This window comes from Corythoichthys intestinalis, chromosome 14 (assembly GCF_030265065.1).
Source record: "Corythoichthys intestinalis isolate RoL2023-P3 chromosome 14, ASM3026506v1, whole genome shotgun sequence".
Taxonomy (NCBI): Eukaryota; Metazoa; Chordata; class Actinopteri; order Syngnathiformes; family Syngnathidae; genus Corythoichthys; species Corythoichthys intestinalis.
Genome location: NC_080408.1, coordinates 5,692,164 through 5,836,342, shown reverse-complemented (window position 1 = coordinate 5,836,342; position 144,179 = coordinate 5,692,164). Strand labels below are relative to the sequence as shown.

Below are 144,179 nucleotides of genomic sequence, written 5' to 3'. Positions count from 1 at the left end.
TAAACATTTTAATGAGCAGCCTTCATAATCCTAATGCCAATTAAACAAAACTACCACGTGTTTGACCCAAGTTATGGACTTCTAAGCTGCAATTATTTCGCTCAGATGGCCTCACCTCACCTAAAAATCTCCGAAAGAGTATCCAATAACTATAGGCCTCTATAAAGTTATACAGTATATATACAGTGGGGCAAATAAGTATTTAGTCAACTACTAATTGTGCAAGTTCTCCCAATTGAAAATATTAGAGAGGCCTGTAATTGTTAACATCGTTAAACCTCAATCATGAGAGACAGAATGTGGAAAAAAAAACAGAAAATCACATTGTTTGATTTTTAAAGAATTTATTTGCAAATCATGGTGGAAAATAAGTATTTGGTCAATACCAAAAGTTCATCTCAATACTTTGTTATGTACCCTTTGTTGGCAATAACGGAGGCCAAACGTTTTCTGTAACTCTTCACAAGCTTTTCACACACTGTTGCTGGTATTTTGGCCCATTCCTCCATGCATGTCTCCTCTAGAGCAGAGATGTTTTGGGGCTGTTGTTGGGCAACACGGACTTTCAACTCCCTCCACAGATTTTCTATGAGGTTGAGACCTGGAGACTGACTAGGCCACTCCAGGACCTTGAAATGCTTCTTACGAAGCCACTTTTTGTTGCCCTGGCTGTGTGTTTGGGCTCATTGTCATGCTGAAAGACCCAGCCACGTCTCATCTTCAATGCCCTTGCTGATGGAAGGACATTTTCACTCAAAATCTCTCGATACATGGCCCCATTCATTCTTTCCTTTACACAGATCAGTCGTCCTGGTCCCTTTGCAAAAAAACAGCCCCAAAGCATGATGTTTCCACACCAATGCTTCACAGTGGGTATGGTGTTCCTCGGATGCAATTCAGTATTCTTTCTCCTCCAAACACGAGAGCCTGTGTTTCTACCAAAAAGTTCTATTTTGGTTTCATCTGACCATAACACATTCTCCCAATCCTCTTCCGGATCATCCAAATGCTCTCTAGTGAACCGCAGATGGGCCTGGACGTGTACTTTCTTCAGCTGGGGGACACGTCCGGCAGTGCAGGATTTGAGTCCCTAGCGGCGCATTGTGTTACTGATAGTAGCCTTTGTTACTGTGGTCCCAGCTCTCTGTAGGTCATTCACTAGTTCCCCCGGTGTGGTTCTGGGATTTTTGCTCCTCGTTCTTGTTATCATTTTGACGCCACGGGGTGAGGAGGGAGTTGAAAGTCCGTGTTGCCCAACGACAGCCCCAAAACATCTCTGCTCTAGAGGAGATCTGCATGGAGGAATGGGCCAAAATACCAGCAACAGTATGTGAAAAGCTTGTGAAGAGTTACAGAAAATGTTTGGCCTCCATTATTGCCAAGAAAGGGTACATAACAAAGTATTGAGATGAACTTTTGGTATAGACCAAATACTTATTTTCCACCATGATTTGCAGATAAATTCTTTAAAAATCAAACAATGCGATTTTCTGTTTTTTTTTTCTCCACATTCTCTCATGGTTGAGGTTTACCCATGTTGACAATTACAGGCCTCTCTAATATTTTCAAGTGGGAGAACTTGCACAATTAGTGGTTGACTAAATACTTTTTTGCCCCACTGTATATATATCATCATTTCGAGATTTTTTCACACTCCTCAGATAAATTGCCATTGAAAACTGGGGGTCGCTTAGTAATCATCGTCTTTAATGTTGTTGTCATTGAGGGAATTGTTCTTTCGAAAATATAAGGGAATTTTTGAGTGAGCCCAAAATTGTATTGGCAAACAATAGCATAATGCTATTGCATTGTGATAAAGGGCAGGTGATATGACATAAGCCTATCTGAGAAGTAATAAGATATTATGACATAAGACCTTCGTATTTCATCACAAGTACAAACATTGCCACTGCTAAAGTTAAACAGCAATATCTGCTGCCTCAACAAGAAATACTGCTTGCGCTTTGTCAACACCACGTGAACACACACACACCGGCTTCTGTCATAAACTGAAGGAAAAGAGTCTTTGAAATAATTGATCCTTCACACCGATGATCAAAATGTTTTTTTAAATTGGTCTCAAACAAGAAGCTAAATTGAGAGTCGGCAAAATAATGTACAGTATTCTTGGTGGGGTGGGAACTTCTGGCTAACTCACGATACGATTTGTGATACAAGGTTCACAATAATGAGCTAACGATATGGCGATACAACAATTATCAATACATGGGTCTTGAAACTATTCTACGATACTCCACAATTAGGGTTGTTCCGATCATGTTTTTTTGCTCCCGATCGTTTTAGTTTGAGTATATGCCGATCCCGATATTTCCCGATCCGATTGCTGTTTTTTTTTTTTTTTGGCTCCCGATTCAATTCCAATCATTCCCAATATTTTTTCCCGATCATATACATTTTGGCAATGCATTAAGAAAAAAATGAATCAAACTCGGACGAATATATACATTCAACATACAGTACATAAGTACTGTATTTGTTTATTATGACAATAAATCCTCAAGATGGCATTTACATTATTAACATTCTTTCTGTGAGAGGGATCCACGGATAGAAAGACTTGTAATTCTTAAAGGATAAATGTGACTTTATATATTGTGACTAAATATTGCCATCTAGTGTATTTGTTGAGCTTTCAGTCAATGATACTGTAGCCATGCCCAAATGCATGATGGGAAGTGCAACCATGACTGTGCGTAGTGCTACCAATTGATATATCTTCTCTGCGTTGGGAAATAATAGGGTATTAAGAAAAAGATCAATTACTACCTTACTTCCCCACATTGCTTCCCACGATATTTCTAATTGTAGGGAGAGGGATTGTAAGGCTTTAGTCTATTACAAAAAGGCTCCAAAGACTGCCAAAATTCACTCTCCTCATTTTACTCTGCCATTTAGCTCTCTATATAGGTAAAACGGCGCCATTACAGATTAAACGCGACAATGTGCGAGTGGGTGGTGCAGCGCATGCATTAATTGCGTTAAATATTTTAGCGTGATACATTTTTTTAAAAATTAATTACCGCCGTTATTGGGATAAATTTGATAAACCTACCTTAAGCCTAAACTAAAGACTCTGGATGAGTGTAACATATTACGTCTGTAACGTTCAATACAATTAGAAAACGATTTAATTAAAAAATATATATATATTAAAAAAAGGCATGTCCGATATTTTTTTGCCGATTCCGATACTTTGAAATTGACGTGATCGGACCCGACGTCCAATCCATTTAAACCAGGAGGATCATCCCTCCCACTTCAAATGGATTGGACATCAGTGTCAGCCAAGGCCAGGGCAATGAGTAAATGAACAGGAATTTACCTGTAAATGCCATGGAAATCATAAAGACTTTGTGAATCCTCTAAATTTCGAACAATTGAACGATCTCACTTCAAATAGATGGACGTCTTTGGCCGTCAGTGGCAGCCAATGCCAGGCAATGAGTTCATTTTGGGGCATTTCACGTCATTTCTTGCTGATTTTTAGCCAATTCCTTTTCCTTTTGGGGGATTTACAGGTCACTTCCTGTTGATTTGGGGGCATTTATGGGTCACTTCCTGTTGATTTTGGGTTACTGAACAGGAAGCGACTCGAGAATGTCCACAAATGAATAGGAAGTAGCTCAAAATCAACAGGAAGTAACCTGTAAATGCCCCCAAAAAAACTAAAAGTGACCCGTAAAAACCCTGACAAAAAACAGACGGGCTGTGAATGCTCTGGTTTCAGTGCCATTGACGGCGGTGGATGTCCAATCCAGTCAAACTGAATTCTCAATGGCAGCCAGTGTGCTAATGTAGACTCGATTCAATTGGGAAAATTTGGTGGCAACCTGTTCCTTCCCCTTTTTTTTTTTTTTTTTTTTTTTTTTTTTTTTTTTTTTTTTTTTTAAACAACAAATTTATTTGCAAATCATGGTGGAAAATAAGTATTTGGTTAATACCAAAAGTTCATCTCAGTAGTTTGTCATGTACCCTTTGTTGGCAATAACGGAGGCCAAACGTTTTCTGTAACTCTGCACAGGCTTTTCACACAGTGTTGCTAGTATTTTGGCCCATTCCTCCATGCAGATCTACTCCAGAGCAGTGATGTTTTGGGGCTGTCCTTGGGCAACACAGACTTTCAACTCCCTCAACAGATTTTCTGTTGGGTTAAGATCTGGAGACCGGCTAGGCCACTCCAGGACCTTGAAATGCTTCTTAGGAAGCCACTCCTTTGTTGCCCTGGCTGTGTGTTTGGGATCATTGTCATGCTAAACGACCCAGCCACGTCTCATCTTCAATGCCCTTGCTGATGGAAGGAGATTTTTACTCAAAATCTCTCGATACATGGCCCCATTCATTCTTTCCTTTACACAGATCAGTCGTCCTGGTCCCTTTGCAGAAAAACAGCCCCAAAGCATGATGTTTCCACCCCAATGCGTCACAGTCGGTATGGTGTTCTTCGGCTGCAATTCAGTATTCTTTCTCCTCCAAACACAAGAACCTGTGTTTCTACCAAAAAGTTCTATTTTGGTTTAATCTGACCATAACACATTCGCCCAGTCCTCTTCTGGATCATCCAAATGCTCTCTCGCGAACCGCAGACGGGCCTGGATGTGTACTGGCTTCAGCAGGACACGTCTGGCAGTGCAGGATTTGAGTCCCTGGCGGCGCATTGTGTTACTGATAGTAGCCTCTGTTACTGTGGTCCCAGCTCTCTGTAGGTCATTTACTAGGTCCCCCATGTGGTTCTGGGATTTTTGCTCACCGTTCTTATCATTTTGACGCCATGGGATGAGATCTTGCACGGAGCCCCAGATCGAGGGAGATTATCAGTGGTCTTGTATGTCTTCCATTTTCTAATAATTGCTCCCACAGTTGATTTCTTTACACCAAGCGTTTTACCTATTGCAGATACAGTCTTCCCAGCCTGGTGCAGGTCTACAATTTTGTCTCTGGTGTCCTTCGACAGCTCTTTGGTCTTGGCCATAGTGGAGTTTCGAGTGTGACTGATTGAGGTTGTGGACAGGTGTCTTTTATACCGATAATGAGTTAAAACAGGTGCCATTAATACAGGTAACAAGTGGAGCCTCGTTAGACCTCGTTAGAAGAAGTTAGACCTCTTTGACAGCCAGAAATCTTGCTTGATTGTAGGTGACCAAATACTTATTTTGCACTCTAATTTGGAAATAAATTCTGTAAAAATCAAACAATGTGATTTCCTGGTTTTTTTTCCACATTTTGTCTCTCATGGTTGAGGTTTACCCATGTTGATAATTACACGCCTCTTTAATTTTTTTCAAGTAGGAGAACTTGCACAATTGGTGGTTGACTAAATACTTATTTGCCCCACTGTACTTTAAGTACAGGCGAATTATTGCATTGAAACTTTGATGCACTTTTTGTGTTGGATTGTCATCTTAATCCTGCTGTTCTAATTTTGTCAAAAGTCCATCATAAGCCAAAAATTGTTTGAATTATCACTTGGGCATCTGCTAACCATTTGGGCATGTTGAGGTGGCCAGCTCCTTGCATGCAGCAACAGCAGTTTAAACAATCATTGAGGCATTGTCTGCGAACAAATGGGGGTCAGCCTTGATGAATGGTCAGATAAATAAAGAAGAGTGGAGAAGGTTACGTGTCACGACAGACTTTGCTGACATTGCCAAATTCGGCCCGTTAGATCCACTGAGTATTTTGGTCTAATTTAAATTACCAGGCGTTACCTGAATGACTGAGTCGGGACATACCCACAAGTTTTATAGCATTGTTGCGCTCCACTTTCTAGAAAGCGACGCTACACTGATCACGAACAAGACTGATTGAGGGTGTTCGTGTGCTCGGCCACCGTTCTGTGGAAAGGTTTTGTCTGAAGGGAACATTTTAAGCTGCTGCGCATGAGTGCGGGCGTTACAGGACAACTCCATTTGAGGACGGTTGGACCTCGAAGGTCGAACACAATGTTGTGAAATTTTGTCATTTTGATCAGATTCGTGGTTATACCCTCGTAGACTTGATCAGGGTTTATGCGGGTCATTAAAAAGCATTAAACAGAATTAGGCACTTAAAGACTTAAAGATTATTCTCCTTTACTAAAATGTGTTATTAGAAACACGTATCGTATTGCCAATGATTTAAAAATCTATAATTTTTAGTAGATGTTTTGACCAACGGAGGGCGCCATGTTTTACGCGCACAATGCACATTAGGGGTGATAACGCGGTTGGGCTGGACTGGAAGAATAGCTGTGATCTATACCAGTGGTTTTCAACCGGTGTTTTTCTCACGGCAGACTAGTGAGAGATTGTCAGGTGTGCCGCGAGAAATGATCTAATGTCGCATTTATATATAAAAAAACAACAACAACAACAACAACAAAATTAGGGCTGTCAAAATTATCGCGTTAATGGGCGGTAAATAATTTTTTCCCAATTAATCACGTTAAAATATTTGACGCAGTTAACGCACATGCCCCGCTCAAACTGAATAAAATGACAGCACAGTGTCATGTCCACTTGTTACTTGTGTTTTTCGGAGTTTTGTCGCCCTATGTTGGCGCTTGGGTGCGACTGATTTTACAGGCTTCAGCACTCATGAGCATTGTGTAAGTAATTATTGACATCAACAATGGCGGGCTACTAGTTTATTTTTTGATTGAAAATTTTATAAATTTTATTAAAACGTAAACATGAAGAGGGGTTTTGATATAAAATTTCTATAACTTGTACTAACGTTTATCTTTTAAGAACTACAAGTCTTTCTATCCATTGATCGCTTTAACAGAATGTTAATAATGTTAATGCCATCTTGTTGATTTATTGTTATAATAAACAAATACAGTCCTTATGTACCATATGTTGAATGTATATATCCATCTTGTGTCTTATCTTTCCATTCCAACCATAATTTACAGAAAAATATGGCATATTTTAAGGATGGTTTGAATTGCGATTAATTACGATTAATTAATTTTTAAGCTGTAATTAACTCGATTAAAAATTGTAATCGTTTGACACCCCTAATATATATATTAGGGCTGTCAAAATTATCTCGTTAACGGGCGGTAAATTTTTTTTAAAAATTAATCACGTTAAAATATTTGACGCAATTAACGCACATGCCCCGCTCAAACATTAAAATGACAGCACACTGAAATGTGTACTTGTTGTGTTTTTTTGGTGTTTTGTCGCCCTCTGCTGGCGCTTGGGTCCAACTGATTTTATGGGTTTCAGCACCATAAGCATTGTGCAATTATTGACATCAACAATGGCAAGCTACTAGTTTATTTTTTGATTGAAAATTTTACAAATTTTATTAAAACGAAAACATTAAGAGGGGTTTTAATATAACATTTCTATAACTTGTAATAACATTTATCTTTTAAGAACTACAAGTATTTCTAGCCATGGATCGCTTTAACAGAATGTTAATAATGTTAATGCCATGATGTTGATTTATTGTTATAATAAACAAATACAGTCCTTATGTACCATATGTTGAATGTATATATCCATCTTGTGTCTTATCTTTCCATTCCAACAATAATTTACAGAAAAATATGGCATATTTTATAGATGGTTTGAATTGCGATTATTTGCAATTAATTACGATTAATTAATTTTTAAGCTGTAATTAACTCGATTAAAAATTTTAATCGTTCGACACCCCTAATGTATATTAGGGCTGTCAAAATTATCGCGTTAACGGGCGGTAAATTTTTTTGAAAATTAATCACGTTAAAATATTTGACGCAATTAACGCACATGCCCCGCTCAAACAGATTAAAATGACAGCATAGTGTCATGTCCACTTGTTACTTGTGTTTTTTGGTGTTTTGTCGCCCTCTGCTGGCGCTTGGGTCCAACTGATTTTATGGGTTTCAGCACCATGAGCATTGTGCAATTATTGACATCAACAATGGCAAGCTACTAGTTTATTTTTTGATTGAAAATTTTACAAATTTTATTAAAACGAAAACATTAAAAGGGGTTTTAATATAACATTTCTATAACTTGTACTAACATTTATCTTTTAAGGACTACAAGTCTTTCTATCCATGGATCGCTTTAACAGAATGTTAATAACGTTAATGCCATCTTGTTGATTTATTGGTATAATAAACAAATGCAGTCCTTATGTACCGTATGTTGAATGTATATGTCCATCTTGTGTCTACTCTTTCCATTCCAACAATAATTTACAGAAAAATATGACATATTTTATAGATGGTTTAAATTACGATTAATTAATTTTTAAGCTGCAATTAACTCGATTAAACATTTTAATAATTTGACAGCTCTAATGTATTTTTTTACGTCGTCGGGCGTAGTTGAAGTAGGAAGGAAGGAAGGAGTAGGTAGAAAGTTCTCGGTCGTGTGCAGATGAGCGAAGTTTGCTCGTGTCGCCTTCAAAAACTGCTCGGATTTCTAGCCATCAACGACCTTGCTGTCCGCGACAATGTGGACCCCAACACGTCTACTGCACATTATTTGGTTAGACTCGTCATGTGTCGATATACTCGAAAGTGTCCTTTCTATTTTATCCATATGTGACGACCGTCAATCCTCCCCCTGTGTCATATTACAACACATTGTTGGGAAGAGCAAGGTGGCTAATGGCTAAAAATCCCAGCAGTTTTTGAACGCGACACGAGCAGCACAGCGCCATGGTGCCAAGCAAGTTTAAACGTCATCTCCAAACGAAACACCTGTCGCTTCAAAACAAGTCGATGGGCTATTTTGTTCGCCTTTGTGAAAATACAGAGGAAAAACAGGCAACTTTTTTTGTAATATAAAAACTACGAAGGAAAATGAGAAAGCTCTCAAAGCCAGCTGCCTTGTTGCTAAATTCAAAAAGTCGGACACCATGACAGAGACATTAATAGTACCTGCCTACAAAGCCATTGTCTGCGAGATGCTCGCCCCTGATGTGGTTAAAGATATTGCTCAAGTCCCCCTGTCTGATAATTCTGAGCTTTTTCAAGCCTAACTGCTATTAAAAAAAAATTAAAAAAAATAAAAACAAAGACTGAGAGCTGTTGAAGAATAAGGATATCGACTTTGTGTTCATCTAAACAGGCTCAAGTTTCATACATACTGAGAAATTATTTTATAATTGAATATACTGTACTGTAAATAATTTTGGAACATTTTTGGTTGGTGGTGTGCCGCGAGATTTTTTCCAATGTAAAAACGTGCCGTGAGTCAAAAAACGTTGAAAAACACTGATCTATACAAGCGAAGCTAGTATGACAACTGAAACCCATAATTGACCCATATTTGAAAATAATGTAGCCTACTGTTTTCTTGCTGAGTGTGTATTATCATGTGATAAATTTGTAGATGCTACAATATGTGCTCGTCTATCAATGTTCATTGGAAACCTTTTCTGATTTTTGGAGTGAAATTTTTGAATTTTACAGACGAAAATATTGAGATAACGACTAAAACTAGACGGAATTAGTCTGAGTTTTCGTCAACCAAAACTAGACGAAGACAAACACAATTTGAAATGACTTAAATATGACTGAGACTAATAAGTATTATCGTCCAAAAGACGAAAACTCAAGACGAAAATTAAAATGGCTGCCAAAAACAACGCTGGTGTAGTTGCGCCACTGCTGCCTATTCGTATGGCAAGATTCCCAGGTGACCTTGTTTTGTAACCCAAAATCAACAGGAAATGACCTGAAATGCCCCCAAATTAAACTCATTGCTTGACATTGACTGACAAACTCATAGCAGAAGGATTAAAATAGCTTGTTTTTCCTGTTTATTAGTTGTTTTGGCGATGATTTCCTGACCAAGGTATAGATAATCGTTGTATCGCCATATCGTGAGCTTTGTATGGTGAGGTACCAAGAGGTTCCCACTAAAGATCCGATCACGTCATTTTCAAAGTATCGGAATCGGCAAAAAATACCAGACATGCCTTTTTTTAATATATATTAGGGGTGTCAAACGATTAAAATTTTTAATCGAGTTAATTACAGCTTTAAAATTTATTAATCGTAATTAATCGCAATTAATCCTAATTCAAACCATCTATAAAATATGCCATATTCTTCTGTAAATTATTGTTAGAATGGAAAGATAAGACACAAGATGGATACATCCATTCAACATACGGTAAATAAGTACTGTATTTCTTTATTATTACAATAAATCAACAAGATGGCATTACCATTATTAATATTCTGTTAAAGCAATCCATGGGTAGAAAGACTTGTAGTTCTTAAAAGATAACTGTTAGTACAAGTCATAGAAATTTTATATTAAAACCCCTCTTCATGTTTTCGTTTTAATGAAATTTGTAAAAATTTCAATCAAAAAATAAACTAATAGCCCGCCATTGTTGATGTCAATAATTACTTACACAATGCTCATGGTTGCTGAAGCCTATAAAATCAGTCGCACCCAAGCGCCAGCAGAGGGAGCCAAAACTCCAAAAAACACAAGTACACGTTTCACTGTGCTGTCATTGTAATATGTTTGAGCGGGGCATTTGTGCGTTAATTGCGTCAAATATTTTAACGTGATTAATTTTTTTTAAATAAATTAACGCCCGTTAACGCGATAATTTTGACAGCCCTAATATATGTATATATATATATATATATTTTTTTTTAATTAAATCGTTTTCTAATTGTATTTACCGTTACAGACAAAATGTCTTACACTCATCCAGAGTCTTTAGTTTTGGCTTAAAGTAGGGATATGAAATTTATCGCGTTAATGGCGGTAATTAATTTTTAAAAAATTAATCACGTTAAAATATTTAATGCAATTGACGCATGCGCTGCACGACCCACTCACGCATGGTCGCGTTCAATCTATAATGGCGCCGTTTTACCTATATATAGAGCTAAAACGCAGCGTAAAATGAGTAGAGTGAATTGTGGCAGTCTTTGGAGCCTTAAAATCCCTCTCGCAACAATTAGAAATATCGTGGGAAGCAATGTGGGGAAGAAAGGTAGTAGTTGATCTTTATCTTAACACCCTATGTTATTTCCTAACACAGGGAAGATATATCAATTGGTGCCAGTACGCACAGGCATGGTTGCACTTCCCATCATGCATTTGGGCAGAACAGTTAAATGGCTACAGTATCATTTACTGAAAGCTCAACAAATACACTAGATGGCAATATTTAGTCACAATATACAAAGTCACATTTATCCTTTAAGAATTACAAGTCTTTCTATCCGTGGATCCCTCTCACAGAAAGAATGTTAATAATGTAAATGCCATCTTGGATTTATTGTCATAATAAACAAATACAGTACTTATGTACTGTATGTTGAATGTATATATTCGTCCGAGTTTTGTTCATTTTTTTCTTAATGCATTGCCAAAATGTATATGATCGGGAAAAATTATCGGGAATGATTGGAATTGAATTGGGAGCAAAAAAAAAGCAATCGGATCGGGAAATATCGGGATCGGCAGATACTCAAACTAAAACGATCGGGATCGGATCGGGAGCAAAAAAAACATCATCGGAACAACCCTAGTTCGAACAACCCTAGTTCCCACCCCTAGTTTCTGTACTGTTCTTTTTATATGGAAGTTGAACTGCTAAAATATGACAATATTTTGACAGACTTTGTCAGTGGTAAATATAAACATACTGTAAAAGTCTTTACCTCACAGGAAGGTTGCTTGACGGTGAGAATCTGCCAACTAGCTAGTGAATGACAGCCTAAGAAATCACGACAGATCAACCTAGCATTGTGCTCTGACTTAATAGTTAGCATCTAATCACAGTCAGCCAACCTCCTGATTCACTTGGGATGGATCTTTATCTTGAGAGCAGTTTTCGGAGGATTTATGAGATACCATGATGTTTGTGAGTGTCCCCACGTGCTGTTTTTTTCCATTTTTGAACCCTCCAGAAATATCACAGCATTTGAGCCAAAATAACTCAATTATCATAGATTAATCCTCACGTTGTCACAAGCGCAACTGGAGGTAATGTAGCTTGAGGACATTCGAGAGTTTGAAGTCAAATGGAACTCTAATACCTATGTATCGCAGTTAGTCTCTGTAATTACATTTTGTGGTTACTTGTAGGATCTTTTGATAGATGCCCAATCCATTTAAAGTGGGAGGGATGCCGGATTTGCCCAGCCTGGGCCACGACTCCTTGTACTGTACTGGGTACCGGGGAGGTGTGCCATGTGCCCTTCCTGGCCTGGGGGTACCCGGTACGTGGGCGGAGGTGCGCCTCCATCCCTTGGCCTGTCTCCGGCTCCAGCCGCCTTTACGGGCCTGCGGTGGCTGCCGCTACCCTTCTATCGTTGGGGCATCCTGTGGCTCGTGGGGCTAGTTGTCCCCTGCCGGGGGGTGCAAGTACCCCCTGGTCTCTAGCGCTCGGTCTAGCGCCTGTGGGTGCCTGAGCGGCAGGGGGTGGGGGGACGGGAGTAGTCTGGGGCGGGGGTTGGTAGGGGCCCTGGCTTCTCGGCCTGCGGCCAGTGGTTCTGGTAGATAGGGACCTGCCTGCGGGAGCCTGCCTCTTAACTCACGCACTTTTCACTTTGCACTGTAAATATCTTTCACCTTGGCACCTACATACTCATTCATGCCAAGAGTCGGAACAGGGCCGTATAGTCCTGAGCCGGCTCCCCTTTGATTTTAATGCATCACACACCGAGGTTGTGGGACGGCTGGGACCTGTTTTGGGCACACATCACAGTTGCCTCCTCATGGCAGGCCCTGCCATTCCCGCACCTACGTCATACTCCACAGAGGAGCTTCGGCGAGGGGCGGTGGGCCGGGCGACTGGGAAGAACGTCCATGCGGCTGTCCCACTGCCCTAAGCCGGGCTATCCTATTTTAATCCATACCCTGCACTATGCTTCCCACACAATCTCATCATGGTGCTGGGTAATGGCTGCCAGTCGGGGACTTGGCATCCACAGTCATCGATCGGTTGGTAGGTCCCACACTTTTTCTCTATGGCATGGCTTCTGGGGCGTGGCCTCCAGGGGCAGGGGTGGTCGGGGCTCCAATCCCGCAGTGACTTCTCTGTGCTCTCCTGCTTTTGCCTTCCAATGTCTTTTCTGCCTGGGTATCCTCCCTGCACTTTGGCGCGGGTCGCTGGATGGGTGTCGGTGGGTCGCCCGGGTATCGCCTGCTCCGGTTTGGGGATCCTGTCCTGCCCTGGGCTTAGTTGGGCGTGGGGGACCCGTCGTGTGCTGTGTCGGTTGGGGGCTGCAGTGGTGGGCCGGGCGGCCGGTGGTGGGGTTGGGTGTGGGTGGGTGATGGCGCGTCCCCTCATCCCATCGCTGAAGGCCGGTTGATTGATGGGGGCGCGGATGGTTCGGGGTAGATACCTAGATACCGGGTGGATGATGGCGGGCCCCTTGCTACGGGAGGAGGGAAGGGCTGTGCTGTATTAGTCTTTTTCCTGTTTCACAATGGTAAGCAGCAGCCAGACAAACCCACGATTGCAATGATTTCACATCCAAGTATGTAGCTCTTCATATATACAGTGGGGAGAACAAGTATTTGATACATTGCCAATTTTGCTGGTTTTCCCACTTGCAAGCCATGTAGAGGTCTGTAATTTGTATCATAAGTTCTCTTCAACTGTGAGGGACGGAATCTAAAACAAAAATCCAGAAAATCACATTGTATAATTTTTAAATAATAAATTTGTATTTAACAGCATGAAATAAGTATTTGATACATGACCAACTAGTAAATATTTCGGCTCTTAGTTCTTTTTTAAGAACCCCTCCTGTTCTCCACTCATTACCGAAAGTAACTGCACCTGTTTGAACTTGTTACCTGTATAAAAGACACCTGTTCACATGCTCAAACAAACTCCAACCTCTCCACAATGGCCAAGACCAAAGAGCTGTGTAAGGACATCAGGGATAAAATAATAGACCTGCACAAGGCTGGGATGGGCTACAGGAAAATAAGCAAGCAGCTTGGTGAGAAGGTAACAACTGTTGGAGCGATTATTAGAAAATGGAAGAAGTTCAAGTTGACAGTCAATCTGCCTCGTTCTGGGGCTCCATGCAAGATCTCACCTCGTGGGGCATCACTGATCATGAGGAAGGTGAGGGATCAGCCCAGAACTACATGGCAGGACCTGGTCAATGACCTGAAGAGAGCTGGAACCACAGTCTCGAAGAAAACCATCGGAAACACATTACGCCGTCATGGATTAAAATCCTACAGCGCACGCAAGGTCCCGCTGCTGAAGCCAGTGCATGTCCAGACACGTCTGAAGTTTGCCACTGGCCATCTGGATGATCCAGAGGAGCAATGGGAGAAGGTCATGTGGTCGGATGAGACCAAAATTGAACTTTTTGGTCTAAACTCGGCTCGTCGTGTTTGGAGGAAAAAGAAGGATGAGTACAACCCCAAGAACACCATCCCAACCGTGAAACATGGAGGAGGAAACATCATTTTTTGGGTCTGCTTCTCTGCAAAGGGTACAGGCCTCCTGCACCGTATTGAGGGGAGGATGGATGGGGCTATGTATCGCCAGATCTTGGCTGAGAACCTCCTTCCTTCAGTGAGAGCCCTGAAGATGGGTCGTGGCTGGGTCTTCCAGCATGACAACGACCCAGAGCACACAGCCAAGGCAACTAAAGAGTGGCTCCGTAAGAAGCATCTTAAGGTCCTGGAGTGGCCTAGCCAGTCACCAGATCTGAACACGATAGAAAATCTATGGCGGGAGCTGAAAGTCCGTGTTGCCCGGCAGCAGCCCCGAAACCTGAAGGCTCTGGAGAAGATCTGCATGGAGGAGTGGGTCAAAATCCCTGCTGCAGTGTGTGCAAACCTTGTCAAGGGCTACAGGAAACGTTTGGTATCTGTAATAGCAAACAAAGGTTTCTGTACCAAATATTAAGTTCGATTTTTGTGATGTATCAAATACTTATGTCATGCAATTAAATGCAAATTTATTATTTAAAAATCATGCACCGTGATTTTCTGTTTTTTAGTATTAGATTCCGTCCCTCACAGTTGAAGAGAACTTATGATACAAATTACAGACCTCTACATGCTTTGCAAGTGGGAAAACCAGCAAAATCGGCAGTGTTTCAAACACTTGTTCTCCCCACTGTATATATATATTTCAAATGAAGTGGTATCGGTATGGTATCAGTATTTGTATCGGGGCCAAAAAATGGTATCGGTGCAACACTAGTTATTTTTATACATTTCTTGCATTAAGTGCATTGGTTTATTATATTTTTCTATATTTTATTTCACTCATATTGACTATGAGAGAAGAGTTAATTTTATGTTTATTCCACATAGTCTCTGTGTGGTAATTGTTTTTCCTTTGTCAGTTAGATAATACCAATTTTCTGAATGCTCACATTTGGCTCAGATTGAAACTGTTGCAGCCAGGGGTGTCCAAACTTTTTGCAAAGGGGGCCAGATTTGGAGTGGTAAAAATGTGGGGGGGCCGACCTTTGCTGACGTCCTTTATGTACAACAATATATTTAAGCAAATTTTAGCAAGCCATTCTGTGTGTCACATTTGCTCTATTTTTTTTTTTTATTACCGTATTTTTCGGACTATAAGTCACAGGGTTTTTTTCATAGTTTGGCTGGGGGTACGACTTATACTCTGGAGCGACTTATGTGTGAATAATTTCACACATTATTATATCATTTCACATGTCATTTTGGTGTTTTGGAGTAACACCTATGGTTTGGTAAACTTGTTAGCATGTTTTTTATGCTATGGTTATCTGAATAGCTCTTAATATATGTTACGTTAACATACCGGCAACGTTTGCATTTCGTTGTTCATGTATGATGTAACATTATCATAGTGTACACTTATTCAGTATGTTGTCCTCAATTGCATTTTTATGTTAAATTGCCTTTCAAGATTACATATCTGTTCTATGTGTTGGATTTGATCAAGTAAATTTCCTCCAAAAATGCGACTTATACTCCGGTACGACTTATATATGTTTTTTTCCTCTTCGTTGGGCATTTTATGGCTAGTGCGACTTATACTCAGGTGCGACTTATAGTCTGAAAAATATGGTAATAATTTCAAGAATCTCGCAATTGGCCTTTGTGGCGTTCTCTTTCGACTCTCGGCCTCTTGCGAAATGCTAATGCTGTAAAATTAAACCAGCTTAAAATTGCTTCAATTTCTCGCTTTGTATCTTCCCTGTAATCTTGTCGTACATGCCAGTGTGTCTTTTTGGGTAATATCGCCTCACATTGAACTCTTTAAAAACAGCGACTGCCTCTTTGCAAATGAGGCAGACACAGTTGTTTCGTATTTTAGTGAAGAAATAGTCCAATTTCCACCTATCCTTGAAGCGTCGGCCGTTGCAGTCAACTTTCTTTTTTTTGTTGATTGTCGCCATTTTAGATCAATTGGGAGTGAAGGGTCACACAGGGTAATTTTGCTCAGAGTGCTGCTGCCCATATTAGTGGGTAAATGAGGAGCAGCATTTAGTGTGTAAGCTGGTAGCAGTGCTGCTGACCAATTTATTAAGTCTGTGTGCGGGCCAGACGTTATTGATTCAATGACAGAGGCTGGGGTTCGGATGAAATTTGACCACGGGCCGCATTTGGCCCCCGGGCCTGGTTTTGGACATATCTGGTTTAAGCACTCCCCCATAGGCTTGGGAAGGGCCGTGGTCCTAGGGCAGCTCGTGCGCGGCATTCCCATTCATCTGCAGGACTATCACATATCTGATGGGATTCATGCATGACTAGGTGCAATTAGATACACTCGAGTAGAGAAACTCAGGATTAGCGATCAGGCTGCATAGAATAGGATGCCACCATATCCACACTCATAAGGGATTCATACAAATACTGGCTTCTACACATCATAGCTGATTTGTGTACACTTCACCCCTCCCAATCATTTATCTTATGACCCCCCCCCCCCTTCTTTCTCCTTTGTCATCAGGCCCCCCACATGGTGTCAACCAGAAATACAACTATCTGTCGATAGCACCAACATATTCATAGTTAGTAGGGTTGTTCCGATCATGTTTTTTTGCTCCCGATCCATCGTTTTAGTTTGAGTATCAGCCGATCCCGATATTTCCCGATCCGATTGCTTTTTTTTTTTTTTTTTTTTTGCTCCCGATTCAATTCCAATCATTCCCGATAATTTTTCCCGTTCATATACATTTTGGCAATGCATTATGAAAAAAATGAATAAAACGCGGACGAATATATACATTCAACATACAATACATAAGTACTGTATTTGTTTATTATGACAATAAATCCTCAAGATGGCATTTACATCATTAACATTCTTTCTGTGAGAGGGATCCACGGATAGAAAGACTTGTAATTCTCTAAAGGACAAATGTGACTTTGTATATTGTGACTAAATATTGCCATCTAGTGGATTTTTATGAGCTTTCAGTAAATGATAATTCAGCCATTTAACTTCTGCCCAAATGCATGATGGGAAGTGCAACCATGAATGTGCGTAATGGTACCAGTTGATATATCTTCTCAGCATTGGGAAATGTTGAGGCTGCCAAAATTCTCTACTCATTTTACGTTTGCCTTTTAGTTCTATGTATACGTAATACAGTGCCATTATAGATTGAACGCGACAATGCGTGAGTGGGTAGCGCAGCACATGCGTTAATTGCGCTAAATATTTTAATGTTGTTACTACCGTTGACGCGATAAATTTGACAGCCCCACTTTAAGCCAAAACTAAAGACTCTGGATGAGTGTAAGGCATTTTGTCTGTAACGTTAAATACAATTAGAAAACGTTATAATTAAAAAAAAAATATATATATATATATATATATATTAGGGCTGTCAAACGATTAAAATTTTTAATCGAGTTGATTACAGCTTAAAAATTAATTAATCGTAATTAATCGCAATTCAAACCATCTATAAAATATGCCATATTTTTCTGTAAATTATTGTTGGAATGGAAAGATAAGACACAAGATGGATATATACATTCAACATACGGTACATAAGGACTGTATTTGTTTATTATAACAATAAATCAACAAGATGGCATTAACATTCTGTTAAAGCGATCCATAGATAGAAAGACTTGTAGTTCTTAAAAGATAAATGTTAGTACAAGTTATAGAAATTTTATTTTCTTTAATTCCTCTTGATGTTTTCGTTTTAATAAAATTTGTAAAATTTTCAATCACAAAATAAACTAGTTGCCCGCCATTGTTGATGTCAATAATTACTTACACAATGCTCATGGGTGCTGAAGCCTGTAAAATCAGTCGCACTCAAGCGCCAGCAGAGGGTGGCAAAACGCCATAAAACACAATTAACAAGTGGGCATTTCACTCTACTGTCATTTAAATCTGTCTGAGCGGGGCTTGTGCGTTAATTGCGTCAAATATTTTAACGTGATTAATTTAAAAAATTAATTACCGCCCGTTAACGCGATAATTTTGACAGCCCTAATATATATTAAAAAAGGCATGTCCGATATTTTTTTGCCGATTCCGATACTTTGAAAATGACGTGATCGGACCCCATCCCGATCGATCGGGACATCTCTAATAGTTAGTGTAGGCGTTTAATGTACCCAGACGTTCCCACCCCTAATTTGCACCACCCTGTGCTGGATGATCACTTTGGAAGAAATCCAAAAGCAATAGTACATTTGCGGGGGGAAAAAATAGCTACACAGTACACACTTTGTGTAACAAACTGTTTAGCTGTTTGACCTTCGCCCTACACGGCGTGCGAGCTGATGGGAAATATGAATCAAAACCGTGGCGCAATATGAGCAGCGTAAGTACACGTCATCGCCATCATCTTATTTACGTTTTACTTGTCTGTACAGCAGCTCTCACACTAGTATTGTCATGTTCTCGGTGGGTCAGTGCGGCTGCGATCCATGTGTTAAAGTATGTGTGTGTAAGGCCTCAAAGGAGAAAAAAAAAATGCCACGAAGATGAAATGTGAAACCGTCAGCCATTCAGACCAGCCGTAAGAAAGAACAGGTCGTCCTGAGGTCGTGGGGTACGTGGCGACGTTCCCTCTGCTACGCATACACGCAGACACTGTATAATGGCCGCCACTGTGGAAGCGGAGCGTCTGCTCCAGCACGTGGAGGGTTAAAACTAGCTCTCTTTCACACACACGCCAGCCAACTGGTTTAAACCAGTTCTCGGGAAAAGTGCTTTGTGTGTCCCAGTGAATCCTGGGAAGGGTCATGTCATGTGTGTTTTAGTGATGTAAGAGTCGATATGAAAAATGCATAAACTTAGTCAGCTGTTGCCATATGCTATAACACTTTCTGTATGCATCATGGTTTCTCACTGTGTTTTATTATGGGAGAAAATGTAAATTTTCTCCCATAATAGAAGAAATCTTGTTTACCTGGCGGCAAGTGACAGTAAGAGTGATGTCGTCGGTAGAATAGGCAGGGAATATTCTTATAAACGCTACAATAGAAGTTTATAGAGTGATAGTTTCAAGTGCGCATCTCTATCTTTTCTGTGAAATACGGGCAAAGGTCATCTCCCACTGACGCCGTGTTGGTCCGACTCGAAACATGTCAACCTTTGGCACATTTTGGATTTACTCATTTTGTCTGATGTTAATAAGGATTTACAGTAGGGCTGCAGCTGTCGATTATTTTAGTCGTCGGCTAATCGACGAACTAGTTAGTTCGAATAATCGAGTCATCGGATAAGGAACATAAAAACTTAAAATACCTGAGCTGAGCCTCGAACGGCATGAAATAATAAGATAAATGAGGATTTAAGTACAACAAAAGAACAATTGGTTAGCTTGCATAGCAAATGTCCACTAGCTTAAATGCTATGAAATTCTAAGTTTTTTTTTGTTTGTTTTTTTTTAAATGCGCTTAACAAATGGTTCTAGGTGTGCAGTTATGGATTACTTTAGTAGTCAATTAATCGATGAACTAGTTAGTTCGAATAATCAAGCAATCGGATAAGGGACAGAAAAAATTAAAATACCTGAGCTAAGCCTCGAATGGTATAAAAAGAAAAAATAAATGAGGATCTATGTACAACAAAAGAACAGTTGGCTAACCAGGATAGCAAAAGTCTGCTAGCTTAAATGCTATAAAATGCTAACGTTATATCTTTACAATGCTGTTAACAAATGGTTCAATCACAGATCCCCACAAAAAATGTTTAAATATACCTATAAACTTAATTACAAATCCATAAACAATCATATTAGCTCAAACAAAAACTTACTTGATGTTGGTCTTAACAGGGAGCAGCTGGATTCAGCCTTGTGAAATGAGTTGTCATATTCACTGTTTCCACCAGAGGGCAGTGTATCCACCCAAATCAATAAAACTAAATGCAAACACTTTCGAAACAAACCATTACAACGCCACTCGAATTAAACAAATTCCTGAAGATGTAATTTGGTTCGAAGCTTTTTTTCTAATCGAATTACTCGAGTTAATCGATTAATCGTTGCAGCACTAGTATGTTTGGTGTAGGCATGTACCGGTTTGAGATTCTGACGGTACGATAACCTTAAGCAAAAGTATCACAGTATCACGGCATTGCAATTACAGCTCTAAAATGTGTTATTTTGAGTTGTCAGAGTTTAATTAAAATAAAATTATTTTTAAAACAACATATTAGCAAATTGGAACATACTGTAAGTATAATGGGAAGCTAAAAAAAAAATTTTTTTTAATAACTGAAATACGGTATTCTAAATATGCAGTCCTTGAGGTGAGCCTAAATCCACAGCCACAAATAAACATTATTATAATCAGAACAAAAATAATCGAATTATTTTATAAAAGTTGTGTGTATGACTCGTATCATATATACAGTTGTGGTCAAAAGTTTACATACACTTGTGAAGAACATAATGTCATGGCTCTCTTGAGTTTCCAGTTATTTCTAAAACTCAGATTTTTCTCCGATAGAGTGATTGGAACAGATACTTCTTTGTCACAAAAAACATTCATGAAGTTTGGTTCTTTTATGACTTTATTATGGGTTAACGGAAAAAGTGATCAAATCTGCTGGGTCAAAAATATACATACATGGATCTGAAAAAGCGAATCATTGACTTGAACAAGTCAGGAAAGTCATTTGGAGCCATTTCAAAGCAGCTGCAGGTCCCAAGAGCAACAGTGCAAACAATTGTTTGTAAGTATAAAGTGCATGGCACTGTTTTGTCACTGCCACGATCAGGAAGAAAACACAAGCTATCACCTGCTGCTGAGAGAAAATTAGTCAGGAGGGTGAAGATTCAACCGAGAATCACCAAAAAGCAGATCTGCCAAGAATTAGAAGCTGCTAGAACACAGGTGTCAGTGTCCACAGTCAAGGGTGTTTTGCATCTCCATGGACTGAGAGGCTGCCGTGCAAGAAGGAAGCCCTTGCTCCAAAAGCGGCACCTTAAGGCTCGACTGAAGTTTGCTGCTGATCACATGGACAAAGATAAGACCTTCTGGAGGAAAGTTCTGTGGTCAGACGAAACAAAAATCGAGCTGTTTGGCCACAATGCCCAGCAATATGTTTGGAGGAGAAAAGGTGAGGCCTTTAACCCCAAGTACACCATGCCTACCGTCAAGCACGGTGGTGGTAGTATTATGCTGTGGGGCTGTTTTGCTGCCAATGGAACTGGTGCTTTACAGAGAGTAAATGGGGTAATGAAGAAAGAGGATTACCTTCAAATTCTTCAAGATAACCTAACGTCATCAGCCCGAAGATTGGGTCTTGGGCGCAGTTGGGTGTTCCAACAGGACTATGACCCCAAACACACATCAAAAGTGGTAATGGAATGGCTAAATCAGGCTAGAATTAAGGCTTTCGAATGGCCTTCCCAAAGTCCTGACTTAAACCCCACTGAGAACTTGTGGACAATGCTGAAGAAACAAGTCCATGTCAGAAAGCCATCAAATTTAACTGAACTGCACCAATTCTGTCAAGAGGAGTGGTCAAAGATTCAACCAGAAGCTTGCTAGAAGATTGTGGATGGCTACCAAAAGCGCCTAATTGAAGTGAAAATGGCCAAGGGACATGTTACCAAATATTAGCGCTGCTGTATGTATATTTTTGACCCGGCAGATTTGATCACTTTTTTCTGTTCACCCATAATAAAGCCATAAAAGAACCAAACTTCATGAATGTTTTTTTGTGACAAAGAAGTATCTGTTCCAATCACTCTATCAGAGAAAAATCAGAGTTGTAGAAATAACTGGAAACTCAAGAGAGCCATGACATTTATGTTCTTCACAAGTGTATGTAAACTTTCGACCACAACTGTATATTATACACACACACACACACACACACTCTCAACACAGTCGCCAAAGAGAACAAAACATCACAGGCTGTATTATGAAAATGTTATATTGAACAGTTGTTTACAATGGCAGAAGACTTAAACAAAAGTAGGCTAATGTTAGAGAGGAAACTAGTTGGCTGTCTTCGCATGTGAATTAGCCACATTATCTGCCTCGTTAACAAGCTTACGTTATAGTATGTTTTACCACCGCTAGATACACTAAACACACTGGAGTTAACTCTCGTATCTGGTGGGAAAAGTTGATGACGTTCTCATTTTTGGGGCATTTATGGGTCATTTCTGTGTATTTTGGGTTACTGAACAGGAAGTGACTCAAATTTACTTTTGTCACAATACTAGCATTTTCAACTTGATATCGATACTAAAAAAAAATACTCAATACCATTTTCGATACTTCATAAATAAGAATACCCAAATTAATGTATTAATGAACTCTTTGGCGTCCAAATATCCATCTGCTGTGAGTTGAAATGAGTTTCTCTAGTAGATGTCCAATCCATTTGCAGTGAAAGGGTTGGTCGCGAATGAATGCTCTGCTGTCAATCCCAGCCTATTAACTGATCGAAACTAAATTCAAATATCCTGCAGGTCACTTCCTGTTGATTTTGGGTCACAGCCTGGCTGTGAATGCTCATCTTTCAGTGCTATTAACTGCGATGGACAATTTGACTGGTCAAACTGGATTGGACGTCTATCGCCGTCAATGACAGCCAATGAGAATGTTAAAATATTCTCCTTTACTATCAAGAGTAGTAAAAAAATAATCTAATTTCCTTGCATGACAACAAATTTCTGCAGTCGCGCAAAAACTAATATTGAGTATCGATACTTTTGCAATCAAAAATATCGTATGCGGATACAACATTTCTGTTTCGATACTTTTGACAACTCTACTCAAAATCAACAGGAAGTAACCTGTAAATGCCCTAAAACGAACAAGAATTTACCTCTAAATGCCCACAAAAGACTGGCAGTGAATGCTCTGGTTTCAGTGCCATTGACGTCGCTAGGCGTCCAATCCAGTCAAAATGACAGCAGGGCCGAAAACCAAAAGTGGTTTTTGCCATGTGGCAAAAATGGATTTTGCCATGTGGCAGAAAGTTTTTGCCATGTGGCATTTTTTTGCCATGTGGCATTTTTTTTTTTTTTTTTTGCCATGTTGCAAAAAATTTTTGCCATGTGGCATTTTTTTTTGGGGATGTGGCAAAATGCATTTTGGTTTGTGGGGGGGTATATTGCATTTTTGGGGGCATATGGCTGTTTTGCAGGCGTACGAGTCCATGCCATTGACGGCTATGCACGTCCAAATTTTACATTCATTTTAAATGGCAGAAAAACATGTGTGGCTGTGATTCATGACCCTACACTTTAAATGGCGTACCACAAGCCACACGTCACTTCCGCTCATTAATATCCATGACATTAGCTACTGTTGCTAAGTAAGGACAAGCCACCATTTGTCCCTAATAGGAAATGAATGGAAATCGTGTACGAAGGAGATGTTTACAGAGCTAAACCTAACAATTCTCTCCGAAAATGATGTGCCCACTGCCAAATTCACTGGCAAAGATGTGGAAGAACATATAAACGTTCAGTTAAAGAGATGGCTTGAGTGTCGAAGGCTGAAAAACATGAAAAAAACGAGCCGACCTAAGCATAGCTTTAGCTTTTTTATCGACGCGACTGACAATGAAATTCTCCTGTTTCAACAAGCTATCTTTTACCATCAGCCCTGTCTTTCTTATATATATCCTCTGGTTGTCCTACATCTTACCGTTCTTGGGGGTAATTTAGTTAGCTTTGTGTAGCGATCGCAAATGCTACTCAGTGACAGCCAACGAACACTTTTAATTTTTTCATTGATAACACATCTTAATTCTATAATTTATTTACACTTCCCCCTTACTAAAGTTGTTTTTTATATATGTATATATATATATAACAGAAACGGTAACAGTGGCAGTCAGATACCATTGTAATTCTTTTCAGGTCATTCATTGTCAGACAGAAGCAGTACGGCACAACGTTACGCTAAAAGAATAAGTTAAAAATATAAAAATGACTTACCTCTTTGTCCTCTAGAAGACCATGCCAACCCAACATAATGTTTACTGCATATGAAACGTGAATGGATTCACCGAGCTGGTGTTAAAGTTGATTCGGTCTTCACATTTTTTCCTCTCGAGTTTTTGGTTTCCGGAAACGTAAGATGAAACATTCTTCATGTGTCGTAATGTCTAGAGTCGTTTCTACAAGTTCCAAAAAAGCAATGCGTGATCGGCGTGTTCGTTTTTGAAAGATTACCGGCGAAAAGTAGCACAAATTACGTTAAACCTATGCGAGGGCAGGTCTATAATGTCCCACTTCGGCTTTACTTCCGCTTTACGATGCGACGTCACGGTCTAAAAATAGCCTAAGTGCGGTACGCCATTGGAGCGCATTGACATTCAACTGGCACCCAAGTAAGGTTCTGTCATTGACAACTATGCACGTCCAAATTTTACATTCATTTTAAATGGCAGAAAAACACGTGTGGCTGTGATTTTTTTTTTTGACCGAAAGGGGGGGAGGGTCTGTAATTGTCAAAAGGTTAAGTTGAATGTCAATGTGCTGTAGTTTAAAGTGTATGGTCAAAAATCACAGCCACACATTTTTCTGCCATTTAAAATGAAAGTAAAATTTGGACGTGCACAGCCGTCAATGGCATGGAATTGTATGGCCTGCAAAACATCCATATACCCAAAAAATGCCATACACCCCCCCCCCCCCACACACACACACACACAAACCAAAATGCATTTTGCCACATACCAAAAAAAAAAAAATTTGCCACATGGCAAAATCAATTTTGCCACGTGGCAAATACCACTTTTGGTTCTCGCTGTCTCTCCAAAATGAATTAGATGTCTAGCGTTGTCAATGGCAACTAGTGGGCTAACGTAGACACTATTCTAATGGACGACTATTCTATTGTAACTGAGGGGGGCAAATGAACGTTTATTCGTCCCCTCCCAGTCAAAATGAATTGGACGTCTAGAGCCGTCAATGGCAGCCAGCGAGCTAACATAGCCACTATTCTAGTGGAAGATGTTAGTAGCGACTTGTTGGTTCCTTCTGACACCTTTTTAAAACGATATCTTGGCAGGAGCATACCGATAACCTTTTGGGATACAAAGTATCGCGATATATCACCATTTCGATATACAGTTGTGGTCAAAAGTTTACATACACTTGTGAAGAACATAATGTCATGGCTCTCTTGAGTTTCCAGTTATTTCTACAACTCTGATTTTTCTCCCATAGAGTGATTGGAACAGATACTTCTTTGTCACAAAAAACATTCATGAAGTTTGGTTCTTTTGTGACTTTATTATGGGTTAACAGAAAAAGTGATCAAATCTGTTGGGTCAAAAATATACACACAGCAACACAAATTAGCAATTTCTTGTGAGTGATTATTGACTTGAACAATCATTGACTTGAACAAGTCAGGAAAGTCACTTGGAGCCATTTCAAATCAGCTGCAGGTCCCAAGAGCAACAGTGCAAACAATTGTTTGTAAGTATAAAGTGCATGGCACTGTTTTGTCGCTGCCACGATCAGGAAGAAAACACAAGCTATCACCTGCTGCTGAGAGAAAATTGGTCAGGAGGGTGAAGATTCAACCGAGAATCACCAAAAAGCAGATCTGCCAAGAATTAGAAGCTGCTGGAACACAGGTGTCAGTGTCCACAGTCAAGCGTGTTTTGCATCTCCATGGACTGAGAGGCTGCTGTGAAAGAAGGAAGCCCTTGCTCCAAAAGCGGCACCTTAAGGCTCGACTGAAGTTTGCTGCTGATCACATGGACAAAGATAAGACCTTCTGGAGGAAAGTTCTGTGGTCAGACGAAACAAAAATCGAGCTGTTTGGCCACAATGCCCAGCAATATGTTTGGAGGAGAAAAGGTGAGGCCTTTAACCCCAAGTACACCATGCCTACTGTCAAGCACGGTGGTGGTAGTATTATGCTGTGGGGCTGTTTTGCTTCCAATGGAACTGGTGCTTTACAGAGAGTAAATGGGATAATGAAGAAGGAGGATTTCCTTCAAATTCTTCAAGATAACCTAAAGTCATCAGCCCGAAGATTGGGTCTTGGGCGCAGTTGGGTGTTCCAACAGGACAATGACCCCAAAGACACATCAAAAGTGGTAATGGAATGGCTAAATCAGGCTAGAATTAAGGTTTTCCCAAAGTCCCATTGAGAACTTGTGGACAATGCTGAAGAAACAAGTCCATGTCAGAAAGCCATCAAATTTAACTGAACTGCACCAATTCTGTCAAGAGGAGTGGTCAAAGATTCCACCAGAAGCTTGCCAGAAGCTTGTGGATGGCTACCTAAAGCGCCTAATTGAAGTGAAAATGGCCAAGGGACCTGTTACCAAATATTAGCGCTGCTGTATGTATATTTTTGACCCGGCAGATTTGATCCCTTTTTTTCTGTTCACCCATAATAAAGCCATAAAAGAACCAAACTTCATGAATATTTTTTGTGACAAAGAGGTATCTGTTCCAATCACTCTATCAGAGAAAAATCAGAGTTGAAGAAATAACTGGAAACTCAAGAGAGCCATGACATCATGTTCTTCACAAGTGTATGTAAACTTTTGACCACAACTGTATTGTCACACCCCTAGTGGCCGACATTTCTTGGTGTTTGACCCACAGATTTGTTTAAACGCCCAGCATAATCCACATATCTAACCAAATCCTTTCCGTGATGTATTCACAGGGGATGTCTGAGGAGGCCGTCCGCCAGACACGCAGCCAGAAAAGGGCACTGGAGAGGGACGCGGCACCTCGGACTACTACGGAACCTTCCGGTCCTGACAATGAAAGCAAAAAACCTAAGCTGGAGGAGTCAGAACCCACAACCCGGGATTCAATTCCACCTCAACCTGAGCCAAAACTGGAACAAGGTGGTCAAAGTCTGACCAGGACTGGATCCAATGAGGAACCAGGGCCGTTAGCGCCATCTTTTGAATACAAACCCGTGAAAGACGAGGCCGCTCGTGAAGCGAGCTCGGACAATCAAATCGGATGCGGCGACAAGGAGCCGAAGGCGGAAAACGACGTGGATGCCGTGAAGCGCTTCCAGCCTTCAAAACCCAAAGTGTCCGGTGGCTTGATGGCTGCTGGGGAGGTGAAGGCAACCATCAAAGTGGAGGTCCAGACTGGAGAGCAGCCAGTGGACATGAGCACTTCCAAAGGGTAAGAACCTGTCAAATTGGAGGGGCTTTTCATGCATCACATAGGCCCCTTTTCACACAGACCTGACCACCGTTAAAATTCAAATGGGTAGCCTTTATGTGTGAACAAGGGCTTAGGTTTGGTCTCAATATTGGTAGGGACGATATAACACCATAATGTGCATGGATACCGTACTTTTTGCCGCAGCCAGGACATTAATATGACCAAACAGATTGGGTAAATGGTAGAGATGCCGATCGATCGGGTCCGATCACGTCATTTTCAAAGTATCGGAATCGGCAAAAAAATATCGGACATGCCTTTTTTAATACATATATATATATTTTTTTAATTAAACCGTTTTCTAATGGTATTTAACGTTACAGACAAAATGTCTTACACTCATCCAGAATCTTTAGTTTTGGCTTAAAGTGGGGCTGTCAAATTTATCGCGTCAACGGCGGTAACAACATTAAAAAATTTAACGGATTTAACGCATGTGCTGTGCTACCCACTCACGCATTGTCGCGTTCAATCTATAATGGCACTGTATTACGTATACCAAGAACTAAAAGGCAATGTAATATGAGTAGAGAGAATTTTGGCAGCCTTTTAAGATTTTCTAATTTGGCTAAAGCCTTACAATCCCTCTCTCAACGATCAGAAATATTGTGGGAAGCATTGTGGGAAAGAAAGGTAGAAGTTGATCTTTTTCTCAACACCCTATTTTATTTCCCAACGCTGAGAAGATATATCAATTGGTACCATTACGCACAGTCATGGTTGCACTTCCCATCATGCATTTGGGCAGAGGTTAAATGGCTGAATTATCATTTACTGAAAGCTCATAAAAATCCACTAGATGGCAATATTTAGTCACAATATACAAAGTCACATTTGTCCTTTAAGAATTACAAGTCTTTCCATCAGTGGATCCCTTTCACAGAAAGAATGTTAATAATGTAAATGCCATCTTGAGGATTTATCGGAATCGGCAAAAAAATATTGGCCATGCCTTTTTTTTAATATATATATATTTTAAAATAAATCGTTTTCTAATTGTATTTATCGTTACAGACATAATATGTTACGCTCACCCAGAGTCTTTAGTTTAGGCTTAAGGTAGGGTTATCAAATTTATCCCAATAACGGCAGTAATTAATTTTTCTGAAAATGTATCACGTTAAAATATTTAACGCAATTAATGCATGCGCTGCACGACCCACTCACGCATTGTTGCGCTCAATCTGTAATGGCGCTGTTTTACCTATATAGAGAACTAAAAGGCAGCGTAAAATGAGGAGAGTGAATTTTAGCAGCCTTTGGAGCCTTTTTTTAATTGGCTAAAGCCTTACAATCCCTCTCCCTACGATTAGAATTATCGTGTGAAGCAAGGCAGTAACTGATCTTTTTCTAAGCACCCTATGTTATTTCCCAACGCAGAGAAGATATATCAATTGGTAGCACTACGCACAGTCATGGTTCCACTTCCCATCATGCATTTGGGCATGTCTACAGTATCATTTACTGAAAGCTCAACAAATACACTAGATGGCAATATTTAGTCACATTTGTCCTTTAAGAATTACAAGTCTTTCTATCCGTGGATCCCTTTCACAGAAAGAATGTTAATAATGTAAATACCATCTTGAGGATTTATTGTCATGATAAAAAAATACAGTACTTATGGACTGTATGTTGAATGTATATATTCATGCGAGTTTTATTCATTTTTTTTCTTAATGCGTTGCCAAAATGTATATGATCGGGAAAAATTATCGAGAATGATTGGAATTCAATCGGGAGCAAAAAAAAAAGCAATCGGATCGGGAATTATCGTGATCGGCAGATACTCAAATTAAAACGATCGGGATTGGATCGGGAGCAAAAAAACATGATCGGAACAACCCTAGTAGCGACTTAACTGTTCTGCCCAAATGCATGATGGGAAGTTGGGCAACCATGACTGTCAGTGGTGGCTGCAAATGGTATAGTAAGTGTCTCTACGTTGTATTCAATACAGGGTAGTTATAGTTATAATTGTTGTGGAAGAGATGCCAAAGCATATGGCAATAAATAGCGCGGTCCCAATGAATGCGTGTGTCCACTCCACTCGCTTGTCTCGCATGCGTTAAATGCGTTAAATATTTTAACGTGAATAATTTAAAAAATTAATTACCACCCGTTAACGCGATACATTTGACAGCACTATTAAATATACTAACTTTTTGGTTAAAATAAGTCTTTTAAGATTATTTTCAGCTTGCCATTTTTCTTATTTCAAGAAATCTGAGTAAAATTTACTGAAGCGCTGGCAGATCATTTCACTTATTTCAAGTAGATTTACACTTAAAACAAGGGAATTTAACCAGTTTTAAGGAAGTGGGTTTTTGCAGTGCATATGTATTAGTTCAGGTGATACACCGTTCCATTCAAACCTTTGTTTTCAAAAACTACTAAAGGAACAATTTGAAAACTTCCAGAATAAATGTCTAGATTTTATTAGCAAATTTAAATTGCAATATTTGAACAGAATTTATATTAAGATACACAATAAATACAAACGTGTTAATAATCTATCTATCAGGGAAGCAAGAAATAAACATTTGTCTTAAGACCAGTCAACATTGTCTGTTGGAAATATAACTGAAAAAACATCTGTCAGGGAATAACAAAAACAAATAAAAATGGAGCCATCCTTCAGGTAAAACACCGCTTTCGTCCACGAGCACAGCCAAACACAACAAAAAATGAAAGCTTCTTTGTGATGCTTTAAGAACTAAATAAATAAAACAAAAATGAAAATTTGGGAAATTCGCACAGATTAATGTTATGCTAACTCTGATGCAGGACAGACTCTCAGTAGCAAAATTAGTGATGTGTTCCCCACCTCCACAACAGTGACATCTTTTTACATTACTTACAGTGGCTGCTGCTGGCAGAAAAAACTTCTAATATTCCTCGTCTTCGAAGGGAGGGGAGGCGGCATGTTGTATTTCTGTCGGGGGGTGGGAGCATGACATCAGCCAATGAAATGTGCGATTGAGGGGAAAAAATGGTCTGGCACAATCAGCAAGTGAAAAGTGGTCACATAAGTCGGAACATAATGAAAGTAATTCACCTAATAATGATAGGGTCGATTTTATCAATCTAAATTAATTAATGACTTCAGTTACAGTGGGGCAAATAAGTATTTAGTCAACCACCAATTGTGCAAGTTCTCCCACTTGAAAATATTACAGAGGCCTGTAATTGTCAACATGGGTAAACCTCAACCATGAGAGACAGAATGTGGAAAAAAAACAGAAAATCACATTGTTTCATTTTTAAAGAATTTATTTGCAAATTAGAGTGGGAAAATAAGTATTTGGTCAATACCAAAAGTTCATCTCAATACTTTGTTATGTACCCTTTGTTGGCAATAACGGAGGCCAAACATTTTCTGTAACTCTTCACAAGCTTTTCACAGACTGTTGCTGGTAATTTGGCCCATTCCTCCATGCAGATCTCCTCTAGAGCAGTGATGTTTTGGGGCTGTCGCTGGGCAACACGAACTTTCAACTCCCTCAGCAGATTTTCCATGGGGTTGAGATCTGGAGACTGGCTAGGCCACTCCAGGACCTTGAAATGCTTCTTACGAAGCCACTCCTTTGTTGCCCTGGCTGTGTGTTTGGGATCATTGTCATGTTGAAAGACCCAGCCACGTCTCATGTTCAATGCCCTTGCTGATGGAAGGAGATTTTCACTCAAAATCTCTCGATACATGGCCCCATTCATTCTTTCCTTTAAACAGATCAGTCGTCCTGGTCCCTTTGCAGAAAAACAGCCCCAAAGCATGATGTTTCCACCCCCCTGCTTCACAGTGGGTATGGTGTTCTTCAGATGCAATTGAGTATTCGTTCTCCTCCAAACACGAGAACCTCTGTTTCTACCAAAAAGTTCTATTTTAGTTTCATCTGATCATAACATATTCTCCCAGTCCTTTTCTGGATCATCCAAATGCTCTCTAGCGAACCGCAGACGGGCCTGGATGTGTACTCGCTTCAGCTGGGGGACATGTCTGGCAATGCAGGATTTGAGTCCGTGGCGGTGCATTGTGTTACTGATAGTAGCCTTTGTTACTGTGGTCCCAGCTCTCTGTAGGTCATTCACTAAGTCCCCCCATGTGGTTCTGGGATTTTTGCTCACCGTTCTTGTTATCATTTTGACACCACGGGGTGAGATCTTGCATGGAGCCCCAGATCAAGGGAGATTATCAGTGGTCTTGTATGTCTTCAATTTTTAATAATTGCTCCCACAGTTTATTTCTTTACACCAAGCATTTAACTATTTCAGATTCAGTCTTCCCAGCCTGGTGCAGGTCTACAATTTTGTCTCTAGTGTCCTTCGACAGCTCTTTGGTCTTGACCATAGTGGAGTTTGGAGTGTGACTGACTGAAGTTGTGGACAGGTGTCTTTTACACGGATAATGAGTTAAAACAGGTGCCATTAATACATGTAACGAGTGGAGCCTCGTTAGACCTCGTTAGAAGTTAGACCTCTTTGACAGCCAGAAATCTTGCTTGTTTGTAGGTGACCAAATACTTATTTTCCACTCTAATTTGGAAATAAATTCTATAAAAATCAAACAATTTTATTTTCTGGATTTTTTTCCCACATTCTGTTTCTCATGGTTGAGGTTTACCCATGTTGACAATTACAGGCCTCTCTAATCTTTTCAAGTAGGAGAACTTGCACAATTGGTGGTTGACTAAATACTTATTTGCCCCACTGTGACTGAAGTCATTATATACCGTAATGCAAATAACGTTGCTTAAAAGTTGGTGGGGACAATTTCAGCATCCTGAAAAGTTGGTGGTGTTACGTCCCTGCCGTCCCTATGCAAAGCCCTTGTGTGTGAAAGCAATTTCCCCGGTCGACAATTACGCGGACCTTTACCGGGTCCCGTCATCGTATAATGTCGAAGACTTACCCATGCAGAATGTATGGAAACAGCCTTTTATTGGCTGCCACTGACGGCCGTAGACGTCCAACAAATTCGAAGTGGCAGGGTGGTTCATTCGCTGCCACCCTTCCACTTCAAACGGATTGGACGTCTACTCGTGATACTTCTTTCAATTCACACCAGAAGGACAAGTGACATGGACATGAAGAGACTTTGTGAAGTTTCATAGTTGTTGACATTGTAGAGCAAAAGGTGACCTTTGGTCTGCCTCCATTTTGCCACGACTCCCCACCTGAACCCTAAAAAGTCCACACACACAAAATGAAGTCGCGTGTCATAAACCGGTTCCAGCCGGCCGTTGCCGTGGCGACCGCCGTGGAAGAAGCAGAGAGGGGAGGGGGTGTCGTATTGGAGGAAAAGCCAGTCACGTGATCGTGACTTTGGGGTCATGTGACTACTTTGGAAGTAGTGATTAATCCACAGGAAGTGATGATGGCGGCGCTAAGCCCCGAGGAAACACACACACACGACCACGAAGAGGGCGGCTCAGGCTAGACAGGCCTCATGTTTTCATGCACTGACTTATGCTTCATAAAAATGCATTATGTGCGCGTAGAGTCACAAGCCTGACCTTGTTTTTAAGAGTCCAACGTGCGTTGCATGTCCGGAACCAAAAAGCATTTTTAATAACGTACATTCATGCTTTATGATGTATTGAACTCAATTTTCACATGGTTCAAATAGTGCGTAGTTAAAAAGAATTCAATCTGAACTCATGAGCTGCCATTGACTGCTATAGGCGTCGAATCTATTTTGATAGCAATGGCATAGGTTTGCGTAGGGACGGTAGGGACATAACACTAGCAACTTTTCAGGATGCTCAAATTGTCCCCACCAACTTTAAGCAACCTTATTTGCATTATACAGTATAATGATTTCAGTTATGTATATACAGTGGGGCAAATAAGTATATAGTCAACCACCAATTGTGCAAGAAAATATTAGCGAGGCCTGTAATTGTCAACATGGGTAAACCTCAACCATGAGAGACAGAATGTGGGAAAAAAACAGAAAATGACATTGTTTGATTTTTAAAGAATTTCTTTCCAAATTAGAGTGGAAAATAAGTCTTTGGTCACCTACAAACAAGCAAGATTTCTGGCTGTCAAAGAGGTCTAACTTCTTCTAACGAGGTCTAATGAGGCTCCACTCGTTACCTGTATTAATGGCACCTGTTTTAACTCATCGGTATGAAAGACACCTGTCCACAACCTCAGTCAGTCACACTCCAAACTCCACTATGGCCAGGACCAAAGAGCTGTCGAAGGACACCAGAGACAAAATTGTAGACCTGCACCAGGCTGGGAAAACTGCAATAGGTAAAACGCTTGGTGTAAAGAAATCAACTGTGGGAGCAATTATTAGAAAATGGAAGACATACAAGACCACTGATAATCTCCCTTGATCTGGGGCTCCGTGCAAGATCTCACCCCGTGGCGTCAAAATGATAACAAGAACGGTGAGCAAAAATCTCAGAACCACACGGGGGGGACCTAGTGAATGACCTACAGAGCGCTGGGACGACAGTAACAAAGGCTACTATCAGTAACACAATGCGCCGCTAGGGACTCAAATCCTGCCCTGCCAGACGTGTCCCCCTGCTGAAGCCAGTACACGTCCAGGCCCGTCTGCGGTTCGCTAGAGAGCATTTGGATGATCCAGAAGAGGACTGGGAGAATGTGTTATGGTCAGATGAAACCAAAATAGAACTTTTTGGTAGAAACATAGGTTCTCGTGTTTGGAGGAGAAAGAATACTGAATTGCATCTGAACACCATACCCACTGTGAAGCATGGGGGTGGAAACATCATGCTTTGGAGCTGTTTTTCTGCAAAGGAACCAGGACGACTGATAAAGGAAAGAATGAATGGGGCCATGTATCGAGAGATTTTGAGTAAAAATCTCCTTCCATCAGCAAGGGCATTGAAGATGAGACGTGGCTGGGTCTTTTAGCATGACAATGATCCCAAACACACAGCCAGGGCAACAAAGGAGTGGCTTCCTAAGAAGCATTTCAAGGTCCTGGAGTGGCCTAGCCAGTCTCCAGATCTCAACCCCATAAAAAATCTGTGGAGGGACTTGAAAGTCCGTGTTGCCCAACGACAGCCCCAAAACATCACTGCTCTAGAGGAGATCTGCATGGAGGAATGGGCCAAAATACCAGCAAGAGTGTGTGAAAAGCTTGTGAAGAGTTACAGAAAACGTTTGGCCTCCGTTATTGCCAACAAAGGGTACATAACAAAGTATTAAGATGAACTTTTGGTATTGACCAAATACTTATTTTCCACCAGGATTTGCAAATAAATTCTTTAAAAATCAAACAATGTGATTTTTCTGGGTTTTTTTCCACATTCTTTCTCTCATGGTTGAGGTTTACCCATGTTGACAATTACAGGCTTCTCTAATATTTTCAAGTGGGAGAACTTGCACAATTAGTGGTTGACAAAATACTTATTTGCCCCATTGTATATCACCTTTTCGATATATTGTCAATCCTCACTTGACATATTTTTCCCAACAGCATCAAAAGAGAGAAGCGGCCTCCATCCCCTGAAGACGACGACGATGATGACGTCATCATCTTGTCGGATAACGACTCGCCAAGTCCACCTATGAATGGTGTGAACCACTTGAAGGACCTGGACACAGAACTCCTCATGGTGAAATGCGTTTTTAGGACAATCACCGTTCTGAACATAGCACAACTATTACTCGTAGAGTAGGGCTGGGCAATATGGCCTTAAGTACGTATCACGGTAAATTGAGCAGATTTACCTTTTTTTTGAAATGTAAATAAACCAATCTATTTTGATAAAAGAACAAAATTGCAGTAACTGCATTAACCATCAAAGTGAAGTCTAACTGTAACTGTAGTCTTGAAACAAATCTGAATAAGGAAAAACATTGCAATAAAATAATGCAAACTGGTTAAACTTGAGAGTAGCTGAGATCTCTCATGATGGAACATCGCTTCCATGATATCTGGCGCCATCTAGCGTCGTGAATGGGTATAATGTCTAGACCTCGAATATAAGACCTCATTTTCAGTCTTATTTCAATGCAAAAAACACCGTCTTATATTCGGGCCAATACGGTATATAAAAAATTCTTGTAAACAATAAGAATTCAAGTACTGTATGAGCATTTATAACAGCTTGTATGACCTGAACAATGTATATTATTAAAATCAATACGACGACTGTGCAAACATGTAATTGTAACACAAATGCCTTACAGTTTGAACAGTACATTTAAAACAACTTACTGTTCATGGCTGCTGTGACATAATTACTCAACATAAGGGTTTACTTCATGGTTTCAGTTTTTGTTTTTTTGTTTTTTACCAAAGCATTTTTTAAAATACATCACGCACACACATGCACTCCCCACACAGACACACACACATTAAAGCTATATTGCTCTTATGCCAATGAAACAGTAAAGATTTTATGTTGGCAGTAATGACACAGAGTAAAGCAAGCACATACAGAAAAATAGCTGTGGCCAATAAACGGTCACTGTTGGATTATAATTTATGCTGAATGCTTTACCATCATAAAAGATGTCAAAGAAATCACACACACAAAGAGATACAAAATAACGCGACATACTAATTGCTAGATGCAGTCCGTGCACAATCCAGTCATTAAGTTCAGCCGTTTCGACAAGATCTGACTCCTTCACGTTCATGTGTAGCCGCTGTTAGCCGCTAGCGGTCCTGAAATCCTAAGAACCAGAGTGGAAAGTGGGTGAAAGCCCGTCTGGTGGCCGCCAAAAGTCTACTTAATGTCGGGTGAAAGTTTGGCGAAGCTCCCAAAAGCCCGACCCCATCACGTTTGCTTGTAGCGTTAGCCGCTAGCATTAGCCTACCGGGCTTCTGTTTGTTTGAGGTCCTGATAACCACGTGACTTCATACGTAAGCACACTGACTGCGTTCTTAAAAGGGAATGAACATAGCCGAATAACAGAGTCAATGCGGGATGAAAAGACTATATTTTTACTTGTTTTGTCAAATTACCGAATTTACCGACATGGTCAAAATTACGTCGGTCATCCTGATGAATTTCGGTAAAGGTTAATTTTCGATGTACCGCCCGGCTCTATCGTAGAGTTGCAAACACGGACAGAAGTTCCGATCAGGCTCTCATACAGCATGGCTTTGACAAATGTTTAAATTCAATCGGATTTCAAATGAATGAAAGATGGAGAATGCATGACCGGATGCGGTTATTTGTCTCGTAAGTGATTGATTTGGTGTGTCGAGTGCAGAAGAGCAGCCCGGCTGAGCGGGAGCGCATCATTAAGAGGCTGAAAGAGGAGCTGAGGCTGGAGGAGGCCAAGCTGGTGCTGCTGAAGAAACTCAGACAGAGCCAGTTACAGAGGGATTGTCTTCAAAAGGTAAAAAATAAAATCATTTAGGAGCTGCGTGAACCCTGAACTGCAATATAACTGCTATTCCTCAGGCTTCAGGGCTGTCCATTACCTGCGCGCCACCTCCTTTAATACGAGGGACCATCGGAAGCAGCAAAGGCTCACAGCAGGTTAACAAAACAAGTCACCTTTACATTGTCCGACAGCGTTTCTGATTGGCCGTTCTCCGTCCGTCTGACTAGATCGTAACCGGTCGAAGTTCAGGCACAGTCATACCGCCGCCTTTGGTGCGCGGAGGGCAGCAGTTGTCTTCTAAACATGGCTCCCAGATCATCATGCCGCCTCTGGTCAGAGGAGCGCAGGTAAGTACTTTCGCTAACTTATTGGTATGGCGGAAAACACAGACAAGACTGAAAAAGCAGTTTCTGCTCTTGCACTCCTCTTAAAAAGAAAGTGCTGTATTTGAAGCCAAAACAACTGTTGTGTTTGATAAAACAACATGTCTACAGTATATGCTGCCATAGCAGATTCACGGCGCATTAAACCCCCGAACTATTTTCAATTTGTCCGTTTTACCCTGGAAACCCCAGTTTACAAACAATGCGCAACCGCTTTTGTTTCAACCCAGCCATAAAATGAAAGTAATTATATTTATTAGAGATGTCCGGGTCCGATCACGTCATTTTCAAAGTATCGGAATCAGGCAAAAAAAAATATCGGACATGCCTTTTTAAATTTTTTTTTTTTTTTAATTAATTCGTTTTCTAATTGTATTTAACGTTACAGACAAAATCTCTTACACTCATCCAGAGTCTTTAGTTTTGGCTTAGACTAGGGCTATCAAATTTATCGCGTAACGGCGGTAGTAACTTTTAAATATTTAACGCAGTTAATGCATGCGTTGCACTACCCACTCACACATTGTCGCGTTCAATCTATAATGGCACCGTTTTACGTATACATGGAGTTAAAAGGCAATGTTAAATGAGTAGAGAATTTTGGCAGCCTTTAAAGCTTTTTTTTATAATTGGCTAAAGCCTTATAATCCCTCTCTCAACAATTAGAGGTGTCGTGGGAAGCAATGTGGGGAAGAAAGGTAGTAGTTGATCTTTTTCTTAACACCCTATTTTATTTCCCAACGCAGAGAAGATATATCAATTGGTACCACTACGCACAGTCATGGTTGCTCCTCCCATCATGCATTTGGGCTGAAGTTACAGTGCCTTGCAAAAGTATTCGGCCCCCTTGAACCTTGCAACCTTTCGCCACATTTCAGGCTTCAAACATTAAGATATAAAATTTTAATTTTTTGTCAAGAATCAACAACAAGTGGGACACAATCGTGAAGTGGAACAAAATTTATTGGATAATTTAAACTTTTTTAACAAATAAAAAACTGAAAAGTGGGGCGTGCAATATTATTCGGCCCCCTTGCGTTTATACTTTGTAGCGCCACCTTTTGCTCCAATTACAGCTGCAAGTCGCTTGGGGTATGTTTCTATCAGTTTTGCACATCGAGAGACTGACATTCTTGCCCATTCTTCCTTGCAAAACAGCTCGAGCTCAGTGAGGTTGGATGGAGAGTGTTTGTGAACAGCAGTCTTCAGCTCTTTCCACAGATTCTCCATTGGATTCAGGTCTGGACTTTGACTTGGCCATTCTAACACCTGGATACGTTTATTTTTGAACCATTCCATTGTAGATTTGGCTTTATGTTTTGGATCATTGTCCTGTTGGAAGATAAATCTCCGTCCCAGTCTCAGGTCTTGTGCAGATACCAACAGGTTTTCTTCCAGAATGTTCCTGTATTTGGCTGCATCCGTCTTCCCGTCAATTTTAACCATCTTCCCTGTCCCTGCTGAAGAAAAGCAGGCCCAAACCATGATGCTGCCACCACCATGTTTGACAGTGGGGATGGTGTGTTCAGGGTGATGAGCTGTGTTGCTTTTACGCCAAACATATCGTTTTGCATTGTGGCCAAAAAGTTCAATTTTGGTTTCATCTGACCAGAGCACCTTCTTCCACATGTTTGGTGTGTCTCCCAGGTGGCCTGTGACAAACTTTAAACGAGACTTTTTATGGATATCTTTGAGAAATGGCTTTCTTCTTGCCACTCTTGCATAAAGGCCAGATTTGTGCAGTGTACGACTGATTGTTGTCCTATGGACAGACTCTCCCACCTCAGCTGTAGATCTCTGCAGTTCATCCAGAGTGATCATGGGCCTCTTGGCTGCATCTCCGATCAGTTTTCTCCTTGTTTGAGAAGAAAGTTTGGAAGGACGGCCGGGTCTTGGTAGATTTGCAGTGGTCTGATGCTCCTTCCATTTCAATATGATGGCTTGCACAGTGCTCCTTGAGATGTTTAAAGCTTGGGAAATCTTTTTGTATCCAAATCCGGCTTTAAACTTCTCCACAACAGTATCTCGGACCTGCCTGGTGTGTTCCTTGGTTTTCATAATGCTCTCTGCACTTTAAACAGAACCCTGAGACTATCACAGAGCAGGTGCATTTATACAGAGACTTGATTACACATAGGTGGATTCTATTTATCATCATCGGTCATTTAGGACAACATTGGATCATTCAGAGATCCTCACTGAACTTCTGGAGTGAGTTTGCTGCACTGAAAGTAAAGGGGCCGAATAATATTGCACGCCCCACTTTTCAGTTTTTTATTTGTTAAAAAAGTTTAAATTATCCAATAAATGTTGTTCCACTTCACGATTGTGTCCCACTTGTTGTTGATTCTTGACAAAAAAATTAAATTTCATATCTTCATGTTTGAAGCCCTAAATGTGGCGAAAGGTTGCAAGATTCAAGGGGGCCGAATACTTTTGCAAGGCACTGTAAATGGCTCCAGTATCATTTACTGAAAGCTCAACAAATACACTAGATGGCAATATTTAGTCAAAATATACAAGGTCACATTTTATCCTTTAAGAATTACAAGTCTTTCTATCCGTGGATCCCTCTCACAGAAAGAATGTATTTATTGTCATAATAAACAAATACAGTACTTATGTACTGTATGTTGAATGTATATATTCGTCCGAGTTTTATTCATTTTTTTCTTAATGCATTGCCAAAATCTATATGATCGGGAAAAATTATCGGGAATGATTGGAATTGAATCGGGAGCAAAAAAAAAAAAGCAATCGGATCGGGAAATAACGGGATCGGCAGATACTCAAACTAAAACGATCGGGATCGGATCGGGAGCAAAAAAACATGATCGGAACAACCCTACTTTTAATAATATTTTTTAAAAATGTATTACAAGGCTATATCAGTTTGTGATTTGCCTTTTTGTCATGTCTACATACGATTACTTGGCAAACTATGTGTACACATCTGCCATAGGTTGCCACTAGGGGTGTAACAATTAATCCATGTGGATAAATATATTGATTTGTTAAGCAAAATTGAACGTAATAACTCTCAAACATCTCCTCGCTAAGCTAATTGATACCTCGATGTGTGTTTGTATGGGAATGTAGTTCACCAATAACTGGCGTTGCGGATGTCCCTCTTCTGTCCACCGCACCTCTTGTGTGTCGTCGCCTCTTATTGTCTCAGTTAGCCCATCTCTGTCTCTCCACAGCAGATCCAGGCTCTGCGCCAGCAGCAGCAACAGCAGCAGTTGGCATCCTCTGGAGGTGGAGGCTCAGGGCCGCCCCCTCTACTGTTGGGTGCCCGGACCTCAACCCCTGCAGGCCAGGGTCAGAGAAACATGGTTCAGGCGGGCCTCATCAGAGTGGGAAGCACTGCAAACTCACTGGTCAGTATCTCACTCCTGAATACAGTGGTATTTACAAAATGAATTGCTTCTGGAAGTCATCTCTTAAACAGAAAATTCCGTAAGCGGAGACGTGTTTCCTATGTACCATATATTTCGCACCTGAGTATAAGTCGCATTTTTGGGGGAAATTTATTCGATAAAATCCAACACCGAGAACAGACATTTCATCTTGAAAAGAAATTTAACCCTGAGATGCACAAGTTACTGGACCCTACACTCTTCCATAAGTGGGTCAAAAATGACCCATATTAGAACCAATGTGTTTGTATGTCATTTTGGTGAAGAATAATCACTTGTATATTAATTAGTACAGTGGTACCTCTACATACGAAGTTAATTCGTTCCAGGACCTTGTTTGTAAGTCGAAATGGTTGTATGTCGAGCAGGATTTTCCCGTAGGAATACATTATAATTCCATTAATTCGTTCCACAGCCCAAAAACCTACTCTAAATCCTTAATAAATACTGCTGGTACTATTACAAATGGCAATTACACATAGTAAAACGAATACATTACAAATAAAAATCGGAAAAATATAATAATAATACAATAATTCCTGTAATAATGTAACAAATCGGGTTCTAATGTGGCGGATGTTTTTTGCTGTACCTGAACGCGCCACGGCGCTATCGTGCCAGAAACAGTTTCACTTTCCCTTTCACAGAGTTTCACTTTCCCTTTCAATGTTTTCTTGAGAACCCCGTCAATTGCGGCAGACAGTAGGCGTTTTGTGTTGAATAAGTTGGCAAATGGCAAAGCTGGCGATTTCTTTGGTGATTTTACCACAATAATAATTATCAGTTTAACTTATAAAGACTGGCGAACGGTGGTCGGAAGAGGACCGTTGTTCTGCCAAAATATCCTACAACGGCGAAACGTCCTACATTAGTCGATTTTGACACCTAAAGTACTACCGTGCGCTCTAAACTTGTTTTGTTTAGATGCATACAGGAATAAGGTACTAAAAAAATGCCTGCAGAAAATACTTAAATGTAGTTATATCAAATAAGGACGGTTTAAACACGCTACGTGACTAATGTGGTCAACTGCTTCAAAGCTAACACAAAAAAACACAATGGTTAAAAGTATGAGAGGGTAATACATGCAAAAAGTATCTTTGAGGCTGTGAAAAGGTTCTAAATAACTAAATAAAAACAAAAATAGTGAGTAATCGCCGCTTCTAACCGATGTGCGCATGCGTGCGCCCTGAGCATTGTGTAGGACGTTTCGCCGCGTAGTAAGGAATGGCCGAACACCGTGGAGTTGTATTCTTGAGCCAGTTCACGGATGCGCACCCCACGCTCATATTTTTCTATAATTTGCAACTCCATTTAAAAGATTAGCGTCACCTTTTTCTTTGTTTCATCACCTGTACCACCCTTTTTGAAATCTTTTGTGTTGATTTCTCACACAAGAAAATCCGCCGTGCATTTGTCTGCGGTGCTGTCATGTCGTCGTATTTCGAGCATGTCGTCGGATGTAGAAACAAATGGCAAGTCAAATTTTACGTCGGATGTCGAAAAGATCGGGTGTCGAAGCGATCGTATGTCGAGGTACCACTGTATTATATTTAGGGCCACACAAGAATGATTTCATGCTTGAAATATCTTTATGATTCAATTAACATTTTTGGGGAAAAAAAAAACAGAACAGCAGTAGACTTTATCCTTCCTTTTATTTTAACGTCAATGATGAAGAGCTCCCATTCATCTTTTTGGTGAGACAGCGGCGCTAAGCCCTTGTGGAGGCACCAACCGATTTCTGAGGATATTGTGGTTCTGTGTTCTGCCCTGGGTGGGAGGTAATTCTCTCTAGTAAGAGCCCTACCAACTCATTCTTTTGGCCATGATTTGGACACTTTCTTCTTCAGAGGACACATAAGTTGTGTCTTATCAGTAAGATTGAGCCTGTTCAATTGGATTTCCAGGTGGACAACTGCCACTGCCACCTGAACAATAGTCAGGGTCCACACACACTATACAGTATATACAGTAATGTTAGCTAACCTAGGTTAGGTTCGAATCTGATTTTTTCGTGTTTTCCCGACTCGACTGAACGGGAAAAGTTGCATAAAAGTGGACCATTTCAAATTCGATCAAGGTCATATCCGTATGTGGTCAAAATCCCACCCAGGCCACATTTTTCCAGAATGTGGCTGTGGTCCGAACTGTCAAGTCCCCCAAATTGGACTTCATGCAGCAATTAACATCAGCAAAGCGCGAGAGAGACCGGGTGCTACGGTAGCGGTGCAGCTGTGCATTAGTGTTAGCGCCTAGCTTGAAGGCGGCTTTTGAGGAAGGAGCGGGCTTGACAACAGTCATAATAAGATAAAATGGGTTGAGGATAAGCCTGACAATGCTTGGTTTTCTCTCTGCTCCAATGCTCCTGCGCATGCGGCCAGTTTGCTCAGCGCATCTCGGACTGCAAATTAGAGCGCATGTGTGATACTTGAACAGGCTCAATGGACAAAGGCAGTCTGAGCGGGTACGCCCAAAAAACAGATATGACCAAAAAATCGGAATTGTGCATTAGGACCTGCAGTATGAACCTAGCCTTATTAGCTAGCTACTTATGAAGTAGATTAATTTGTTGATAGATAATAATAAAAAGAGTCATGAAAGACACACACACACAAAATACTATATGGACATAATACTTACAGTACACGTATCGGCTCTTGCTGTGTAAAATAATCTCCTTAAGGGATGTCACTTTTTACATACCTAGTCTGTGTGGTCCAGGGTAAATTTATTCCTGACAGCCAAAGTTGATAAGAATGAAAGATTCCCTTTGGATTCCATAGAAAATGCATGTTAGCGTAGTAATACAAAAATGACAATTTCTTCAAATGTATACAAAATCATCAAAAGTTTTTAATGGCATTATATCAAAAACATGTTTTTTGAGGAATACCTGGAATATGAATTGATAGCAATTTTTCAATCCGAAGATGTTTCAAGAAAACAACCTCACCGGGTCATTTTTGACCCACTTATGCATCTAAGGGTTAAAATAAAAAAGCTAGAGAACAACAGTTCACCAGTCCCTTACAAGTTTCTGTCAAACTCCAAACTTTCTTTCTGCTGCTCGATTATTGTTCCCGGCTGCTTATTTCATTACTTGCAGTTCTTAATCTGCAGAATTTTCTTTTCTTTGCCATTTTGTTCAGCCCTTATCAGTTGTTTTTATAAGTTACCACCAATGTTGAAACACAGGTCTTGAGCGACCTCTTGTGGTGTAACGTGAAAATAACATGTGAAATGATCCAATCAAGTGGTTCTTAACCTTGCTAAAGGTACTGAACCCCACGGGTTTCATATGGAGGTAGATTTGTGTCTTTATTATTCAATCCAAAAAAAAAATGCTTCAATGAAATAAAAAGTTGCTTCAATAAAAACATATATTTTCAATCGAAGAAAAAGTCACTTCAATCTAAAAAAAAAAATGTGTTTGAATGCAAAAATGAATTCCAAACTCAAAAAAAATGTATTTGAAAACTATTTTTCTTTGATTGAATTTTTTTTTTTTTTTTTTATTTGAGTCAAGTTTTTTTTTATTGAAACAACTTTTTTGATTGAAGTCATGTAATTTTGCGTTTGGACCACATTTTGGCTAGGACAGTTGTGTCTTTATTATTCAATCAAAAAAATAAGTTGCTTCAAACAAAAAAAAAATTTTTTTTTCAAAAGAAAAATCACTTCAATCAAAATTTTTTAAAAATTCAATAGTTGAAATAATTTTATTATAATATATTTTTTGATTTTTTTTTTTCATTTGAAATATATACCCAGATTTTCGCACTATAAGGCGCACCTGACTAAAGACCCTACCCACCAACGTCACAAAATCACGTGCTCGCTGTATGGTTCCGCCCCCTTGTCCGTCATTTTGTGTCTGTATTATCAATGGTCTCAATTGATCGAGCAATTTATAATGCATTTCATGGAAGATCCGGTGCTTTCGGATGCCGTAAACTCACTTGATGTGTTGCATAAAAGGCGTTATGTGGAAAAGCTTCAGTTTATCCATTCGCCAGATCCATATTTGATGCCTAAATAGATGTTTTTCGACCCGCTGTCTCCGCCGTATTTGCCTGACATCTGCCAGCTACCCTGATATGTACAACTATCTTGTCCACACAAAATCAGCCTATTCTCACGAAAGTTTGAAAAACTTTAAGAGCTTGGAGGCTTATAAATACTTCGTTGCTGGTTGGGTGAAACAGGTCCTCGTCCACGAAAATTCGGCAGGAATCTATCTTGTGCTTGGAAAGGTGAGTTACGAAATTTTCAATTCAAAATCTTTTGTTATTGCTAACATCCACTGTCAAGTCTAATGTATTTCATGTCGTTTGTCAATGGAGTTAGGGCTTTTAATGTTTATATGGTTTAGCGATAGCACTCTCACTACATACATACGTGTATGTTGTCGGCGATTAGCCTAGCAATGATCTTAATTGTGGTTGTCAGCCCAAAACCCTCTAAATATATATTAAATGCATCTTACCAGATATAAAATGACTACTACATAATCTGTGGTAATCGTTTAGAGCCCAGTTTTCTTGTCGAATTGCAGCAGCCCATCTCGCTCTCTCCTCTCCGGGTCTCTCGGAATCCGGTAGAACTTCGTCTCTCCGTCTGTCTTCTCTGTTATTGCAACCGACCGCCACACACGCCTTCACCATTTTGATTATTAATGTTAACGAGCAGAAAAACACGCCGTAATTAGGAGGAATGTACGTAGCCGTAACAGGTAAACATGATGTGTTTACGGACAATTGGGCGGCACCAGTCAGGAGGAAGGAGTTGTGACGTCACGTGGGTAGGGTCTATAAGCCGCCCCCACCAAATTTGGCAAGAAAACGGCATTTGTTCACAGATAAGCCGCACTGGACTATAAGCCACAGCTGTCCTGTAGTATGTATGTATGTATGTATGTATGTATGTCATTAAGTATGTATTATGGGATATTTACAGGAAAAGGATATTAACCAGTAATACTTTATTAGACATCAGCGTCATACCAATTACTTTGAACCAATTGGCTGCAAAGCTTCATTGCTTCAAGAAGCTTAATTTGGCCATCACTGTCAAACAGTCAACCTCTGCTGCCACCTGCTGTCAACACTGTTGTTGTCCAACATGCCTCTGAGCATGCATTGCAGTGCTACAGATGTAAATAACAATCAAAATTCATGTCTTGTGCTAATAATTTCTTCAGTTACTGTTCCAGTTGTTTAATTAATTGCTAGTTATGGTATTTGGTAACACTTTATTAGACAGTGGTGCCATAAGACTGTCATAATTATGACATGACACTGTCATGAGCATTTATGAATGCTTATAGCAGATGTCATTTAGTGGTGTCCGGCAAATGATCTCACTTTTGAATGGATGTAAAAGATCCAAGCTGGACATAAATGGAGTTAATGACATAATTTGCCGGATGTCACTTCACAACATAAGCATTCAGTAATGCCCATGATACTGTCATGTCATAAGTATGAATGACGGTCTTATGACAATGTTATGATGCCGCTTTGTAATAAATTGTTACCTATTAACCCAAATAAATCTTCAAATAAGCCGCAGAATTCAAAATGAAGGGAAAAAGTAGCGGCTTATAGTCCGAAAATTACGGTATGTTTTTTATTGAAGTGTCACTTTTTTTGAAAAGCAAAAAGTTTTACACTTTTTTTTTAAAGTGGAAAAAGTTTTGAAAGCACTTTTTTTCGATTGAATCATTTTATAATAATAATAATAATACATTTTATTTCTAGAGCACTTTTCAAAACCCACAAAGACGCTTCACAAGAGATATGGAATCACAGTACGAAAAAGGTATTAAAAGAATAAAAAATTAAAAGCACAATAAAAAGAAGCAAAAATATAACAGCTAGGGGTTATGGTGGGTAAAAAAGAGTGAACAGGTGTGTTTTCAGTCTAGATTTGAAAAGTGATAGAGTAGATATGCTGCGGAGATCAGGGGGTAGGGAGTTCCAGAACTGGGGGGCGCAATGACTAAAAGAGCTCTGGAACCAAAGGTGGGGAGGCGGACACGAAGGACGGAGAGGGGAAGAATAGTGGTAGAGCGAAGTGAACGGGTTGGATAGTTTAGACGGAGAAGATCGCAAAGGTAGGGAGGGGCCAGGGCATGGAGTATTTTGAAGGTGATTATGGGGATCTTGTAGTTGATTCTTTGTTTGACGGGAAGCCAGTAAAGTTGACGGAGGATGGGGGTGATGTGGTGTGTTGCGGGGGTTCGAGTGATGAGGCGTGCTGCTGAGTTCTGGAGGAGCTGCAGTTTCTGGAGGGACTTTTGACTCATTCAACTTCAGTGCTACTTCCGACATGTTTGATTGGCAGGTGACTACGCCATTGGCATAAAAGTATGAAGCAAGAATAATGGCCACCAGGGCTCCATCCAGCCATCGGACTCTACTGGTGTCAAGCCGAAAATAGGGCACCGGTACGGGGGTGTGACATCGGCATCTCACCGGAGTACGGTGCCCTGCTGCTTAATGTGATTCAACACAGCGAACTTCACCCGCTGCCCTGACGTGACGGTTGGCAATTGGTTCCAACCGGAGTGGTCGCTCGCCTGCCCAGTAAGCGAGTGGACCAGGAGCGAGTTGCCGGGAGCCCCATCGGGAGCCCCGTCGCTTCAGCTTTGAATGAGTGTCGTATCACTCGCGGGTCGTCCACTCAACAGCCGGCCTCCGCGCCTGGGGGGTGATATCGGGATCCCACCAGTGTGCCCTGTCGCGGGTACTCCGGTGAGATGCCGATGTCACACCCTCGTACCGGTGCCCTATATTCTGCTTGACTCCAGCAGAGTCCGATGGCTGGATGGAGCTCTGGTGGCCATTATTCTTGCTTCATACTTTTATGCCATTGGCGTAGTCACCTGCCACTCAAACATGTCGGAAGTAGCGTTGAAGTTGAATCTTTGTGTCACAATGATTCAATCGGGAAAAAAAGTGCCTTTTACAACTTTTTCCTCTTCAAAAAAAAAGTGCGTTTAAAACTTTTTCCACTTTAAAAATAAAAAATAAAAAATTAAAACTTTTTGCTTTTCAAAAAAAGTGACACTTCAATAAAAATTCAATAAAAAATATTATTTTAAAAAAAAAAAAAATTTTTTTTGCAAATGATTTTTTTCTTTGATTAAAAATAGTTTTTTGATTAAAGCAACTTTTATTGCGATTGAATGATTTAGACACAAATGTCCTACCCATAATATGGCTCAAACACAAAAAGGATTGCTTCAATCAAAGAAAACAGTTTCAATGAAAAATGAAGTGTTCAAATGCCAAATTCTGAGTCTCAAATATTTTTTCACATTCAAACCTTTTTTTCTAAAAAATTTTGATTGGAGTGATTTTTCTTTTGAAAATATATTTTTTTTGTTTGAAGCAACTTATTTTTTGATGGAATTACAAAGACAGAAATGTCCTTGCCAAAATGTGGTCCAAACACAAAATTACATTACTTCAATCAAAAAAAAGTTGTTTCAATTAAAAAAAAAAAAAAAAAAACCCACGGAAAAAAAAATATAAAAAAAATAGTATAAATAAACAGAAAAATCGTTTTCAAATACATTTTTTGAGTGTTTCAATTTTATTTTTGCATTCAAACACATTTTTTTTATTGAAGTGACTTTTTCTTCGATTGAAAATATATATTTTGATTGAAGCATTTTTTTTTTTTGATTGAGTCTCAAATATTTTTTCACATTCAAACCTTTTTTTCTACGATTGAATTTTTAAAATTTTTTGATTGAAGTGATTTCTCTTTTGAAAATATATATTTTTTGTTTCAAGCAACTTATTTTTTGATGGAATAATAAAGACACATATGTCCTAGCCAAAATGTGGTTGAAACGCAAAATTACATTAAAGTTGTCTCAATAAAAAAAAACTTGATTTAAAAAAAAAAAATAAAAAAATTAAAAGAAAAATAGTTTTCGAATATATTTTTTTGAGTTTCAAATTTATTTTTGCATTCAAACACATTTTTCTTGATTGTATTGACTTTTTCGATTGAAAATATATATTTTGATTGAAGCGAATTTTTTGTATTGAATAATAAAGACACAAATCTACCTCCATACATCAGAACCTAGAGATGTCTCTTGTGAAAAAAAAAATGTAAAAGATGTATAAATATGTTTTTGGGGCACTGAAACAATTAAAAATAGAAAGTTTTTATACGTTTTTGGAAGCAAATGAGTTATGGGAAATGGGTTAATTCCGACTTAAGCGGAAATTCGGGTTACGTCACCAGCGTAGGAACGGAACTAGTCCATAACCCAGGGACTACCTGTAGAGCAGACATGTCCAAAGTCCGGCCCAGGGGCCAAATGCGGCCCCCTGGTCAAATTTCATCCGGCCCCCAGCCTCTGTCATAAAATCAATATCGTCTGGCCCGCACACAGACTTAATAAATTGGTCAGCAGTACTGCTACAAGCATATAAAGTAGCTTACACACTAAATACTGCTCCTCATTTACCCACTAAAAGGGAGCAGCACTCTAAGCAACATTACCACATGTGACCCTTTACTCCCAATTTTCTAAAATGGCGACAATCAACAAAAAAAAGTTGACTGCAACGGCAAGGATAGGTGGAAAGTGGGCTATTTCGTCACTAAAATACGCAACGACTATGTCTGCCTCATTTGCAAAGAGACAGTCACTGTTTTTAAAGAGTTCAATATGAGGCGATATTACCAAACAAGACACGCTGACATGTACGACAAGATTACAGGGTAGATACGTAGCGATAAATTGAAACAACTTGAAGCTAGTTTAATTTCACAGCAGCAGTATTTCGCAAGAGCCCGAGAGTCGAAAGAGAACGCCACAAAGGCTAGTTGCAAAATTGTTGAAATTATTAATTAAAAAAAAAAAAAAAAAGTAGTGCTGCAACGATCAATCGATTAACTCGAGTATTCGATTAGAAAAAAATATTCGAACTAAATTTTGTTGCTTCGAGTATTCGTTTAATTAAAGTGGCATTGTAATGGTTGATTTTTAAAGTGTTTGCATTTAATTTTACTGATGAGGGTGGATGCAATGCCCTCTGGTCTGCCTCTTTTCACATGGCTGAATGCAACTGCTCCCTGTTAAGACCGACATAAGCTAAGTTTTTGTTTGAGCGAATGTTTTTTTTAATGCATTCTTAATTGAGTTTGTAGGTATATTTAGCCGTTTTTTTGTGGGAATATGTGTCTGAACCACTCGTTAAGAGCATTGTAAAAAAAAACTTAAGCATTTTATAGCATTTAAGCTAGCAGACTTTTTCTATCCAAGTTAGCCAGTTGTTCTTTTGTTGTACACAGATCCTTTTTTTTTTTTTTTTAATTATATCGTTTGAGGCTCAGCTCAGGTGTTTTAATTTTTCATGTTCCTTATCCGATTACTCGATTATTCGAACTAACTAGTCCATCGATTAATCGACTACTAAAATATTCGATAGCTGAAGCCCTATAATAAAGCAAATGTGACACACAGAACGGCTTGCTTAAATTTGCTTAAATATATTGTTCTACGTAAAGGACGTCAGCCAAGGTCGGCCCCCCACGTTTTTGCCACACCAAATCTGGCCCCCTTTGCAAAAAGTTTGGACACCCCTGCTGTAGAGGTACCACTGTAGTCGTAATGATCTTAAACTAACAATTTAACCTAAATTACAGGGTTCATCTGGTTTGAAGGTTTCTTCTTCGGGAAGTAGCGTCGTGTCTCTGGTGGGCGCCAACGACAGTCCCGCCAGCCGCCAAGCAGCGGCCAAACTGGCTTTGCGAAAACAACTGGAGAAGACACTTCTGGAGATCCCGCCGTCCAAGCCTCCCGCTCCAGAGTTCAACTTCCTGCCCTCAGCAGCCAATAATGAGTTCATCTACCTGGTGGGACTCGAGGAAGTAGTCCAGAACCTGTTGGATAGCATACACAGAGGTGCGTTCGTCACGTTTTCTCAGGGTCAACAGAGGTTCTCAAACTTTTGGCCTTCTCCATCCAGGAAAGACTGGGGCACCTCTACCCAAGCCGGCCATCAGAGACCCCAACACGTGCACCCAGTGCAACACTGACTTCACGTGCAGGTGGAGGCAAGACAAGGCCAAAGGCGGCACCGTCCTCTGCGAAGACTGCATGTCGTCCAATCAGAAGAAGGCTCTGAAAGCCGAGCACACCAATAGGCTGAAAGCGGCGTTCGTCAAAGCCTTGCAACAAGAGCAAGAAATCGAGCAGCGCATCATCCAGCAGACGTCTTCGTCCGGCTCGTCGTCCTCTTCGTCGCTGAAGGCCGAGCAGCTGGTGGCGCAGCAACTCAAGCAGGCCCGGACGTCTTCTCTGCACCGAGGGGCCAACGTCGTCCACCATCAATCCATCAAGGTCGGTACTGGGAGAATGTAATCTTATTGAGTAGGAGTACAGTATGAACTAGATTTTTTTTAGCTTCAAACTAGAGATGATGCCGATCGATCGGGTCCGATCACATCATTTTTTAAAGTATCGGAATTGGCAAAAAAAAATATCGGACATGCCTTTTTTTAAATATATATATTTTTTAGGGCTGTCAAACGATTACAATTTTTAATCGAGTTAATTACAGCTTAAAAATTAATTAATCGTAATTAATCGTAATTCAAACCATCTATAAAATATGCCATATTTTTCTGTATATTATATATATATATTCTGTAAAATAAATTGTTGGAATGGAAAGATAAGACACAAGATGGATATATACATTCAACATACGGTACATAAGGACTGTAATGGGCATTTCACTCTACTGTCATTTAAACCTGTCTATGCTGTCCTCACTCCGAAGTGTCTACTTTTTCCAAAGCTAGACAGCTAGTGAACGACGCCTTAATAATCAGACTTCTTCCTTTTTCATCTGATTTATTAATAAAATAGCCTCAAACCATTGTCCTCTTTAGACCGTCATAAAACTACAAAAATAAAAGTACACAAGCATTGCATTAGCAACAACGTTAGCTTAGCACGCTATACAGGTTCACTAAACATAAACAAAAAGCGTCTCATACAAAAAAATAGAACATTTCGCTTACTAACATAATATGTACATTCTTTACAACAACCATACTTACGGACAAATCTTGTCCAAGGATCATATAAGCGCAACATTACAACGTAGGCGTCAGCCCGAGACGTCGTGCAGCAATATTGAACTGGCAAGAAAAAAAATAAACCATGTCGCAAAGCGACCACAAGAGTTCGCTGTTAGACAGCACAAAAGCCTTGCTGTAAACTTACCAAAAGGCAGAATACTGTCTGAGCGGGACATGTGCGTTAATTGCGTCAAATATTTTAACGTGATTAATTAAAAAAATTAATTACCGCGCGTTAACGCGATAATTTTGACAGCCCTAATATTTTTTAATTAAATCGTTTTCTAATTGTATTTAACGTTACAGAAATAATGCGTTACACTCTTCCAGAGTCTTTAGTTTAAGCTTAAGGTAGGGTTATCAAATTTATCGCGTCAATGGCGAGAATTAATATTTTTTACATTTATCACGTTACAATATTTAACGCATTTCACGCATGCGCTGCACGACCCACTCACGCATTGTCGCGTGCAGTCTATAATGGCGCAGTTTTACCCATACAGTATATAGAGCTGAAAGGCAGTGTAAAATGAGTAGAGTGAATTTTGGCAGCCTTTGGAGCCTTTTTTTAAATGGCTAAAGCCTTACAATCCCTCTCCTAACAATTAGAATAATCGTGGGAAGCAATGTGGGGAAGAAAGGTAATAGTTGATCTTTTTCTTAACACCCTATGTTATTTCCCAACGCAGAGAAGATATATCAATTGGTACCACGACGCACAGTCATGGTTGCACTTCCCATCATGCATTTGGACAGAAGTTAAATGGCTACAGTATCATTTACTGAAAGCTCAACAAATACACTAGATAGCAATATTTAGTCACAATATACAAAGTCACATTTCTTCTTTAAGAATTACAAGTCTTTCTATCCGTGGATCCCTCTCACAGAAAGACTGTTAATAATGTAAATGCCATCTTGAGGATTTATTGTCATAATAAACAAATACAGTACTTATGTACTGTACGTAGAATGTATATATTCGTCTGAGTTTTATTCATTTTTTTCTTAATGCATTGCCAAAATGTATATGATCGCGAAAAATTATCGGGAATGATTGGAATTGAATCGGGAGCAAAAAAAAGCAATCGGATCGGGAAATATCGGGATCGGCAGATACTCAAACTAAAACGATCGGGATTAGATCGGGAGCAAAAAAACATGATCGGAACAACCCTACTTCAAACCATCACGTCATCAAATCGCACCATGCGCACTAGGGGTATGACAATATATCGTAAAGCTGATGTATCGCGATACTTAGTAGCTCAAAAGGTTAGCGATATTCTCCCACCGAGTATCGATATATCGTTTTAAAAACGTTTCGCTGTATTTAATAAAAAGGTTGCTACCAAAATCTTCCGTTAGCTAACTGGCTGCTGTTGATGGCGCTGAACATCGAATTGATTTTGACTGGACTGGACGTCAATGGCACTGAAACGAGAGCATGTGATGTGGGCATTTACAGGTTAAAATTCTGTTGATTCTGAGTCGCCTCCTATTCATTTGCGAACATTCTTGAGTCTCTTCCTTTTCAGTAACCCACGATCAACAGGAAATGACCCGTGAATGCCCCGAAATCAACAGAAAGTGACAAAAATCAACAGGAAATGATGGGGAAATGTCCTGAAATGAACTTGTTACCTGGCATTGGCTGCCATGGATGGCCATTGATGTCCAATCTGTTCGAAGTGGGAGGGATGGCAGCGACTGAAGGAATTCAGTAACCCGAAATTAACAGGAAAGGACCTGTAAATGCCCCAAAATCAACAGGAAGTGACCCGTAAATGGCTCAAAATGTCAGGTCACTTCCTTCCTTTAAATTGGGGGCATTTTGAGGTCACTTTCTGTTGTTTCATTTTAATTCTTTTATTTTCCATCCATCCATCCTTATCTTCCGCTTGCTCCGGGGTCGGGTCGCGGGGGCAGCAGCTTTAACAGGGAAGCCCAGACTTCCCTCTCCCCATCCACTTCAACCAGATCCTCCGGCGGAAAATGTTCACGTGTCGTTCCAATAATTCCCTGCGTCGCACAAAAATTCCAGTCATTTTAACATTTAACAGGGACGGTCGGTCAAATGGCTTGGGCTATGCAGCGCACTGAAGAAACACCATTCAAAAACTAGAAACTGCCATTTCTGGAGAAATTACTATGGGGCTTTGCTGTGAGGAGATACAGATCTTGCCCCCCATCCCAAGTTGATTTGGGGACATTTCGAGGACAACATCAGGTCACTTCCTGTTGATATGGAGACATTTCGGGCACACTTCCTGGTGATATATATCCTGTTGATTTGGTGACATGTAGGGGACATGTCCTGGTCATATCAGGTAATTTCCTAATGATTTGGGGGACATGTCCTGGTCATATCAGGTAATTGGGAGACATTTTGGGGCATGTCCTGGTCATATAAAGTCATTTGGGGGACATGTTCTGGTCATATAAGGTCATGTGGGGACATTTCGGGGACATGTCCTGGTCGTATAAGGTCATGTGGGGACATTTGGGGGACATGTCCTGGTCATATCAGATCATTTGGGGGACATGTCCTGGTTGTATCAGGTCATTTGGAGACATTTTGGGGCATGTCCTGGTCGTATCAGGTCATTTGGGGACATTTGGGGGACATGTCCTGGTCATATAAAGTCATTTGGGGACATTTGGGGGACATGTCCTGGTCGTATAAGGTCATGTGGGGACATTTCGGGGACATGTCCTGATCATATCAGGTCATTTGGGGACATGTCCTGGTCATATCAGATCATTTGGGGGACATGTCCTGGTTGTATCAGGTCATTTTGGGGACATGTCCTATTGATATCTGGTTCCTGTTGATTTGGGGAAATTGTTTTGGGTTTTTTTGCCATTGAAAATGAATGGGAAATTTGGACATCCATGGCCGTCATTAGCATCGACTTCCATATGCGTCAATGGAATCCAAGTACTTTGGCATCAATAGATTCGACATACAGTGGGGAGAACAAGTATTTGATACACTCACAATGGGAAAACCCATTGGCAGTGTATCAAATACACATCAAATTGATGCCATTGATGGCCATGTACAGTGGGGAGAACAAGTATTTGATACACTGCCAATGGGTTTTCCCATTGTGAGTGTATCAAATACTTGTTCTCCCCACTGTACATGGCCATCAATGGCATCAATGCAATGTAAATACATTTCATAGGAATTGAATGGGAAATTTGGATGTGGCACCCCATTAAAAATGAATGGGAAAGTTTTCGGGAAACTTCCGGGGAACCTTAATTTTGTTCCAAATCAATCCCGGAATTTTTAATGTCCAAATTATGGGATTTGGTCAAATTTTTTTAGGACATGTAGGGTTTTGAAAAAAAATAATCGCCGTTTACGGACAAATGAAAAATTTTTCGGGTTCGGTCAAAAACGAGCACACGTTGCATGAAAATTCTGGTCGTTTCGATACCTGAACCTGTTCATGGGCTAAGTGGTTTGATCCCCATACAAAAAAGGAATTTTGCTATATTGGCCTTTGTCTTGCAAACCCTCATCTAATTATTCAAACTCATAATAACCTTTATCTTCTAAGAACTACCAGTCTTTCTAACCGTAGATCCCTTTAACAAATCTTTTGTTTTACCACCACTGCTAACTTGCTCTTCTCTCCACCTTCAGAGCACCCACGGAGGTCTCCGAGGCGTCCCCCAGTCCTTCTCTTCCTCTTCCCAGCTGCAAAGCGCGGTGGCGGCCGCCGCCCTGGTCAGTCGACCAGGTAAGCACGTGACGCAGCGCTCTCCCCAGATTTCAAAGGTGAGCAGCAGCAGAGTCGGCGGGCGCCGGCAGGAATATGAGCGGTGGTAGTGCCACATCCACTGCGTGGAAGAAGCAGAGCAACAGTAACAAAGGTAGCCCGACTCTCGTGCTTGTCTTAAAACTCCCGAGGGACCCTCAGACGACAATCGCAGTGCCCGACACTCTCCCCGGGGGGTTCCTTTGTGTGTCGTTGAGACATTTCAGCTGAATTTCAGGACTTTTTTTGGTTAAAAATCACCGTTCTAACCCGAACTTCTTTTTGCCCCCCGCAGGTGTGACGATGGCGTACGTCAACCCCAGCCTGAGCGGGCACAAGACCTCAGCCGGCGTGGACGCGCGCCAGAGGGAGTACCTGCTGGACATGATCCCCTCACGCTCGTCCATCTCGCAGACTGCAAACACATGGAAATAAAAAAAAATGAAGAAAAAATGAAATCATCCCTCAACCAGCTCCCCTTCGTAGCTTTTTTTCCAATTTCCTTGTCAACAGCGCACCCAAGCGGACTGTTTGGGGAAATACAATCTCCCCGTGTGTTTTCATTTAAGGATTTTCTTTTTCTGTTAGTTTTATAAGTTTGCCGTCCCTCGTATAGTTTGGATTTGACTGGGGCGAACGACAACAAAAATAGATGAAATTTCTGTGTAGTCACGTGATGAGTTTCCCGCCAAAAACTCACATTATTGACACTTGAATGCTCCTTTAAAACACACACACAAAAAACTGAAAATACATCTAGCTTCAAGCAAAAAGCGTTGTAAAATGTTCCTTTATTTTCATCTTCATAGGTAATTTTTTTTATTGACGGTAAGTTATTTTATTTTGTTTTTTAAACTTACTATATTGTAGTTTTCACAAACGAAAACTTCCAATTTTTTTGCCCTTTTTTTTTTCTGTTAACAGCATGTCTACATTTTAACACCTTATGTCGATTTTGCACCTTAGCTAACAACGCGCGGTGATGTCGCGCAAGTCATTCGCTTTTTTTTATATTCATGTCATGTCGTCATTTTTAATTAGAGTGTCATTTCTTCAACGGGAAAAAGAAAAATTTGAATTTGTCCACCCTCCCCGGAACGAGAAATCATAATTCATACACAGAAATTGGAAGACGTGACAGAAAGCACAAGACAATTATTTGTTTTTAAATATTCTAACTTCTTGCCACATTGTGTATTTTTCTTTGCTACCAAACTTCAATTGCATTGTGAAAATTGTTGTTCGAAATTATTATTTTTTGGGTTGAACTTTTTCCTAGCTGCGAAATAAATAAAAAGATACATTTTAAAATTGGATTTTGTCTGTTTTGTGTGTAAAAATGGAGAAAAATTCTGCACTAACCAAATTTTTTATGCTATAAAAAACATAGCTGAAGCATTTTACAACTTTGACTTAGCCCCCCCCCTCCTGGTGGCAGAAAATGCCATTGCATGTAATTGACTTTCCAATATATGAATTTAAAATTAAGACTTTGCCGGTAAAATGTTCATAAAAGTTGTAAAGCAACCACGTTTATATGCTATTAAAAAAATTAAAGATACACGATAATATCGGTGGCCGATAATTATCGGCCGATAATGGCAATTATGACGTCACACAGATAATCCAGATAATAAAAAATTCAACCGATAATGTAATCCGATAATTATATACTTGATTTAGCCTCCAAATGTGCACAACCGAAGAATTCAGCACGCCGCCTCCTCAACCCCTCCCCTCCCTGAGGGAGGAGGGGTTGAGGAGGTGGAGTTACACGCCAAGAAATAGCGCCGCCGCCTCGCCATCGGCGGGGCGGGCAGAGCCCGGTTCCCCGGCTTCAGGACCTCCGGCGAACACCCCGGTTTCTCGAGCGTTCCCTCACGGCGTGTGAGCAGAGCCAGGCCCCGAATACGCCGCGGCAAACCGGCCGGTGCGGGCGGATTATCCGGTACGAACGTAGCCGCCGCCGAGACGAGACACGATTTTTTTTTTTTTACCGAAATGACCCGAGAGCCAAAGCCCTGGATAAAAAAATACTGCAGTTTATACGACCACCATTCTTCATGAAAAACATGCCAATCACATTTTCACCACTACATTTGGAAAAGTGATGTCCAGTAAGCAAGCTTATCATGACGGCACAGTGTTTAGATGATAATTTAAACATGGAGAAAACGAAGTCAGCCCGTCAATAATACATTCAGTATGTAAAATGACGAGCAGTCAGATGACTTTGTAATGCCGCCTTTATTTTCGGCTTAACAAAACTCAGGCACAAAACAACACGCACGGAGATGCGAGCTCCAACTGCATCCAAATAGTACTGCCGTTTATCAGTTTAGCTGCTGTAAAGCGAATGTCGCGACTCGTGAGTGCCGCAAATGTAAACAAAGCGCTGCAGAATGGGTACATGACATCTCGCTCTTTTGAGTTAATCATTTTCACAGTGTGCAACAAAGCATATAACATTAGCAATCACTTTTCAAATTAATTTAACTTATTTGTCTGCTCAATTACAGTCACAGTAGATAATCTAAATTTATTGGCACTTATTAACACTTATTAATTTAAATATGCACATTCCTGTTGTAATGAAATAACAATAATATTCTGTAGCCACAAATATTCAAAATCTTTTCTTCTTCCAAGTTTTTTTAAGGATTAAGTATAATAATGTATTGCTTAAAATAAGGCTGTTGAGATTATTTTCAGCTAGCTATTTTTCTTCCAAGAAATCTGAGAGAAATACACATGAAGTGCTGGCAGATAATTTCACTTACTTCCAATAGATTTACACTTAAAACTGACTAGTTTTAAGGAAGTGTGTTTTGCAGTGTATTAATGTTATGTTAGGAATGGCTTACTTTTAAAGGCATTTTTGTGCAACTTAGGTATTTACTCTGTAAGTAATTGTTGCCAAAAGTTTACCATTACACAATGTCAGACAATGTCATTATTTAGATGTTGGAATTGACGACTTGTTCATATTTTATGTTGGAAAAAAAAAAAGCAATAAATTATATTTTTGCACAGTAATATTTTCTTTTGTTTAAAATTTTACATAAATCTTTTAATAGAATTATCGGCTTGACATTATCGGTTATCGGTAGGAATGAGGAGGAAATTATTGGTTATCGGTATCGGTTGAAAAATGTATTATCGTACATCACTAAAAAAAATCATAGCTGAAGCATTTTAGAAATTTGACTTAGCACCCCCCCTCCTGGTGGCCGAAAATGCCATTGCATGTAATTGACTTTCCGATATATGAATTTAAAATTAAGACTTTGCCGGGAAAATGTCCATAAAAGTTGTAAAGCAACCACGTTTTTATGCTATAACTTTGACTTAGCCCCCCCCTCCTGGTGGCCGAAAATGCCATTGCATGTAATTATTTTCCAACATATGAATTTAAAATTATGACTTTGCCGGTAAAATTTAGATTATCTTGAAGAATTTGAAGGTAATCTTCCTTCTTCATTATCCCATTTACTCTCTGTAAAGCACCAGTTCCATTGGAAGCAAAACAGCCCCACAGCATAATACTACCACCACCGTGCTTGACGGTAGGCATGGTGTACTTGGGGTTAAAGGCCTCACCTTTTCTCCTCCAGACATATTGCTGGGCATTGTGGCCAAACAGCTTGATTTTTGTTTCGTCTGACCACAGAACGTCTTATCTTTGTCCATGTGATCAGCAGCAAACTTCAGTCGAGCCTTAAGGTGCCGCTTTTGGAGCAAGGGCTTCCTTCTTGCACAGCAGCCTCTCAGTCCATGGAGATGCAAAACACGCTTGACTGGACACTGACACCTGTGTTCCAGCAGCTTCTAATTCTTGGCAGATCTGCTTTTTGGTGATTCTCGGTTGAATCGTCACCCTCCTGACCAATTGTCTCTCAGCAGCAGGTGATAGCTTGCGTTTTCTTCCTGATCGTGGCAGTGACAAAACAGTGCCATGCACTTTATACTTACAAACAATTGTTTGCACTGTTGCTCTTGGGACCTGCAGCTGCTTTGAAATGGCTCCAAGTGACTTTCCTGACTTGTTCAAGTCAATGACTGTTCAAGTCAATAATCACTCACAAGAAATTGCTAATTTGTGTTGCTGTATGTATATTTTTGACCCAGCAGATTTGCTCACTTTTTCTGTTAACCCATAATAAAGTCACAAAAGAACCAAACTTCATGAATGTTTTTTGTGACAAAGAAGTATCTGTTCCAATCACTCTATCGGAGAAAAATCAGAGTTGTAGAAATAACTGGAAAATCAAGAGAGCCATGACATTATGTTCTTCACAAGTGTATGTAAACTTTTGAGCACAACTGTACCCTTTTAAAAGTTTTTTTCCCCCCCATATTTTCTTTATTTGGATCGATTATCATCTAACTTATCGGAGAAAATGCGACAGTTACAAAAAATAAAAAATACAGTTAAGCGATAGTTATGAGGTACTTTTTTACAGACACCATTTTTTTATTTGTGAGGTAATTTGTTTAAAAGTAAAATAATTTTTTAAAGTCGTTTTTTAACAAAATATTAGACATCAATTAATGATTCTAAGAAATGACAAAAATGACAGACATTTTGAATAATAAATGTAATTACCTTCGTTTTATGGGTCGGTTGAAACAAAAGCGGTTGCGCAACATCTGTAAACGGGCCTTTCCAGGGTAAAACGGACAAATTAAAAATAGTCCGGGGCTTAATGCGCCATGAATCTGCTATGGCAGAATATAGACATATTGCTCTATCAAACACAACAGTTGTTTTGTCTTAAAATACAGCAGTTTATTTTAAAAGGGGTGCAAGAGCAGAAACCACTTTTTTAGCCTCGTCTGTTTTCCGCCATATGGCGGAAAACACTCAGGTGACTTGAAGTTCCACTCTGAGACCCTCAATTTGGCCAACTTTCAAAATTGTCCGAAATGTATGTGTGATACATCATTGGAAAGCTTAAAGTCAAAATTTTCTGGGGGAAGAATTTTTAATACCAGGGTTGTTTTTTTTTTTTAAAACAGCAAAACCCTAGTTGGAGGCGAGAGCAGAAATAAAGACGCCACAATTTTAACGAGATATTATCACGTACTTACCTTGTTTTGATCCAAAAACTCCATGTAGCATGTATCACCGAGTGTCAAGACACAGCTGTGAATGGCCACAGCCGGATTTATTTTTTTGATTTTATGGGTGAAACATGGTGATATAACAAGGGCCGCGATGCAGAAATCAAAGACAACAAGGAGTGGTTGAGATTTTCTTTTTCATATAGTTACCCTTTTAAATGTTATTTTTCTTTTTTTGTTGTTGTTGTTTGGATCGATTATTTATCATCTAAAATATCGGGGGAAATGCAACAGTAACAAAAAAATACAATTAAGGGATAGTTATGAGGAAGATAGCTGTGACTTTTTTACAGACGTCAAATTTTTCATTGTGACGTAATTCATTTAAAAGTTTGATATGTGAGTGAATAATTTTTTAAAGTCGTTTTTTTTTTTTTTAATTAAAATTTAGACATGAATTAATTTTTCTAAGCTAAAAATGACAGACATTTTGATTAATAAATATAATTACTTCTTTTTATGGCTAGGTTGAAACAAAAGCGGTTGCGCGATGTCTGTAAACGGGGGTTTTCAGGGTAAAACTGACAAATTAAAAATAGTTCGGAGGCTTAGTGCGCCATGAATCTGCTATGGCAGCATATAGACATATTGTTCTATCAAACACAACAGTTCTTTTGGCTTAAAATACAGCAGTTTATTTTAGAGAGGCAGTGGCGGCACCAGGGGGTGGCCAGGGGTCAATTTGCTTGGCCACCCCACTGGCCACCCCGCTTGCCAGTATATCGTTAGATTGTTGTAGCATCAGTTATGCATTTCATCCCAAATGAATGCATCAATATTTTGTTATGTTAAATGAAGGGCTGTCAAATTTATCGCGTTAATGGGCGGTAATTAATTTTTTTGATTAATCACGTGAAAATATTTATCGCAATTAACGCATTCGCGGTACGACTCACTCGCGCATTGCCGCAAACAGCCTACAATTGCACTGTTTTACTTATATACAGAGATAAGAGGCAGTGTCAAGTGAGTGAAGTAAATACAAGCATTCATTGGGGCCGTACTTTTAATTGGCAAAAGCTTTGTCATATCTCCCACAGCAACTATAAATATTGTGGGAAGCGCACGTGGGGAAGAATGACAGAGGTTGATCTTTTTCTAAACACCCTGTAGTGTACCCAACGCAGACAAGATATAGCCTTTGCACCCGCCACACACAGTCATGGTTGCACCACTTCCCATCATGCATTTGGGCAGAACAGTTAAGTCGCGACAGTATCGTTTACTGAAAGCTCAACAAATACACTAGATGGCAACATTTAGTCACAATATACAAACTCACATTTATCCTTTAAGAACTACAAGTCTCTCTATCCGTGGATCGCTTTAACAATGTTAATGTTATGCCATCTTGTTGATTTATTGTTATAATAAACAAATACAGTACTTATGTACAGTATGTTGAATGTATATATCTGTCTTGTCTTATCTTTCCATTCCAACAATAATTAACAGAAAAATATGGCATATTTTATAGATGGTTTGAATTGGGATGAATTCATTTTTAAGCTGTAATTCACTCGATTAAAAATTTTAATCGTTTGACAGCCGTAGTTAAATTTACACCTTATGCCTAATATATACTGTACATCAGGCCCGGCCAGGCCATTTGGGGGCCCTAAGTAAAATAATGCAAAGGGGCCCATATTTTTGGCCCACCATTTTGTCACAGTGTACTGTGAAACCCAAACATGCAATCCAAGCCATACGTCCATATTTTGTATATTAATCAGATTGTGTTGCGCTGCATACTTCAAACTTGTCACCCCAAATGATTGTCAGTACTTACAGTAGATAGCGCCAAACCTTTTTCTCAAAGAGGAAAGAAGTAATCAAGTATCAAAACTCACAAAAGTCAAATAAAGCAAACTGTAGTAAACAAAATAGAATATAAATTAAACAATCGCCAGATTGGGGGCCCCCTAAGCAGCTGCATAGTCTGTGTATAGGCTGGGCCGGCCCTGCTGTACATAACACAATAAAACAGAATTGTTGTGGAACTCAAGATGTTGACTGGACAGTTATGGACTATGCACATTAAATCGTTAGTAACATCAAATATTACACAATACACCAAAGTATATCAGTAGCCGTGTCCTTAAGTCTTTCTGATCGTTTTCCCCTGACCTTTTTACTGCAATAATATAATGAAAACCTGAAATTATGGCTTTTAGTTTTGGCCGCCCCAAGATTTTAAGTGGCCCCATCTGGCCACCCCTATGAAAAATTTCTGGAGGCGCCACTGTAGAGAGGGGTGCCAGAGCAGAAACTGATTTTTCAGCCTCGTCTGTGATTGATGTCTATCACTGTCAATGGCGGTGAATAGCCATGTGAGGGCGCTCAAGTGCAGTTCGGCCTTCGCTATTCTCATAGAAATAGAATTGGTTTCATGACGTCATTAGCGTGTTTTGCGACTGGTCGGTGGGCAAGATGGCGGGCTCCAAGGTGAAGCAGGACATGCCTCCCCCGGGAGGCTATGCCGCCTTCGACTACAAGCGAAATCTACCCAAAAGAGGACTATCGGGTACGCGCAGTACACTCGCGCCTTGATAAATTACAAATTTAATCAGAGCGTACAAAATGCACGTTTAGGCTCGCGTAATGCTAATGCTAACAGGCTAGCTTCGATGAAAACCTCATAAACGAATACTGGACTACCGTGGGAACATTGCTTATGCTTTGTTTAACTTGCATGAGCAAATAGTAAGGGGCTGGTGCAATGTTTGCAGTAAAGACAAGCTTTAGGGTGTCTTTAAGATTAGTATTCGATGCTTTAAAGGCTGGATACATCTGTATATGTAAAAGACTTTAATGTCACGTCTTATTTTCATAATGGACAAATCCGAGTAAAGGTAAAGGTGCTACAAAATATTGTTGCATTGAATTGTGACGATTTCGTATAGAAAAAGCTGCATGGTGACTTTACTGCACCCGTGATAAGTACTGGAAGTACTTGTAAATTGTTTTTCCAAATCAAACTAAGCGACTTGACACTATATAGGGTGACCAAACGTCCTCTTTTGCCCGGACAAGTCCTACTTTCACGTAGTATCCTCGTTGTCCGGGCGGGTTTTATAAATTCATAAAAATGTCAATTTTTTAATGATTTTTCACGGGATCAATTTGAAGAGAATTCGTCCGGCCGCTGGGTGGCAGCGCCTGTCTGCGATGACATGGCTCCTAGTAGTAGGGAGGGAAGGAGTAGTTCTTCATGTTTTTGTTGGCAGTTTACCCCTATCATGAGCAGTGTTGTTAATAACAGCGTTAGAATATAACGGCGTTATTTTTTTCAGTAATGAGTAATCTAATTAATTACTTTTCTCATCTTGGCAACGCCGTTACCGTTACTGAGGCGGGAAAGGCGTGTGTTACTATGCGTTACTAAGTTGGTTGAATAAAAAAAGTCAGAGAGACGGACTCACGGAGATGAGAGAGCAGAGCAGGAGTGTGGAAGACTCCGTTGCAAACGTGATGCTAGGTGGCTCCAATAAACCTGACTGTAGCCGTCGCCGACAGCCTACAAACTACGCCCACATGATACGGTAGATATCACATATTATAAAACTAGATGCAAATGACAGACACGGCTGCATTGGCAACATGTTTTAAGGACTACATGCGTTAGTAAACAGCCGCCATTTTAAAGCAGTAGGCTCTGATGTAGAGATCCTTCCTAGCGATTTTTTAATCTAAAATGCTCCTTAATCGGCAAAATCATAACATAAATCTATCTTTAAATGATGAAACAGTTTTAAAACTTACACATGTTGATTGTTGAAAGTAGACAGAAGGGAACTAATGCAATAACGGGAGCAATTTTAACAACTTTAACGGTTGATTCACAACTTTAAATGACTTCCACACATAGCAAAGGTTACTATCTAATCGCAATACTCTTGTGTCTAGTTAAGTGGAGGGTAAAGAATTGGGCTAGGGCCAATTGTCCCCAAAACCCTTTAAATTTCACATTATGTGACCAGTTTTTTTTTTGTTTTTTGTTTTTTTTTTGAGAAAAAAAACATGAAAGTTATCACTAGTTACTTTGCCAAGTAACTAATTACTCTTACATTCAGGTAACTGAGTTACTAACGCAATTACTTTTTGGGAGAAGTAATTTGTAACTGTAATTAATTACTTTTTTAAAGTAAAATTATCAACACTGATCATGAGGCATTACCACCATCTAATGGGTTGACAATTTGGCCACTAGAGGTGTGCAAAATTTCCGATTCTTAGATTATTCGCGATTCGGCCGTGGAAGATTTGAGAACGATTCACAAACATCCAAATTCCGATTATTGAAATATGCCAAGTAAAGCGGAAGTACAACACACTCCGCGCGCCGTGCGGTCTTTGGGACGGAACGGAGCGGGAGTAGCTAAACATTATGCTTCTCATTAACCGGCCCCTCGGGCAATGCCAACGCTCAACTCACGGCTCTAGCTCAACTCATGCCACGAGATAAAAAAAAAACACAACAACATACCTGACTGCTGCCGAAAAGCTGCTACAAGTACAGCTAAGCTACATAATGTTACGGTAGATATCATTTATTTAGGACTAGATGGATTATAGACTCGGTAGCGGTAGCAGCACATCTGCAAAAAGCTAGATGCGGGCGTTAGTAAACGGCCGCCATCTCAAAGCAGTAAACTTCCCCGCAATGCTGTTGTGGCGAACCTTCCAAGCAAACCTAATTAACTTTTTATCTAAAATACTCCTAAATCGCTAAAATATTGACTTGAATCTATCTTTAAAATAGTTTTAAAACTTTCACATGTCAAAAGTAGACAAAAGGGAAATTATGGAATAACGGGAGCAATTTGAACAACTTTAACGGTTGATTCACAACATTAAATTAATTGAATGTAGTTTAAAGCTGCTGATGCAGAATGGGGACCGGAGTTTTTTTTATTTAATGTTATTTTTGTATATTTGTTTACTGCTATATGTTAACTTGATACTGAAATAGTAGTTTGGTTTAGCCTGAGAGTATTTTTGAACAATTTTGGAACTAATGTACAAAACTTTATTTAAAAAAAAAAAGGAGGGGGGTGCATCAATAATCGTTTTATAATCGAATCGGAGCCTCTGAATCGTAATCGTAATCGAATCGTTAGGTGCCCAAAGATTCCCAGCTCTATTGGCCACAACGCCTGAAGTGTTTTTTTTTTTTACGATAAATACGTATATAATGGCAACTGTTGACTTCTGTTGGAGCTTTGACCGTAAAATCCCGTTTGGTGTCGCATCGTTGCGCTGCCGATGATTGTACACTTTTATAGCAAAGTTTGATTTTTGCCTGAGCTAGCTATCAGTAAGCTAAACCGCGCTAAGCATTATGGGAAACGTAGTTTTGAACTGCTACGTTTGGAAACATGCTGGTTGAATAGTTTGTCAGTTTATTTTGTGTTTTGTTTGAATATCAATTGAATGGGAATAACAATTTGTCAAGTACAATTGTCGTGATCGTAATTTATAAAAATGTTTAGTTGGCACACAGCGTATGTGCATTGACTGGACTATATTTCTATGTGTCAGCATTATATATATATATATATATATATATATATATATATATATATATATATGTATTTTTTTTATTATTATTATTTTTTAAAGTCATTATTTTTTTTCAAACTGCATTTTTCCATCCAGACTGAGGGGCACACTTTAAATATATTAACGTGATATAGGCATCTTTGAGTGAACTTCGAGTAAAATTCAAGTATCTTGAGGCCGGGCTGTGTCTCCTCTTTTTTGGAACTCAAATATGATCACCCTACACTATAAACGTGGTTCAACAGGTTATAGCATGTTCGGCATTGGGATCGGCATCATGGTGTTTGGCTATTGGAGACTTTTCAAGTGGAACAGAGAGAGGAGGTAAGAACATTGTTGTGTACGATGTAGTTTTGTAGCAACTGTTTTCAAAAATGGAGCTGTTCTATCCACAGGCGCCTGCATATCGAGGACTTGGAAGCCAGGATAGCGATGATGCCGCTCATGCAGGCGGAACTAGACCGCAGGTGACGGGAAAATATCGTGTTAAATATTTAAATTTAAATTGGGAGGGCTGAAAATGTACCAAATTATTTGTTATATATAATTTGCCTTAATGATAGCCAAGTTGTTGCCAGAAGTGGGTATAGTAGCCAAAAATTTGACTCAAGTAAGAGTAGCTTCAAAATATTAGTCAAGTAATCATTCAAAAAATTTATTCGGTGAAAAGAATACTCAAGTACTAAGTACAGTGCCCTCCATAATTATTGGCACCACTGAAAAAGGTGTGTTTTTTAGCTTCTAATTTTTTTAAAAATTAAAATAATTAGGGCTGTCAAACGAAATCGAATTAATTACAGCTTAAAAATTAATTAATCGCAATTCAAACCATCTATAAAATATGCCATATTTTTCTGTAAATTATATATATATTCTGTAAAATAATTTGTTGGAATGGAAAGATAAGACACAAGATGGATATATACATTCAACATACGGTACATAAGGACTGTAATGGGCATTTCACTCTACTGTCATTTAAACCTGTCTGTGCTGTCCTCACTCCGAAGCGTCTACTTTTTCCAAAGCTAGACAGCTAGTGAACGACGCCTTAATAATCACTTCTTTTTCATCTGATTTATTAAAAAAATGGCCTCAAACCACTGTCCTCTTTAGACCGTAGTGAAACTACAAAAAAAAAGTACACAAGCATTGCATTAGCAACAACGTTAGCTTAGCACGCTATACAGGTTCACTAAACATAAACAAAAAGCGTCTCATACAAAAAATATAACATTTCGCTTACGAACATAATATGTACATTCTTTACAACAACCATACTGACGGACAAATCTTGTCCAAGGATCATATAAGCACAACATTACAACGTAGGCGTCAGCCCGAGAAGTCGTGCAGCCATATTGAACTGGCAAGAAAGGAATAAACCATGTCGCAAAGCGACCACATGAGTTCACTGTTAGACAGCACAAAAAACCTTGCTGTAAAACTTACCAAAAAGCAGAATACTGTCTGAGCGGGACATGTGCGTTAATTACGTCAAATATTTTAACGTGATTAATTTAAAAAACTAATTACCGCGCGTTAACACGATAATTTGACAGCCCTACAAATAATATGGGACCTTAATGGAAAAAAAAGAGAAAAATCCAACCTTCGATACAAGTGCATTCATTCAGTGGGGAAAAAATCCCACAAAGAAAAAATTATTTGACATCAAATAATGTGTGTCACAATTATTAGCACCCCTGGTGTTAATACTTTGCCAACAAAACAAGGTCTGGGGACTGAGATGGCCATGGGAGGAGCTTGATTTTGTGTCTGGTGAACCATATCTATGTAGATTTGGCCATATGTTTAGGGTCATTGTCTTGCTGAAAGACCCAGTGACGACCCATCTTCAGCTTTCAGGCAGAGAGCAACAGATTTTGATTTAATATTAGCTGGTATTTCAAAGCATTCGTGATGCCATGCACCCTAACAAGGTTCCCAGGGCCTTTGGAAGCGAAACAGCCCCACAGCATCACTGACCCACCCCCATACTTCACAGTGGGTATGAGGTGCTTTTCAGCATTCGCATCTTTCGTGGCACGCCAGACCCACTTAGTGTTTGTTGCCAAAAACCTCAATCTTGGTCTCATCTGACCAAAGCACACGGTCCCGGTTGAAGCCTGGGATCGTGTATATTTTTGTGTGGGAACAAGATTGATCTTTTTGGCAACAAACGCTCTTTAAACTCAGAAGTTTAACCAGTTTGCATTATTTTATTGAAATGTTTCTCCTTATTCAGATTTGTTTCAAGACTACAGTTACAGTTAGGCTTCACTTTGATGGTTAATGCAGTTATTGCAATTTTGTTGTTTTATCACTATAGACTGGTTTATTAACTATTTCAAAAACCAGAAGCCATTCATTTACGAATGTTATTGCACTTTAGTTTACATATTTAAATGTTCGGATATTAAAAACAACATGCTTTTTCTCTCAAATATATTATAATCATTTGTTTCGGATGTCCTGTAATTATTTTCTGTATAAAAATTAATTTGGTGTTCAAAAAGTCTTTTTTTTTTTTTCTTCAAACTTGAGTCTTGAAAAAGAGGGGATCGTCTTATAATCAGGGCCGTCTTATATTTGGGCCAATACGTTGTATACATATATATAAATGATTTGCTTTAATGATTGCCAAGTTGTTGCCAAATTCGACTCGAGTAAATTAGTTCATTAAAAGTCGTCATTCAAAAAATTGATTTCAAGTCCAAAAGTATTCGGTGAAAAGAATACTTAAGTACTAAATAACTGCTTATAATGTCTTGACTTTTTTTTTTTTAAATTCTCAGCACAATGTCATCTATATGAACTGTTATTATACTGTACTAGAGGTGCAACAATAAATAGACTAATCGAATTAGCAAATTAATTAATCGACAACTATTTTTGATAACCAATTAATCGTTTAGGACCTTCACCCTCAACTTGTCTAAATTCCTGAGATTATAACATATATACAGTGATGACTAAGTATTTGAACATTGCAAAACTTGCTAAATAGCAGGGTGTTCAAATAGATATTTTCTTCACTGTAAATGTAACGCGTTACTACCCACCTCTGGTCGTGGTCAACGCAAATGCAGTTAACTCATCGGGTGCCGTTGACGTCAAATGGAGTCTCAGTCAAGTCTAGCATAACGTGACTGGATTTGTGTCGATTTTGTTCACTCTTCTCATTTTTTGGCAGAAACCTACGGCTGTTGAGGGAAAATTTGGAAGAGGAAGCCATTATCATGAAGGATGTTCCAGGGTGGAAGGTGAAAATTGCTTCTCAGTTTTAGAAGTATTAGTACACCAAACATGGTCTTACCTTAAGCAAAAATTTGATATTCTTGTTTACGTCCTCGTTTCCCCACAGGTTGGCGAGAGCATGTTTCACACAGATCGCTGGGTAACTCCTCTGACCGAGGAGCTTTACAACCTCAGACCTCGTGAAGAGCTTTTACACAAGCGCTTTGGCTTTTTGTGGTACGTTTAAAGACGGACAAGCATCCCAACTTCACGGATCGAAGCCTCAGCTTCACCTACTTTGTAAATGTACAATATTAAAGATGTTTTTTTCTGTACCTCTAAATCAATGGTGTTTTCATTTTAATGGGCTCAGTTAGCAGTGCAGGTAAACCTATAGAATTCTTCTGTACTTTTAGACATTTTTCACAAGTTTTCCAGATTGTTTCAAGGTATCTTGGAATGTCCATGAAATTGTCCTACCCATCAGATGCAAATTTTTATAAAAATGTCAAATGTTTATGCTATTGTTTTTGAAAGCTTTACATTATGGCTGTCAAACGATTAAATTTTTTTAATCAAATTACAGCTTAAAAATTAATCGTAATTAATCGCAATTCAAACCATAAAATATGCCATATTTTTCTGTAAATTCTTGTTGGAATGGAAACATAAGACAGATATATACATTCAACATACGGACGGTACATAAGGACTATTTGTTTATAACAAAACAACATGGCACTAACATTGTTAAAGCGATGCATGGATAGACTCGTTCTTAAATGATGAATGTTAGTACAAGTTATAGAAATTTTGTATTAAAACCCCTCTTAATGTTTTCATTTTAATAAAATTTGTAAAATTTTCAAAAAATAAACTAGTAGCCTGCCATTGTTGTCAATAATTACTTACACAATGCTCATGGGTGCTGAAGCCAATAAATCAGTTGCACCCAAGCGCCAGCAGAGGGTGGCCAAACTCCTTAAAACAATTAACAAGTGGGCATTTCACTGTGCTGTCATTTAAATCTGAGCAGTGCATGTGCGTTAATTGCGTCAAATATTTTAACGTGATTAATTACCGCCCGTTAACGTGATAATTTTGACAGCCCTACTTTTTATGCAAGTGCCAATTAGGCACTGCCGTATCACACATGGCTCACAGTGCTTCTAGCTCAAAACAACAACAAAGGCAAATAGCTTTAGTACAGTGAATTCTGTATGTAGTTTCGAATTCATTTTTCAACCATTTATCGTTCATTTTTGTACCATGAAAGCAAATGGTCTGCTCACGTAACAAATCCAAAGCATCTTAATTTGGCGACATCTAATGGTCAACAGCCATAACTGCTGTGACCAGCCCTCATACAAAGGCAGGCTTCTTCTACATTCACTTATTGGCCCAAAACAAATAATGAAAAACCGAGGTCAATATTTTAAAATGTTTTTTTAATCGGCTGATGTAATCGGTAGTGTCCCCCCCAAAAAAAATAAAAATTTACTTTTTTTTGTGCCTAATGCTTTTTAATGCCCCTCATAATCCTTGTTCCAAAAATGAAGCTAGCGTATCCAAATGTGCATTTACATACCTCCAGCAATTATAGCATGGGCGGAGCTCCCTCCCGCATCAGGGGCAAGCTGACGCTGTAGCAGTTCAGCGTTGGTCTGTTGGTTGTTTTTGATCAGTAACACCATCCTTCGCGTTAGAATCTCTCCTGGCTTTAAATTGTGGTCTTTCATTTCGCATTCCTTACAGTGGAAATTGACAGCTGAAATGTCAAGAGATAGCTCTTTGTCACCTTCCCTTAAACTGATATGCTGTTGAACAATCTTTACTCAGGTCATTTGAGAGCAGTTTTGAGGGCCCGCCGTGTTACCACTTTCAAAGACACATGCAATCAGGCACATTATAATACATTGTAAGCGCATTTTAATTTTGGTTTGCATAGAACCAGTGCTAATAAGCTATAGGTATTCATATAATTTTTGCGTACCTGTATGGTTTTATTTTGATGTATAGGCTATTGAACATCTATTAGACCAGTCAACCTGGTTTCTTCTTTTTTTTTTTTTTAAGTTGTTGATCCAAACACTCAATGATAATTGAAAATTCTCAGCGGTGCTCAAAATATTACATCAAACTTTCGGCAAATTATACATGTCATAGGAGTACCACAGTCCACATCTAAAATGTCTAGATTAAGGAAAGGCGTTCGCAGAACAATATTCAAATAATTAAAACTAGTCTCAGTGGCCATATTTTTTTATTCCGTTGAGTTACAGTGCAACAAAAATCACTTTAGTGTTGTTGAAACTCCTTCACTTGTCAGTCAATCTCAGCTCGTTATTTTCAACTCCGAGCCACAACTCCACTGCAGCGGTCAGCTGGGCCTGAAATCAAATAAATGTACTATGAGAAAAACAAGGATTCATTTATAACAAATACTATAGCATGAATATTTGTAGACACATTCTTGACTCTTTCAACTACAACTGTGTTCGAGACATTTTGACAGTGGAGGCGAACGAACATGACTACAAACTGAAAGGCAGTACAATCCCAGTTTAGAATAACAATGCCAGAATTTGAATGGAAACCAGTGATGACTGCAAGGGAAGCGGTCCCAAAATTTAAACAAAAAAAAATTAAAAGTGTTCAAATGTATACTATTTAGAGCTGAAACGATTACTCCTATTATTCCACTAACTCGATTTTAAAAATTGATGGAATTTTTCCCCGCCTCAAGGTATAGTTTAATTTTGCCAGGTCTAAGCATGACGTTTTGCCTGGCCTACTTTGTCACATGTGTACAGGACGACAGAGGCGGCAGATATGTAAATATCAAACTCCTTCATATTAGGTAACGAAGAAGCCGACGAACGTGAAGAGAAAGGCACCAAGAAAAAAAAAAAAAAAAAAAAAAAAAAAGCACAAAATGTCAAAAGTTTAAGCTGGACACCAAGCCGAACACAGTTTCATGTATTCACTGTAAGGGCCCTAGTACACCAGATGCATGATCGTTGCGGTTCCGGTAAAAAATAACGCCGGAGCCAATCCGTTCCCATTATATTCCATTGTTCAATGTATACCGGCCGCGTCAGTGTTCCAGAGTGACTGCGGACCATCTCCGGCGTGCCACAGCCCGCCAGATGGTAGAGGCCATTTTTTGCCAGACACTCATCAGACAAAATGGGCGGAGCTGGGCCTGGACGTAACAGCCCGGTTGCTTAGTCACGGTTTAAACACCAGCGAACATGGACGAAGAACGTTTCATCATGGAGGTGGAAAGTCACAAAGTGATATACAATGCAGCAGATCGTTATTATAAGGACAGCATTAAAAGCGAAGCTGCAAGGTGTCCTATTATGTGTTTTTCTGGCAATGATATCAAACACACGACGTGCTGACAACTGAGCGAAAAAAAAAAAAAGCGTATCTGAAAGTGGCTCCACTGCAGAAATTCTCGTGCCCGGCGCGCACACAATGTCGGTTTGTATTCAGAGTGGAGGGGGAAAAGTACGAAAGAATAAAGAGACACCCACAAGTTTCGACCTGGTGGTCTATTAAAGACATTTCTCTTTCCTACATTTTACTTGACTTTTCATAGAAAAACCAACAGTTTGCGCTGGGCACAGGAATCTGCAGTACGCCTTGTGTTTGGAGGGTTTGCTGGCTGTTTAGCTGAATAGCGTCACTGACACTCACGGCAACAAACGGGAAGGGTGAGCGCTGCCGCACCAAGCCACTTCGGCTGCATTTTGGCACATGAAAAATAGCGAATATTGTACTAAGGTATGACGGAAAATTTTTGTGGTTTTGAAACCGCGACGTTTTCACACCACGGTAAACCGTGAAACCGGTAACCGGCACATGTCTACTCCAGAGTTGAGAGTGCATTGTTCCACTACAGCAAAACCAGACGAGTTATTGGCTAAAGGTTAGGTTTATCCCGTACATCGGACTGTGCTTCAATGGGCAGTGGTCGGGGCTCGGCTGGCCCGGACGCTTTGCTTCTCTACATGATTATTGGATAATCTGAGGCGGAATCCATTTTTGACCAAGATCATCTTTCCTGGGAGCCTTTGCAGACGTTAGAGTCACGAAAGAGCGATCTTGAATGGTTACTTTCGGTGGAAATATCACTGATATTGTAGCTGCTAGAGGTGGGAATCTTTGGGCACCTAACGATTCGATTACGATTTAGAGGCTACGATTCGATTATAAATAGATTATTGATGACACCCCCCCCCCCCCCCCCAAGCTATTAGCTGCTTTTAATGTTTCGTACATGAGTTACAAAAATTGTACAAAAAGCCTCAGGTTAAATACACAACTTTCAGTATTAAGTTAACAGTTCAAAACAGTAAATAAAATTCTTTGTGACATTTACAGTAGCGTTATGTGTACGTAGTTTGTCGCGGCTGTCGGCAGCAGTCAAGTATTATTGTTTTTTGTTTTTTTATCTAGCAGCGTGAGTTGAGCATTGTCATTACCCAGGCAATGACAAGCATGTTGTTTACTCTCAGGACGCAATGCGGCCCGTTCCTCATTGCGTCCCGAAGACCGTGCTGACCGTTTCAGTTCCGCCTTACTTGACATATTTGAATAATCGGAATTTGGATGTTTGTGAATCGTTCTCGTATCCTCCATGGCCGAATCGTGAATAATCAAGAAGAAATTTCGCACACCTCTAGTAGCTGCTGCTATGTTCGCTGTCGATAAGTCTTCTATTGCGTTCGGGAATTTCCATTACACTTCAGGATTTGGGAATGCAGTAGTGCTAAAAACTGCAAAACATCCTAGCAGTTATGCATTCCAAATGACATTGTTTCGACGAACTCGTATTAAGTTAATATTTGTAAAATTGCACCAAAATCCAAAAAGCTTTTCAGCTGCCCTTTAATACCTGCGGGAGGCATTTTTCCAATTTTCATTGTTGTTGAACCGGCAACAATTGCTGTGTTTAAAAACTAGTGAAAAATTGAGCCATTTCTGGTGGGTTTTTTTTTTTGTAGCTGCTGTTTGGAGACTTGACTTCTGACATTAGTTTCTTTCCCTACCGAGCAGCCCTCCACTGTCACAAACCCCCTCATTGAAAGACCAGCATCCACCACTGATGCGAACATACCAAACTGGCTCAATCCGTGTTGTCAATTGACGGACGCCTCTCACAAAGCCTTGTCAGCTGCGACATCTACAACCGTCAGGTCAACCTGCAGAAAAACAAAAAATGTATCAAGCCTGTGCACTAACACCATTAGGACCAAATCAAAAAAATACATTAAAAAAGAAAAAAAATACAACTTCAACAGCATGCAACACTATTCATGAGTCTGAAAAGTCACCGCTTATCATAATCTAAAAATTCAAGACATTTTTTAGAATACTTCAGTAGGTCGTTACAAGGGCAAATTAGGACTAATGCAGTGAACTGAAGTGGACGGGTCAGTACAATCCATGACTCAAGAGGCCAGAGCTTTTTTTGTTTTGGTGAACTGATGGAGCGTTTACATTCCAGGAGCTTCACAAACAATTCCTCAGGATATTTTTTTGTCTTAAACCACTCTGGGGTGTACAAAAAAAAAAAAAAAAAAAATACTTTAACGGCATGTTTGTGGACAACTTGTGAGGCAGAGGACTAGAAAAAGAGCGACTGAACTTCGGAGGGCATTCATGGAAACAAATGACAACGGAGTTGGAAGGATGTGAGCAAAGCAAAAGGAGATTTTTACCTCACGTGCATTGGCCTACTCTCTTCCACATATGACCTAGGCAAGAGAGCAGCTTTCATCTGTGAGCAGCACTTGTTGGGTAGGCGCAACGCTTCGCTCTCCGAGGACTCGGTAGGATTTGGAAGTAGCTCACCTCTTGAATGTAATGAAGCATTAACATGACCAAACACCAGCTAAACGTTCAACCCCACGCTAGGGGTTTTAAGCTTGCATCCCAAAAAATATGTCTGGGAGGAGTTGGCAAGTGGTACATTCTCATTGGAGGTTCAGATTAGGTAACAAGCTTTATTTCAAAATTTGGACTCCAAAATGCAGCCTAACTAATGAGCACACAATTAAAGAAAAGTTGTCTTTTGTTGAGGCAAGAATGAAAAGAATATTTTCCACAATCTGTTTAATGGGCTCCATGAAGCCGAACTGACAAAAAAAAAATAAAAATAGCCATACAAAGAACATAAAGTACAAATCTGTTCCCGATCGTGATTTTTTTTTTTTTTTTTTTTACTTTTAAAAGGAAACGGAAGTTACAGTTTCGATTCACTTGACAAGATGAGTCCAATTTTACAGCACATGTTTGGTTTGGTTTTTTGTCGTTTTTCAAAAAAAGAAAATGAATGCAGATGTTGAGCAGAGCACAGAAGATACCTTGGGACAGACTGTAGCATGCTGCAATTTGCAACTTCATGAACAGCCGGCCACTTCGGATTTGTAGTTCACCATTCTGAAAGGAATTCACGCTTTTGGGAAATTGAACACACAGGAGGCGCAAACTAACCTAAGTTAAGGGACAAATAAAAAAAAAAAAAAAAAAAGGTATTTGGCCTTAAAAACAAAAAATCTTTCCTCAGAGTTAAAACCCTAGCCAGTGTGAACCTCAGGGGGTGGAAAAAAAGCTCCTTCAACAGGTGTATAAAAACAAAAAACACTGAAATACAAGCAACTCTTGAGTGTTGGCTCATTCGCAAAGAAATGCTATTGACTGGTGGAGTAAGACCCCCCCAAAAATGGGGCTTCACGGAATTGACCTAGTTGTCTTACAAGAGGTATTTGTGAAGAGCGTTAATTGAAATATTTGCTTTTAATACTGGGGGGAAAAAAAAGTGGGAAGAAAAAAAAAAAGGGGGAGTGACCAAATGACCATAACTCATGGCTACATTCTTAATCAAGATGCTCGGGCTACTACAACAGAACTACAAAACTAAGGTCAGCCATAAACAACATGGACGGATTTTCTTGAGGAGCGCATCTTTGAAATACAGCCAGCCAAGTGATGATCTTGAATCGGGGAGCTGTTTAGTCGTTTGCAGCTGGGGATAAGAAGTGGGCACACAGGTAAAGACACTCAAAGTTCCTTCACAACATCCCACTCAAACCCCACCACAGTCAGGAAGCCCTCCCACAACTATGACACAATGGGGCCCCCCCTCTCAAGAATGGGAGCGATGCAACATGTCTGTATTATTGCGCAACAGCTGGATTCGGATTTTCAAAAAATTAAAAATTTCAATTTTTATGGGGGTGGGGGAGGGTTCGCCAACCTAAAAAGCATCACTTGGCTCGGAGCAAACGGAGGAACACACAAATGTGATGTTGGGGCTGTGTGTGAGCCCTAATTCACTCAATTTATTCATGAGGGCTCTTTCTTTTTAACAAAAGTTGCAATACATAAAAAATGAACAAAACAATTGTGCTTACAGCCCCAACATAGGCTTACACAGAATAAAAGCAACATCACTGCCTACCATAGCTGTCGTATCCATCGCGGTAGGAGCTGGAACGGTCACCGCCGTAGCCGCCTTGTCCCCTGGAACCAAACAAAATTAGCGCGGTGCTTCGACTGAGGAATCTATGGGTATGCTTACATGGTGTTCTGGATACTACGACCACCACAATTTAGTGTCAGATTTAGTTAATTATAGGGTTGTTCCGATCATGATTTTTTGCTCCCGATCGTTTTAGTTTGAGTATCTGCCGATCCCGATATTTCCCGATCTGATTGTTTTTTTTGCTCCCGATTCAATTCCAATCATTCCCGATAATTTTTCCTGATCATATACATTTTGGCAATGCATTAAGAAAAAAAAAAGAATAAAACTCGGACGAATATATACATTCAACATACAGTACACAAGTACTGTATTTGATTATTATGACAATAAATCCTCAAGATGGCATTTACATTATTAACATTCTGTGAGAGGGATCCACGGATAGAAAGACTTGTAATTCTTAAAGGATAAATGTGACTTTGTATATTGTGACGAAATATTGCCATCTAGTGTATTGGTTGAGCTTTCAGTAAATGATACTGTAGCCATTTAACTGTTCTGCCCAAATGAATGATGGGAAATGGAACCATGACTGTGCGTCGTGGCACCAGTTGATATATCTTCTCTGCGTTGGGAAGTAACATAGGGTGTTATGGAAAAGATCAACCACTACCATTCTTCCCCACATTGTTTCCCACGATATTTCTAATCGTTGAGAGAGGGATTTTAAGGCTTTAGTCAATTAAAAAGAGGCTCCAAAGACTGCCAAAATTCTCTCTACTCATTTTACGCTGCCTGTTAGCTCTATATGTGTGTGTGTGTGTGTGTGTGTGTGTGTAACGGCGCCATTATAGATTGAACGCGACAATGCGTGAGTGGGTCGTGCAGCGCATGCATTAATTACATTAAATATTTTAACGTGATTAATTTTTTTTTTTAAAATGAATTACCGCCATTTACGCGATAAATTAGATAGCCCTACTTTAAGGCAAAACTAAAGACTCTGGATGAACGCAAGACATTTTGTCTGTAATGTTAACTACAATTACAAAACGATTTAATTAAAATATATATATATTAGGGCTGTCAAACGATTAAAATTTTTAATCGAGTTAATTACAGTTTAAAAATTAATCGTAATTAATCGCAATTCCAACCATCTCTAAAATATGCCATATTTTTATGTAAATTATTGTTGGAATGGAAAGATAAGACACGACGGATATATACATACAACATACTGTACATCAGTACTGTATTTGTTTATTGTAACAAATCCACAAATGGCATTATTAACATTCTTTGTTAAAGTGATCCACGGATAGAAAGACTTGTAGTTCTTCAACGATAAATGTTATAGTTACAAGTTATACTAATTTTCTATTAAAACCCCTCATGTTTTCGTTTTAATAAAATTTGTAAAATTTTCAATCAAAAGTAGAGTTAATATAATAATAAGAATAAAAATAAAAATAGAGTGAAAAGTTTTAAGTCTATTTTGCATAGCTATTTTGATATGGAATGCCAGTTCATTTTGCATTGTTGTTTAACTGTCAGAATAGGACCTCACGACTATAGACTGAAGTGCTTTTCTTTTTGTGAACATTGTTTTTTGAGAGGTAGGAATATTATTTTTGTTGTGCTTTCACTAAACGATACTTATGTTTGTTGTGAAGGAGAAGCTTATGCCAATAAACGACGCGGTCCAAAGAACGCTTCTGTCCACTCGCCTTTACTGTATAACATATTTATACTATACATACTATACATATTTTACTGTATAACATACAGTGGGGAGAACAAGTATTTGATACATTGGCAATGGCAAAAACCCATTGGCAGTGTATCAAATACTTGTTCTCCCCACTGTATCTGTACATATCTTACCCAAAATAAAACAAGAGACACATAATTGCCACTAAAAGAAAGAAAACTTACCGAAATGTGTGGAGCACAAATAGCAATTTGCATTGCATTGTGAATACAGCATAAACGTCTCACAACTACTTATTCTCCCACGTTTAGAAGACATAACATGAGTATAGAACGGTGCTGCCCCCAAAGCGGCCAGTGGCATTCTCTTCACTCTTAATGTCCATTAACGGCCTCATTGTAATGTTTGAGGCAATATGCCAGCGGGTCATTCATTGCATGCGTTAATTGCGACAAATACTTTAACGTGATTAATTTAAAAAATTAATTTACGCCCGTTAACGCGATAATTTTGACAGCCCTAATATATATATTAAAAAAAGGCATGTCGTTTTTTTTTTTTTGCCAATTCCGATACTTTGAAAATGACGTGATCGGACCCGATCGATCGGGACATCTTTAGTTAATTATGTGATAGGTTTCGGACAAACCCTATGAACCACCCTTTCAATCAACTAGTGGTGTTAAACCAAAATAAAATTTAAAAAATTGATTCAGAGATGGCGATTTTACATCACACAATTCTCGTACCGATTCAAAATCAGTCTGTAGATATCACGTGTTTTTGGTGGAAATAATTCAGTGGCTGTACTTCTACTCCTGTCCAGTAGTTAGCGCACAACAACATTGCCTTGCAGTCAGCTGAGGTGGTAACAGACTAATCAGAGTACAGATTGATATGAATTTGCTTGTAGCCATTTTGATTTGTTTTTTCCTCCCTAAAGTGATACACAAATATCGCAATAATAGTCTTTTAGTATCGGGAGTCTTCAAGTATACTATAAATATCGCAATAATAGTCTTCTAGTATCGGGAGTCTTCAATTATAGTATCGGGATTAATCTATCAAATCCAATCGTATCTCCAGATATGAGGCAATACACACCCCTACTAGCAACATAATCCACTCCTCTCAGCAGTTTTACTGTATATGGAGCGGACTGTCAATCGGTGTAGACCACCTCTTACAATGCAAAATAGAATACGATTCGGGGAAATCCGATTGGCTCAAGTGTTTATAGGACACATTTTAATGGTATTGGCCTTCCAATCGGATTATAAATATGATTTTTGGACCCATGTAAACGCACCCATTGATGGCAAAAGACATCCAGTCCATTTTGACTGGGTTGGATTGGACGTCTACCACCATCAATTTGTATGGAGTGTGTGCCACGTACCTATTGTCCCTGTAGCTGCCGCCCGAGTAGCCGCCGCCGCCGCTCCTGTAGCCGCCGCCGCTACCACCGCTAAAGCTTCTGTCTCCACCTCCGAAGCCCCTGTCATATCCCCTGTCTCCACCACCATAACCTCTGTCTCCATTGTAGCCTCCACCACCTTTATTAATAAAAAAATTAAAAACTTTAGCTGCCAACATATTATGAATAGTAGGGGAGGGTACCTCACGATGATACAATTTGTGATACAAGGCTCTGAAGGATGAAAAGAGCTTGTTTTTCTTTGTAGTTTCGTAGAACATCCCAAATGAATCTCCCGATAACTGTTGAATTGCCATATCGTGAGATCTACATTACCTTTAGCCTTGTATTGCAGATCTTATCGTGTGGTACCCACCCCTAATTATGAATGCAAAAAAAGTTGCGAGTAATGCATCACCTCTGCCTCTGGAGCTCCCGAATCGGCCTCCGCCGCCTCCACGTGGGCCGCCTGAGCTGAATCCTCCTCTGGAGCGACCACCCTTCCCTGCTTCATCCACGCGAATAGACCGGCCGTCCAGAGTCTACGGATGAACGTTCAAACTCAATACCGGCATTCTTTAACCTTTCCATAGCTCATGGTTTACCTTTCCGTTCATGGCCTCCAGAGCATCTTTAGCATCCTCCATGTTTTCGTATTTGACGAAGCCGAAACCGCGGGACCTTCCCGTCTCCTTGTCTTTGATCACATCGACTGACAGGGAGAAATGGAAAAACATGCATTTAAGATGATGAAGAATGAAAAAGTATTCGGATAGGAAGCCATTTTTAGAGTGCGAGGTTTATGATGAATGAAAAAGTATTCGGATATGAAGCCATTTTTTAAGAGTGTGAGGTTATGAAACACTTGAGCAAAAATATTAGGTTAACAAGACCCCAAAAAAAAAAAAAAAAAAAAAAACCCTACTTCAACCCAATTTTAAAAATTGATCGAGGAATTTTCTCCAACTCGAGGAATGATTTAATTTTGCAAGCTCCAAGCATGACGTTTCTTTGATGTTCCTGATGACTTCATCAATAAATTGTATGAATCCTTGCCAAACCGCATGGATGCAGTCCTTCAAGCCCATGGAAGTCTTACAAAATATTAAATTTGGATCTCACAGCACCACTACTCAATTTACTTATGTTATGTAACATTTTTGTATTTCAAGTATATTTTTTCTTCAATTTTCACACTACTTTCTGTGGGCGACAAAACTTTTGCCAAAATTTGACCTTTACATCTTCATTAAATGATAAAGCTTTTTTTCAGTGAAACAAATATATTTTTGTACATTCAATATCATTTGGGAGGGCCTTCGCTTTCATAAGAGCCATTTTTGAAGCCAATTATATCATTAAAGTCAGCTTATTAGTACGGCTGTCAAACTTATCGCGTTAACGGGCGGTAATTACTTTTTTAAATCAAGTTAAAATATTTGACGCAATTAACGCACATGCCCCGCTTAAACAGATTAAAATGACAGCAAAGTGTCATGTCCACTTGTTACTTGTGTTTTTTTCGCCCTCTGCTGGCGCTTGGGTGCGACTGATTTTATGGGTTTCAGCACCATAATTATCATTGACATCAACAATGGCGAGCTACTAGTTATTTTTTGATTGAAAATTTTACAAATTTTATTAAAACGAAAACATTAAGAGGGGTTTTAATATAAAATTCCTATAAGTGGTACTAACATTTATCTTTTAAGAACTACAAGTCTATCCATGGATCGCTTTAACAGAATGTTAATGCCATCTTGTTGATTTATTGTTATAATAAACAAATACAGTACTTATGTACAGTATGTTTAATGTATATATCCATCTTGTGTCTTCTTTCCATTCCAACAATAAATTACAGAAAAATACGGCATATTTTATAGATGGTTTGAATTGCGATTAGTTTCTAAGCTGTGATTAACTCGATTAAGAATTTGAATCGTTTGACAGCCCTAGTTATAGCAATTGTTTCTACAAAATCGATAAGCGACAAGACTTTTGTCAGGGACTGTATATAGCGCATTTATCTACATACAGGCTTTAATCTGTAAAAACATCGCTGGAAAGTGATGAGGGTGTAAAATAAAAACATAATAAAGCTAACTGTCAATTTTAGCTCAGTAATCATTGATGGATAGAACACCAAGTAGCACTGGTGCCTAATGTGCTCCAATACAGCAGGTATTGTACATTTATTTTGAACACTGCAAAAACTCAAAATCCTATCAGGAGTTAGAATTTAAAGTAACTTAAAACAACTAGAACTTAAAACTAGGTTGACAGAAATGGAAATTCAATTGAAACAGGTGGTGTGTGCAAGAATTTTTAAATAAGATCTTAGATTTTTGAGTGAAAGCAGACAATGTTTTATTTTCCTAGTCACATCTGAGATGCAATTTTTGACTGTTTTCAACAATGTACATCTAAAATAAATACATTGTAAAAAAATGCTTCAATATTTGGTGAAATTTGTTTTCTCATGTATATATATATAATTGGTCTTTACCTAAAAATAAATGTTTTACCCAATTAATTGAAATTTTCAGTAGACATAAATGGAATTTCAATTCAACGTTGCATTAAGGTTGTCCATCGTTTCAGCTGATGACTTTTTTGTTAGTCCACTTCATGTGGCTGTGTAGCACAATCCGAGAATTGAAACACATGGGGAAAAACAAACTTAAGTGATGTTTGTTATCAAGGGTAATGACATTTTAAGGTTTTTTTTTTTTTTTTTTTTTTTTTTGAGTGAAAGCAGTGAATTTGTCCTTTTTTCTAGTCACATCCAAGATGCAATTGTTGGCGGCTTTCAACAATGTACATCTAAAATAAGGACATTGCCTGAAAATGGTTCAATATTACATGAAATGTCTTTGTTTTCTCATGTATATTTGTAACGTTTTATCCGATTAGTTCATGGAATTTTCAGCAGAATACTCGATTACTAAAATATTCGATAGCTGAAACTAGGGCTGCAGCTATCGAATATTTTAGTAATCGAGTAATCGACTGAAAATTCTATCGATTAATCGAGTAATCGGATAAAACAAATATATTTTTAGGTGAAGAATTATAAATATACATGAGAAAACAAGACATTTCATCTAATCTTGAACCATTTACAGTCAATCAATGTCTTTATTTTCAATGTATATTGTTGAAAACAGCCAACAACTGCATCTCAGATGTAACTAGAATTAAAAAAGACTAATTCACTGCTTTCAAACTTTTAGATCTTATAAAAATATATTTATCTTACCTAAATATGCCGTTACGCTTGATAACACATATCACTTAAAAGTTAGGATTTTTTCCCACGTGTTTCAATTGAATTTCTCTTTGTGTCAAGCCATTTTTAAGTTCTAGTTAAGTTTTAAGTTAGTCTAAACTATTTTAAGTTAGTCTAAACTAAGTCCTGATAGGATTTTGAGTTTTTGCAGTGTTCAAAATAAATGTATGATACAGGCTGTATTGAAGCACATTAGGTACCAGTGCTACTTGGTGTTTTATCCAGCAATGACTACTGAGCTAAAATTGATAGTTAGCATGATTAAGTTTTTATTTTACACCCTCATCACTCCACAATGCTATGTTATGTTAAAGCCTGTCTGTAAGACACGTTTGCCACGCATCGACAGTGGTCATAATTAATTGAAACCTAGCCCTCCGCAGGGCTAACGTTACGTGAGCTAGTAGCAACAGTAACGTTAATCTTATTTATTAGCGCTTAGCGCTCTACTGCTTTAAGATGGCGGCTGTTTACTAACTCTGCCCAGACGCGGCCGAGTGTCATTTCGCATCTAGTTCAACATACATGTGATCTCTATGAGACGCATCAGACGCTACCTGTTACCAACGTAGCATCGTGCGGGCTAGTATTTAGCAATGTCGGTGTCGTTTGTGGCGGCTGTCGGCTGCAGTAAGTTTTTTTTTTCTTCTTCCTCTCTGCACGTGACAGCGTGTTGTCCCGCATTAAAAGTAGTCCGAGCAAAACGTGATGCTTAGAGCTGTCAAAATAAACGATTACTCGAGGTGAATAAAAATTACTCGGATCAGTTTTTAAACTCGAGTTACTCGAGTACTCGTTTCAGCTCTAGCTGCAACCCTAATCTGGAGTTAGAGGGGAAGTGAAACCATAACACGCACACACAATTACGAAGCACAGAGTCGAGATTTTTTTTTGTGCACAATATATTTTGCTGTGCTCAAAAGTTATCATTACTCAGAATTGTGGCACAAATATAACTCCATACCACAATTTTGGTCGTAAAGTAGTCGATTAATCGATGAACTATAGTTAGTTCGAATAAGGAACATAAAAAAATTTGGAAAACCTGCCTAAAACAGTATTTAAAAATGAATGAGGATCTAAATACAACAAAAGAAAATTAGCTAACTTACATAGCAAAAGTCTACTAGCTTAAATGCTATAAAATCCCACCTTTTTTAGTACAATGCTTTTAACAAATGGTTCAAACACACATATTCCCACAAAAAACTGCTAAATAAACCTATAAACTAGATTACAAATGCATTTAAAAATAACATTAGCTCAAACAAAAACAGCTTACGATGGTCTTAACAGGAAGCCGCTTGGTTCAGCCATGTGAAATATATTCACTGTTGCCACTAGAGGGCAGTGTATCCACCCAAATCAAAACTAAATTTACATTCAAAATCATTACATCACTTTAAAGAAGCAAAATTTAATGAAATCTTTTTTCTAATCAAATTAATCGAGTTAATCGATTAATCGTTGCAGCACTAATCACAAAACAATTAGCCATAATATGTTAAGCACACAACCGCCTACATGTGTGATTTTTGGAGTTTGACAATATCGGGATATCTGTTAAAAAGTCATTATTGGACAACTAGTCCACATTCATCATACCTCCGTGCTTGAGTTTATGTCAGTCATGCCCCTAGCTTCCTTTGTCATTTTCTGTCGAGAGTGCTTATTATGTAGTTTGCAGGCAGCAAACTAAAATTACCTCATTGCCTGTAGAGCAAGTTTCTGCAATATGACCTTAAAAACCCTTAATATACCTCCAAACCGTTAATCTAATTCTCATTTCTTGCAGAAAATGTTGAATTTTAGAAACAATTTCTGGAGCGAAGCAGTCAATTATTCTATTGGGAAAATGGACTGAAGAATGTGGAAGTACAAGAAATGCTTGAACGAATATTTAAATTATAGGGGAAAAAAAAAACGGATGAGTCTTCCCTACTTACCTTTTTCGATGGTTCCATATTTTCCAAAGGCCATCGCCAATGTGTCTTCAGTCGTGGTGAAGTTCAAGCCTCCAACGAACAATTTCCCTTCGTCCGACATCTTAAAACAACGAGATCATTCACATCACCTCCATGTTTTAACACGGTTTTCATACGACGTCACTGCGTCACACGGAGGCAAAATGTAAGCCATTCTCCGGAAAAAGTCCGTTAAAGAACAACGCGGGCTATTCGAGCAGCCGACTTATTTAATAAATAAAAAAAAAGACGACATAACCCAGCTGGTTAGCTCGTGTTCGCAAACAATAGCGGTATATGAGATAAAAACTTTAGGCCTCGAGGCCCCAAACGTGGTCAGTGAAGTTAGCCTGATGCTAAGCATGGTTAGCATTTTTCCCCCTTTCAGCGCCATTTTAAGTACACAGCTCCAACCGCCCGCTTTGTTTCACCCCAACGACACTTTCGCATTTCGTCGTCAAAATTCAAAAAATATTTATCACAGACGTGGAACAGCTATTTTAACTTTTAGACGCCAGCAAAGCATATACACGAAACGTTTAATAAACTAATTCAAAAAAAATTTGGACGGTTTAGACCACCATAATCAATGTAACAGCGAAGATTAAAAAAAAAAAAAAAAAAAAAAAAAATCAAACCACTAGAAAACCAGCGTTGTTTGCTAAATTAGCGTTGAATAGATAAGAAGCAAATGTGTTCAGGAGAATGAAGAAAGCTTTTACCTTTCCACGGGTGATGAATTGACGGCTGTTTTCGAGGAGCTCCTGAGCGAATGAGAAAGACTCTAGCCCTTGCAAGCCTTTTCACTATGACCGAGCTCGACACCGTTAGTGATTACCGCGGGAAGGCTGATCACGTGACACACCGTCGTGTTCTACGGCACTTTACGACAATTCTTATCCACTAACCTTTTTTTCGTGATGGATGAATAATTAATAACTAAATACATTAGAAGACGCCTCAACTGTTATCGTTGATTTATTAAGCTAGTATTTTTGTCATAGTTAGCAAAACAACTTCCGGTAAAAAAAAAAAAAAAAAATTGTACCGATAACTTTAACATGGTTGCTGGCTAGTTAAGTACGTCATGTCGTGGATGATGGTTTTTTTTTTGCCTTGATTTAACCAGGGTATTACACTTTATAAGGCAATTGAGTGGTGAAAAAAACAACAACAACCCTATTATTATTATAATTAGATATCTTACTTGACATCGTGAATCATGATTATTAGTGTTGCACGATAATGCATTTTTCAACCGATACTGATAACTAATAAGTCCCTCTTCCTTCCAGCCGATAATCGGGTCAAAGTGGGCCAGAACGATCAGAAACGCAGTTCCGATATAAGATTCAGGGCCAGAACGCAGTTCCAGTATAAGATTCAGGGCCGGAATGTTGTTCCGGTACACGGTGCTTAGATTCCGAAAATATGACAGCAACTGTCAAAACGCTATGTAAAAAAAAAAAAAAAAAAAAAAAGATAAGCTGTCACACGTGCATTTCAGCTCCAAGAAAACAAATGTCAAATGTGCATGTTTTTTGGAACAGCGGGAAAAAAAAAAAAACAGCTTGTTGAACTGATGCGACAAAAAAGGGCAATGCAACATAAAATGGATCAAATCCTTAAGAACAATGAAAGAGTTGAGGAGGCTTATTTATCACATTTAGTTTTATTTACTCTGATGGGGAGGTTCAGAACATCTTAGCTGTCAATGTGCACTTTGGACTTATATTTGTTCATTTATGTTAGGCTACTTATTCGCTTCCTTATGATTTAAAAAAGTCAATGTTTGCGCGATCTTCAAAATATATTATGCAGAGTGAAATGGAATAGAAGTCATTTGTACTTATTTTACTGAATGTTTGTTACTTATATCTTTATTAGGTATTATAAATTCAATAATTATAATTATTTAAAAAAGCGTAAATATTTACATTAACTTCAGTTTTAATATATATCCTATGTTCTTAAGAAGTTAAAATTGAGATTTGGTATTTAGTATGTGAGGAAATGAGTGTGAAAATAAAAATTAGGAGATGGAGGTTGGGGTTATTGCTGTTTTTGTTAACTTTTATTTTGCAAATCATTTAAAAAATACCATTTTGAATGAAAATACGTTTTTGTATGTGTTATAGAAATAACTGTGCTAAAACAGTTTACTTTGTATTTCAGGAGTTTAAGAGGTTTGACCTCCCCCCAAAATAAATGAAAATAAACAAATAAATAAATACAATTTCTGGCTCCGTGGCGACCTTCACGTCGGGGAGTTCCGGCAAGAAATTCTAGCCACTTTCACCCCTGCCGATAACCGATAATGTCAAGCCAATAATTCGATTAAAATATATAATTTTTTAAATTATACACAAGAGCGAATGTTACTGTTCCTCTGGTTTGATTTTGCGATTTTAACTTTATCAACATAATTGCTTACTTAAACTCACTCCATGTTGTTCTGCCTAAACCGGAAGTTCGGAGCAGAAATTATAAAAGATGCTGCCGCCCATGTTTCGCTCAGGAAACTTGTCTATACAACCGCAAAGGCGGAGCTTATTTACACTAAAAGAAAATTACCTTTTTTTTCTTGAATGTGTTTAATGTAGTTATTCAGATTTAACAGCAGTGGAAGGACATACATATAAGACATGTTTTTCCCTATAGTATAATTTAAAAAAAGAAACAACTCTATCAGGGATCGGCAACACAAAATGTTGAGACATATTGGACCCAAAAAACAAATACATCTGGAGCTGCAAAAAATTAAAAGCCGTATAATGAAGGCAACACATGCTGTATGTATCTATATTAGCCTACTAACAAAATTACTAAGTTGGCTACAAATAGATAATGAGCCTTCATGATTAAGAATGACAGAATCATGTGAGTTTTCAATGCGTTTAATGTAAATTGGCTACATGATCAGTTGGCATTTCCTTTCCTGACAAAAACACGGTTGACAAGAGAACACGTCTGGACTGTATGCCATCTTTGCTACTCAACAGACTTTGCATAGAGATGATACATTGATCATAAAATACAATCAAATGAGATTCCCTGCTCTGCAAAAAAATGGTCATTTCAGGTCATGTACTGAAGCAGCTTGCAAAAATATTGAAGGTCTTCCAAGCAATACATGCTTATGAGTACTAATAAACTAATCTAGGTCAAATGCTGGTAATGCAAACACTGACTGGATGTTTTATAATCACTTTCTGATGAGTTGTTTGAAGCTCAGTCAAATTTCATCGCGATTATACTGTGAACAAACAGCAGAGCAGAGTACAGAGTAGAGTATCCCGACCCTGCGCTTGCTATAAAAATGGTGAACCTGTATGCTTTTCCTCAATAGTTGTAGTTTCTCCTATGCTACAAATACTTATATTTTAAATATAACCCTCTACTGCATATTTTTACCCCAATCTTAAGAATTTTTCATTGCTATTGCTTCAAAATAAATCACAAACATTCTGTTATGCAACTCCTAGCTAAAAGTATGGAATCACCAGTCTTGGACAAGTACGCACTCAGACATTTTATCATGTAGACCAAACTCAGATAAAAAGCTTGAAAAAAATAATGAATTAGTTCAAAAGTGTAGCTCTTTAGCATACAGAAACACTAAAAGAAATGAGTAAAAAAACATTGTGGTGGTACAAATGTTACTTTTATAGAGCAAGTGCAGGGAAATATATATCGAATCACTCCATTCTGAGGGAAAAAAAATATGGAATCATGAGAAACAAAGAAAGAAATAACAATCAATGCAGATTCTTGACTCTTGACAAGGTGAAGATGCTGGAACTTTTGTTTGGTGCTGTTCCAGTGAGATTTACAAAGATGACCGCCTGTAGAAAACTTCAAAATTCCCTCAGTCCATGATGATATGGGGATGCATGTTAGGCAAAGGCACTGGGGAGATGGCTGTGGTTAAATCTTCAATAAATGCACAAGTTTACATTGAAATTTTAGACAGCTTTCTTATCCCTTCGATTGAAAATATGTTTGTCATTTTCCAAGATGGCATTGATGACAATTAAAGCATTCCTTGGAGAAAGACTCATCCAGTCAATGTCATAGCCTGCAAATAGCCCAGATCTCAACCCTATTGAAAACCTGTGGTGGAAATTGAAAAAAATGGTCTAATGTAGAGGTGTCCCGATCGATTGATCTGGTCCGATCACATCATTTTCAAAGTATCGGAATCGGCAAAAAAAGATCGGACATGCCTTTTTTTAATATATATATATATATATTTTTTTTTAATGAAATCGTTTTCTAATTGTATTTAACGTTACAGACATAATATATTACTCATCCAGAGTCTTTAATTTTGGCTTAAGGTAGGGTTATCAAATTTATCCCAATAATGGCGGTAATTAATTTAAAAAAAAATGTATCATGTTAAAATATTTAACGCAATTAATGCATGCGCTGCCCCACCCACTCACGCATTGTCGCGCTCAATCTGTAATGGCGCCGCTTTACCTATATAGAGATAAAAGGCAGCGTAAATGAGTAGAGTGAATTTTGGAAGCCGTTGGAGCCTTTTTTTATTTGGGTAAAGCCTTACAATCCCTCTCCCTACGATTAGAAATATCGTGGGAAGCAATGTGGGGAAGCAAGGTAGTAATTAATCTTTTTCTTAACACCCTATGATATTTCCCAACGCAGAGAAGATATATCAATTGGTAGCACTACGCACAGTCATGGTTCCACTTCCCATCATGCATTTGGGCATGGCTACAGTATCATTTACTGAAAGCTCAACAAATACACTAGATGGCAATATTTAGTCATAATATACAAGGTCACATTTATCATTTAAGAATTACAAGTCTTTCTATCCGTGGATCCCTCTCACAGAAAGAATGTTAATAATGTACATGCCATCTTGAGGATTTATTGTCATAATAAACAAATACAGTACTTATGTACTCTATGTTGAATGTATATATTCGTCCGAGTTTTATTCATTTTTTTCTTAATGCATTGCCAAAATGTATCTGATCGGGGAAAATTATCGGGAATGACTGGAATTGAATCGGGAGCAAAAAAAAGCAATCGGATCGGGAAATATCGGGATCGGCAGATATTCAAACTAAAACGATCGGGAGCAAAAAAAAAGAAAATGATCGGAACAACCCTAATCTGATGTGCAAGGATGATCTGGCAACTGCAATCAACGAGAGATGGCACTAAATTGATGAAGAATATTCATCAAGTCCATGCCACAGAGAGTGCAAGCTGTCATAAAAGCCAGAGGTGGTGCTACTAAATACTAGAGATGTGTTTTGATTGTTATTTCTTTGTTTGTTTCTCATGATTCCATATATATTTTCCTCTGAATTGAGTGATTCCATACCTATTTCCCTGCACTTGCTCTATAAAAGTAACATTTACTGACCACCACAATGTTTTTTTATTCATTTCTTTTAGTGTTTCTGAATGCTAAAGAGTTGCCCTTTAGAACTAATTCATTATTTTTTTCAAGTTTTTTATCTGAGTTTGTTCTACATGATAAAATGTCTGAGTGAGTGCTCGTCCGAGACTGGTGATTCCATACTTTTTGCTAGGGGTTGTATGTCCCTATACCATGGCTTGTGCTGTCGCAGTTGCGTAGCTTGACCGACTAGCAACAGTAACCAAGTGGCAAGGGGGTGGAGCTTTTGCGAACGGGTCAGTTGTGTTTAGTCAGTCATAATTCAATAAACAGTAGCATGTGTGCACGGGATTAAGGACAGTAGTTACGTTGATACGGATGAGGTTTTTGAGAAAATGGAGTACTTCTGCGCGTTCGCCTGTGATGACGTCGCTGGTCCAAAAGAGACTGCAAGTGCTTTAGCTTGCAGTGCAGCGTTTGATTCTCTTTTGAGGTGGTGAGGGATTGTTGAGCCTCTTCAGCTGTAAATATGAGAACAAACACAATCATTGTCTATGATGGCCTAAACACTAGGGGTGTGACAATATATATCGAAAAGGTGATATATTACAATATTATGTAGCTCAAGAGGTCGTCAATATGCACCCGCCAAGAATCAATACATCGTTTTACAAAGGTGTATCAGTTTAAAACAAATTTTAAAAAAGGAACCAACAGGTTGCTACCAAAATCTTCCATTTATGTTGCTAAATTTATCGCGTTAACGGGCGGTAATTAATTTTTAAAATTATTCATTCATTCATTCATTTTTCATGCCGCTTTTAATCACGTTAAAATATTTGACGCAATTAACGCTTGCACGTAATGACCCGTTCATTCGTTGCCTCAAACAGTTTACAATGACGCCGTTTTAGCACACTGAGAGGGAAAAGGCAGAGAAATGCGAGTGGACACAGGCGTTCATTGGACCTTTTATTGGCTTAAGCTTTGGCAACTCTTTCACAACAATTATAAGTATTGTGGCGAACGACATGGGGACGAATGACAGGAGACAATCTTTTTCTTAACACGCTTAATTGAACACAACGCAGATCATAGTGTATACTATTTGCAACCACCACTGACAGTCATGGTTGCCCAACTTCCCATCATGCATTTGGGCGGAACAGTTAAGTTGCTAAAGTATCATTTAGTGAAAGCACAACAAAAATAATATTCATATCTCTCACAGGAGACGATCTTTTTCTTAACACGCTTAATTGAACACAACGCAGAACATACCATATATCATTTGCGTCCACCACTGACAGTCATGGTTGCCCAACTGCCCATCATGCATTTGGGCGGAACAGTTAAGTTGCTAAAGTATCATTTAGTGAAAGCACAAACAAAAATAATATTCATATCTCTCACAGGAGACATCTTTTTCTTAACACGCTTAATTGAACACAACGGAGAACATAATGTATAACATTTGCAACCACCACTGACAGTCATGGTTGCCCAACTTCCCATCATGCATTTGGGTGGAACAGTTAAGTCGCTACAGTATCATTTAGTGAAACCACTACTTTAATAATATTCCTATCTCTCAAAAAAAATAATGTTCAAAAAAAGAAAAGTGCTCAATGCAAAGAGAACTGGCATTCCCAATCAAAATAGCTATGCAAAATACACATAAAACTTACTCAGACTTTGCCTTGGCTGGATCTCTAATTAATTTAAAACTCGTCATTGACACCTTGTGGTGTATTTCAATCACTACATCACGAAGTTAAAGACTGTGGAAGAACGGCAGGGAGTCCATGTGTAATATAAAATTACTATAAAGAACTACAAGTCTTTCTATTCGTGGATCCCTTTAACAAAAATAATGTTAATAATGTTAATGCCACCTTGTGGATTTATTGTTATGATAAACAAATACAGTACTTATGTACAGTATGTTGAATGTTTATGTCCGTGTTGTGTCTTATCTTTCCATTCCAACAATAATTTACAGAAAAATATGGCATATTTTAGAGATGGTTTGAATTGCGATTAATTACGAATAATTTTTTTTCAGCTGTGATTAACTCGATTAAAAATTTTAATCGTTTGACAGCCCTACTTCCATTAGAATAGTGTCGACGTTAGCTTACCGGCTGCAATTGACGGTGCTCGACATCCAATTCATTTTGATTGGATTGTACATCAAGCACCGTCAATGGCACTGAATCAAGAGCATGTCTTGTAGGCATTTACAGGTGACTTGCTGTTGATTTTGAGTTACAGTGGGGCAAATAAGTATTTAGTCAACCAACAATTGTGCAAGTTCTCCTACTTGAAAAGATTAGAGAGGCCTGTAGTTGTCAACATGAGTAAACCTCAATCATGAGAGACTGAATGTGGAAAAATAAACAGAAAATCACATTGTTTGATTTTTAAAGAATTTATTTCCAAAATAGAGTGGAAAATAAGTATTTGGTCACCTAAAAACAAGCAAGATTTCTGGCTGTCAAAGAGGTATAATGAGGCTCCACTCGTTACCTGTATTAGTGGCACCTGTTTTAACTCATTATACGTATAAAAGACTCCTGTCCACAACTTCAGTCAGTCACACTCCAAACTCCACTATGGCCAAGACCAAAAAGCTGTCGAAGGACACCAGAGACAAAATTGTAGACCTGCGCAAGGCTGAGAAGATTGAATCTGCAATAGGTAAAACGCTTGGTGTAAAGAAATCAACTGTGGGAGCAATTATTAGAAAATGGAAGACCACTGATAATCTCCCTCGATCTGGGGCTCCATGCAAGATCTCACCCCGTGGCGTCAAAATGATAACAAGAACGGTGAGCAAAAATCCCAGAACCACAAGGGGGGACAAGTGAATGACCTACAAAGAGTTGGGACCACAGTAACAAAGGCTACTATCAGTAACACAATGCGCCAGCAGGGACTCAAAGCCTGCACTGCCAGACGTGTCCCCCACCTGAAGCCAGTACACGTCCAGGCCCGTCTGCGGTTCGCTAGAGAGCATTTGGATGATCCAGAAGAGGACTGGGAGAATGTGTTATGGTCAGATGAAATCAAAATAGAACTTTTTGTTAGAAACACGTTCTCATGTTTGGAGGAGAAAGAATACTGAATTGCACCTGGAGAACACCATACCCACTGTTAAGCATGGGGGTGGAAACAGTATGCTTTGGGACAGTTTTTCTGCAAAGGCACCAGGACAACTGATCTGTGTAAAGGAAAGAATGAATGGGGCCATGTATCGAGAGATTTTGAGTGAAAATTTCCTTCCATCAGCAAGGGCATTGAAGATGAGACGTGGCTGGGTCTTTCAGCATGACAATGATCCCAAACACACAGCCAGGGCAACAAAGGAGTGGCTTCGTAAGAAGCATTTCAAAGTCCTGGAGTGGCCTAGCCAGTCTCCAGATCTCAACCCCATAGAAAATCTGTGGAGGGAGTTGAAAGTCCTTGTTGCCCAACGACAGCCCGAAAACATCACTGCTCTAGAGGTGATCTGCATGGAGGAATGGGCGAAAATACCAGCAACAGTGTGTGAAAAACTTGTGAAGAGTTACACAAAACGTTTGGCCTCTGTTATTGCCAAAAAAGGGTACATGACAAAGGAATGAGATGAACTTTTGGTATTGACCAAATACTTATTTTCCACCATGATTTGCAAATAAATTCTTTAAAAATCAAACAATGTGATTTTCTGTTTTTTTTTTTCCACATTCTGTCTCTCATGGTTGAGGTTTATCCATGTTGACAATTACAGGCCTCTCTAATATTTTCAAGTGGGAGAACTTGCACAGTTAGTGGTTGACTAAATACTCATTTGCCCCACTGTACTTCCTATTCATTTGGGGACATTCTTAAGTCACTTCTGTTTCGCTACCCCAAATTCAACAGGAAGTGACCTGTAAATGCCCTCAAAATCAACAGAAAGTGACCTGTAAATGCCCCAAAAGGAAAATGAAGTGACCAAAAATCAAGAAGAAATTACGTGAAATGCCCCAAAAATAACTCGTTGTGGTGGGAGTGAACATTCATAGACAAGGGTGAGATGTGAAGGCGCTCACCTGGAGCTTGACCGACCAGCTCTGCCCCGCACCGGCGCTCCTGTGTCAGAGGATCCGAAGCAGGACGAAGGGATGTCGGAGCCCTTGGGTGTTGTGAGGCAGCTCTGAGGAGATCATCGAGGATCTGCAGAATAATACTCACGCCGCGTCGATGATGGCTGTCGCTGCTTTGATTGCACGGAACCAGAGTGCCTGATGGGATAGTTGCGTGACATTTTATTATGTTTTCTTTATATTTGTACACCTTTTTTTGTAATGGTGTTACTCCCCAGCCAAAGCTGTTTGACTCACAAACATTGTTCATACCCCAAAACCACCAGAATTCTCATGCGATGGAGGTTCTCTTTTGTTTGACACCCTAACAATGACCATTAGCCCAAAAACACGTTTTATAATTTTAACAAAGTGAAATTTCATTCAATCACTTCTTCTATATGAAAAATTGACCGTTCTTCCCACAGGACTTACCAGAGAAAGTTCCGGAGAATACTCCTTGAGAGTGTTTCACTAAACTTTCTATGACTGCGCCTGGTTGCTTGCTTGGTTCAACAGCGGGGTGAAAAGACTGTAAAATATCAAGGACAGGATTATAAACTGTCGCTTAAAAGATTGTACACAATCTGACATGGCTGACCTCTCTGAAGGTGGTGGCTGTTAACGGACTCTGAGGTGCTGCAATGGCATCCCTGACACATGTAAGTGCCGTGGCTGCTCGTGGGCAAGCCGAGGGGAAGGAAGGTGTTGAAACAGCAGCGTGTGGACAAGAGTGATGAGATGCGGCTCGGCAGTGGCGGTCCATAGACGTGACAGAATGCGCGACTGTGGCGAGCTGAGAAGAAGCTGGTCGAGCGGCGTTCGCGTGAGACGGGGAGCGGCCCGTGTTGACCTCGCCAGGGGCTTCGGGGGCTTTGTCCAGCTGCAGTTTGGCCACGTCCTGTGGGGACAGCTGCAGCTGCACGTGCATGGTGTGGGCACCCATTCCCAGTTGAATGACCACAGGTGAGCGGCCAGACAAGAAGTCGCTAATCTGCACCATTGTCGGGAACGAGCCAAGTAAAAAAAGGTGATCATAATTGTACGTTTCAAAGCAAATACAGAAAATGAATCATAGAAAATGAATCATATTTATTTACCTCACTTTCTGTTAGCTTTTCCAGAACTTCCACAATCTTCTCGATTCTGCAACTCGAAGTCTGTAGAGGAAACGATTGAACAAACTCACGCGTCACCCCAAAATACGCTGACATGTTCTGTGCGTGTGTGCATTTTTGTTTTTAAACTTACAAATAAAGCATTTTCAACGTGTAAGGTCAGTGTACTCCCATCTGCTACACCCTGCTCCAGCAGTTTACCAGCAGTCAATTGCCTGTTACAACACAAGTGAAGCGACTTTTATTAAAGGCTAAACTCAGCTGCTATTTGAGTCCAAGATTGAACTAAAGCTCAACTAAAACCGGTATTATCATTTTTAAAGTGATCCTCTAACTTAAATACATGTTGGCTCTAATAAACCACAATTGTTCTCTTGTACTAAAATATGTTGTTAGAAACACATAAAATGTTAAATCAATGGCAATATTTTATAATATTTAGTACATATTTTGACCGTTAGTTGACGCCATGGTTTGCGGGCTCGCAGTGATGACGTCAACGGCATCTTTCCAAATGTGTAGCGTGTTCAACAATTGCTTATTGCTGCCTAAACTCGCGAAGTAAAATGCCACGATGTGCTGCTTTTGGATGCAATTTCCAGTCAAATGGAAACAAGTGAGTGGTCAAGGTGGAATTATTTTTTTTTTTGTGAATAAATGTGCATAAGTGGAAGGTTCTCCCCTTTTTGGTCCCTGTGTGCACGTATCCTACCCACCACGCGTAGCAACTGGCGCCCGAACATGTATCCTGGAACCTCAGTCAAGCAGGGTCCCACCGCGTCTGCAATATTGGTTTCGGATCTGTCCATTGTTTTGATTCGTCGGTCCCACCGCGGCTTTTCGGATCAGTCTATTTTGTGGAATCGACGGCCTGATCGCGGCTGGAACATTGACATGGGATTGGTCTAATTCCTGGATCTTCGCGTGAGTAAAAAACACGGATTTGGATTACTATTGCGATCTTTTTTGTTGACTATTCTTCGTGGGAGTTTTCCCCAAATCATACTACATAATTAAAGCACTATGGCACGCTATAGTGACGAAAGTGACTGACGTGGACCTTACAACAATGTTGGAGTTCGTCAGGGAACACAGGTTTGCGTACTGCTGAGCTCCCCAGTGAAGAGTGGTCAAGGTGGAAATATTATTTTTTGTGAATAAATGTGCATAAGTGGAAGCTTTTATACACGTATCCTTGGTACCACGCGTTACAATGTATGACATGGACATGGACATGGATTACACAAGGTGTGCTCTTTGGCCTGTACTGTATGTAAAGCACACGACAGCTCTGGATGCTAACAGTCTACATAATTATATTGGGATGTTTGAAAACGCAATATGCTTACCTTGAATATCTGCTAATAAAACCGGAGTTCCCAACACTCTCGCTCCCAACCTGAGTTCCCAATAGCACTCTGTCGCTCTGTTGCCATTGAGACAGCGAGTGCATCACCAGTTTTGCCCAACTTTTGTCTGATCAGGTATTTGCTGCACGCATTTTTCCCTGAAGCTCGTCTTGTGAACGACCGACAGTGCTGTCCTGCTCTTCACTTTTCAGATCTCGTTCAAATAGGAAGGGTAGAACTGACGACATGTTGGGAAAGCTAACTATTGACACGCTGGAATTTCGGCATGGGTCCAGTGACGTCACACACTGCGACGTAACAAGAATGGCGACCTATCACTTAAAATAATTTTACAAACTTTATTAAAACAAAAACATTAAGAGGGGTTTTAATATCAAATTATGATAACTCATATTAACATTTATCTTATAAGAATTACTTGTTTTAAAAATAGAGGATCCCTTTAACACGCCGAAACTGCTGATGTCCGATGCACGCCAGAGCTAAGCCTTAAACGATATAAGAAAATAAATAAATGAGGATTTAACAAAAGAACAATTGGCTAACTTGCATTGCAAAAGTCCAATAGTTTAAATGCTATATAATATTGATGTTTGCCAAGTTGTTTCTGGTGCCCACCATATACTATCTGGTGGGCACCAGAAACAATCTTGTGCGCACCAGAGAGTATGATGTGTGGCACTAGATTGTTTCTAGTGCGTCCCAGAAACAGTCTGGTTAACATCGGCATTATGTAGCATTTACGCTAGCGAACCTTTGCACTGCAAGTTAGCCAATTGTTCTTTTGTTATACTTACATCCTCATTTATTATTTTTTTATATTGTTTGCTGCTAAACTCAGGTGCTAGTTGAGTCCAAGGTTGAAGTAAAGCTCAACTAAAACCTGTTTTATCATTTTTAGCACGCCAGAACTGTTGGTGTCCGATGCGCACCTGAGCTTAGCCTCAAACGATATAAAAACATAAATAAAAAATTAGGATCTAAGTACAACAAAGGAACAATTGGCTAACTGGCATAGCAAAAGTCCACTAGCTTAAATACTATACATGCAAATGTTTACCAGATTGTTTATGGTGCGCACCATTGTACACCAGTCACAATCTCGTGTGCACCAGATAGTATGTGGTGTACACTAGTAACAATCTGGTAAACATAAGAATTATAAAGCATTTAAGCTAGCAGACTTTTGGTATGCAAATTAGGCTATTGTTCTTTTGTTGTACTCAGATCCTCGTTTATTTAATGTTTTATATCGTTTGCTGCTAAACTCAGGTGCTAGTTTGACTCCAAGATTGAAGTTAAGCTCAACTGAAACCTGTATTATCATTTATAGCACACCAAAAGAACAATTGGCTAACTTGCATTGCAAAAGTCTGCTAGCTTAAATGCTATATCATGTTAATGTTTATCAGGTTGTTTCTAGTGCGGACCATAATCTTCCATTAGAATAGTGTCTACATTAGCTCACTGGCTACCATTAACGGCACAGGACATCCAATTCATTTTGACCAGATTGGACATCTAGAGCCGTCAATGGCACTGAAACCAGAACATTCTTTTGTGTGCAAATACAGGTCACTTTCTGTTCATTTTTGGGCATTTAAAGGTCACCTCCTGTTGATTTTGGCGTATCAAAAACTAAGTGACTAAAGAATGTCCCCAAATAATTAGGAAGTGACTCTAAATCAACAGGAAGTGATCTGTAAATGCCCCAAAATGAACTCATTTCTCCTGGCATTGGCTGCCACTGACGGCCGTAGACGTCCAGTCCGTGTGAAGTGGGAGATAAACTCTTTCCAATTCACAACAGAAGGATGAAAAGCGCTTTTTAAAAAATGTTTATTATTATTATTAGTTGTTGTTGTTGTTTGCAGAATTAAACGAATTGCTAAAAGTGCGTCTTTACCCCCATCTTGTGGCATCCATAGGTAAGAATAAACCATTTAATCACTTATTTTTACTTCTTCCTTACCAGTCTTCGGAAAATAAACGAATACTCAGGTAAAAATGCGTAAACAATCTACTGCAATTCAGTAACTATGTATTAGCACAGTACTTTGTTAATTCCCACTAATTGGAGCATCGTGTCGTATAAAAAGGCTGGTGCTCACTTGTCTTTATGCAGGATGACGATTTTGTCCGTGTGCACGTTAAGTTGACGAGAGAGGCGCGTCCGCAGCCCGTCCACGGTCTCTCCTCCGGGGACGACCAACTCCAGAGAGTCGCCGTTGGAGCCGGAGCCGAAGAACAGACGCATGTTGTGAGGATTGAAGTGATCGATCGACAGACCGACGCCACAAAAGACACAAGCAAAGAACACACCGCCTAACAACGTTCACTCACTATTATCTCTCAAACCGATTACCGGCTAGTGTTTTACATGAAAATAAGCAAAACATGCAAGCACGAGAGATGCTGAAATCAACGAGCAAGACGTCACGTAAACGCTTTACTACAGAATGTGAAGTCTTCACTTAGCCCCGCCCAGCGTAACTAGCAGCCAATCAGCCAGCGAGACAAGTCAATAGGAAAGACTTCTTTGGGTAAAGCACCGCCCAAACTAACATTTAACCCTTTGAGGAAAATGATAAGTAAAAATCGCATTAAATCATCAACAAAGTGAAACAAAAACAATTAAAAAAAGGAATAGAAATACAACCGTCCCCCAAAAATTAATGAAAAGCAAAATTCATATAAATTGAAATCTGAAGTATAAGGGCAGTGGCGGAACAAATGTGAACAGGTAACGTGTTCCCCAGGTGACCGAATGCTACCTCACCTTGCTTGAGTCTTGTTCTTGGACCACAGAGCAGGGCCAGCCCAGCCTATACGCAGACTATGCAGCTGCTTAGGGCCCCTGACCACTAGGGGGCCCACAATCTGGCAATTGTTTAATTTATATCTATTTTGTTTACTACAGTTTGCTTTATTTGACTTTTGTGAGTTTTGATACTTGATTACAAGCTTAAAAAAATAAAAGTTCTTCCTTAACTTCTTTCTTTCCTCTTTTAGAAAAAGGTTTGGCGCTATCTACTGTAAGTACTGACAATCATTTGGGGTGGGAAGTTTGAAGTATGATTAATATACAAAATATGGACGTATGGGTTGGATTGCATGTATGGGTTTCACAGTACACTGTAACGAAGTGGTGGGCCAAAAATATGGGCCCCTTTGCATTATTTTGCTTAGGGCCCCCAAATGGCCTGGGCCGGTCCTGCCACAAAGCAGACTAGTTCTAGATGACCGTAGGTCTCTAACTTTACCTTGTTGAGCTTCGACACCCACCTCCGGCAGAACTTCTACCTCATCCCAGGGGAGGTGGGGGACATTGAGTCCGAGTGGGTATTGTTCCGCACCTCCATTGTCGAGGCGGCCAATTAAAGCTGAGGCGGCCAATCAAAGCTGTGGCCGTAAGGTGATTGGTGCCTGTCATGGCGGCAATCCATGAACACGCTGGTAGACACCAGCAGTAAGAGATGCCATCAAGCTGAAGAAGGAGGCCTACCATTTTGGCCTGTGGAACTCTGGAGGCAGCGGACAGGTACCGGCTGGCCAAGCGGACTGCAGCTTCAGCAGTCGCCGAGGCAAAAACTTTGTTTGGCGAGGCCATGGAAAACAACTTCCGGACAGCTTCGAGGATATTCTGGTCCACCATCCAGCGTCTCAGGAGAGGAAAGCAGTGCACCATTAATTAACACTGTGTACAAAGTAGTGAATCTTACCTTGTTTAGCTTCAACACCCACCTCCAGCAGAACTTCTACCTCGTCCCAGGGGAGGTGGGGGACATCGAGTCCGAATGGGCCATGTTCCGCACCTCCATTGTCGAAACGGACGATCGGAGCTGTGGCCGTAAGGTGATTGGTGACTGTTGTGGCAGCAATTCTCAAACCCGCTGGTGGACACCAGCGGTAAGGGATGCCGTCAAGCTGAAGAAGGAGGCCTACCAGGTCTTTTTGGCCTGTGGGACTCCGGAAGCAGCAGACAGGTACCGGCTGGCCAAGCGGACTGCATCTTTGGCGGTCGCTGAGGCAAAAACTCATGGGAAGAGTTTTGCGAGGCCATGGAAAAAGACTTCTGGTTGGCTTCGAGGAAATTCTGGTCCACCATCTGGCGTCTTATGAGAGGACAGCAGTGCACCATTAACACTGTGTACAGTGGAGATGGGGTACTGCTGACCTCAAATTGGGACGTCGTGAGTCGTGGGGAGAATACTTCGAAGACCTCCTCAATTCCTTTAAGGAAGCAGAGTCTGGGGACTCCGAGGTGGGCTCTCCTATCTTTGGGGTCGAAGTCACTGAGGTGGTTGGAAAGCTCCTCAGTGGCAGGGCCCCGGGGGTGGATGAGATCCGCCTGGAATTCCTAAAGGATGTTGTGGAGCTGTCGTTGCTGACACGCCTCTACAACATCGCATGGACATCGTGGACAGTGCCTCTGGATTGGCAGCCAGGGGTGGTGGTTCCCCTTCTTATAAAGGGGGACCAAAGGGTGTGTTCCAATGATAGAGGGATCACACTCCTCAGCCTCCCCGGAAAAGTCTATTCAGGGGTGCTGGACAGGAAGGTCCGTCGGGAAGTCGAATCTCGGATTGTGGAGGAGCAGAGTGGTTTTCGTCCCGGCCGTGGTACAGTGGACCAGCTCTACACCCTCGGCAGGGTCCTCGAGGATGCATAGGAGTTTGCCCAACCAGTGTTTTGTGGATTTGGAGAAGGCGTTCGACCGTGTGCTTCGGGGAGTCCTGTGGAGGGTGCGCCGGGACTACAGGGTACCGAGACCCTCGGTAAGGGCTGTTCGGTGCCCGTACGACCGGTGTCAGAGTTTGGTCTGCATTGCTGGCAGTAAGTCGAATTCGTTCCGAGTGAGTGTTGAACGCTGCCAAGGCTGCCCTTTGTCACTGATTCTGTTCATAATTTCTATGGACAGAATTTCCAGGCGCAGTCGAAGCATTGAGTGGTTCCGGTTTGGTGGCCTCAGCATTGCATCTCTGCTTTTTGCAGATGATGTTGTGCTGTTGGCTTCTTCAAGCCGTGACCTCCAACTCGCAGTGGAGCGGTTCGCAGCTGAGTGTGAAGTGGTTGGGATGAAGATCCGCACCTCCAAATCCGAGACCATGGTCCTCATTTGGAAAAGGGTGCCCTCTCCGTGTTGGGGATGAGATCCTGGCCCAAGTGGAGGAGTTCAAGTATCTCGGGGTCTTGTTCATGAGTGAGGGTAGGAGGGAGCGGGAGATCGACCGGCGGAATGGTCTGCAGTGATGCGGACTCTGCACTGGTCCTCAGTGGTGAAGAAGAAGCTGAGCCGAAAGGCGAAGTTCTCGATTTACCAGTCGATCTACGTTCCTACCCTCACCTATGGTCACGACCTGTACCGAAAGAACAACATCCCGGATACAAGCGGCCAAAACGTTTTCTCAGCAGGGTGTCCAGGCTCTCTCTTAGAAATAGGGTGAGAAGCTCGGTCATCCGGGAGGGACTCGCTGTCGAGCCACTACTCCTCCACGTTGAGAGGAACCAGTTGAGGTGGCTCGGGCATCTGGTTTGTATGCCTCCCGGACGCCTCCCTGGAGAGGTGTTTCAGGCATGTCCCACCAGCCAGAGGCCCCGGGGACGCTGTCTCTCGGCTAACATGGGAACGCCTTGGGATCCCACCAGAGGAGCTGCTTTAAGTGGCTGGGGAGAAGGATGTCTGGGCCTCCCTGCTAATTCTGCTGTCCCCGCGACCCCACCCTGGATTAAGCGGAAAATAATGGATGGATGGATGGATGAACCTTACCATGTCCTTACTTTTGAACAACTGAGCATTTCCAATCATGACATAAGCCGGTTTACAATGAACATGCTCACTCGTGTAATGCTCCCAACATTTTTATTGATAAACTAAACAGCAATATGAGGTTGTACGTAGACACAGTAGTGTGTTTGCATGTCAGGTGATTTTCTGTCTAGGTGGTATACCCTTAAAGCACTGGGTGTTGATGTTTTACTTCATTGTTCAGACAGGTTTGCTCTGTCTTGTGATAAGAGCCTCTTTAGTATTCACGTCCCATCTTTGGTGTACAGACAGGCGGGCTTCGGGGCTGCACCTGTCACATGATGCGCGGAGGAGAGCGCAGCCTGCGAGGGAATACAAATGCGCCTAATACGTGTCTCCTCTCCAGGGCTAAAAATAGACACACCCACAACACCCCCCCCTTTTTCCGGTCTGCGTCACTTGTTCACTAGCTCCGATATCACCTACCTACCTTGCTTGTCTTTCACCCTGTCATCATCTCGCCCAATCCATTTGAATGGATTGGATGTCTATGACCGTTATTGACAGTCAGTGAGTTAACGTCCTGATGAGCAACATTTTACTTACCACATTACATTCTTACATTCAGCAAGGGGTGGGTAGCTCACAGTACCATACAATACAAGGCTCACGATAATGATGACCTCACAATATGGCGATACGACAATTATCGATGCGTGGGTCAGGAAATCATTCTGCGATATTCTATATTCTTTCAACGGATTGGACGTCTATGGCCGTCAGTACCAGCCAATACCGGGGAATGACTTCATTTTGGGGAATTTTGCGTCATTTCCTGTTGATTTTCGGTCACTTCCTATTCCTTTTTGGCCATTTACGTGTCACTTCCTGTTGATTTTGTGTTACTGATTTTGTGTCTGTAAATGTCCTAAAATAAACAGGAAGTGAACTGTACATGCCCCAAAATCAACAGAAAATGATTTGAAATGCTGCAGAATTAACTCAATGCCGTCAATGGCAGCTAATGAGTTTATTTTGGAGCATTTCACTTCATTTCCTGTTGATTTTTGGTCACTTCCTTTGCCTTTACGTGTCACTTCCTGTTGATTTTTGGGGGATTTTCGGGTCACTGTTGAATTTAGGGCATTTCTGGGTAACTTCCTACATTTCGGGTCACTTTTTGTAGATTTCTGGGGCATTTCCGAGTCACTTCCTGTTCATCGGTCACTTCCTGTTGATTTTAGGGGATTTCTGGGTAACTTGCTAATCCGTTTTGGGTCACTTTCTGTTGATTTTGGGTCATATGTGGGTCATTTAATGTTCGTCAGTCACTTCCTGTTGATTTTAGGGCATTTCTGTGTAACGTCTTATTAATTTTGGGTCACTTTTGTTGATGTTGGGGCATTTTGGGTCACTTTCTGTTGATTTTTTGGGCATTTCGGGTCAATTTTGATTTTAGGGCATTTCTGGGTAACTTCCCATTAATTTCGGGTCACTTTCTTGTGATTTTTGGGGCATTTTCGGGTCAATGTTGATTTTAGGGCATTTCTGGGTAACTTCCTATTAATTTTTGGTCACTTTCTTTTGATTTTTGGGGCATTTCCGGGTCACTTCCTGTTGATTTTGGGGGCATTTACGTGTCACTTCCTGTTCATCGGTCACTTCCTGTTGATTTTAGGTCATTTCTGGGTAACTTCCTTTTAATTTCAGGTCACTTTCTGTAGATTTTGGAGAATTTTTGGGTCACTTGCTGTTGATTTTGGGGGCATTTACGGGTCACTTCCTGTTCATCAGTCACTTTCTGTTGATTTTTGGGCATTTCTGGGTTACCTTCCTATAAATTTCGGGTCACTTTCCATTCATTGATCATTACCTGTTGATTTTAGGGCATTTCTAGGTTACTTTCTATTAATTTCAGGTCACTTTCTTTTTTTAATTTTTGGGGCATTTTCGGGTCAGTGTTGATTCTAGGGCATTTCTGGGTAACTTCCTATTAATTTCGGGTCACTTTCTTTCGATTTTTGAGGCATTTCCGGGTCACTTCCTGTTCTTCGGTCACTTCCTGTTGATTTTTGGGGCATTTACGGGTCACTTGCTATTCATCGGTCACTTCCTGTTGATTTTTGGGCATATCTGGGTTAACATCCGATAAATTTCGGGTCAAAATTTTTCATTTCCATTCATCGCTCACTTCCTGTTGATTTTAGGGCTTTCTGGGTAACTTCCTACTAATTTCGGGTCACTTTCTGTTGATTTTTCGGGTCAATGTTGATTTTAGGGCATTTCTGGGTAACTTCCTATTAATTTTGGGTCACTTTCTTTTGATTTTTGGGGCATTTCCGGGTCACTTCCTGTTGATTTTGGGGGCATTTCTGGGTAACTTCCTTTTAGTTTCAGGTCACTTTCTGTTGATTTTGGAGCATTTTTGGGTCACTTACTGTTGATTTGGGGGGCATTTACGGGTCACTTCCTGTTCATCGGTCACTTCCTGTTGATTTTAGGGCATTTCTGGGTAACTTCCTACTAATTTTGGGTCACTTTCTGTTGATTTTTCGGGCATTTCTGGGTAACTTCCAATTAATGTCAGGTCACTTTCTGTTGATTTTGGGGCATTTTCGGGTCACATTCGGGTCACTTACTGTTGATTTTAGAACATTTCTGGGTAACTTCCTATCAATTTTGGGTCATTTTCTGTTGATTTTCGGGGCATTTCCGAGTCACTTCCCATTTATCGGTCCCTTACAGTTTATTTTGGGGTAAATACAAGTCACTTCCTATGGATATCGGGTCACTTTCTGATGATTTTTTGGGCATTTCCAGGTCACTTCCTGTTTATCAATCACTTCCTGTTGATTCTAGAGCATTTCTGGGTAACTTCCGATTAATTTTGGGTCACTTTCTCTTGTTTTTGGGGCATTTCCAGGTCACTTCCTGTTGATTTTAGGGCATTTCTGGGTTAACGTCCTATTAATTTTGGATTACGTCCCATTCATCGGTCACTTTCTGTTGATTTTAGGGCATTTCTGGGTAACTTCCTATTAATCCCCAGTCACTTTCTGTTGATTTTGGGGCATTTCCGGGTCATTTCCTGTTCATCAATCTCTTCCTGTTGATTTTAGGGCATTTCTGGGTAACTTCCTATTAATGTTGGGTCACTTTCTGTTGATTTATGGGGCATTTTGGGGTCACTTTTGATTTTAGGGCATTTCTGGGTAACTTCCTATTAATTTTGGGTCACTTTCTGTTGAGTTTTGGGGCATTTCCAAGTCACTTCCCGTTTATTGGTCCTTTACAGTTTATTTTGGTGTACATACGAGTACTTCCTATGGATTTCGGGTCACTTTCTGTTGATTTTTGGGACATTTCCGGGTCACTTCCTGTTCCTCGGTCACTTCCTGTTGATTCTAGGGCCTTTCTGGGTAACTTATTATTAATTCCGGGTTACTTTCTGTTTATTTCTGGGGCATTTTTGAGTCACTTCCCGTTCATGGGTCACTCGCAGATGATTTCGTGGTATGTACGAGTCACCTCCGATTGATTTCAGGTCATTTTCTGTTGATTTTTGGGGCATTTCTGAGTCACTTTCTGTTCATTGGTCACTTCCTGTTGCTTTTAGGGGCATTTCCAGGCCAGTTTGCATTCATGGCTCACTTCTTGTTGATTTTGGTGTATATACGAGTCATTTCCAATTGATTTCCGGTCATTTTCTGTTGGTTTTTGAGGCATTTCCAGGTCACTTCCTTGTTATCGGTCACTTCCTGTTGATTTTAGGGCATTTCTGGGTAACTTCCTATTAATTTTGAATCACGTTCTCTTAATTTTTGGGACATTTCGAAGTCACTTCCCTTCATGGCTCACCAGGGCCGGCCCAGGCCATTTGGGGGCCCTAAGCAAAATAATGCCAAGGGGCCCATATTTTTGGCACACCATTTCGTCACAGTTTATTGTGAAACCCATACATGCAATCCAACCCATACGTCCATATTTTTTATATTAATCAGATTTTTTTGCACTGCATACTTCAAACTTCTCACACCAAATGATTGTCAGTACTTACAGTAGATAGCGCCAAACCTTTTTCTAAAAGAGGGGAAAAAAAGAAGTTAAGGAAGAACTTTTCTTTTTTAAGCTTGAAATTAAGTATCAAAACTCACAAAAGTCAAATAAAGCAAACTGTAGTAAACAAAATAGAATATAAATTAAACAATTGCCAGATTGGGGGCCCCCTAGTGTTCAGGGGCCCTAAGCAGCTGCATAGCCTGTGTATAGGCTGGGCCGGCCCTGTGGGTCACTTACAGTTGATTTCGGGGTATCGACACAAGTCACTTCCTATTGTTTTCGGGTCAATTGCTGTTGATTTTTGGGGCATTTACAGGCGACTTCCTCTTGCTTTTGGGTTACTTGCCATCAAAAGACTATGTGAATACTGTGAATGCTCTGGTTTCAGTGCCATTGACGGCATTAGACGTCAAATCTTGACAAAATGACTTGGATGTCTAGTAGAGATGCCAATCGATCGGGTCCGATCACGTCATTTTCAAAGTATCAGAATCGGCAAAAAAATATCGGCCATGCCTGTTTTTAATATATATGTATTTTTTTTTTAATTAAATCGTTTTCTAATTGTATTTAACGTTACAGACATAATATGTTACACTCATCCAGAGGCTTTAGTTTAGGCTTAAGGTAGGGTTATCAAATTTATCCCAGTAACGGCAGTAATTAATTTTTTAAAAAATGTATCACGTTAAAATATTTAACGCAATTAATGCCTGCACTGCACGACACACTCATGCATTGTCGCGCTCAATCTGAAATGGCGCCGATTTACCTATACAGAGAGATAAAGGGCAGCGTGAAATGAGTAGAGTGAATTTTGACAGCCTCTGGAGCCTTTTTTTTTATTGGCTAAAGCCTTACAATCCCTCTCCCTACAATTAGAAATATCATGGGAAGCAATGTGGGGAAGCAAGGTAGCAATTGATCTTTTTCTTAACACCTTATGTTATTTCCCAAAGCAGAGAAGATATATCAATTGGTAGCACTATGCACAGTGATGGTTGCACTTCCCATCATGCATTTGGGCATGGCTACAGTATCATTTACTGAAAGCTCAACAAATACATTAGATGGCAATATTTAGTCACAATATACAAAGTCACAAGTCTTTCTATCCGTGGATCCCTCTCACAGAAAGAATGTAAATAATGGAAATGCCATCTTGAGGATTTATTGTCATAATAAACAAATACAGTACTTATGTGCTGTATGTTGAATGTATATATTCGTCCGAGTTTTATTCATTTTTTTCTTAATGCATTGCCAAAATGTATATGATCGGGAAAAATTATCGGGACTGATTGGAATTGAATCGGGAGCAAAAAAAAGCAATCGGATCGGGAAATATCGGGATCGGCAGATACTCAAACTAAAACGATCGGGATCCGATCGGGAGCAAAAAAACATGATTGGAACAACCCTAATGTCTAGCGTTGTCAATGGCAGCCAGTGAGCTAATGTTAACCTGATTCTAATGGAAAATTTTGGTAGTGACCTGTTGCTTCCTTGTTTTTTTTTTTTTTTTTAAATCAGTAACACCTTTTTAAACGATATATGAGTTATTTGTCAAGGTATATCTATAACCTTTTAGGCTACAAGGTATTCCAATATATTGTCACACCCCTAACAGTAGCTTGTGAGAAGGGAGGGTTGGGCTACTTTACATTCTCAGGGTCTCACCAAGAACAATTCCACAGGATGTCCTGCTCTCCGGAGCGTGCACAGACGCAACTCTGACGTCAGCGCTCAAGGAGCAATCACACACACACACACACACACACGCATGGACACTGTGTTCTTTGCATTCCATTCGGCGGCCTCCCTGCCATCATTCCCCAGATGTGTCTAATCCTCTGCTATGTCACACTTCACTGCTTGGAAATTGAAATTTCAGATCATCGGCACAAAGAAATTTAAAACATAAATATCTCAAATCTGCTAACACGTAGGCACAATCAATCCGGGTTTCCGGCTTCCAGAATGGAATTTGCATGCTTGAATTAGCTATTAGGTGTTAAAATGCGGTTGTTTGTCTATACTTGCCCTGTGATTGGCTGGGGACTAGTCTCGGGTGTGTGCAATGTGCATGTTTCCTAACGTCAGTAGGCTACAGTGTAGTCCAGTTCTGATGGGCAGGGATGTACCGCAATTTTCAGACTATGAGCCGCTAATTTTTTCCCCTCATTTTGAATCCTGCTGCTAATCGTCCAGTGCGGCTCATTTGTTAAGTTGTTTGGGTTATTAGGTAACACTTTTTATTATTTATTATTAATTATGACATTATTATTATTTTTTTATTTTTATTTTTATTTTTTTACTATTTGACAGTGGCATCATAAAACTGCCATAAGACCGTCATAATTATGACATGATGGGCATTAATGACATTATGAATTATGTCGCCAACTCCATTTACAGTGGGGCAAATAAGTATTTAGTCAACCACCAAATGTGCAAGTTCTCCGACTTGAAAAGATTAGACATGTCAACATGGGTAAACCTCAACCATGAGAGACATAACGTGGAAAAAAAAAACAGAAAATCATATTGTTTGATTTTTCAAGAATTTATTTCCAAATTACAGTGGCAAATAAGTATTTGGTCACCCACAAACAAGCAAGATTTCTGGCTGTCAAAGAGGTCTAACTTCTTCTAACGAGGTCTAACGAGGCTCCACTCGTTACCTGTACTAATGGCACCTGTTTTAACTCATTATCGGTATGAAAGACACCTGTCCACAACCTCAGTCAGTCACACCCCAAACTCCATTATGGCTAAGACCAAAGAGCTGTCGAAGGACACCAGAGACAAAATTGTAGACCTGCACCAGGCTGGGAAGACTGAATCTGCAATAGGTAAAACGCTTGGTGTAAAGAAATCAACTGTGGGAGCAATTATTAGAAAATGGAAGACATACAAGACCACTGATAATCTCCCTCGATCTTGGGCTCCATGCAAGATCTCACCCCACAGCGTCAAATAGATAACAAGAACGGGGAGCAAAAATCCCAGAACCACACGGGGGGACCTAGTGAATGACCTACAGAGAGCTGGGACCACAGTAACAAAGGCTACTATCAGTAACACAATGCGCCACCAGGGACTCAAAGCCTGCACTGCCAGACGTGTCCCCCAGCTGAAGCCAGTACACATCCAGGCCCGTCTGCGGTTCGCTAGAGAGCATTTGGATGATCCAGAAGAGGACTGGGAGGATGTGTTATGGTCAGATGAAACCAAAATAGAACTTTTTACAGTACAGAATGCTGCAGCCAGAGTCCTCACAAATACAAGGAAGCTGGACCACATTACACCGGTTTTGAAATCGCTACACTGGCTTCCAATGAGTCAAAGGATAGACTATAAAATACTAATGCTCGTCTACAAAACACTTAATGGCCTTGGACCAAAATACATGCTTGACTTGTTAGATTCCTATGAGACATCTAGACCCCTAAGGTCGTCTGGAACCGGTCTTCTGCATGTTCCAAGAACAAGAACCAAGCAGGGTGAGGCAGCATTTAGTTATTATGCTCCTCACCCCTGGAACAAGTTACCCGAACGTCTGAAGTATGCTCAAACTGTTAGCTCTTTTAAATCAGGGCTAAAAACGCTTTTGTTTAGCACTGCATATCCATAACTGTCTATATATTTCAATCTACCTGCTTTCTATTCCTCTTGTGCTTAACTCCATTGCTGATTTCAATTATTATTATTAGTAGTAGTTTTTGTTTTATTTTTCTTTTTGTTTTATTTTTATTTATTTATTTTTATTCTGTGATTAAATGCGATCTTTTGTCTTGGTTTTTACGTTGTGTTGATTTAAATGTGATTTTTATGATCTTCATGTGTTGTAAAGCACTTTGAATTGCCTTGTGTTGAAATGTGCTATATAAATAAATTTGCCTTGCCTTGCCTTGCCTTTTTGGTAGAAAAACAGGTTGTCGTGCTTGGAGGAGAAAGAATACTGAATTGCAACCGAAGAACACCATACCCACTGTGAAGCATGGGGGTGGAAACATCATGCTTTGGGGCTGTTTTTCTGCAAAGGGACCAGGACGACTGATCTGTGTAAAGGGAAGAATGAATGGGGCCATGTATCAAGAGATTTTGAGTGAAAATATCTTTCCATCAGCAAGGGCATTGAAGATGAGACGTGGCTGGGTCTTTCAGCATGACAATGATCCCAAACACACAGCCCGGGCAACAAAGGAGTGGCTTCGTAATAAGCATTTCAAGGTCCTGGAGTGGCCGAGCCAGTCTCCAGATCTCAACCCCATAGAAAATCTGTGGAGGGAGTTGAAAGTCCATGTTGCCCAACGACAGCCCCAAAACATCACTGCTCTAGAGGAGATCTGCATGGAGAAATGGGCCAGAATACCAGCAACAGTGTGTGAAAAGCTTGTGAAGAGTTACAGAAAACGTTTGGCCTCTGTTATTGCCATCAAAGGGTACATAACAAAGTATTGAGATGAACTTTTGGTATTGACCAAATACTTATTTTCCGCCATGATTTGCAAATAAATTCTTTAAAAATCAAACAATGTGATTTTCTGGTTTTTTTTCTCCACATTCTGTCTCTCATGGTTGAGGTTTACCCATGTTGACAATTACAGGCCTCTCTAATATTTTCAAGTGGGAGAACTTGCACAATTAGTGGTTGACTAAATACTTATTTGCCCCACTGTATGTGCAGCTCGGATCTTTACATCAATTCAAAAGTGAGATAATTTGTCGGATGACACAAAATGACATTTGTCATAAGTAGGCATGTGCCGGTATGATATTCTGACGGTATAACCTTAAACCCAAAATATCACGGTAGCACGGTTTTGCAGTTACAGCTTTAAAATGTGTTACTCTGAGATATTTGGGTTTTAAAAAATGATAATAACTTTTTTTCCATTGAACTGTATTTTTATTTTTCAAAACATTTTAGCAAATTGGAACATGAGTATAAAAAATAAATTGGAAAAAAATAACAAACTATTCTAAATAAAATTAAAATAAATACACTCCTTTAGGTGAGCCTAAACCGGGGGTCGGCAACTAGTGTTTTGAGAGCCGCATGCGGCTCTTTAGCACTACCCTAGTGGCTCCCTGGAGCATTTTCAAAAATGTCAGAAAATGGAAAAAAATGGTTGGGGATTTAAAAAAAAAATTTTTTATATGGTTTCCGTAGGAGGACAAAAATGACACAAACATTCTTGATTTTTTTCCACTTATGTAAAAATGTGCAGAATAAATGATAAATTTCAACATTTCTGTCAACGAAGATTTGCGTCATAGCTTCGACACATGTTTCTTTCAACAGGGCGGGATGCCAGGCAGGTGGCTATTGTAAACAAACCGGCAGCCGAGTACCCAGTTGGGAGTGAGAGAAAAAGTATGATTCCATTACTGAAGAACTTAGAGGAGCGAAGAAATAGATTTAAGACATGGATTGCCTCGCCAAACTCCACTACTACTGCTGCATTTTTTGTTTCAACCAGGGAGATAATAAAGTGTGGAAAACCATTCACAGATGGTGAGTTCACAAAGGAGACATTAATCAACGTATCAGAACACCTATTTGCAGACTTCAAAAACAAAACCAAGATAATAAAGAAAATCAAAGACATGCCCAGATCAGAGGCATGTTATGCACGCTCCATTTTGGATTTCTAGAATTTCATAAAAGCAATGAAACAATTCATTAATATTGTAATGAAGTCAAACTTGAGGTACCATCATACAACAGAGTAGTCATGTGGTGCGTTGGATGCACTGCAGGGAAAATAAAAATTACATCATGAAGGCTCAATATGTATTTTTAGCCGACTTAGTCATTTTGATAGTAGGCTAATATACAGTCCCTGACAAAAGTCTTGTCGCTTATCCATTTTGTAGAAGCAATTGCTAATAACTCGGGCTGTCAATGTTGATTAATTTTTTAAATTAATCACGTTAAAATATTTGATGCAATTAACGCAGATGCCCCGCTCAGACAGATTTAAATGACAGTACAGTGAAACGCTCACTTGTTGTGTTTTATGGAGTTTTGCTGCCCTCTGCTGGCGCTTGGGTGCGACTGATTTTATAGGCTCCAGCACCCATGAGCATTGTGTAAGTAATTATTGACATCAACAATGGCGGGCTACTAGTTTATTTTTTGATTGAAAATTTTACAAATTTTATTAAAACAAAAAGATTACGAGGGGTTTTAATATAAAATTTCTATAACTTGTACTAACATTTTTCTTTTAAGAACTACAAGTCTATCCATGGATCGCTTTAACAGAATGTTAATAATGTTAATGCCATCTTGTTGATTTATTGTTATAATAAACAAATACAGTCCTTATGTACCGTATGTTGAATGTATATATCCATCTTGTGTCTTATCTTTCCATTCCAACAATAATTTACAGAAAAATATGGCATATTTTATGATGGTTTGAATTGCGATTAATTGCGATTAATTACGATCAATTAATTTTAAAGCTGTAATTAACTCAATTAAAAATTTTAATCGTTTGACAGCCCTACTAATAACCTAACTTTTAATTATTCAATTGGTTTCAGAAATGGCTCATATGAAAGCTAAGACCCTCCCAAATGATGTTGAATGTACAAAAATATATTTGTTTCACTGAAAAAAGATTGATCATTTATTGAACACATAAAGGTCAAATTTTGGCAAGACAAAAGTTTTGTCGCCTACAGAAGATAGTGTGAAAATTGAACAAAAAATGCACTTCAAATACAAAAATATGTTACATAAGCGAATTAAGTAGTGGTGCTCATTCTTGGGTTTCGTCTTCCATGCTTCCTCTCTCATCCTGTTCATGTCTGGTGACTGGGCTGACCAGTCCTGGAGGATCCTGATCTTCTTTGCCTTGAGGAACTTTGAGGTAGAGATTGAAGTATGCAATGGAGCACCATCCTGCTGCTGAATTTTCCCCTTTTTACGATTAGGAATGTAAGAGGCAGCTAAGATTTGTTGATATTTCAGACTATTTATGTTGCCTTCCACCCTGCAGATCTCTCGCACACCCTGTTGAGTTAATTATCGAGGGTTGATTGAATATTTGCTTGATTGATTGAATATTTGCTTGTGCTCATACATACCTAATACATACATAATACATATTGCCATATTTTTTCTTATTGATATAACCAGTAAATGATTATTGCTTGCTATACTAGGTTGTAGTATAATGTTTAAGTGTTACAAAGAGTAAAGAGGGTCGGGATGACAACTGCCTTGCTTCATGGCCGCATTATTGCGTAACTAGACCTTCCGGGACATCTTCAGCACCTGACGTCTAGACTTTTGTCTAGACTTTCGAGGACAATTTTCCATTCGAGGACATCTTCCATGGCCGCAGCGTTGCATAACTGAAGTGTCTGGGTCATTTTGACCTCTTTACCTGTGCCCTTGCTTACACACGTGTATTTAGTTAGTTCCACCTACATGCTCACACATAGCCAACCAAAATCACATGGGTGTCTCCAGCTTGCTTTGCCCCTCCTTTCAGGGCGGCACCCTTTCTGTGTTAGGACAAACCTCTAATAAAAAGAGCAAGGAGGGTTTTTCCTTAAATCTATTTTGGTGACTATACAGCGTAATCTAGCATTCCTCTGTCTAGTCCCTCTTTGCTCTCCTTGGCCAAGAAAACTGAGTGTTTTCTCTCCTTATTTTTGGGTAATTTTACGGATGTCTACCTAAGGGTCTATTTTTGAACTTGACACACCCCCATACTGGATGTTCCATTGAATTGCACCACAGTCGCCGCAAATATTGCAGGAGACCTACTGGAGCCCGCATGGATCCGAGATTCACTCAGAAAATAGTTTTATGTCAAGACACAGCTGTGAATGGCCACAGCCGGATTTTGGGGGGATTTTATGGGTGAAACATGGTAATATAACAAGGGTCGCGATACAGAAATCGCAGACATCAAGGATATTTACCCTTTTAACACTAGAAGTCCCGGAGAATTCTATCACCTCTCTCCCGGAAAAACCCAGAGGTGGCCAAAATCACCCAAGTGCTTTTGAATCGGTAAGTCGTTGTCCAACAGACAACAGCCGTTCATATAGAAATGCAACCACTATTGTGTTGGTATGCAGCCCAAACGTAAGGGAACACACCATGGTTGACCTATTCATGTGATAGTTTGTGGCAGTTCAAGTCAAGCTATATTTACTTATGGAGTTTTACACTTTTTACACATTTTTTAAACTCACTTCTCCTATACTCCACACACAAAAACAGAAAAAATGGTCCAAATGTGTATTTTAAATGCATAATCCATGCCCCTGATTCAGTCCTTCTAAACTATAGACACAACTCCTGCTTTACATTCAAATTGCAGTTCTAAAACACTTTTTTTTTTCAAAACAATGTACACATTTGGACCATTTTTTCTGTTTTTGTGCGTGCAGTATTGGAGAAGAGAGTTAAAAAATGTGTAAAAAGTGTATAACTCCATAAATAGATGTAGCTTCACTTGAACTGACACAAACTATCACATGAATAGTGCAACATTGGTGTGTTCTCTTCCGTTTGAGCCGCATACTAGCACAATTTATGTCTAGTGGTTGCATTTACATATGAATGGTTGGTGTCTGTCGGACAACGACTTGCTAATTCAAAAGCACTCATTTAGGCCACCTCTGGGTTTTTCCAGCGGAGAGGCCAAATCGGCCATTGCTTGGGAATATTAGGGGTATTTGTCTTGAGAAAGGCCGAGTCGGCATCTGCTGGGTTTTCTAGTGTTAAATGTATTTTTTTTTTCAAAATTTTCTTTGTTTGGATCGATTATTTATCATCTAAAATATTGGGGGAACTGCGACAGTAATGAAAAAATTACAAGTAAGCGATAGTTATGAGGTAGATATCCGTGACTTTTTTACTGAGGCCAATTTTTTCATTGTGACGTAATTAGTTTAAGTTTAAAATATGCGAGTGAATAATTTTTAAAAACCTATTTTTTTTACTAAATATTAGACATCAAATAATGATTCTAAGCTAAAAACAGACATTTCAGAGAACAACAGTTCTCTTGGCTTAAAATATAGCAGTTTTTTAAAGAGGGGTGCAAGTGCAGAAACTACTTTTTCAGCGTTGTCAGTGTTCTCTGCCATATATAGAATATATTAATTACCTAAGGTAGTGACTTGCCCTGTAAAGAATCATGTGCACACTGAAAAAAATATCAGGTGTATTTACTTGATAAAATCATTGTAACAATTTCCACTTACTTCTATGAAGTAAATTTTACTGCTTGCAATAAGTTCAGTTCACAAGCAGTAAAATTTACTTCATAGAAGAAAGTGGAAATTGTTACAATGATTTTATCAAGTAAATCCACCGGTTATTTTTTTCAGTGCAGTAAAATCAACCCTAGTCCGCCCGTTTACTGTATTCTTTCATCTGGTCTACTCACCCATCACCAAATGAAGGCGTGACTCGGCTGACGGCACAATGCTACCACCGTGTGGTGTTAAACCAGATTACAACAACGTCTCTGAACGATGACGCCCATCCTACGCGAGGAAAAAAATATCAGATGTCCAAAAATAAACAAAGAATTAAAATGGCATATGAATCATTTGCAATATACTTGAGGGTCCATTCATCGATTGGAAGATGACGAATGGGGGCGTGGGGTCTTATGATTTGAATGGAGAGCCACCGCCATCCCGCATCATCATCATCATCATCAGCACCATTATTATCATCGGCGGCAGCGGCATCGTCAGAGCTGGTCACGTGTCCCGTCGGAAGCAGGGACGGGCGGTAGTGTGGGTGTGTCCAATGGGGTGCGCTTTTCATTCATAACTCCGGCGCATCTCCGCGCTGCTCCTGATTCAAGGATGCAGACGTGGGGCAGGCTGGAGCGGAACCTGCAGCTCGGCGAGGCGGCCCCGAGCTCACCGAGGACCACCGCAAGCATCAGTTGGCTCAGGCGAGTTGATGATCATCATGTTATATATCCATTATGTAAGACGATGTTTGACGGGGATCGTCGTGACTGACCGTCGTTTGCGTTCCCGCGCAGGCGGGTTGCCTGGTGGCAGCGGGGCACGTGCACGGAGCGGAAGATGCTGAGGATGTCAGTGTAGTCGCGCGCCTTCAACACCTTCTGTTTAGAACGTAAGACGCATATACACACACATACTGTATACTGGATTGTCTGCATCACCCACCCACTCATAAATGAGCATCAGTCAGAGTTTCCCAACCCTAAGGCAGCTATAAACTACTTATTTAGTCAAACAACACGTAAAAAAGTACTTTAGGCTGATATATTGGTCATTGTTTCATGGCAGTTACACATTCTTTTGCAACGGCATGTCGTGCATGTCAGAGGTGGGTAGAGTATAGCCAAACATTCGACTCAAGTATAAGAGTAGCGTTACTTCAAAATATTATATACTCTCAAGTAAAAGCAAAAGTAGTCATCAAAGAAATAGATGCCAGAAAAACCAACAACAAAAAATGAAGTGTCCAAGAGCACACTGTTTATAACATTAAGTAACACCACAATTACCATGTTATTGTTTTTCTACATGGATTGTATGTGTATTGTTTTTTTTTTTTGCCATGTGGCAACATGGACTTTTCAATGTGGCATTTTTTTGCCATGTGGCATTTTTTGCCATGTGGCAAAATGGATTTTGGCTTGTAGCATATTTTTGCCATTTGGCATTTCTTTGCCATGTGGCAAAATGCACTTTTCCAAGTGGCATTTTTTTTGCCATGTGGCATTTTTTTTGCTATGTGGAAAAATTGATTTTGCCACCTGGCATTTGTTGTTTTTTTTTTGCCATGTGGCAAAATGGATTTTGCCTTGTGGCATATTTCTACCATGTGGCTTTTTCTGCCATGTGGCATTTTTTTGCCATGTGGTGAAATTGATTTTGCCATGTGGCATTTTTTGCCATGTGGCAAAATGGATTTTGGCTTGAGGCATATTTTTGCCATGTGGCTTTTTCTGCCATGTGGCATCTTTTTTCCATGTGGTGAAATGGATTTTGCCATGTGGCATTTCTTTGCCATGTGGCAAAATGGACTTTTCCATGTGGCATTTTTTTGCCATGTGGCATTTTATATGCCACGTGGAAAAATGGATTTTGCCTTGTTGCATTTTTTGCCATGTGGTAAAATGGATTTTGCTTTGTGGCATATTTTTGCCATGTGACTTTTTCTGCCATGTGGCATTTTTTTGCCATGTGGTGAAATGGATTTTGCCTTGTAGCATTTTTTGCCATGTGGCATTTTTGTTGCCATGTGGTATTTTTTACCATATGGCAAAATTAATTTTGCCACATGGCAAATACCATTTTTTTTTGCCTTTTGGCAAAAAGGAGCCATGTGGCATTTTTTGCCATATGGAAAAATTGATTTTGCCTTGTGGCATTTTTGTTGCCATGTGGCATTTTTGTTGCGATGTGGTATTTTTTGCCATATGGCAAAATTAATTTTGCCACATAGCAAATACCACTTTTCGTTCTCGGCCCTGCTGGATTTTTGGAAAAAAAGAACAATTGTCGCTTATCAAAGCCTATAGTCTTTAGGTCTGTGGTTCCCTTTTACAGAGCTGTACCTCCGAGTTGATATATTTGAGATATTACATAAAATGTTGTCTTAGTCACATGGCTAGAAAATGTGCTTGCGCTATCAAGGACCTGACGTGTACATATAGTCATTACTTGGCGTGAGATCTTCTGCCTCAATCTTTCGCACTCCCTCACACACATTAGAAACATTAAGAAGAAAACTGGAGCCAAAACATCTGCAATATCCAAATATTATCCCTGCAAATGCACCTGTCTGATGTTGATCCATTACCTTAGCGACGGTGCGGTAAAAACTGATAACATTTTCAGAAGTGAGGAGGTCCTAATCCTCCAGCCTTCCAAAAATAATCATCTGTGTGGACGCACGTCCAGATGCGATCGCTCGAAAGCCTTTTTGTCTAATTATTTTCAGGGCCGGGAATGACTGTAATCAGAGATAACGGCTTTAGGAGAGCCTCGCAGCAAAAAAACAACAACACATCAGTAGTTTATATAATTGCCCCCGGCATTTAGAGGCGATTTTTAGCAGACGCTGTTGAACATAATCACCCAAAAATGCTCGTAATCCAATCACCCAGGATTCACCGGTCCATCTGCTTGATGATGGCCGACGAAATATTAACAATACATGAGTTAAAATTGTTTTTTGGCCAGTCAGGGATCAGATTAGATACAATATAAACAGCACACAGAAGATACAGGGTCTGAAATGTAGGAGTGTTTGACCAAACTATTTTTCTTGGTCACCAGTGCAGCTGGCGTTTTGTACTTAAAGATGATTGACAGGTTTGTAGCTTTGATCTGGCCGAAGACGTCTTGGTAGCTCTACGATCAAAGGCACAAATGTGTTAATCATCGTTAAGCTTGGTACACAGTCTGAATGAAGTGTGTTGCTGCAACTCATTCATTGTGTAAGTGAGAGGCTGTTCTTGGCAAAAAAAAAAAAAAAAAAATCCAAAGCGCAACATGCGCACATTGCGATGGCGATGGTCAAACGATATATTGTGGAGTAGATGGACCAGTGAATAAACAGCTTCGCCTTTCCCTCTTCACCACGACGGACCGATGCAGAGTCCGCATCACTGCAGACGCAGCACCGATCCTTCTGTCGATCTCTCGTTCCATTTTTCCGTCACTCGTGAAGAAGAGATACTTGAACTCCTCCACTTGGGGAAGGACCTCATCCCTGCTGCAGGGCCGAGAACGAAAAGTGGTATTTGCCATGGCATTTTTAATTTTTGCCGTGTGGCAAAATGGTAATGCCATGTAGCATTTTTTTGCCATAGTTGATTTGGCTATGTGGCATTTTTTTTGCCATATGTCAAAAATGGATGTTGCCATGTGGCATTTTTTTGCCATGTGGCAAAATTGATTTTGCCGTGTGGCATTTTTTTTGCCATGTGGCAAAAAGGATTTTGCCATGTGGCATTTTTTTGCCATGTGGGATTTTTTTTGCCAAGTGGCATTTTTGTCATGTGGCATTTTTTTGCCATGTGGCAAAATTGATTTTGACGTGTGGCATTTTTTTTTTTTGCCATGTGGCACAATCAATTTTGTCACATGGCAAAAAAATATGCCAAATGGCAAAAAAAAATGCAACATGGCAAAATCACATGGCAAAAAAATGCCACATGGCCAAATCAATTTTGCCACATGGCAAAAAAATTCCACATGGCAAAATCCATTTTTCCACATGGCAAAAAATATGCCACATGGCAAAATCACATGGCAAAAAAATGCCACATGGCAAAACTCATTTTGCCTCATGGCACAAAAAAAGTCCAATGGCAAAATCCATTTTGCCAAATGGCAAAAAATATGCCACATGGCAAATAAAATGCTACATGGAAAAATCACATGACAAAAAAAATGCCACATGGCAAAACTCATTTTGCCACATGGCAAAAAAAAGCCAAATGGCAAAATCCATTTTGCCAAATGGCAAAAAAATATGCCACATGGCAAAAAAAGCTACATGGTAAAATCAGTTTTGCCATACGGCAAAAATAAAAAATGCCATGTAGCAAGAAAAAATGCCACATGGCAAAAAAAAAATACCACAAGGCAAAAAAATACCACATGGCAAAAAAATGCTACATGGCGAAATCCATTTTGCCACATGGCAAAAATAAAAAATGCGACATGGAAAAAAATGCCACATGGCAAAATCATATGGGGAAAAAAATGCCACATGGCAAAAATCAATTTGTCACATGGCACAAAAAAAAGCCCAATGGCAAAATCCATTTTGCCAAATGGCGAAAAAATATGCCACATGGCAAATAAAATGCTACATGGCAAAATCGCATGACAAAAAAAATGCCACATGGCAAAACTCATTTTGCCACATGGCAAAAAAAAAAAAGCCAAATGGCAAAATCCATTTTGCCACATGGCAAAAAAATGCCATATGACAAAAATGCCACTTGGCAAAAAAAATGCCACACGGCAAAATCAATTTTGCCACATGGCAAAAAAATGCCACAAGGCAACATCCATTTTTGACAAATGGCAAAGGGTATGAGATTCCCCCCCAGTTGAGGCTCCCAGCGGTTAAAATAGAATGTTTATTTAAGTTATCTCGTGAGATTCCCTCCTAACTATGGGACTCAAGCGCGTACTATTGTGCAAAACAAGTTATCTCGTGAGATTCCAACCTAACTATGGGACTCAAGCGCGTACTATGGTGCAAAACAAGCTATCTCGTGAGATTCCCTCCTAACTATGGGACCCAAGGTGAAAAACAATAGAAGCTGTTACAATATAGGTCACAGAAGCAATCATACATCACAAAGGCATGATGTGCTGTATTTGAAGTGGGAGGGATGGCAGCGAATTCATTCATTCGCTGCCACGCTCCCACTTCAAACGAATGGGACGTCTACTCATGATAAACTGATAAACTTATCGCCGTATTGTGAGATTGCCTCTCTGACTTTAATGTTGGTGCGCAGGATTCGCCCACGCCGACCTGGACCATGAGCAATGATTCGCCCGCTTTGACAACTCTGACGGAGAACTCTACAGTGAGTACCCCTGCACAGCGACACCACACGCATCCACGTTTCGAGTCTCCATGCTAGGACAGCTTGATCTGCAATCAAAGAGGATTGACTGTTTGTGCTCTTTGACTTCTGTGAAGTCAAACCAACATATGTTCAAACGTTCCATACTGTACCGCACGTGAATATAGGCCAATGCTGCATTTAATGCATATAAAATAGGACATGTTTATTTGGCTTATAAAAGCATATGTGAAGTATGAACATCACTTGCTTTATGATTGGAGTTGGGAGTCATTTTAAAGTATTTCACACAGGGTAGCTCAGTGAAATATTGGGTGGATTTCTGGGTTTGACTTTTCTATGAACTCATTGACTGCTCCGGCTTGATAGATTGTGACCTAGTTAAGATCAATTTGGAGGAATGCACGTAGGCAGATTATATAATAATACTCAGAGGCATAGATTTTTTTATCCTCCAGAAAGAAATGCAAATTTTTGTGACCACCGCCATGTACGTATATCCATATGTCTGTATGCCACTGCTCCCAGGTTGTCAAGGCCTGCATTCCAGAAGGATCAACACAATGTCTATTGAAATGAAACAACAACAAAAAATGGTCAAAAACTAATAAAAATCCAACCAACAATACAAGTGCATTCATTCAGTGGGGAAAAAATCCCACATAAAGAAAAAGTTATATGACATCAAATAATGTGTGTCACAATTATTAGCACCCCTGGTGTTAATACTTTGTACAACCCCCTTTTGCCAACAAAATGGTCTGGGAACTGAGATGGCCATGGGAGGAGGCATTTTTTTTGCCATGTGATTTTGCCATGTAGCATTTTATTTGCCATGCGGCAAAATGAGTTTTGCCATGTGGTATTTTTTGCCATGTGGCATATTTTTTGCCATGTGGAAAAATGGATTTTGCCATGTGGCATTTTTTTTGCCACGTGGCATTTTTTATTTTTGCAATGTGGCAAAATGGATTTTGCCATGTAGCATTTTTTTTTTTTTTGCTATGTGGCATTTTTTGCCATGTGGCAAAATTGATTTTGCCATGTGGCATTTTTTTGCCATGTGGCATTTTTTATTTTTGCAATGTGGCAAAATAGATTGTGCCATTTGGCTTTTTTTTTTGCCATGTGGCAAAAAGAGTTTTGCCATGTGGCATATTTTTTGCCATGTGGTATTTTTTGCCATGTGGCATATTTTTTGCCATGTGGAAAAATGGATTTTGCCATGTGGCTTTTTTTTTTTTTTTTTTGCTTTGTGGCATTTTTTGCCATGTGGCAAAATTGATTTTGACATGTGGCATTTTTTTGCCACGTGACATTTTTTATTTTTGCAATGTGGCAAAATGGATTTTGCCATTTGGCATTTTTTTTGGATGTGGCAAAATGAGTTTCGCCATGTGGTATTTTTTGCCATGTCGCATATTTTTTGCCATGTGGCATATTTTTTGCCATGAGGAAAAATGGATTTTGCCATGTGGCATTTTTTTTTGCTATGTGGCATTTTTTGCCATGTGGCAAAATTGATTTTGACATGTGGCATTTTTTTGCCACATGGCATTTTTTATTTTTGGAATGTGGCAAAATGGATTTTGCCATGAAGCATTTTTTTTTTTTTGCTATGTGGCATTTTTTGCCATGTGGCAAAATTGATTTTGACATGTGGCATTTTTTTGCCATGTGGCATTTTTTTGCCATGTGGCATTTTTTATTTTTGCAATGTGGCAAAATAGATTGTGCCATTTGGCTTTTTTTTGCCATGTGGCAAAAAGAGTTTTGCCATGTGGCATATTTTTTGCAATGTGGTATTTTTTGCCATGTGGCATTTTTTTATTTTCGCAATGTGGCAAAATGGATTTTGCCATGTAGCATTTTTTTTTGCTATGTGGCATTTTTTGCCATGTGGCAAAATTGATTTTGACATGTGGCATTTTTTTGCCACGTGACATTTTTTATTTTTGCAATGTGGCAAAATGGATTTTGCCATTTGGCATTTTTTTTGGCATGTGGCAAAATGAGTTTCGCCATGTGGTATTTTTTGCCATGTGGCATATTTTTTGCCATGTGGCATATTTCTTGCCATGAGGAAAAATGGATTTTGCCATGTGGCAAAATTGATTTTGACATGTGGCATTTTTTTGCCACGTGGCATTTTTTATTTTTGCAATGTAGCAAAATGGATTTTGCCGTATAGCATTTTTTTTGCTATGTGGCATTTTTTGCCATGTAATTTTGCCATGTTGCATTTTTTTTGCGGAGATGAGACCAAGATTGACTCTAAGTGGGTCTGGCGTGCCACGAAAGATGCGCATGCTGAAAAGCCCCTCATACCCACTGTGAAGTATGGGGGTGGGTCAGTGATGCTGTGGGGCTGTTTCGCTTCCAAAGGCCCTGGGAACCTTGTTAGGGTGCATGGCATCATGAATGCTTTGAAATACCAGGACATTTTAAATCAAAATCTGTTGCCCTCTGCACGAAAGCTGAAGATGGGTCGTCATTGGGTCTTTCAGCAAGACAATGACCCTAAACATATGGCCAAATCTACACAGAAATGGTTCACCAGACACAAAATCAAGTTCCTCCCATGGCCATCTCAGTCCCCAGACCTTGTTTTGTTGGCAAAGGGGGGTTGTACAAAGTATTAACACCAGGGGTGCTAATAATTGTGACACATTATTTGATGTCAAATAATGTTTTCTTTATGTGGGATTTTTCCCCCACTGAATGAATGCACTTGTATTGAAGGTTGGATTATCCTCTTTTTCCATTAAAGTCCTATATTATTTGAATTAAAAAAAATATTAAGAAGCTAAAAAACACATCTTTTTCAGGGGTGCCAATAATTATGGAGGCCACTGCATATACAGTCCCTGACAAAAGTCTTGTCACTTATCCATTTTGTAGAAGCAATTGCTAATAACCTGACTTTTAATTATTCAACTGGTTTCAGAAATGGCTCATATGAAAGCTAAGACCCTCCAAAATGATGTTGAATGTACAAAAATATATTTGTTCCACTGAAAAAAGATCTATCATTTAAATGAAGACATAAAGGTCAAATTTTGGCAAGACAACAGTTTTGTCGCCTACAGAAAGTAGTGTGAAAATTGAACAAAATATGTCCAAAACTAAAAGCATTTTGCCTAGCTTTAATAAGTGTCCGAAAATGGGGCTCCGCATTTCCATACCCTCACCGAACCCCTTAGACTTATTCACTGAACCCCTGGGGTTCGATCGAACCCAGGTTAAGAACCACTGCGCTAGAATATGTGCTCGTCTGTCAATGTTCATTCGAAGTAGTTGGAAATCTTTTTTTATTCTATTTATGTTTGGGGTAGATTTTTAAAAATTTTACAGACGAGAACATTTTTGTAAACGTCGACTAAAACTAGACGAAATCAGTCGAGTTTTCGTCAACAAAAATTAGAGGAAATTAGTCGAGTTTTCGTCAACAAAAACTAGACGAAAAACACATTTTGAGATTACTAAAATAAAACAGACTAAGTAGTATCAGGGATTATGGTATAATATAGTAGTAAGTAATATTGTCCAAAAGACGAAGACGAAAACACCTGCCAAAAACAACACTTATTTTTAATCCTGGCTACGTAGAAGAAGACCAATACAATACTGCCTCTTTTCATGACCATTTCTCGAAGAAATACTGGCACAAAAAAATATTACTGGATTCTTAATATGTATACTAGGTGCGTGACAATATATCGAAAAGGTGCTATTTCGCTATACTTTATAGCCCAAAAGGTTATTGATATGCTACTACCTAGAATCGATATACAAGTACCATAATTTCTACACTAGGGGTGCATCTGACTATAGGCCGCAACCCACCATTTTTGAGACAAAAACGGCATTTGTTCATAGATAAGGTGCACTAGACTACAGTCGCCGACAAAAGTCTTGTCGCTAATCCATTTTGGAGAAACAATTGCTAATAACCTGACTTTTAATGATTCAGTTGGTTTCAGAAATGGCTCATATGAAAGCAAAGACTTTCCAAAATGATGTTGAATGTACAATAATATATTTGTTTCAATGAAAAAAGATTTATCATTTAACAAAGACATAAAGGTCAAATTTTGGCAAGACAAAAGTTTTGTCGCCTTCAGAAAGCAGTGTGAAAAGTGAACAAAAAATGTACTTCAAATACAAAAATATGTTACATAACATAAGCGAATGAAGTAGCGGTGCTGTGAGATCCAAATTTAATATTTTGTATGACTTCCATGGGCTTGAAGGACTGCATCCATGCGGTTCGGCAAGGATTCATATAATTTATTGATGAAGTCATCAGGAACATCAAAGAAAACAGTCTTGCATGCCTCCCAGAGTTCATCAACATTCTCGGGTTTTGTCTTCCATGCTTCCTCTTTCATCCTGTTCATATCTGGCGACTGGGCTGGCCAGTCCTGGAGGATCTTGATCTTCTTTGCCTTGAGGAACTCTGAGGAAGAGATTGAAGTATGCAATGGAGCACCATCCTGCAGCAGAATTTGTCACTTTTTATGGTTAGGAATAGGGTTGTTCCGATCATGTTTTTTTGCTCTCGATCCGATCCCGATCGTTTTAGTTTGAGTATCTGCCGATCCCGATATTTCCCGATCCGATTGCTTTATTTTTTGTGCTCCCGATTCAATTCCAATCATTCCCGATAATTTTTCCCGATCATATACATTTTGGCAATGCATTAAGAAAAAAATGAATAAAACTCGGACGAATATATACATTCAACATACAGTACATAAGTACTGTATTTGTTTATTATGACAATAAATCCTCAAGATGGCATGTACAATATTAACATTCTTTCTGTGAGGGATCCACGGATAGAAAGATTTGTAATTCTTAAAGGATAAATATGACTTTGTATATTGTGACTAAATATTGCCATCTAGTGTATTTGTTGAGCTTTCAGTAAATGATACTGTACGCATTTAACTGTTCTGCCCAAATGCATGATGGGAAGTGCAACCATGACTGTGCGTAGTGGCACCAATTGATATATCTTCTCTGCGTTGGGTAATAACATAGGGTGTTAAGAAAAAGATCAACTACTACCTTTCTTCCCCACATTGCTCCCCACGATATTTCTAATTGTTGAGAGAGGAATTGTAAGGCTTTAGCCAATTAAAAAAAGGCTCCAAAGACTGCCAAAATTCACTCTACTCATTTTACGCTGTCTTTTACCTCTATATATGGGTAAAACGGCGCCATTATCGATTGAACGCGACAATGCGTGAGTGGGTCGTGCAACGCATGCGTTAATTGCGTTAAATATTTTAACGTGATTAATTTTTAACAAAATGAATTACCGCTGTTAACGCGATAAATTTGATAGCCCTACTTTAAGCCAAAACTAAAGACTCTGGATGAGTGTAAGACATTTTGTCTGTAACGGCAAATACAATTAGAAAACGATTTAATAAAAAAAAAAAAAAAAATATATATATATATTAAAAAAAAGGCATGTCCGATCATTTTTTGCCGATTCCGATACTTTGAAAATGACGTGATTGGACCCGATTGATCAGCGTCCCGATCGATCTTTAGTTAGGAATGTAAGAGGCAGCTAAGATTTGTTGATATTTCAGACTATTTATCTCTCAGGGTGCAGACAATTAAAAAAACGTGTGGCATTTGCCAAGGCCCACAGCCTGTCAAAAGGATAGAAGCTGGAAAAGTGGCAAAGGTGGATTTTTCAGATGAATCTTCCATTGAATTACACCACAGTTGCCGCAAATATTGCTGGAGACTTATTGGAGCCCGCATGGATCCGAGATTCACTCAGAAAACAGTGAAGTTTGGTGGTGGCAAAATCATGGGCTGGGGTTACATCCAGTATGGGGGTGTGCGAGAGATCTGCAGGGTGGAAGGCAACATAAATAGTCTGAAATACCAACAAATGTTAGCTGCCTATTACATTACTAACCATAAAAAGGGACAAATTCTGCAGCAGGATGGTGCTCCATCGCATACTTAAATCTCTACTTCAAAGTTCCTCAAGGCAAAGAAGATCAAGATCCCCCGGGACTGGCCAGCCCAGTCACCAGACATGAACAGGAGGAAAGAGGAAGCATGGAAGACGAAACCCAAGAATGTTGATGAACTCTGGGAGGCATGCAAGACTGCTTTGTTTGATGTTCTTGATGACTTCATCAATAAATTGCATGAATCCTTGCCGAACTTCAAGTCAACGGAGTGTTTTCTGCCATATATATACAGTACATTAGGGCTGGGACTATCCGCTTTTTTCACAATTTGATCCATATCCCGATACCTGTGTGGCGATCCGATATGTATTGAAATACTTCAACCGTTGTAACATAATACCTTTCAAAATTAATAAATACACAGATGCATGTATCTCCGTTTAAACTAGATGCGATTTGACATTTATTCCTTTTACATAGAAAAGTCCATCAACTGTTACAGCAACTGTTCCTGTGCAAAATACAACAAAAAAACTACTTAGAACAATTCACATTTTATCCCGAGTCCCAATCCGACAGCGAAAAAACATAAAATCACTCTACCGCTAACACTACCGCTAACCAGGGGCGCCATATAGGGGTGAAAAGTGATACTGATTCTAAGGGTCCATGCCCTGATGGGGGCAAACAAAGAAAATTGGAACATTAGGTAATCGTTTGCAAATTTAAATATTAATCATTATAATTTTAATAGGAAGAAAAAGGTTTTATTTTTCTTGTTTTGTTTTTGGCAAAAAGTAAACACCCAGAGGGCATATGTATTGCCAGCCACCCCCCCCCCCCCCCAACCTCCGTATCTTCATTAAATGGTTTGGTCCGCCCTTCCTTCGATCAGACCAGGAGCAGCGGTGTGCATTTACACCAATGACTCGGAGTGCGTGGAACGCGGTACTGCAGAAATGTTTTCAAAACAAAAATTGGGTTTTCAAAAGAGGAAAGAAAACAAATCAAAACAGGAGATGGGTAGAAAAGGCCAACAGAATGTGACAAAGTACTTCACAAAGGAAGTTTGGTGTCTTGTGTCAGTGTAGCGCTAAAAATTAACCTGTTGTCTTAGCTCCAAAACGGGGTCCCAGTTCACTCCGCAAGAAATACGGGATTTTCCCGGCCTCAATGAGCGACATTCACCTATTCAAAAACATGAATTCCAAATAATGACGGCATTTTTTGGTATCCTACAGATGTTACTTGAAAGTTGGTGTGGAAATTTTCTTTTTTAAAATCATTTTGAATCCGGTTTGTCAAGAATTTATTGAATTTAGTTTGCCATCATTTGAGCTTTGTTTGTTAACAGGGGACCTCGCTTCGGCGCTGTAGCCTATAGTGGAGATCGCGAGTTTCCAGATGGGGCTAAGCCTACTCCATAATTAAATACTGTCATTGTTTGCTAGCTAGTGTTTGCTCCACTTTTAGCTTACATTTAATCAGCACAGCAGGCAAACCCTTAGCAAGCTCTTCATACTAAAACAGTTGTATACTGTAATGTATACTGTAGTATAGTTAAAACAAAACATTTATTCTAAGTCATTCATTATGGTATTTGCTTTAAAAATATTTCTAATAAAAATATATTTAGATTGTAAAAGATGGCCTTCAGTACATTTCTTATAGATGATATCAGTACAGTGGGGCAAATAAGTATTTAGTCAACCACCAATTGTGCAAGTTCTCCTACTTGAAAATATTAGAGAGGCCTGTAATTGTCAACATGGGTAAACCTCAACCATGAGAGGCAGAATGTGGAAAAAAAACCCAGAAAATCAGATTGTTTGATTTTTAAAGAATTTATTTGCAAATCATGGTGGAAAATAAGTATTTGGTTAATTCCAAAAGTTCATCTCAATACTTTGTTATGTACCCTTTGTTGACAATAACGGAGGCCAAACGTTTTTTGTAACTCTTCACTCTTCGCTTGGTGTAAAAAAATCAACTATGGGAGCAATTATTAGAAAATGGAAGACATACAAGACCACTGATAATCTCCCTCGATCTGGGGCTCCATGCAAGAACTCAACCTGTGGCGTCAAAATGATAATAAGAACAGTGAGCAAAAATCCCAGAACCACACGGGGGACCAAGTGAATGACCTACAGAGAGCTGGGACCAAAGTAACAAAGGCTACTATCAGTAACACAATGCGCCGCCAGGGACTCAAATCCTGCACAGTCAGACGTGTCCCCCTGCTGAAGCCAGTACACGTCCAGGCCTGTCTGCGGTTTGCTAGAGAGCATTTGGATGATCCAGAAGAGGACTGGGAGGATGTGTTATGGTCAGATGAAACCAAAATAAGACTTTTTGGTAGGAACACAGGTTCTCGTGTTTGGAGGAGAAAGAATTACTGAATTGCATCCGAAGAACACCATACCCACTGTGAAGGATGGGGGTGGAAACATCATGCTTTGGGGCTGTTTTTCTGCAAAGAGACCAGGACAATTGATCTGTGTAAAGGAACTAATGAATGGGGCCATGTATCGAGAGATTTTGAGTGAAAATCTCCTTTCATCAGCAAGGGCATTGAAGATGAGACGTGGCTGGGTCTTTCAGCATGACAATGATCCCAAACACACAGCCAGGAAACAAAGGAGTGGCTTCGTAAGAAGCATTTCAAGGTCCTGGAGTGGCCTAGCCAGTCTCTAGATCTCAACCCCATAGAAAATCTGTGGAGGGAGTTAAAAGTCCGTGTTGCTCAACGACAGCCCCAAAACATCACTGCTCTAGAGGAGATCTGCATGGAGGAATGGGCCAAAATACCAGCAACAGTGTGTGAAAAGCTTGTGAATAGTTACAGAAAACGTTTGACCTCCGTTATTGCCAACAAAGGGTACATAACAAAGTATTGAGATGAACTTTTGGTATTGACCAAATACTTCTTTCCACCATGATTTGCAAATAAATTCTTTAAAAATCAAATAATGTGATTTTCTGCTTTTTTTCTCCACATTCTGTCTCTCATGGTTGAGGTTTACCCATGTTGACAATTACAGGCCTCTCTAATATTTTCAAGTGGGAGAACTTACACAATTAGTGGTTGATTAAATACTTATTTGCCCCACTGTATATTCATTATTGCTCTATACGCTGTATGTTTACATCAATATATTTTCATCCTAAATTAATGCAGAAAATGCACAAATTAGTGTGTAAAGATTCACCAGAATGCAGGAAATGACGTAGTTGATACTCTAAATGTGTGTGTGTGTGTCCCGGCACTGGTGGTGGGGCCGAAAGTGATATTTTTTCATGGGGCCCAAAATCCCTGGCAGCGCCCCTACAGCTAACCACTGTATATGTAAGAATTTCTATTGTAAAATACATTAAATGACCTCCATTGGATATTCATGAGACATTGACTACTCTAGTAATTGAATTATGAATGAAGGGTGCATAGCGAGAGCAGTTCTATAGAATGTACAAGGTCAATAACTACGACCAATCCTTATGAAAGTTCACCATGGTCATCTTGTCATAATACTGTATGTGTATGAAGTACCAAAGACAAATTCCATACTGGCACTTTGCAAGGCCTCCCCACCCACAATAACCCAGTTACTTCCACCCTCTCCGGAAAGTGACATCAGAACAGATGCGGGACGCCCGCTCAACCGGCCGGCTGCGGGGATTGCTCATGTGCGTCCGCATCCTCCTACCGTTTCCATTTTTAGCCTTTGGAGGCCTCATTTCCCCACTTGTCGAGAAGCCCACGAAAATTGAATTAAGGGTCTTGCTGACGTTTCGATTAGCGTCCCCGGGCTTGCTCAGCTGAGACGTATTATTCAAAGAGAGAGCCATCTCTCTGTACGTGTCTAGGGATAAAAATCACTGCGAGGAGGTTGAAACTCTCTGGTGTTAATTCTAATCCTTATTAAGTAAAATGTCGCTTAGCTGACCGACTATTGCTGCAGAGATTCTTAGATCAGAAAGAGAAAAATCTATTACTGTACTGTTACAGCTCGACTAAAGCGCTCACAAAAACGAAGCGTGACAAGCAAGGTGTCTGTCTTACTGTGTTTTATACGAATGACAAGCTACATGAAATACAGTCCCTGACAAAAGTCTTGTCGCTTATCCATTTTGTAGAAATAATTGCTAATAACCTGACTTTTAATGATTCAATTGGTTTCAGAAATGGCTCATATGAAATCTAGGACCCTACCAAATGATGTTGAATGTACAAAAATATATTGGTTTCACTGAAAAAAGATTTATCATTTAATTCAAATTTTGGCAAGACAAAAGTTTTGTCACCAACAGAAAGTAGTGTGAAAATTGAACAAAAAATGCAAATGCAAAAATATGTTACATAACAAGCAAATTAAGCAGTGGTGCTGTGAGATCCAAATTTAAATATTTTGTATGACTTCCATGGGCTTGAAGGTCTGCATCCATGCGGTTTGGCACGGATTCATACAATTTATTGATGAAGTCATCAGGAACATCAAAGACAGCAGTCTTGCATGCCTCCCAGAGTTCATCAACATTCTTGGGTTTCGTCTTCCATGCCTCCTCTTTCATCCTGTTCATGTCTGGTGACTGGGCTGGCCAGTCCTGGAGGATCTTGATCTTCTTTGCCTTGAGGAACTTTGGGGTAGAGATTGAAGTATGCGATGGAGCACCATCCTGCTACAGAATTTGTCCCTTTTTATGGTTAGGAATGTAAGAGGCAGCAAAGATTTGTTGATATTTCAGACTATATATGTTGCCTTCCACACTGCAGATCTTTCGCACACCCCCATACTGGATGCAACCCCAGACCATGATTTAGCCACCACTAAACCTCACTGTTTTCTGAGTGAATCTCGGATCCATGCGGGCTCCAGTAGGTCTCCTGCAATAGTTGGGGCGACTGTGGTGTAATTCAATGGAAGATTCATCTAAAAATCCACCAAAATCCACAAAACAATGAACTTCCTCAAGGCAAAGAAGATCAAGATCCTCCAGGAATGGCCAGCCCAGTCACCAGACATGAACAGGCACTACGAACCACTATCACTGCAGACACTGCACCGATCCGTCTATCGATCTTCTGCTCACTCCTAGCCTCACTTGTGAACAAGACCCCAAGATACTTGAACTCCTTCACTTGGGGCAGGATCTCATCCCCGACCCCGGGAGGGCACTCCACCCTTTTCCGACTGAAGATTATGGTCTCGGATTTGGAGGTGCTGATCTTCATCCCAAACGCTTCACACTCGGCTGCGAACTGCTCCAGTGAAAGTTGGAGGTCACGGCTTGATGAAGCCAACAGTACTGAATCATCTGCAAAAAGCAGAGATTATATGCTGAGGTCACCAAATCGGACCCCCTCAACGTTTCAACTGCGCCTAGAAATTCTGTCCATAAAAATTATGAACAGAATTGGTGACAAAGGGCAGCCTTAGCGGAGTCCAACCCTCACTGGGAACGAATTCGACCTACTGCCGGCAATGCGTACCTAACTCTGACACTGTCGTACAGGGACCGAACAGCCCTTACCAAGGGGCTGGGTGCCCCGTGTAGTGGGTACACGCAGGTCCGTTGTGGAGCGTGGAAACCTCCCTGCCGATTCGTTCATGTAAGGACACTAACTGCTACGCTGTTGGCTCAAGCTTTATTGGCGCAGTGGTTACCGTCCTTACCTGCCGAGTGGAAGCGTTGTGGCGCGCGGGTTTGCGTCCCGGCCTGGTCAGAGGTGGGAGCAGAACGCGGGGCGGTGCTGACACACCAGTTACACCCATACTCCCGGACCACCCCCCACAGGACCCCCGAGGCACACAGTCGAACGCCTTCTCCAGATTCTCAAAACACATGTACACTGGTTGGGCGAACTCCCATGCACCCTCGAGGACCCTGCCGACGGTGTGGAGCTGGTCCACGAAAACCATACTGCTCCTCCTGAATCTGAGATTCAGGCGCTGACACACTGGTTACATTGGTGCCGTGACCCGGATCGGCAGCGAAGGTTTCGGGGGGTGAGTGTAACGGGTAAACGCAGGTCCGTTGTGGAGCGTGGAAACCTCCCTGCCGTTTCCTTTATGTAAGGACGCTAACGGCTATGCCGTTGGCTCGAGCTTTATTGGTGCAGTGGTTACCGTCCTTGCCTGCCGAGTGGAAGCGTCGTGGCGCGCGGGTTCAGGTCCGGGCCTGGTCGGAGGTGGGAGCAGAACGCGGGGCGGCGCTGACACACTGGTTACATTGGTGCCGTGACCCGGATCCGCAGCGAAGGTTTCGGGGGGTGAGTGTAACGGGTAAACGCAGGTCCGTTGTGGAGCGTGGAAACCTCCCTGCCGTTTCCTTCATGTAAGGACGCTAACGGCTACGCCTTTGGCTCGAGCTTTATTGGTGCAGTGGTTACCGTCCTTGCCTGCCGAGTGGAAGCGTCGTGGCGCGCGGGTTCAGGTCCGGGCCTGGTCGGAGGTGGGAGCAGAACGCGGGGCGGCGCTGACACACTGGTTACATTGGTGCCGTGACCCGGATCCGCAGCGAAGGTTTCGGGGGGTGAGTGTAACGGGTAAACGCAGGTCCGTTGTGGAGCGTGGAAACCTCCCTGCCGTTTCCTTCATGTAAGGACGCTAACGGCTACGCCTTTGGCTCGAGCTTTATTGGTGCAGTGGTTACCGTCCTTGCCTGCCGAGTGGAAGCGTCGTGGCGCGCGGGTTCAGGTCCGGGCCTGGTCGGAGGTGGGAGCAGAACGCGGGGCGGCGCTGACACACTGGTTACATTGGTGCCGTGACCCGGATCCGCAGCGAAGGTTTCGGGGGGTGAGTGTAACGGGTAAACGCAGGTCCGTTGTGGAGCGTGGAAACCTCCCTGCCGTTTCCTTCATGTAAGGACGCTAACGGCTACGCCTTTGGCTCGAGCTTTATTGGTGCAGTGGTTACCGTCCTTGCCTGCCGAGTGGAAGCGTCGTGGCACGTGGGTTTGCGTCCGGGCCTGGTCAGAGGTGGGAGCGGAACACAGGGCGTTGCTGACACATGGGAAGTCCACTGGGCCACCCCCTACAGGTTGGGCGAACTCCCATGCGTCCTTGAGGACCCTGCCGAGGGTGTAGAGCTGGTCCACTAAAACCACACTGCTCCTCCTGAATCCGAGATTCAACTTCCCGACGTGTTGAAGTTGACCATGTTGTAGCATATATTTAGTCAATGACATTTGCATACATCAGATCACTTATTTTGGGGAAGCTCTCAGCTTCCCTTGCAGTTTTAGAGCAATCACCAATGGAATAGACATGTCTCGTACAAAATGTACTCATCTTTTCCGCAATCAAAACGACGGTGCACCATTATGCGGAAGTAGTCGTGCACCGTCACCGACAAATAAAAGCGTTTATCCCACCAGGATGTCCCTGTGTCGGCGGGCCAGGTGGAAAATTATGTGCTGCTTTTGGTGCTACTGAGTATTTTCGCTGGGGGGACGCTAGTTCTGCTCTCCCTGCTGCTGCTCTTCTGCCACCGCTGCTGCATGGGTGGGCGTCGCTACTCCAGGTGGGTGCTCTACACTTACATCTTCAAGATAATTGGTAGGCATCCCTAGCGGGCGTTAATTCCAGAGTCTAGAGATCCGATTGTAGTTGTCCCAATGACGTAGTGTACACATGTGTTTCAGAGCGAGTGATGACCCTGAGAAAACTAACACAACTTACGTTGAAGACTCTCAGCCCACACAAGGTCAGAACCGCTGTATTCTTGCACGATTGACACTCATTCACGCCGTTGTCATTTTTCTTCATGTCACCCAGAGATCACCATTCGTCTGGATGAAACAGACGCTCTCTCAGCTTCCAGCTGTCACGACGGGGAGTCGGAGAGGTTCGTTTCCACCGGGCTGACAGGCCGCAGAGTATCCTTCAACGAATCCGCTCTGTACGAAAAGGAGAGGATGACCGAGGACAAAGGACGCAGGTACATTCCAGATTAGCGAACAATGTTTCGCAACCTTTATTGAAACAAAATGCATTTTCTGCGTGTCCATTCAGGTACACTCTAACCGAGGGTGATTTTCACCACCTAAAAAAAGCTCGGCTGACTCACCTCCACCTGCCGCCGGCACCATGTGACCTCAAAATCCTCACCATCATGGAGTGTGACTCAAATGAGAGCAGCTCTGTCAACATCAGTGACGCGCCAACTCCTAAACTTCCTCTCACTATTTACCAGGTAATGTGGATCTATCACACTTACATTTCAAACGTACAGAGCCCCCCCATGTGCAAGGGTACAAAAAATACATTTTTCATACCTAATCTGTACCCACAGTTTAGTAATCTGTGTGGGTACATAGTACTAAATTGTACCCACAGTTTAATCATCTGTACCCACATATAACTAAACTATGGGATACATGGGATGCTCCACCACAATTTAGTAATCTGAACTAACAGATTACTAAACTATGGGTACAGTTGACCTATGAAGTTCAGTAATCTGTACTGTGGGTACAGTTTAGTAATCTGTACCCACAGATTAGTCAAAAGTGGGTACAAACGACCTATGAAGTTTAGTAATCTATACTGTGGGTACAGTTTAGTAATCCGTACCAACATATTACTAAACTGTGGGTACAAATTACTAAATTGTGGGTGCAGTTTAGTAAATTGTAGGTACTGATTGCCAAATTGTGTTTAGTAATCTGTAACGTGGGTACAGTTTAGTCATCTGTGTATACAGATGACATAACTGTGCGTACAGTGTAGTAATTTGTACCCACAGTTCAGTTATCTGTTTGGGTACATAGTACTAAATTGTACCCACAGTTTAAACTATGGGTACAGATGCCCAGATGATTTCTAAACTGTGGGTGCACATTACTAACATGGAGGTACAAATTAGTTATCTTGGGTACATAGTACTTAAGTGTACCCACTGTTTCAGAGATTACTAAACTATGGGTACAGATCACTAAATTGTGGGTACAGTTTAGTAATTTGTACCCACGGATTACTAAAATGTGGGTACAGATGACCTATAAAATTCAGTAATCTGTACTGTGGGTACAGTTTAGTAATTTGTACCTACAGTTTATTGTGGGTATAGTTTAGTAAATTGTAGGTACTGATTGCCAAGTCGTGGGTACAGATGACTAAACTGTACCTAGGAAGTTTAATAATCTGTCCGGTGGGTACAGTTTAGTCATCTGTGTGTACAGATGACTAAACTGTGCGTAAAGTTATGTAATTTTTCTAAACTGTGGGTACATATTACAGTAATCTTGGGTACATAGTACTTAAGTGTACCCTCAGTTTCACAGATTACTAAACTGTGGGTACAGATTACTAAATTGTGGGTACTGATTGCCAAACTGTGGGTACAGATGACTAAACTGTACCTTTTAAATTTATTAATCTGCACTGTGGGTAGTTTAGTCATATGTGTGTACAAATGACTAAACTGTGAGTACAGTTTGGTAATCTGTGGGAACACATTTCTAAACTGTGGGTACATATTACTAATGTGTATGTACAAATTAGTAATTTTGGGTACATAGTACTTAAGTGCACCCATAGTTTAGCAATTACTACTGACAATTTAATAATCTGTACCCATAAATTATGAAACTGTACCTACAATTTAGTGATCTGTGCCCACAGATTACTAAATCTGTGGGCACAGATTATACCTATTAAATTGAGTAATCTTTATTTTAGGTACAGATTACTAAATCGTGGGTACAGATTACTTAAATTACTACTACATTATGAATACTACAGTTCAGTAATGGATGGGTACATAGTAACAAATTGTACCCACAGTTTAGTACAGATCACTAAACTGTGGGTACAGATTACCTATGAAGTTTAGTAATTTTTACTGTTGGTAGAGATTATTGAAATTACTACGACATTATTACTAGTACAGTTCAGTAATCTGTGACGGTACATAGTGACAAATTGTACTCACGGTTTAGTGATCTGTGCCCACAGATTACTAAATCTGTGGGCACAGATTATACCTATTAAATTGAGTAATCTTTATTTTAGGTACAGATTACTAAATCGTGGGTACAGATTACTTAAATTACTACTACATTATGAATACTACAGTTCAGTAATGGATGGGTACATAGTAACAAATTGTACCCACAGTTTAGTACAGATCACTAAACTGTGGGTACAGATTACCTATGAAGTTTAGTAATTTTTACTGTGGGTAGAGATTATTGAAATTACTACGACATTATTACTAGTACAGTTCAGTAATCTGTGACGGTACATAGTGACAAATTGTACTCACGGTTTAGTAATCTGTACCTATATATTACTAAACTGTGGGTATAGATTAGCAATGAAGTTTAGTAATCTGTACGATGGGTACAGTTTCGTAATCTGTGTTTACATATTACTAAATTGTGTTGTAGTTTGGAAATCAGTGGGAACACATTTCTCAACTGTGGGTACATATTACTAATGTGTCAGTACAGTTTGATAATCTTTGGCTACATAGTATTTAAGTGTACGCACAATTTAGTAATCTGTTCCCACAGATTACTAAACTGTACCCAGTTTTGTGATCTGTACCCACAGATTACTAAACTGTGGGTACAGATTACCAATGAAGTTTAGTAATCTGTACTGTGGGTACAGTTTTGTAATATGTGGGTACAGATTACTAAACTGTGGTTTAAGATTATAAAACTATAGATACAGTTTAGTAAAGTGTGGGTGCAGATTACTAAATTGTGAGTACATATTAGCTATGAAAAATATGTTTATTTCCTACCCTGGCACCCGGGAGCTCCGTACAAACAGGCCCTGCAACTGATTGACAACGAACCCTCTCTTGATTTAAGTGAGCTTGTATAAGCCCGATATTCTTGTACACTAAATTCCGAGATGAGAATCTGCTCCTTTATCTCCTAGCCGACTGAGAGAAGAGTGTCTGACTGGTTGGGTCAGAGCCGCAGCAGACGTCTCCCTGGCGACACACATCATTCCATCCTCCTGGACCAGATTCCTAGACGGGGTTCCCTGACTGTGAGCATGTTTGGGATTTTCCAAAAGATGCTTGAAACCACATTTGAATTTAAGCCAAATGTTTCAAGACAAACCGTTTGGTCAGTCCAGTCCACCATATTGTTCCATTCACCTTGCAACAGTACAGATGAGATTAAGTAAGTAAAGGGAGGCTATTTTTGGTTGACCAATTAGCAGTGTCTCTACGGTAGCAAGGTATTCAGTTTTTAGTTGAGACATTTAGGATCATCAGACAACCAATGTTAGCTTATCTTAACATGGACTTCTAAGTAAGAATGTCCATGCATTTACACACGTAAAAAAAGTAATTAGAAGACTGACATTATCATTAGCCCAGTGACAATTTGGCAAATACTTTGATTTCTTATCACTTTCCTCTTTCCTTTCATTTTTCCGGTCAGTTGGAGGCTCTCAGAGGCAGAGGGGAAGCTCAAGGTGAACACATAATGAGGGGGGAGACCACCCATGCTTCCGGCCAGACGTCAGTTCTGCAGTTCTTGTCAAAACTGAGGCGACACACCAGTCTGGAGGGGGCTGGGCCCTATTTCAAGCGTTGGAAGTTTGACAGGAGCCACCGGGCTGCCAGTCTGGATGCCAAAGGTTTGTGAGCGAGCGTTGCCATCTCGGTGGTATTGGGAGAAACTATTAGTAAAAGCTTGTCCTGTATTGTTACATGGGATGCTCTACCAGGGTCCCCAAAGAGAAGACCCTTCCAGAGGCAAAGAGCTGCAAGTGAAAACACTGATCATACTGAGGATGACTCTTCAATCCGAAACGATACAACAGGGTCTTTTCCGCAGACTCCCAGTCAGACCAGCGGCCTCCAGTCTCTGTCTGCCGAATCTCTGTCTCAACCTTCGATGGGTCACACCACCTCCGTCTTCCTCCACAGGTAAAGTTGTCATCCCACTGAATTGAGTCCTGCATCTTTGCCACACAGTCTTTACAGTTCTTGATTGAAGAAAAATCTATGTGTACAGGCTGGAGGCCGTGGTTGTGGAGGTCAGCGGTATCAGCAGTAGAAGAGAAGAACCGCCTTGGCAAGCGGATCATTTCTCAAACCAGAGGCAAATCAGCATCTCAGGCAACAACCAGAGAGTCCAGGAAGGATTAAAACCCGATGCTGTCGCAAGGACAGACAGTGTCTGGCTTGAGTCTGAACCTCTACAAGAGGATGAATTGTTCAAGTCACAACAGGAAGCCAAAGTCATCCAATGTAAGGACTCGCCTAGGAAAACTCCAGATGATAAAACAAGCAATCTGACTCAAAACTGTGAGATGGAAGCTGATGAAGGAGAAGAGGTATTGTTAGAAGATGAAAGCAGACCGAGGGCGGATTCAGGTTCTTCTCTTTCCTTCGGGCTTCGGCAGGAGATCTTAGAGTCTCAACCGTCTCTCTACAGAGACATCTGGAGCTTACGAGCCTCCCTAGAGCAATACGCCTCCTCGGACCAGAGCAGCACTGACAGGGAGTCTGTCCGCAGCGATGCCGAAAGTGTCTCGTCACAGAGCGGAAACCGTACCGGACAGCTGGACAGCTGCTTGTCCCAAGACCTGGATGATGAACCCGAAGCAGAAGGAGAGGTGATGGAAGGAGGTATCAGAGGGGCATCGGGGGGCGCCAGCGAGACCGGAAGTGGGGTTGACGGAGAAGGTGACGTGGGTAACCGCAAACTCCTTCAGATGGATAGCGGCTACGCCTCTATTGAAACACCATCCAAAGGCCCGGAGGAGATGCGCATTTTTGGGACTCCTGCAGCCCCACGTGGAAAAACGGCCTCAGAAAGAAGGTTGTTCTTCACAAGCTCAGGTAGAAAAGGTTCTGTGTGCGAGAGCACCGACACCAGGTTGTTCCAGGAAGAGATGGAAGAAGATTTAACTGAAAGCACAGAGGAGAAACACAAGACTAGTCTCTTGCTCCAACAACCCGTCAAATTACTCGATCCTCAGAAACAAGATAACCTAACAACTCAACTGCTGAAGCCGATATCTCAGCCTTCCAGTCCTCACCGACCTCGCCTACACCGCCGCGACTACAGCATCGACGAGAAGACCGACGCACTTTTCAACGAGTTCCTCCGACACGACCCCAGGTTCGACCAGCCAGATTCGCCATTTCGGACCAGGCACCGCTCCAGAGTGCACCTGAGGAAGCAGTGGCAAAGACACAAGCAATACAGCGACCCGGGAACAGGGGGTCGTTACTCCCCATCTCTGGAGAGACAGAGGTTCACCCCGCTACCGAGAGGCGACAGCGCCAGTTATCCTTTGGACACCAGGTACCACAGCACACTCTCGCGCATCGCCAGCGCGGCGGATGAAGAAGCTAGCGAGATAGCAGCTTGCGAAGAGGCAGCCAGAGAAAGCACAACAGAAGTGTCCGGCGATGGAGCCGTCGCCTCAGAGATTATATCAAATGTGACTGGCCAGGGTGACGGTCAGCAAACTTCTTCCAACACTAAAAGCACAAGCAGTCAGCAGCCCGCCACCGGGCTTGCGCGCTGCATGGACCCTCGAGTGGAAAACAGGAACAACAACAGCAGTCCGTCAAGCAATCTGGCAGACAAACTGGCCGCGGCGGTGGAGGAGAGACTCTATGGCAGCATGCGGAGGGCTGAACTCGACCAGGGGGGAACGGAGAGCGTGGTCGCTGCCTCTCACACAGTCTCGCCTAACCATAGTCCTATGTAACCCAATCATACTCTGATCTATTTGATAAATTAGACTGTCCTGTGGTAGATCATAAATACATTGAAAGCTCTTTGTCAAAGAGTTCAAATCTGGGATCCGTAGAGAATCCTTGTTTTCAGAGTTTTACTCCATCAATAGCAGTTAGATTGTTTATCTCAGTTGAAGTTTACTGTAAAACAGACCCCAAATTGCTCAACCAAATGACTCCACGTCAGTTCATCAAACAAAAGTACATTTTCTTATTGCCAACAAAATGTGAAACAAACCTTAGATCAGGGGTGAGCAAACTATTCTACAAAGGGCCGCAGTGGGTGCAGGTTGTTGTTGTTGCAACCCATCAAGAGGACACCTCTTCACCAATCTGGTGTCTTACGAGTGCAATCAGTTGATTGTAGTCAGGTGCTTCTTGTTTCCCAGGACCTCTCATTTGGTTAAACTGCCTGTGCTGGATTAGTTTTAAGGAACAGAACTCTGGTCCTTGAAGACCGGTTTGGAACTTAGGTGGGTGTTGGGAGATAGCACCCCCCCATTGGATGGTCCATTCAGAGGGTCCCATTCATGCTAAGATAATGCGGGGAGCTGAGGGGTCAGCTAATAAATTTTTACTAGCGCCCCCCCTAACCCACCCCTCCGTTACCTAGGTAGGATAATTGTCATTCCATCCCCAACCCTCCTGGTCAGACAGTCCCCTTGTGGGGGAAAGGGGGGGGGGGGGGTCACAATCATGCTAAGATGATGTGAGGAGCTGAGGGGTCTGCAAAAAAATTTCAACTAGCGCCCCCCTTACCATTATTTATTGATTGATTATTATAATTGTCCACTAGCACCCCACTACCCTGTTGGACGGTCTACTTGCGGGGTCCCGTTTATGCAAAGATGACCCTAACCCTAGGGCCACGAATAATTTTCCACTAATGCCCACTCCTTACCTACACCCCTTTACCTAGGTAGGATGATAATTGTGCACTAGCACCCCCCCACCCCCACAGTCCTTAGGGACGGGGGGGTTCCCAACATCTTAGACATGCTTAGATGATGTGAGAAGCTGAGGGGTCTGCAAATAATTTTCCATTAGCTCCTCCGTCCGTACTCCCCTTTACCTAGGTAGAATGATAATTGTCCACTAGACCCCCCCCCCCCCCCGCCTTGTCAGACGGTCCACCGGGGGTTCCCATTCATGCTAAGATGATGCGCCCCCCCCCCCCCCCCGTCCATTAGCACCCCTGCTCCTCACCTGCCCCTCTCCACTGCCCCCGGGCCTCCAGTCCGGGGTCCAGTTTGCGGGCGTAAAAAAGGGCATGGTTTGGTGAAGGGAGGGTCAAAGAGAAAGCTAAGATGATAATTTTCAACTACCATGCCCCCTGTCGGACAGTCAACTCGAGGGAGTCCCATTAAGGGTCCAAAAAAGTGTTAAGGGGCCCGTGAATAACTTTTCCACTAGCGCCCCCCCGCCCCCACCCCTACCCCCTGCACCCGGGCCTCCAAGGGGTCCAGTTTGTGGGCGTAAAGTGGGCATGTTTTGGTCATGAGAGGGTCAAACAGAAAGGTAGTAGGATAATTGTCAACTAGCACCCCACTAGCACCTTGTTGGAAGGTCTACTCGTGGGGTCCCATTTATTCTAAGATCATGTGTGGAGGTGACGGGTCCACGAATAATATTCCAGTAGCTCTTCTCAACCCGGGCCTCCAAGGGGCCAGGTTTGTGGGCACGGTTGGGTAATGGGAGGGTCAAACACAAAGGTAGGATGATAGTTGTCCACTAGCACCCCACTACGCTGTCAGAAGGTCTACTTGCGGGGTCCCATTTATGCTAAGACGATACGTGGAGCTTCAGGGTCTGCGAATAATTTTCCACTAGCGCCCCTACCCCCATGCCAGGTTTGCGGGGAGGGTCAAACAGAAAGGAACGATGATAATTGTTCACTAGCACCCCAGCACCCAGTCAGACGGTCTACTTGTGGGGTCCCATTTATACTCATCATCCCACCCAGGCCAAGTTCTGATTTGTTCCGCCACTGCTTAGATGGTATAACACATATGACCATAGATAATTATAATCCTTGAAACAGTGACTTTAAGACGCAGCAACCACACAATACTCAGTTATGGATTCTGTCTGCGCCGAACTTGTGATAAAGCGATGGTAACACTGTATTATAACCTTCCTCGGGCAGCATTTCCTCTCAGACCTTAATCTCCACTGTGATGCCATGTGATGTGACATGTGTCGCCTCTTTTTATCCGCTCAACATATTGCACAGAATAACATCTAGCGCCTCAGTCTTTGGAAATATTTTGAAACAAATTGTGTTTACCGCATGCGACTTCTACTACTATCACTACTGTATGTCCGAAACTATGTAAGTGAAAGACTGTACAGTTTTAAAGTTGAAAAACAAAAAGCACTTTCATGTTACCATTTCTATCATGAACAACAAATATCCTCCTCAAGTGTCCTTGTTTGTTTGCATGAAGAATTGGGAAACACTTCTCGGACAACGGTGAAGTTTTAGTGCACAACAAAGGCAATTTCAGGTCCTTGATTTAAAAAAAAAAATTGTTCATTTTTAACAGTTTTGACAACGAAACGATGACAAAGAAAATATTTCATCAAGGAACACTTTTTTCATGACGATGACGAGACGACAACGAGCTAAAAACGTTTTTTGGGAGACTAAAACATAATGTGACGAATGGTAGGTGTCGTTTAAAAATGCGCAATACAGGTGAGTTCCCGGGTTACGAACAAGTTCC

At 40.3% G+C, this 144,179-nt stretch overlaps 4 protein-coding genes and 1 pseudogene across 7 annotated transcripts; 3 read left to right on the top strand and 2 right to left on the bottom strand.

Annotated features, from left to right (window-relative positions):
* LOC130929641 (transcriptional repressor p66 alpha-like) overlaps positions 1–56,880 on the top strand; it is a 69,810-nt pseudogene extending 12,930 nt beyond the window's left edge.
* A 6,192-nt stretch (positions 56,881–63,072) lies between these two features.
* Positions 63,073–69,857, top strand: ndufa13 (NADH:ubiquinone oxidoreductase subunit A13). The gene is made up of 5 exons (XM_057857422.1): positions 63,073–63,236; positions 66,520–66,598; positions 66,670–66,741; positions 69,471–69,540; positions 69,642–69,857. The coding sequence occupies exons 1-5, from the start codon at positions 63,143–63,145 to the stop codon at positions 69,759–69,761; spliced, it is 435 nt and encodes a 144-aa protein (XP_057713405.1). The 5' UTR covers positions 63,073–63,142; the 3' UTR covers positions 69,762–69,857.
* Positions 69,858–71,755: 1,898 nt separating this feature from the next.
* cirbpa (cold inducible RNA binding protein a) lies at positions 71,756–86,291 on the bottom strand. Of its 3 annotated transcripts, XR_009066960.1 has the most exons (8): positions 86,125–86,291; positions 85,385–85,484; positions 80,752–80,858; positions 80,565–80,688; positions 80,129–80,285; positions 76,989–77,050; positions 74,643–74,727; positions 71,756–71,904 (listed from the first exon to the last, which is right to left on the bottom strand). XR_009066960.1 is itself a non-coding variant. In XM_057857420.1 (7 exons), exons 2-7 carry the CDS (start codon positions 85,482–85,484, stop codon positions 76,540–76,542), a joined length of 564 nt encoding a protein of 187 aa, XP_057713403.1. In that variant the 5' UTR covers positions 86,125–86,291; the 3' UTR covers positions 75,626–76,539. The 3 variants fall into 3 exon arrangements, 2 of the variants coding, with proteins under 2 accessions (XP_057713403.1, XP_057713404.1); XM_057857420.1 differs by lacking the exons at positions 71,756–71,904; positions 74,643–74,727 and adding an exon at positions 75,626–76,553; XM_057857421.1 differs by lacking the exons at positions 71,756–71,904; positions 74,643–74,727 and adding an exon at positions 75,626–75,967.
* Positions 86,292–88,134: 1,843 nt separating this feature from the next.
* Positions 88,135–100,999, bottom strand: LOC130929988 (midnolin-like). Of its 2 annotated transcripts, XM_057857641.1 has the most exons (8): positions 100,885–100,999; positions 99,491–100,805; positions 96,143–96,224; positions 95,992–96,051; positions 95,493–95,885; positions 95,327–95,423; positions 94,859–95,050; positions 88,135–91,303 (listed from the first exon to the last, which is right to left on the bottom strand). In XM_057857641.1, exons 2-8 carry the CDS (start codon positions 99,634–99,636, stop codon positions 91,134–91,136), a joined length of 1,140 nt encoding a protein of 379 aa, XP_057713624.1. In that variant the 5' UTR covers positions 99,637–100,805; positions 100,885–100,999; the 3' UTR covers positions 88,135–91,133. The 2 variants fall into 2 exon arrangements, with proteins under 2 accessions (XP_057713624.1, XP_057713626.1); XM_057857643.1 differs by having other exon boundaries at positions 99,491–100,918.
* A 15,951-nt stretch (positions 101,000–116,950) lies between these two features.
* LOC130930395 (voltage-dependent calcium channel beta subunit-associated regulatory protein-like) lies at positions 116,951–143,871 on the top strand. Its single transcript, XM_057858321.1, has 11 exons — positions 116,951–117,140; positions 117,234–117,328; positions 121,710–121,781; positions 135,104–135,249; positions 135,371–135,432; positions 135,504–135,666; positions 135,741–135,921; positions 138,621–138,734; positions 139,136–139,334; positions 139,425–139,626; positions 139,715–143,871. Exons 3-11 carry the CDS (start codon positions 121,734–121,736, stop codon positions 141,423–141,425), a joined length of 2,826 nt encoding a protein of 941 aa, XP_057714304.1. The 5' UTR covers positions 116,951–117,140; positions 117,234–117,328; positions 121,710–121,733; the 3' UTR covers positions 141,426–143,871.
* The last annotated feature ends 308 nt before the right edge of the window (positions 143,872–144,179 follow it).

Coding starts and splice junctions, on each gene's coding strand:
- LOC130929988 (XM_057857641.1), bottom strand. CDS start 99,636: ATGCGTCTGTTCTTCGGCTCCGGCTCCAACGGCGACTCTCTGGAGTTG. Junction 96,052..96,142: donor ACGTTGAAAATGCTTTATTT/GTAAGTTTAAAA, acceptor TTTCCTCTACAG/ACTTCGAGTTGCAGAATCGA. Junction 95,886..95,991: donor AAAAGCTAACAGAAAGTGAG/GTAAATAAATAT, acceptor ACAATGGTGCAG/ATTAGCGACTTCTTGTCTGG.
- LOC130930395 (XM_057858321.1), top strand. CDS start 121,734: ATGAGCAATGATTCGCCCGCTTTGACAACTCTGACGGAGAACTCTACA. Junction 135,922..138,620: donor TTCCTCTCACTATTTACCAG/GTAATGTGGATC, acceptor TTTATCTCCTAG/CCGACTGAGAGAAGAGTGTC. Junction 138,735..139,135: donor CTAGACGGGGTTCCCTGACT/GTGAGCATGTTT, acceptor TTTTCCGGTCAG/TTGGAGGCTCTCAGAGGCAG.
- cirbpa (XM_057857420.1), bottom strand. CDS start 85,484: ATGTCGGACGAAGGGAAATTGTTCGTTGGAGGCTTGAACTTCACCACG. Junction 80,859..85,384: donor ATATGGAACCATCGAAAAAG/GTAAGTAGGGAA, acceptor TCTCCCTGTCAG/TCGATGTGATCAAAGACAAG. Junction 80,286..80,564: donor CGGGAGCTCCAGAGGCAGAG/GTGATGCATTAC, acceptor TTATTAATAAAG/GTGGTGGAGGCTACAATGGA.
- ndufa13 (XM_057857422.1), top strand. CDS start 63,143: ATGGCGGGCTCCAAGGTGAAGCAGGACATGCCTCCCCCGGGAGGCTAT. Junction 63,237..66,519: donor ACCCAAAAGAGGACTATCGG/GTACGCGCAGTA, acceptor GTGGTTCAACAG/GTTATAGCATGTTCGGCATT. Junction 66,599..66,669: donor AAGTGGAACAGAGAGAGGAG/GTAAGAACATTG, acceptor TTCTATCCACAG/GCGCCTGCATATCGAGGACT.